The sequence below is a fragment of the Erigeron canadensis genome, chromosome 3 (genome assembly GCF_010389155.1).
Source record: "Erigeron canadensis isolate Cc75 chromosome 3, C_canadensis_v1, whole genome shotgun sequence".
Lineage (NCBI taxonomy): Eukaryota > Viridiplantae > Streptophyta > Magnoliopsida > Asterales > Asteraceae > Erigeron > Erigeron canadensis.
In genome coordinates, this window is record NC_057763.1 from 42,207,086 (window position 1) to 42,321,658 (window position 114,573).

Sequence of the window (114,573 nt, forward strand, 5' to 3'; positions counted from 1 at the left end):
AGATGCCTCATGATTAGCCTTAGATTCATTAGGAAAAAAATGATTAGCTTTACTCCAATTTTAAATAAATCTTGATTAGCTAAATAAATCGTTTTCTTCATGCTAGACGAATATTTTACGAGTAAATAAATGTAAGCACATCCTAATCAATAATCAATCGTTTTCTTCATGCTAGACGAGCTGATTCAACTAAAAAAAACAGTATAACACCTTGATTAGAAGTTGAATGATTTATAATTAAGCTATACATGATGCACATAAATGGGAAAACAAAGCATAGGACTTACATAAATTGTGATGACAGATATATTATCATTGACTACACTCATGTCCATATTCATTATTTTCTAAAATTAATGTAAAGTTGTAAGCTAAATCAAGTAAAAACCCCAACGAGCATAAGATTCATAGCAACAAACAACTACATACTGTATATGTCATGAACCTAACACAGAGGGACAGGGAAGTGAACTGAAACTAAATAAAGTTAAAGTGTGCAAAGTCCAGTGTCGAGCTGTGGGCTTTTGGAGCCTAATAAAACATGGGCTGTGATTTATTTAGTATTGACAGAAACTATATCACCGCGCTTTTGTGGGCCAAAATGATTCCTTTATAGTGGGCCAAAATGATCTTTTGAATTTTGATAGTACAGTATAAATCTTATGGAAGTAGCCGAGTAGGTGTGACTTTAAATTGTAATTCCATCAAATAAACTAAACGGTCCTTAGTTCATTTTAGTTCTCCTACTTCGAATTCTTCATGTAAATGTCTGATTCATTTGATTTGAACAGAGCTTAATAGTAATTTCATTGAGTAACTATTCCCCCCCAAAATTACCTTTTTTTTAATAATTGATATTTATTTGTTTCTTGGTTGATGACGGGGATATAACACATGTTTTGGATATGATGATCTATTTGCCGGCAGGTATGTAATTTTTAGCATGATAACAGTCATGAAACCCACTTTTAATCACTTGATACAAGTAATCTGTAAAACTACCTTTCAAGATGACATAGACGCATAGTAGTTAGATGATATAAGGTTATCATCGTGATTTCTAAAAGTACTACTAATAGACGGTGTATATTTTAGTCAAAAGACATATCATTTGCATATATAAACCTGTACAAGAAATTGATCATTCTACTTGCACATCTTATACAAGTTATGAGTCGATATATACATGCAATTCGTGAGGATCTTGTGTTCTTGCATCATCATAATAGTTATATATCCATTTAACAATGACGTGTAATTATATCCGGCCGGGTGAAATACGAAAACATGCCGACTTGATAAGAAGGATGCATGCAAGTGAAACCGAGTAATTAATGAATCTTTATTTCTGTAAACGAATTGATTTTCGGATTGACCTATTAAAGAATTATTTTTACAGATGTCACTAGCTATGTCTCCTAGACTTTTCAATAACACATTAAATCACCAACAATGATATTAGCTGCAACAAATGATGAGCAATATGCTACATATATATTACATTCATCATATAATAAATGATGGGAAAACGAGTAGAAGATGGGCTGCATAATTTTCGAACTCACATGTGGCATTGTCTGATATCATAGGGATAAAGGCATGAGAATGTACCCAACTATGGCAAAAAAGTTATGTAATGTACCATACTACTTGACTTGCTATTCAGTGTAACCAACTACGTTTTTTGGGTTATTCAACGCAAGCAACCTGCTACAATAGGTTTCCATTCGGTTTCCATCATCATCATCATCATCATCCTCACTAGTTTTTGGAAAATTTCTGGAGAAAATACGAAGAACACGACGGTCGGAATCTGCACAAAACCATGCCAGAAAACTTCAAACGCCGATAAACCTTCGTTTCTTTGAATTAGACCACGAAATTACCACCAAAATACTCAGAATCAAGCCACGAACAAACCCTGACCGGAAATCCGATTGAGAATCGCCGGAAAATTCGATGTCGTCGTAAAATCAACTGTCAACAAAAGTTCACAAATCGGACAAATGAAGGCATCACTGTGTTCAGAATCTTCTCGCGAACAAATCCTTATGTTTTTCAACTCGATTTGATCAACAACGAAGGAGAATCTGAAGAGAGAAGTTCTGGAGCAACTTTCCTCTAGATTGATGTCTTCCTTTTGATGATGATCTGTGCTTTCCTGCTTGAATCTGTCCACGTTCTTCTTCTCTTCTTTGGAATTCTCCCTCTCTAACCGGATAATTTTCTCTTAGCCGTTCACTCTTTCTCATTTTCAATAATTAATTGTAGATATCAAGGAAGGTGGGAATGTTAATTGTGAGTTCAATCGGTGGATTTAACTGAGCTAGTAGGTAAATTTAGTTAGGGTTAGAAAGTGAATTGGGCGAAATCGCCATCCGCCCATATGAGAAGGAAAAAGTAATGGTCACCTGCATTGATACTTGTTTCGTGAATTTTTTTAATAAAAAAGAACTAAAAAATGCAAGTGGTAACCTGCTACTTGTTGTGTATCCGGTTGTTTGCGTTGAATAACCCAAAAAACGTAGTTGGTTACACTCAATAGCAAGTCGAGTAGTAGGGTACATTACATAACCTTTTTGCTATAGTTGGGTACATTCCCTGCCTTTATCCCGATATCATATTACTAGTTAATTTTGATAAATATTGTATTTTGATCAAATTTTATGATTTATGAACATAATTGAGAAAAAAAAGGCGATAATCATAAAAGATTTTATACCATTAAACAATAAATCTAAAGGGCCAAACTGTAATTAAACTAAACGTCAAGTCCTTACCTGTCCAATAATTAAAAAAACACAGCACACACACACATTTTAATACACATACTTGACTTTCTCTCTCTCTTCTTCTTCTTTCTCTCTCATACACACCCAAAAAAACACACTCGCCGGGAAATAAAATAGAAACCTCACAAATAAATCACCGCCGCCGCGGCCGCTATCATCTCCGGCCACCAACAAAATGTCTATATACGATAAAGCATTTATGAACAGCGAGTTATCAAAACCAACATCAATATTCGGTCTCCGGCTATGGGTGGTCGTCGGAATCTTCGTCGGAGTGATAATAGTATTAGTCCTGTTTCTTCTTTCCGTCTGCATAACTTCACGGAGGCGCCGCCACCATTCCAAAAACGAAACCCCAACAAAAGAGATACAAGAAATAGTGTATCACCACCATGATCCGTCGGATCACCGGATGGCGGTGCCGGAGATACAGATAGATATAGGCAAAGCTGAACACCGTGTAGTGTTCTCTGATCGGCAGTCTAGTGGTGAAAGTAGAGCTACTAGTGGTAATAACGATACGGCGTCGTTTGGTGGCGGTGGCGGTGGTGGCGGTGGCGGAAATTCAGCTTTGCCGCAGGTGTCGCATTTAGGGTGGGGGAGATGGTATACTTTACGTGAGCTTGAAGCCGCCACGAATGGATTGGATGATGACAATGTGATTGGGGAAGGAGGGTATGGAATTGTTTATAGTGGTGTGTTGGCGGATAATACCCGCGTGGCGGTTAAGAATTTGTTGAATAATAGGTACTATTATCTATATATAATTGTGAGTATTATGAAATATATGTTGTGTAGTTTGTATGATTGTGTTTATGTGATAATAAAATTAGGGGACAAGCTGAAAGGGAGTTTAAAGTGGAGGTAGATGCAATTGGGCGTGTTCGTCACAAGAATCTTGTGCGTTTGCTTGGATATTGTGTTGAAGGAGCCTATAGGTATTTCCATTCTTTTTTAATCATAGTCTAAGCAGAATCTTGTGTGCAAAAGGCTTTTGTTTGTAATGGTTATTTTAGGATTTGATAGAAAATGAGAATCGAAAATTTGTGTACATTCACAAGAATGTTGTAGGGTGATCGTCTCTATAGTTATATATGTTATTCTTAGTAAATGTTATTTTTTCCAGGATGCTAGTATATGAATATGTGGATAATGGGAATTTGGACCAGTGGCTTCATGGGGATGTTGGGGATGTTAGTCCGTTAACTTGGAGTATTCGTATGAATATCATTCAGGGTACTGCAAAGGGGTATGTATGTTGAACTATTACTTGTGCAAATCTGTTATCATCAAATTGCTTGTAACAATTGGGATTATTGTTTGTTTATCTTTTGTAATCTTCTCGCTGTTGCAGTTTGGCATATCTTCATGAGGGTCTTGAACCAAAGGTAGTCCATCGGGATATTAAGTCCAGCAATATATTGCTTGATCGTCAATGGAATTCTAAAGTTTCTGACTTTGGGCTTGCTAAGCTGTTGGGATCAGATATAAGTTACGTTACAACTCGTGTGATGGGAACTTTTGGGTAAGTTCAACCCATTTCTTTGCTTGATTGTGTATTTACACTCAATGCATAAAGATGATAGAACTTGATATTAAAGGAGAAACTGAACACATTATTGATTCCACTTTTTTGTAATTTTTTGGACACCCTTTCTTGTATTTCTATCCAAAGTGTTGCAAATTTATATCTATCAAATTGAAAGCTTGCATCTTTGACCTAAAAAGTATGAGTATTTTCATTTTCCTTTTCAGCTATGTTGCACCAGAGTATGCTTGCACAGGCATGTTGACTGAGAAGAGTGATGTATATAGCTTTGGAATACTTATCATGGAGATAATTACAGGGAGAAATCCTGTTGATTATGGTCGACCACAAGGAGAGGTTAGTTTTAGTCTGTGAAACTTATCAATTTATCTTCTTGAATTGAATTTCGTTTTCATTTGCAATAAACTAAATTGAGTGCAAAATTACAGGTGAACTTAGTAGAGTGGTTGAAAACAATGGTTGGAAATCGTAAAGCTGATGAGGTGGTTGATCCGAAGCTTCCTGAAATGCCATCTTCAAAGGCATTAAAACGTATACTCTTGGTGGCTCTTCGATGTGTAGATCCAGATGCCCAAAAAAGGCCCAAAATGGGGCATGTACTTCACATGCTTGAAGCCGATGACCTACTGTTTCCCCCTGTAAGCATTATTTTTTAGATTAGAAGGGGCATACAACAATGTTTGAGTAGGGCGCATAGTCTAGTAAACATGCTTCACTATTAGTCAAATATCAAGATAGTAAATGTAAAGGGCATAATAGATCCATAGAGGAATCTTTTGTATGCCACTAATAGGTTTTAATGTATATTAATGGATAAATAAGTAGCCTCCCCCCTTAGTAGAAGACGTGATGGCCAATGAATCTTTAGGATGCTATAGAAATTCTGCAGTGAATAGAAACTTTCAAGATTTGTTTGGATTAAAAGTTTGCTGTTTTAAGACTTCTTGAAAAGGAATTTATGGTTATAATGCTCGTTCTTATCTCTAAATGGCAGGAAAGAAGAGAACCTTCCCGTCCCAATCATGATTATAAAGGCGACAATGCTAGATTAAACGATAAACAATCTGGTGATAGGTATTCTGATGCAAGTGAAGGGGGTGATAGCAGCAGGAATCATACATGGAGATAGCACAACAATCATTTTCATGACCAAAGATCTGAGGTCTGCAAATTCTCTTAAGCTTATGATCTGTTATGTATTAACCAATTTTATTTTATATTTTCTTGTTTTCTTTTTTCCTTATGTATTTTGTTAATCTCCAAAAGTTATAATATTACCATTCATTCTTTTGTTTGATACCTACAGTTACACCATTAGAACACACATCTGTATTAATATTGAAATAATTCAGAAAAAATTCTTTCACCCTTTACCAATCATTTATAGGGGAGTTAGACCAGGTTTTGGTAAGGTATAGATCATTCAATTTGTAGCTGTACTATGAAGATCCAACCTATTGTAGAATAGGAGTTTTGTATGTATAGAACAAAAAATGTCAGCATGTATGTAACAAACTTTTTAGTATTTTTATTCTATGTATCTGATCTCTTATAATATAGAATTTGGTGGTATAGTGCCTGTTATCATGAGACGAAAGTATATTTGGTTGCTACATTATTTAAAAAAAAACGGTGATCTCTTCACGGGGTGCATATAATAGCGCAAACGTTGGAGGTACGTTGGAGGTCTAATACGAATGGAAGTTTCAGTTTGATACCTACATAACAAAAGGTATAAAGCTCAAAGATTAACAGATAATTGAGAGAACAAAGTTGAGAATAAAACAAGACTGGTTTTGTAAAAGGGACCCAAAACAAGCAAGCATCTTCTTTAATAAGTAAAAGTGATGAATTTTATTGGGGGTAGTAGGACCCATTATCCAGCTAATTCTTGGTTCATTGAAACTTGCAGCTGTACCACTGCAAGTTGTCTATACATTACCTTCTTTTCTTATCTATAGTTATATTCCTTTAAGATTCTTGATTAGTTTGTCTATTTTGTACTTTTGTTACTAATCATTATCCTTATTTAGATGTTTATGAGGTGGATTATCATTGATAAGTTAAGGGATTAGTATTTTAGAATGTAAACAACTTTACACAAATAGTTATAGTATGTATCGAACTTCAATCACGTGTATTGTATGTAATAAACTTTCAAATTTTGTGCATTGTATGTATCCGAGTATATGTGGCAACCATATAAGTTGCCACTTGTCAAGTTTTGATTGGTTGAATACATACAATGCACAAGATTTGAAAGTTCATTACATACAATACATAAGATTGAAGTTCGATATACACTATAACAATTCGTGTAAAGTTGTTTACATTATGGGGTACTAAACTATGATTTATTCCAAGTATATCAACGATGGTAGGAATGCAAGTTAGGAAAAATAATGATTTGGGGCATGTAGACATGTAGTGGAGCACTTTCTGTTTCTGAAACAGCAAGGAGAAAATCTAATAGAATGGAAGTCTTTTCCATTCCGGCCTGACAAACACTACCTAATTCATGAAAATTTGATGGAAACAATAGTGAGCGTTTGTATTGACCTTGTACTCTATTCCTATCAAGATTGAGTATCGTTTTCGTTGTAGCAAATGTTGGTATTGGAGATGGAGATAACATATCATTCCAGAATTCTGAAAGAAAGTTGTATTAGTCTGATAGTCTCAGTGTTGATTTGTTGGTCTGAAAATTGGTTGTGTTGAAATGCCAAATGCTATCTGCTATCAGATCAACCATCAAATGATTATAGAGTGGGTTTTTTTTTTTTGTTTTTGTAAAATATGCTAGGCGAATTATTTTATTAAGATATCAAACATTTACAATATGTTTACACATGATAAGTTGGACATGGATCAGACACCACCATCAGCATTCACTACATTCTTGGTAGTCCATACTACATCTAATACTGTATTCAAGTACCAGACCTTTTGAAGTACAAAACAGACTCAAACTTGACCAATTAATACCCATTCACTTGTTGTTTCATTCCTTGTCCACAAAGTTTGGGTTGATTTCCCACCTCTCATAAATCCTAATCATATTGTTAGACTTGAGAACTTTCAGACCCATAAGCTAAAGATACTTGAATAACCAGAAGAAGATACTTGATATTCTATAAAATACCAATTACCAAACATGGGGAAATTAAAAGAAATTACACATGACAATCAAGGTTGCAGATTACACGTCATAAGAACAAGGTTGTGAATTTGTGAAATGTTATATATCAAGGAGGAAATGTCAAATTTATATCATTTTTAGATAACCTATTCCAAAAAATAAACAAAATGACTAGAATCTTCCCAAAACCAACAAAAATGACTCAAATCCCCCGTAGCTCGGGACAATATTGAAGCTGCGTTTTTTCTTCACTCAACTCAAGCCCTTCTTCTTGGTGTAGTCTCTCGTCTGTTTGGTTTTTCTTCATTGTTGCTATTATTAGATTAGATTAGATATTATGTTTGATATAACTCGTAATACTTCATAATATACATCAAAGTCGTGAGTGTGTGGGAAAAAACTATGAAAAATGAGAAAGAATAATTGAATAAACAAATGTCAGAAATATTGTTTTTCGTGTGTTTTATTGTGTTTGTCTATAGATTTTGGCGTTCTTCAACAAGTTATTTCTCTACCACCGGATAACGGTTAAACTATTTTACATCATAAATACCCTTACTCCCTAACTCGCTAATGTGGAATTGTGTGTCATTGACGATTTTTGTGCCCAAAACTTAACTATCATCATTAAAGTTTGATTTTAACCTCAATTTTCGTCTTTATGAGATATTTCCTTTTCTTGTCTAAAAATCCTTTTAATGCGTACTATTTCTTCAACTTAGTTAAAACATGACAATAAATGAAACGAAATATATGACAAAAGAATTCTATAACAAGATACGACTTCAAATATAAACTATGATCATGCTAAAAAGGTAAGGATGCGACTTGTGGGGGGATGATTTAATTTAAAAGATAGACTCGAATATACTTAGGTAGAGGTCATGAGTTCCGGAGACAGAGGTCATGGGTTCAATCCTCATCCCATGTAAAGGAGCATGGTTGGATCAGTGGTAAACACCCTGTCTTCTGGAGACAGAAGTCATGGGTTTAATACTCATCTCATGCAAAGGTTGTAAGACATTTTCTACCATTTAGGTAGAACATGGAAGCAGCCTCTCTACTTAGGTAGATGTAAGGTTTGCTTACAACTTAACCTTTCATACACCGTCGAGGTATTGGGACTCAAAACCCATAAAAAACGACACTGAGCATTTCCTTTTAGACTCAAATATACTAAGGGGGCTAGATATGTCATTGCTCATGGGTTTCGAGCAAATTAAAATTGTCACGTGAATATGTGATGTTGACCTTCTATTTATAGTAAGATCATATCATGAATGCATACAAATAGTATATATTGTCTTCACCGTGGCTACCGAAATTTCTACAAGGTACTTAGATATAAGTGTAATCTGTTAACGGTTGTTATGTCCAGGTAGTCCAATTTGACTTATGATGACATTTTCATGTGAATCTAACTATTCACAACGTCACAATTCGTTCAAACAATATAGTTTTGATTCGGAAATATATAGTTATCATAAAAGCCGTTAATTATTTGTTACTTTTTGCGATATGAGGTATCAATGTATCGTTGTATTATAATTCACACATATACGTACTTTTGCATTTTGTATGTATATGTATTTTTTATATTTATTTTGACAAATAATGCACAACGAATATGTAAACGATCAAAAAAACTATAATAAGTAACTTACTCACTGAAAGTAGTTTACATTTTCTATACACAAAATACTCAAACTTTGAAAAGAGAATTGAGATCTACTTACTGAAGAAGTAGTTGGCATTTACTTTCATAAAACGTACGTTCTTGACTTCAACCCACTCTCTCATTTCAACACACCCACCATGGGCGGAACTACGATGGGGGCAACGGGGGCAACCGTCCCCATAAAATTTTGAAGAGATGACGTACTTTTTTCATATATCTTTTTCTGCCCTTGCATAGATATATGATTGAAGATAAAGTTAAAGAAAGCAGTACCCACTTATAGCCTTGTGGAATTATTCTAACGTCCTAACTAAGAGATTGTGTGTTCAAATCCAACTTCTTACATTTTTACTCTTTCTTTTTCCTTTTTCATTTCTATATATTTTTTTGTTTATATGAAATGTCAGTTATTTTTCCAAATCAACATTAATATTATTATATAATTAAATAAGTTAAGACAATGTAAGTAAATACATAAAAAAATATAGTTATAGTTTTGTTGTTTTTTTTTTTTAAATAGAAAGTATTTTTCTTTCATAGAAGTATTTTTCTTTCACAAATGTATATCTAATAAGCATTCGATAATAAGGTTTTATCATTTTAATATTTTATTTGTTTTTTTCTTATATACAGATGTGAATTTGTATTTTAACATCTCGATATAACACATCAAGTTATAGTTAAGATAAATTTGGTTTGACTAAACTATTTATTAAAAACCGGATACACTTAAAAATTTTAATTTGCCCCCATGTTAAAAAATTTCTGGCTACGTCCCTGACATCCACTCACTTGTAATGTGGTAGCTCATCGGTGTGATTTCTTGTCCTGGTAAAGTTTTCGAAGTAGATTTGTCCTATTTTAATTGTTCATTATTGACTTTAAAAGTTTTTATGCTCTAACTTTGATAATAAATATTTTTGTTTGTATTATATAATATTTGATGAAAATTATATCATTGAAAAGTTAATTTAAAATCAAATTTATTTATATATTTTATATCAAGTATTATAGAATATAAATAAAAATATTTGCGGTCAAAATTGAGACAATTAAAAGTCAACAGTGTATGGATTAAAACAAGCATGAAAATGTTAATGAGAGGTAAAAGGAAAAAAAAAAAAATATATATTTATAATATGGAAAGGAAGCAGCCAGGTGTATGAATGAGATGAAACAGTCAATATCACACCAGCACAAAAAGCTTGAAAATAAAGTCAATTTTCATCACGGATTTCCACACATACACATTTATTTACAGTTACAAAAGTCCCCCAATTTCTTTCTTTTTGAACTATATGTCAATTTTCTCCATCATAATTTCCTTTCAATTTACTTATCAAACTCAATTGTTTTTTCTATACAAAAATATATAATTACAAAGGATGTCTATAATGGAATCAAGCTCAACCGGTAATAATACAGCAGGAGGAGATCACCAGCAACAGCAGCAGCAGAGTCATATAAAAGGAATACTTACACACGGTGGACGTTACGTACAGTATAATGTGTACGGAAACTTATTCGAAGTTTCTCGAAAATATGTTCCTCCTATTCGTCCCGTCGGTAGAGGTGCTTACGGTATCGTCTGGTATGATATACCTACTCTCTTTTTTTGTTAATTTTATCTCCGTGTATCTATTTATATGTATATATGTGTGTGTGTTTATAATGAGAGGATTTGATTTGATTTCAATTTTGGTGATTTGTAGTGAACCTGTGATCTGTGGAGATTGTGAATTTGTGTTTTCCTGGTGAAGTTAGTGGTTGTTAAATTGATCTCGTGAATGTTTCTTTCTTTCTTTATTTATTTTTTCTATTACTATTGATGTTATTTAAGTTTATAATTATTGCATTTATTTTAACTTTGATTTTAAAATATATTGGGGGATTTTGCTATGTTAAGATGTGTGTTTAAACGAGTGTTGGAATGGTGAAATGGTTCGTGCATATATAGAGTATCCATTGGATGTCATAAAAACTAGCTGCAGAGCGTTTGTGTAATAGGATTTGTGATTTTCTAAATGTTTTGAGGATAAAATGACCGAAATTGGACTAAATTAATAAATAGATGATGTAGACACACATAGTTTTACTCAATTTCATATCAAGTTATTGTATTTCAAATTCTTTTTAAGTCCTGTTCTCCTTGACTCCGCCAGCGATAGAACTCAGGATACTTTCTGGATGCCCTTATCTGAAACTAGGTTACACATTGGAGGCATCAAGTTATATTTTTTTGCTTTAGGTAAAAGGTTGAATCAGGATTCTTCTACTCCAGTTGTTCATTAAAAGTAATGTGTGTTTTTTGAGGATTTAATGGTTTTCTTGATCTTGCTAACTTTGTTAAAGTATATTTCCCCAAAAAATGATGGTTTTTACTGCTTTGAGTTCATTGGTTGTTGTAATATTTAATAATCTGCTTTTCATTTTCCCCAAGAATGATGGTTCAGCTTATGAGTGATGTTACTCGAGTTAATATGCATAGATGTACCCTTTAGACGGGTCACCGTAGTGTATAAGTAAGATTCACGAACGTATTAATTAGCTTCTGATGGCTTTGTTTTTGTTATATCTAGAGTGTTTTGTGTGCAATCTTTTAGATGATTTTTATTACACCTATTAGCATCAGTCAATGCCCTTATTAATCAAGAAAATTAAGAAAGCTGATTCTTCTTCTTTGATTACAGTGCTGCTATGAATGCAGAGACACGTGAAGAAGTTGCCATCAAGAAAATCGGTAATGCATTTGACAACAGAATAGATGCAAAACGGACTTTAAGAGAGATCAAGCTTCTTCGCCACATGGATCACGAAAATGTAAGCTTCCTGACTGATGTTTTGTAGTTGATTGAATAGAGAATATTGTTGAGGCAGTTTATCATCCTTGGTCTATAAATCTATAATAAAACCTGCTACCTTGTAATCTTGTATACATGTTAAATCAACTTATTGTGAATTAACTTGAAATACGCTTTGGATCAATCATGTTCAACTTCTCATTAAAAGGCAAAAGGTGTACTTTCAACAGGATTAAGTTCATATGATATATCATTATATCACGTTGTCCAAAGAAACCTACATGCTGTTGAATTAAGCATCGTCAGTTTTTGGTAAAATAAACTATTAAACTTAATTATTTGTTTTATGGTTACAAATAGCAGACTTTTTTTAATGGAAAATTCTGTCATACTGGAGTCATTGATCCTGGAAAAACATTTAAATATGGGTCTAGTTAGAAATAGCTTTTAGTTCCAGCAGAAAAGTTGATTTACATAGAATTAGAAGGCAAACAGGCAACAAGCTGCGCCGCTAACCCTTTTTGTATCGCAAACCCTAGACGTTTTAAAACTACATTCGTAGACCTTGGCATCATAATGTTACTGCGCATTGAAAGATCTTTGGAACGTTTGGATTGTTCATATGTTTAGAGCTGTGCATTTGATCACCCTCTATGTTCACATGTTACAATTTATCAACCGGCTATCTTGTTTGATATCTTTAAATATTATACATCATTACAATTTTGTGCTTAGTTTGAAATTGTCACAGGTTATTGCAATCAAAGACATCATACGGCCTCCACAGAAGGAAAATTTTAATGATGTGTACATCGTTTATGAGTTAATGGACACTGATCTTCATCAGATAATACGCTCTAATCAACCTTTAGCTGATGATCATTGTCGGGTTCGTCTCTACTCTATCTATGTTAGATTTTACATTTGTTATTTCATGGGTTGTTTGAATTTATATTTTGAGCTGATTATTGTGACTTGACCAGCTTCTGGTTATCTGATTAATTAGGGTCTATATGTCAGTTTTCGAGAATTGTTTTATAACAGCTGCAACAAAACTGATTATCCTTCTTTTAACTTGATTTGAAGGACTTCTATTTATACGTTGCGCAAAATGTCTCAGCTTTTTTGCACAAAAAATGTCATTTTTATTGGTTTGCCAAATACTATCTTAAAGTTTGAAGCACGTGGACACTTAGTACAGTTTATTATGTTGCAGCTAGTTATCTTATTCTGATTTTTAATATTCACATGATCACTTTCATAATGCAATTCCAAAAACCTTTTCAGTGAACTAGCATGCTCAGATAGTTCAGGAATGTTTGGATGTGCATTTTCAAAGTAATCCAAACACCTTTTTATTAATTATATGATATAAGGAACCTGTCAACAGTTTTTCCAAATAAATAAGGGAGTAATTTGCATTTTCTAGGTTAAAAGTTAGGGGATAGGGATAGTCAAGTAATCATATATTATTGTTAACAAATATTTTTCTTGCAACAAAGTACTTTCGCCTTTTTGCGGTTGCGGCACATCCAAGTACCTCCTAAGTCGAAAGATAATCTTCAATTTTAGATGTCTTTATATATTAAGCACTTTACTGTGATCACTTTTTGAGCAAATTTATATCATGTCAGTGGCAGTTAATATCCTTGTGATTTTCGTTTAAATACTTGCTATGCAGTATTTTCTCTACCAAATACTTCGGGGACTCAAATATGTTCATTCTGCACACGTCTTGCATCGTGATCTAAAACCCAGCAACTTACTTCTCAATGCTAATTGTGACCTAAAAATTGGAGATTTTGGACTTGCAAGAACAACATCTGAAACAGACTTCATGACTGAGTATGTCGTTACTCGATGGTACCGGGCCCCTGAATTGCTCTTAAATTGTTCAGAGTACACCGCAGCAATTGACATCTGGTCAGTAGGTTGCATTCTTGGTGAAATCATGACCAGACAACCTTTGTTTCCAGGCAAAGATTATGTGCATCAACTCAGACTCATCACAGAGGTAATGAAGTTTCATCAACTTAACTTACAGGTTTTAGATTTGCATTTGAGGAAAATGATCAGAATTAGAATAAGATAATCAGTGGATTAAAGTTGGGGATAATTAGATTTTTTAACGTATCCCCGTTACCATTTTTTTTGATAAGCTCTTTACCAACGTCTCCAAGTATAGATATTATCACCTTAAAATAGTCAGAAGACTACATCGTAACATGTAATTTGGTAAGGTCTGATGATTATGGACTACTTGTGACAGTCATCTATATTCTACTTACTTGTTTTGATCTTTATCATTGTGTGGGCCCCATCATCTATTGTTCAAGAAGAAATGTAAATGTTACTCGATGTTGCGATGGTAAGTAACTAATAGAGAAATGAGAATTATCATTTGGTCGTTTTCATTTCTCTTATACGGTGTCAGGAGAGACAGAATTGTGATTGTGGGCCCTTTTTCTTGATGTGAGAAGAATCAAGATGGAGTCCACAAAATCAAAAATGTCGGTAACTGGTGTGGAGTGGCATCTAATCGTACGACGTGCCTTTTGTTATATATCTAGATCGTTGGTATGACTCTCTTTTTCTTTGATATAGCTGATAGGTTCACCAGATGATGCGAGTCTTGGATTTCTTAGAAGTGATAATGCCCGGAGATATGTAAGACAACTTCCTCAGTATCCAAAGCAACAATTCTCTGCTAGGTTCCCGAATAAATCTCCTGGAGCTCTGGATTTACTGGAAAAGATGCTTGTCTTTGACCCAAATAGGCGTATTACAGGTATTATGTTTGCTTCGCTAACTGTGCGACTATTGAAAATAGAAATAAAACACTGAAGCTCTGCTGTCTGTTGAAAAAAAGGCATAGAAACTTTCTAGTAAACACAATTAAGCTTGAACTTTGAAATGGATAATAAAATATTTTAATAGGTTTTTTTGGGGAAATTCGATATCTGTAATGAATAATAGAGAGATTTGGGAGTTGGAGTAATTATAACTTATGAGTAACTTTTCGTATTTTAAAATTCATAGGTTTGCATAGGGCTCATTTTGAGTAATATGTTTCTAGAAAGTATTTAGACCCTTAACAAACAAAAATCATAATCATGACCACTATAGACGCACATCAAAAATACATATGCAGTTTCTATCAAATTGAATATTCATAATTATCGGGGTGTTCTTAATTTGCAGTTGATGAGGCTCTTTGTCACCCATACTTAGCACCACTTCATGATATCAATGAGGAGCCTGTTTGCCCCAGGCCATTCAGTTTTGACTTTGAGCAGCCATCTTGCACTGAAGAGAATATCAAAGAGCTCATCTGGAGGGAGTCTGTAAAATTCAATCCTGACCCGACTCACTGAGTAAGGAGAGTATGCATAGGTGTGATGAATGTTTGTATTCTAGTTAGACAATTATGACATGATCCTACAATTACTGTACTATATCCTATAATGTTCTATCCACTTGTAGAAAGTATAAACAAGTTTAAATTGCTGGATTTGTTATTTTTCGATTTATTTAATGTTGGCCTACTCGTTTGTCTTTTCAGTTTTAGGAAATCTAAATTGCTAACATATGTTGTATGTGCTACTAAATTGATTCCAGTTTGTAACTCAGGATGCCAGAAATCCATTTGACAAAATAAAGGCTAGATTTTACATATTTGTGCACAACTTTGATTGGCTGATTGTATGTTGAAGTATAAAATATATAAAAATTGTTATACTGAGTTATTATAAACGAGTAAACCGGTGAGGTTTTCTCTGTTTAGGTTACCATCCATTACCGACATCACTAAACTAATGTCGTCAACACCGTTTGCGCGGGTAGAATGCTAGTTTTTATTAATTAAATCCTTTTCAAAAAATTAAAGTGGCAGTGAGGAGAACGAGTAGCCGCCCTCGGGATCCACCATGTCATTATTATCTTGTTTAGAAAATGCTGGCATCTTCTTCCCATGCACTGATGATTTTGTCTCTCTTCGTGCCCTTTTGCATTCCCCCTTTCGTTGTCCACCACACCCCTGTCGGAGGAAACAACCGGTGTGGCAACAGCAGCAGACTCCGATCGACGAAACTAACCTTTCAACCATTTTCTTCATTGGGTACCAATTTAATCTTAATTTTCTTCAACCATACATCCATACCTTGGGAAATCTACTTCTTTGTCGCTTATGTAGTCAGGTGGCGCGATAACCTTTCCTATGTTATCGATCGCACCACCCACCTCCGTGGGATGACAGCACTTGCCCGATCGACCCAAGTATCAACTTTGGGGAACCACCCTCTCCATACGAACAAGAGTTCAAATATCCGCCGCAATATTTTCCTATACGTACGTTTATATCTAGTAAGTAGTTATTGTCAAAGACTAAAACCTAAATGTTACTAGTATTAAATAGCTAGCTAGCTAGGGGCTATAACTAAAACCTAAATTTCTAGTTTAAAACCCTAAAAATTGTGGGCGTATAGATAGAGATCCTTGGCAAGGCGGTCTCTAATCATCAACCGATGGTTTATTCTGGTTTCCACGAGATGTGAGTTCCCTTCCTCCACCATCTTTCTTTCCTTTACATCTTTTTCATTTAATTATTTATTATTACTGTAAATGTGTTTTGTTTGTTTATGTTTGATGTTCGCTTTTAATTATTATTATTTCGATATATATAGATTAAACTTATAATTCACTTTTTGTGTTATGTTCCATCTACAAATGAGTGATGAACTGCCAAATAAATTAGGGATAAGTATCTTAGAATGTAACAAACTAAAGTTGTGTGTATTGTATGTAAATAACTCGAAAATAATTGTATGTAAGAAAATGTATTCAACTAGATATAATCAGACAAGTGGCACCTCTATATGGTTGTCACGTATGTTTTCTTACATACAATAAACATTTTTTAAAGTTGTTTACATACAACACACACAACTTTAGTTAGTTCCTACTATAGACATTCGTCCAAAGTTTGTTACATTCCAAGACACTTATCCCAATAAATTAATATATTTTTCGTTATATATATCTATAAACCAACTGGGATGGAGGCGCCCTTGCCTTTCGAGACAGAGGTCATGAGTTCGATCCTCATGCACTCCAAGGTTGGAGTTTCTTTTCTACTTTTGGTAGAACCTGCAGCCTCTCTCGCATTGGGAGTTACTTTCTCCAAGGTTGGAGTTCCTTTTCTACTTTTGGTAGAACTTGTAGCCTCTCTACCTTTGATCCGCATTGGGAGTTACTTTACTTTTTTTTCCGTTATATATATCTATATATAAATCAGGGTACCTAATATCCGGTTTATAATCCATCTTGTTGCTTGGTCATATCATCATATATAACGTTATTATATACCATTCCTTTGCTAATTGCTACCAGGAATTTTGTAGCTGTTATACTTTTACGTGTCAATTGAAACAATTGCTAGTCGGTAGCCAGTTTTTTTCGATTTTATAGAAAGAAACTTATTTGTATATATACATGAAATAGAGTAAGTTGCAGGTTTTTGTTTTCCCAAATTGGAGGTCGAAGAAAGATACATACTTTTTTTTATTGGGAAACATTAACATGTTAAAATACTTAGGTATCAGTTTTATTAGCGTTTATATTTAAACTATGTTTCTGTATAGTTAAAAAAAAAATATTACTTATAATCTATATTTAAATTCTAATTTTACGTGTCGAACCTTTTGGATTTCCGGTCACGGGTCGACAACTATGATCACGATTCGTTAGTTCTTTTTTTATTTTTTTTCTTGTACATATCCACGTATTTCGATCCTATTTTTAGTTATCACTAGAATCATTGCTATAGATTATGATTAATAAATAATTCTGTAGATTTCCACCATCATTAGAAATTAATCAATCATTTGGACCAAAAATCACCCGTAGCTATCTATAAAACAAAATTTCGCAAACAAAAGGAGACATCAATGAAGTAAAAACTTGAAAGTGAATGTAAAACCAAACAGATGATGGTTTTTGGTATAGAAACTGTGAATTCGATTTAAACTAAAAAACAAATAATATATATACTATAATCTCTAGATATATTTCATAGTTTTAAGTTGGTATACCAACTAGTTTAGCAACATTGTTTAGTTTTGTCACATATCTTTCTCTATGTGTTTATTTTCGGTAAAGCCCTCACAGCCTTTCCATCTCTATTGAAATCATTTCCGGTTTAACTTTATATCAGTACAATAAATTATGAGTGTCTCTAGACATATAAATTTTGGTAAATTTTGGCAGTTTATAATAAACTTCAACATGTTTGCAAATTCATATTCTGTCTTTTTGGTCTTAAATAGAAGCCGAACCGAATATGAAACCAAACCAAATTCAAATTTGGCTTTCTTTTCTGTTTGTGTAAACTGAATTTGGTCCAGTTTGCAAACCAGAAAATTAAAACCTAGAAAGCCCAACCAAGTACACCAAACAAACTGAAAATCGAACTGAAGAACATGCCTAGCTGGTATTAAATATTTGTTTTACAGTATTCTAGCTAATTGTGTTTTTCTTATCATATTCCAGGGTTTCCCTACGTTCATGGGTTTGTTGCAAGCATATTTGAAAATTAACACATCAAAACTCTCGCCAGATGCCTTTCGTCATAACATTAGAGGAAGACTTATTTATAATGTTTTCCCGGTGACTCTCGTTCAAGTAGGATTATATCTTACTTTATTTATGAGTTTCTGACACAATATGCATTTTCTGTATGTGGTCTTGAAAACCATTTCTATTTTGAAAGTTTTTTTTTCTTTCCACATGCAAGAGACGACACAAGTATTTCGTAGCTGCTCACTTTTGCAGGTTCAACCAAATCTCACATTGAAATCCTGTACTAATAACTTAATTGATACTTCTATTTTGAAAAAAAAATGATCTGATCTCGTCAAAATACCTTTTTTTCTTCCTTGTGACCTCTCCATATATGGGATTTGCTCACCAATTCTGTTATATTTTTCTTTCTAGATGTATTCATAATCGATTCATCGTCAATTGTACGTACCAACCAAATTTTTTTGATTGAATGCAGCCTCGTTGTGTTCTTCTGGACCAAAATCACCTCGAGCTCTTGAACTTCTGGACGTGGCGGTATGTGGTGATTCGCCTTGTCTGCACCGTTCTCATGATAGCTTTTCAGCTCTGTGGGATGTATCCTCTTTGGGTTAACTGGGTGTTCTTCTTTATCTTTAATGTATCGGCTTCAATGGCATATTACACTGCTTATGCTTTCTACCGAGCATTTGTTCAAGATTTCCCACGTTCGTCTTATCGTGGGTTCCGTCATTTCAAATGGATCTTCTTTGTCTGCTTTTGGCAGGTAATTCTCATGCTCATGTACATGCTATCACATAAGCTTTTTTTCTTTCTTCGTTACAGAAGTTCGATTGGATTTTACTTGTATCGTTATTAGTATGCCTATAAAGCTTAAATAGAAGTTTATACGAGTTTTATATGATTTGTTGCAACCAAGTTGATGTCTTGAATTTTAGGTGAACATAAGTATGCAGTTTTAAAGGTCAAAAATCACTTTAATATTACTGTTTTTGTTTTTTATGATTTCTTTGTGATCATGCAAGTCTTTATAGCATCTAAAGTTGATAAACTAATATGTTGCTCCAAAACTTGGATTCACAGAATCACACTCACCTGCAAATATGCTATTGAGGGTCACAACTGAGATGACAACATAACTTGACCCTTGTATGCCCACATGCAAATATGCTATTGAGGGTCACAACTGAGATGACAACAACATAGATATAATCCTCGCTGGCACACTCACCTGGTCTTGGCTCTGATACTATCTATAACTGCCCAAACCACCGTATCAGATATTGTCCGCATTGACCTTAGCTTCACGGTTTTTCTTCTCTCAAAATGTGTTTGATAGGGAAGGTATCCAGCCATTATAAGGAAGTTTTCGTTCACATTCCCGACCGATGTGGGATGTTACACCAGGTTAAGTGCTCTCTGAAAAGGGTAATGGGTGGGAACCCTCTGGTCTCATGTACCATTTTGATACCCAGAGCACACACCGCATAGAACTCATGTCCGGTAAGTCATCATCCTCACACATAGAATCACAAGATATAGGATCTCCACTTGCCTTGGGCAAGTTTTGAACCTGTGACTTCTAGCCTTCATATGTGGTCACATGATGGCGGTACCATTGGGGTCTTACCCCATTGGTTAATTACTCTCTAAATGCATCAATAAATTTAAAAATTGAGCAAAAAGTGTGTTAGGTTCACAAACCAGAGTTATTTTTGGCGCAAAGTTTGTGGATCCAAATACTGATCATAATCCAACAAAATATATGTAGGAGGGTTGATTCACTTTAGAGACGGTGCGAATTCACAATATGTGACATCCACCGCATTTCTTTTCTATTTGTCGGCTAAACACAATATTCAAGTCACTTGTGGTGATAAAAACGCAAGGGTTTTGCTAAACAAGAGGTACGTGTATATTTATAGTTGCTCGACTAGATGCCAAATGTTAGGCGGAAATAAGATTGTTGCTTGTGTAGAGCCTGGTTTAAACATGTTTAACTACAAATAACACGAAACATAACATACGGATCAATGCAATACACTTTCTTGTCACTCATCCTAACATATATACCAAATTAACATGCATTTTGACAACTCGATCTCTCTTTTGGTGAATTCTGCATACATTATAACTGTCAATTCATGCTTTACAGACCAGAGACTACAGAAGGTCATGATATCACAATTATCAACGGAACGGATTAATCAACATTACAAAATCAACTTAATATATAACTTTTTATGCATTAAACCAAAGAAATAGAACCAAACATACAAATCATCAGTTGATACATAAATTGTTTACAATATGTAACAGCACAAGTTGATAAAAAGATATAAACGAAAGGTTGCAAACAAGTCGACTAGTCGAGCCGACATGATCAAGGCAAGCATTTCCCATAATTTCATATATGATACAGGTGCATCAGAAAACCTGAAATTCTGATGTGAACCTTTAAGTGCTTAAAAGTAAAACTACAAGTATCAAAAGAAGAAGAAAAAAACTACAAAAGAAAAGGCAAACCTCCAGAATTAGACCACTGAATAAGAGCACTTCTTAAGCTCAACATTGTCAATGTCTAATTTCTCTTGAGGAAAAGTACACATTCCAATCTTGTCTTCCCCTTGGTCAGGCAACAAGTCACAAGGCTTAGGAACCACACCACTAGTCATCCCTTCAACATCACTACATGTCCACGGGACCTTTTTAGCTTTGACCCGCATCCCAATGGTCGCGTTTGATATACATATCCCAGTAAAAGTATCACCCGATATCCCCTCTAGTCGAGCAGCCATTGTCACGTTTTCTGCCACCACATCCCTATAGTTAATGTTTTGGATAACGGGAATGGCTTTTGGGTCCCAATGAGTGTCAGCATGGGACCCATAGTTTCCCGTTATCCAGAACACCCATTTCATGGTATGTAATGTCATGCCTTTTACATAGATGTCTTTTACGAACCCACCACGCCCTACTCCTGTCTTGATCCTGACCGCCGATTCAGTGTTGATGGCAGTGATATCCTCGGCTCTCACGTCTTGAATTCCACCTGACATTTCACTTCCTAGTGCAATGGCTGCACTGTAAGGAGAGATACACGTGAGTCGTCTAATGATCAAGTGTTGCGTTGGCATGGCGTATGATATCCCATACTCATCCCAACCACTCTTAACCGCGACACAATCATCTCCAGAGACGATATAAGTGTCTTCTATTCTTGTGTTTGAGCAAGAATCTGTTACACCAATTAAGTTTATCGAGATATTAATAAGCCAAGTAAATTTATGATGAAACTGAGACAAAAACAACTAACTAGATACCTGGGTTAATTCCGTCAGTGTTTGGAGACTGGATTGGAGCCAAGATTGTAATCCCTTGTAAAAGAATGTTACTGTAATACAATTAAATGTTTCAATAGCTATACTTCTAAAAGTACAAGGGGCTAAAATGAAAATCAATCCCAAGTTAAAGTGCTTAAAACTAAACATTTAACCCGTTACAAGGGCATATGTTTTTGTAAGTGAAAGAACATATGTATATATGGCGAGTTCCACTATCGCAATGGACGACATTCGTCCATATATATAAAAATGAAAGATGATTAAACATACCTACTATAAACGGGGTGGACATTCCATGATGGTGAATTGAGGAATGTAACATTGGAGACCTGAATGGTATCTGAATACATGATCTCGAAAAGGTAGGGTCGCGTATATTTCAACTTTTTCCCATGGAACTTTTGCCACCAAAGCAAACCTTGTCCATCGATCGTCCCATTGTCACCTATATATTGTTTATGATCCAATGGTCACGGATTAAGTTTTTAATTCACTACATCTTGAAATAATACTTCTTGTGTATAGTTGGGTGAATTTTTATTTACCTGTAATTACGACATCAGTGAGATTTGTTCCGAAAATGAGACTGATGTATCTTCCTCCAGCTGCATCTCTTCCGTGACCGTATGATGGCAGGGGATCAATTACTGGCCATTGATTTATATCCTATCACATCCATCCATCACTTTAAACTTAAGGAACAATATATATTAAGAAAATCTATCACTACTCGATTCTATTAATTAGTATTACTCGTATTTATTAAGGGAATAACTAAGGGAATAACTAATATGCTTCTAGAAGCATGTACTCCTCTCACAAATTATTTAAAAAATATTTTAAATTTAAACATTGATTTCAATCACATGGCTCAATGTTTAATATTTTTTAATTGATTTGTGAGAGGATAAACATATATGATATATGTTTCTAGAAGCATATTAGTTATTCCTATTTATTAATTGCATATAAGTTTCAACATACGTTAAAGTAGAGGGTAATATGTATAATCTCACATGATAATTACTTTTTTCCAAGCAATATATCTCTATATATTTATGAATGAATGAATGGATAGTAACATGTTGCTAAGTTAAATTTATAACCACGATAGTGAGCTTTGTATTATTCATCAAATGATGCCAAATCAATATCACATGCTCAGAACAAGCCAATTAAGCCAAGGCACCATAATCCGACCTTTTTGGGTGTGCGTACTTTTGTCTACTTTCTGACTTATATATTATTCAAACTAGCACAGTACTAATATAACAATGGCAGGTAATAATGACGACTGTTGGTGGCCCGCATTCAAACATTCGATACTTTGATAATTAACAAAAAAGCAAAACAATATGTTTAAATAGACTAGTATATATGTCATGGATAGAGTCATGGGCGGTACTAAGGGGGCAAGTGGGTCCAATGCCCCCTTCCAAATTTAAATTTTGTCATGTATTTTTAAATTTTTCATAAAATTTAAAAAAATTTCTATAGGTTTTTAACATTTTGCCCCCTTTTAGATTTATTTTTCATAAGTATTCTAAGTTTGCCCCTTTTGGATTTTTTTTCTGGTACCGCCTCTGGATAGAGTGGATTAAAAATCCACTTCTTTCGATATAACGATTTTACTATGTTGGTTAAATTCTTTCGGTCACAGCACATGACTAAAGCATCCATTCAAAATAAATAAATAAATGAAAATATAATGCATAACGATATGTTTGAAAAGATATATGACTAATGAACGGTGATCCCGTGACATATGTTTTTGTGTTGTACATGTTGTAAGCATGATACTCACGCAATGTGACGGTGATGGTGGAGAAGACAGTTTAGTGGTGTCAGTGATGGTACTATTGGTGGTGTTGACGGTGTTAAGTGGTGTAGGTTGATTTAATTGTAATAATGGAAATTTTTAGAAGATAATGGCTTAAAGTGTTAATTATTAAAATAAAGGTTTAGAGTGTAAATTAATTCACAAGTGCAAATTTTGGTATTTTATAAAAACTAATTCCATAGTGGTAGTTTATTAAGGGTAATTTAGTAATTCCGTATGTAATTATTTCTAACAATGAAGAGTGTGATCATTTTTATATAGGAGTATAGATAAAGTTTGAAAAATAAATACGTACGTACATTTGTGGGGTGGATTAATATAGGTTTTTCGAGAGTCCTAGTTTTCAGACGTACATATAATTTAGGAGTAGGACTAGAATATATATTCGTTCAAAAAAAACCATACGTACATGATATGCTTTAAAAGAAACAAAGAATGAAAAAGGAATAATGGAAGGTGAAAAACCAACCTGTGAAGCAAGGAGGGTGGCATCCTTGTGAAGAAAGAGAGTAAAATGGCTAGTGAGATTGAAGCTGCCGGTCAGCCATTGACCAGCCGGAACATACAGCTGAGCCCCGCCGTCCGACCCATATTGGCTCAATTTATTTATTGCTTCCTGAAAAGCCCTTGTATTTAGTGTTTTGCCATCTCCAACCCCTCCAAAATCAGTTATTGATGCACTATGGCTCCTGCAGTTTATTGCATTGTACTCTAATGACCCCTCTAAATCTTTTACTTTTCTACCTTCAACTGCAACCATACTTGTCGCCACCATTATCGCCACGAACAACCATGTCATCTTTCTCATCTGCATAAATTAATTATAGAAAATGTGAGTAAATGATGGTGCAGTGGTTCTAGGAAATGTTAAATAGGTTCAATGTTGGTATTTTAGATTGGAATAGAAGTATGATTTTGGGCATACTACTTATACTTTGTGTTATGTGAAGTGATATTAGTACCACAAAAATTAATATTTTTTATAACAACAAGTATGTAAAACATATATGTAGTAAAGAAATCAACTATTGTGGTACTAATATCACTTTGTGTTATTGGAGCAACATATAATTTTAATTTTTATTATGACGCATATGCACGTCAAAGGATAAATATATTTAATTCTCCTTGACGTGTATTTCTAAGACACCAATTGGACACAAAAACTACCTAGACAAAAAAATAGAACTCATGTAATGAAGATGTGCTATAATAAATAACTTATTTTTGGGGGGTTTTATTGTATATTTGTATATATGCCCTTGCTTACTAGAGAATTAATTTTAAAAATTGGCAAACTATTTGAGATTTTAAGGTACGAGGGAATTGAACTTACTTGAAGATATTGATGGTTTTTTAAGCCTTTTGAGTTGTAGCGACACTTCATTGTTATGTTTGAGGAATGTGATATGGAATGTGTTGGTAGGGCGTTTGGAAAACATGAACTCTTTTGTGGGTATATATAGGTAATAAAAAACAAGCAATATTGTTAGCAAGGGCATACTTGCACAACATTACAATAATCATTATATGTTGTGTACAAACCAACGGCCAAGGTATCAAAATATGAACGAAGGTGGTCCAAAAAATAACCAACTTAAATCAAACAGGAAATTAAACAGGGTGAGGATTGGGTGAAACAAGAACATAACCGGAAAGGAGAGAATAATGCACATTGCAAACTAAAAAATAAAAAGATTGAACTTAATATAAACTTATAATTGTTCTACACTCGTGTTTATGTTGGTTACAGACAAGACTGACAAATGGGTACCTGTTAAGACCTGTTAAAGTACATGTTAAACAAAAAATGTACTATGCAACTTTTTCTATTTATAAAAATAATTGTTTTTAATATTTTAAAGTTCAACATTTAACTTTTTTGATACATAAAATGAATAATTGTCAAACTCAAATCATCAAAGACAAGTGTTAAATGAGTCATTTTCATGTATTAAACCTGAAAATTTTGTGCGCACCGAACCTGTTAAGACACGATTTGCCAGTCTTACTAGTTACAGATAATCAAAACGTGTCAGCTACCGATTGTCAGGGATGCAACTATTAGATGTTAAACGTATATTTTGAGGTTAACTAGACTAAAATTAGGTTTAGCTTCGGTTTATCCACAAAATCATTTTTGATGTTCGAGATTTCTCACCATTTTAAGGTTAAAAACAAATTTCCTTTGCCTTTACAAAAGAAAATCTTTTCTGATATTTTTATCTTTCTGATCATTTGGTATCTCTTTAGCAACTTATAATTTATTTGTATTTGTATGCAATTTTAATTAAAACTTACGAATCCACCACTTAATGTTAGGTAGCCGATTTAGTGTTCAATTTCATGGTTTAAAATATATTTTATCTAGATTAGATTCTGTTTTTCACTTGTGACTCTCTAGTAATGCGATCCATGATTGTGCTTTGGAATTTTGTGGCACAAGAAAATTTAGGTAGTTGTTTCTTATAAGATATAATAATCCTACTGTATATGATTTCACATTGATTTAAGTTTTATGTAAGACGATATATATTAGAACATTTTTATTTATTTTTTCGTCTTCTTGGAATAGTAGCTCAGGTACAAGTTCAAAACTTATTAGAGAGGATAAGCAATTTTTCTGGCGACAAGAGCTTTGTCTTGTATCATGTTCAAGACAACATTTATTTATATATAAATATTTATATATATTTGCTTCATGAGATTTTGCATAATAATTTCTAGATAACATGATTTGGGAATTGGGATGAACTTTTAGAGTTTTTAGCTTTGGAGTAACATAAGCAGGGAAGGAGAGGTTGGGCCATATGAAATAAATGGTTATTTGGAAATTTTGATGAATTATTTCAAGACCATAAGTCGTTGAAGACAATATTGAATCTCATAACTCGTCTTCAAACATTCGAATAGAGAGATACTTCCTCAAACGTATATACATGTATGTTGCGTGCTATTGAAATCATGAAACATCTTCTCTAATTTTCCCAAGATCAATGTTTTTTAGAGCTTTAACGACTAGTATGGTAAAATGTTTATATAAATTCCACATTTTATTAGGAGTACTTCTTTTTAGCGTTAAATATATTATATTATATACTAAATTACATCAAATAGTCTATTGTTAATAAAAAAAATAATAATAAAAAAAAACCCCTCCAAATAGGTAAATAGTTTATCAAATAGACTAACCATAACAAAATATTTTTTAATAACAATGCTAAAAAAACAATACTTATTGGGATCCATTTGAGTGGTGTGATTCTTTGTGGCCTCTATTATTAAATTCTACCCGTGAAGTGCCTTTTTGAAACACCATTACCGACCCACTCAACTTCACGGGTCATCCATTCAATATGGTCCCATCAACAATGATATACGAGCATGTATCGCACTTCCTCCCAAAATTATATAGTTTTCAGATATAAATCACACCGATGAAAAGAAGAAAGAAAAAACACTACGATTATCATGACTTCAGTCTTCAACAATATTTAGTGCTCGTATTTATCTATCTTTTATATACACTATCAACGTATTTGGTTTACCAAAATATCATTAATTAATGATATAATTTGTAACATCTATCGTTCAACTTTTATAATAGCTAAACCACAATTTTTAAATAAATTACCTTTGTATTAATAATCTACTAGCATAATACCCGCGCGTTGCAGCAGAATATTGTTTTAGAAGTGACAATTTGTTATAAGGGTAGATGTGTTAATTTAGTGTTGTAATGTGTGGAGGGACATTTTGTAAACCATAAATATGCTAAAAGGGGCTTTTTGAGGAAAAAAATACGCTTAATTTTTAAGACATACCATAAATAAAAAACTCAAAATGCTTTATAAAGGAGTAAAGAAGTAAAGATAATACTCGTCACCGCCGAGTCTAGTTATTTAAAATGTTTTGAACTTCTGAGATAGGATTTGTAAATGTATAAATACATTGAAACATACTAATATAAAGAGGTGGACGATAAATTTGAGACTAGATAACCTCATATACATTAGATAACCTCGTATAAATATAAACACATATAGCTCAAGTGGAAATTGGACGAGCAAAACACATGAGCCTTGTATGAACTTTTGAAATTGGGATAGGAGGTTTTGGATTCAAACTCTGCTTTTAGCTGGTCTTACTATGTTAGAAAAGTTACCTATAGTTAATTCTTGTGGAGTAAACAATAATTGCTGTTAAAAATAACTGATGTTAAAGTATTCCTGACAATCTACACTTCTTTGGGAATATATGTTTTCGATTAGTCTTGTCGGAATTTTCTTTAGAATTTAGTATCCTCTCCCATGATAAGATTAAGAGTGTTTATCTTTAACATTTTCTATTATCTGCTCATGATGAAATTAGATATCATTAACATTAATTTATACGAACATTGACATTCAACAAAGTTATCTTGTTTAAACAATTTTTCTCAAAACAATACGAAAAAGATAATGCTTACATGAGTTTGTAAAACTGTACACAATCGACAAACTTATCTCCTTAGACAAACAAAACTAGAATGGTACAAGAGTTTGCATCGTAGAAATGTAATGTGATTGTGCCATGATATGTTGGTGATTATGGTTTTTTTTTTTCCCCTCTTTCTACCGGACATGTGGTAATAGAAAATTCTATATGGAAATTGTAACACTCAGTTGCCCACGACACTATCGTGGTGCATCATTCATTTTTAATGATGTAATTACGTGTTTATTCAGTTTAATCCATACGTGTTTCTTTTCTTTCTACCTCATATATGCTTTAGTGCATCAATGATTGATAGCTTAAAACTTTTCAACCATTAGATGGACAGCAAACAAACTAGTATTTCCCCTTACGCAAAAAAGTAACTGGACTGTAGCTAAAGCCTAAGACCATTTCTATTCACAACTCAACTCAACAATACTATTTATTGTAAAACTAATTTCTCTCTTATGTCCACCCAACCCAACTAAACCCAATTTTTACACTCTTATTCACAACCAAACTAAACTATATTTTAAACAAATAATAATGTTTAAAAATTAATTTTTCTTACATTTAAAATTACTTAAAAGAATTAGGAATACTTTTTTCTTTAAAAAAAATTGTTATTTTACACCATAAATAAAAAATTCTAATATTAGATTAAAACTTATTTCCCGTTCATAAAACATATTTAAATTATAAATTCTTCGTATGTAGAGACTACATTCCTTAAAGTAAATTATAATTATTTATTAATTAATTAAAAAGTGTAGAAAAGCAAATAATTTGAATAAAGTCCATAATCCATTATTCCAAACAACAAGAATAAAGTCCTGCGTATATGAAGGTCTTGTATGGTATCTACATGCTAGTATGCTACCAAGTTAATATTTTTTAATCAGCAACTAATGTTTGGTGCAACCAACGAGTCGGTGACATCAAATTATTTTAATAGTTTCATTTTGCTTTTTGAGCCAACCGACTGAAGTTTTTTCCCCCGATGGGATAGTCTAAGGATATGGGGAATGATCGTCATTTTCTGTATATAGAACACCACCCCACCCCGCTCTCACAGGCTCACAGCACAACATTTCTTCTTTTTTTTCTTTTAATTGTTTTCTCATATTCATGTACGGAGTATAATTTAATGGCATTTACTCGGTTGGTATTGAGGATGTTGTGAGGAAAAAAAAACAACATGAGGTACAACTGTACAAGAAAGAGAGGGGGCCTCTGATATCATCTCAATAAGACGTTATTCACTAGATACTTTATAAAATAGAAAATTTTGAGATATCTAAATAAGTTCTAATCATTTTAAAAATCAACTCGCAAGTTCTTCATCTGAATACATCCTAAATCTAGATGTCACTAACCTACTAATCTTGTAATAGTATACCTATTAGGATGCCAGAGAATGGAGAAATTTAGGACGCGTTTGGTTCACAGAATGTTTTTGGAAGGAATGGAATCTTTAGAAGGAATTAGAATCTGAAGGAATGGAATTGGAATCTGAAGGAATGGAATTTGACGGAATGTTTTTGATTTTTTGAGAATTCAAGTAACGGAAGGAATGAAATTTCTTCCTCCATCCCCATGGAATGGAGATTCCATCATATGATGGAATGTTTACATTCCTACGGAATGAGATTCCTCATTCTTTGAACAACCAAACACACTAAGGAATGAAATTCAATTCCAATTCCATCAGATTCCATCAAATTCTATGAAACAAACGCGACCTTAGAGTTGACATCAAAATTAGTGGAGGAATTGAAAACTCGAATAGTGATATGAAGTACCTAATAACGAGTTTACAAGTCTACAAGTTCTAAACGACTGGAGTATATTATAACCACACTAGCCCATTATAAACAAGTAAACAGATGAGGTTTTCCTTATTTAGGTTATTCCGGAAAGACGGGTGTTTTTTACTCGGAGGTATGTGGCCTAACAGAGGTATCGCATGACCATTTTCGAGCCTTTCCATTATCACATCTAGGATTGTACGAAGCAAGACTCCGAAGAAAGACCTCTACTAAAGAGTTATAGGACTACAGGCCACATTAAAGAGGGTTCACACTAGCCCATTATCTAGTGGTATAATATATGCCTTTAATTAAAGCATGCGTATCATCCCACTGCAAAGACTTGGTGTATAGCTAGCTACTCCATCCACTAAGGCAAACCCATTATCCTAGTGGCGTTGGAACAAGCTAGTAACCTAGCAAGTTAGTTTAATAAATATAAGTTAACATTTGGTAACGATTTCATTTCATGTACAATCTTAACTTAAATACAGAGTTATTGAATATCCATGTTAAAGTTTTGATTTTATAAGTGATTGACTCTATAGACATGATAAATACCAGCATCACTGTGCCATCTAACACTGCTATGAACGAAAGAATTATTATCAATCATCGCCATAAGAGTGGTTTTGGCTTTTTGCAAACCAAACCATTATATGTGTTATTAGAAACTGCTTAAATTTACTAATATAGCATGCTCCTGTATTATTTTGTATATATTTTTTTATTCTAAATAAGGTTTACTGATAGAACTGTTCATTAATAAAAACAGAGCATTACCACTAAATGATAGAAGGTATTCTATCATTGCCTAGGCTAAAGTAAACAGTGTCGAATAGATCATTTCATTTTTTGAATTCTAACATTTTGGTCATTCAGCTTGCATTACTAATAAACAGGGAAGATGCATGTTCATATCATCATGGTACAGCTACACACAACTTTAACTACGACCCCCCCGGTGAAAATTAATCAAAAAAGAAGTATGGGATAGCAATGCATGAAAATCACAACAAAAGCAAATTATACAGCCAGTAAAGGTAGTTACCACATCAGACAATCATCTTCGTGATTTTGCCTTGGTCTTGGTGTTGAAATGATGAGATTTCAACTTCTTCTTCTTGACTACTTGTGTAGGCCCAGAACCCTCACGGAATGGCATTCCCATTAATGCTAGAAGTTTATACGCTTCTTTGTCTGTTTGAGCTGTTGTTGATATACAAACATCCATTCCCCTGGGTTTCCCGAGGGCATCATAACTAAGCTCAGGAAACACACTTTGTTCTTTTAGTCCAACACTGTAGTTACCGTGTCCGTCAAAGCTGTTAGGGCTTACACCTTGAAAATCACGAGTTCTAGGAAGACCCAAGTTAATAAACCGGTCAAGAAATGCATACATCACCTGTCAGAACGGCCCAAAAACATCAAGAGGTGCTTCGACTTAAATTGAACAACTTGATATCGTTTCTTGAGGGAAGGTTGATAATTTTTGTGACATTTCGAAGAAATTTTTGTATGCCTACTCTTATGATCATATCATATGTTTTTTCTGATTTGAAAGTTGAAACCACTAACTTCACCAATCATAAACTTTGCAGCAGAAAATGGTTACAAAACTTGTGCAGTCAGACTGGTAGTTTTGGCAACAAAATGGTATTATATCCAATAGTTTGCAAAAATGAAATGTTAGTTTTTCTTAAGACATCCAAAGAAGAAAACTTCTTGATTTATGCAATTTCTACCACAGCTTCTGTAAATACGAATCTTTAACAAACAGTGATGGTCGACTAAGTAGCAATGTTTTAGTTTAGAACTAAGACCTCAGCAGGACAAGCAACAAAAGTATTAACACCTAAAAAAAATCCTAGAGTTGGAAAATGAAAAAACAAGAAAACTTAAGCTAACCAGGGTATTTCACTTTTACCTAAAAAAAAGGAGAAAACTTACATTGCCCCTTAGGGTGACAGCAATTCCAAGTGTTTGATTTTCTCTGATCTTAAAAGTTGCAATGGGATTCTTTGCTTTCGTTTTTACAGGCCTTTGTCCTGTGATGAGTGCCATGTCATTTATTGCTGCTTCAAGACCTTTATTATTCTGGGCAGCGTCTCCAATACCACAATTCACGACAATTTTGTCAACCTTTGGCACCTACCATATTCATAGAAACAAATTCTGTTAAAAAATCATATGCGTTAGTTGACATATTCAGCTTTGATTCACAACAAATCCATATAGGCGTTTAGCATCACTCGTACAAAAGCAATAAAAAGCTAGATTCAGGGAGATGGATCAGTTAAATGATTAACAAATAGGCACAAAAAGGCTACAAACAATAGTCCACTTCTTCATCCATGAGTTGAAAAAAAAAAAGACTGATCTGAGGCCAATAAATCAATTAATGGACCTCACATGGATGTAAGTGCATTAAAAACATGCATAATTCTAAAGAAAAGACACAAATCATATGATGAACTACAAGTAAAAACAGGGATTCACACGAGTGTTCTTTCTTGCATTTGCACAAGTATACTGGGTGTCTACAAACCTCAGGTAATGTACCAAGTATAATAATTCAAGGCATCACTCGCAGATAACATATGCATAACTTGGGTAAGATAGAATAATAGACCAATAGTTAAATTTGAAGCAGAAGATTATGGATGGTATGGAGTGTGACATCCAGCAGATGCTAGATTATTTTTTTACAAACAGACCTATCCATTGACTTACTACAAAAACTATCCCATATGTGTGAACATTACAAAAACTACATTTTTCACAATAATCGAGCTACATGCTTTGTACAAGTAAAAATGATGTACTCTGTGGAACTTGAGATGAGGTAGATTAGGTCATTATTCAAAATCCATATGAATTATCCACCCTACTGTATACAGTATACTGTTATCACAAGTTAGTCCTCAAAAACTTCCAAAAAGAAAGTACTGTTAATTTGAAGAATCGTTAACTTGATCGTAAAAGCCGGAATGTACTAATTCACCATCACAACGCTAATAAAGTAGCAAATTCAACCAAACACCATGAGTAAACAGAATAGATTTATTTTTAACAATAAACAATATGAAAATTTCTACTAAGTTATTACGACAATGATTCATCATAAGCACATTTGTTCAGTAGAGTAAATCCATTACTAATCTTCATCAATAGAACAATTTTTAGGCAAAATTACAAAGTAACACCTTACACGTCATTCTAATTAGCAATCTACCTAATTTATCAGTAGAAAATCTCATACGTATGAACGGAATATATTAAGCATTATATCTAAAAAACATAAACATAACAAAATAAATTAGTAATAAGCTAATTAACTACACTTAAATCAATAACTAACACCTTACACAATGTTTATATACAAAAAGCGTATCATACAGTATGTACAGCAAAAACATAATCACATAAACTGCAAACTTGAACCTATAATTACTTACAACTGCTCACTTTAACAAACTCAATAACTAAAATCCTAAATCCTTTAAACATCACTCTACCTAACATTCTCCCTAATTTCTACAAACATTTCGTATCGATAAACGCGGAACCTAATGCATCGCTCTAAGGTACTGGAATTCTCTCTAATTTCTACAAATAATTTCATCAATAAACTCAATAATAGATTTATTCTAATATACTAACATATAATACATATATATATATACCTGATGGACATTGGTGTAATTAAATTCCTCTTTAAGCAGCGGAACAATTTTTTCCTGGTAAGATGTTTTGAGACGGTTAACCTTATCCGCCTCCGATTTATCAACCAATACTATACCTGCCGCAGCTTCCGCTTTCACCGATAAACCGACGTATCGGTTTCCGCACGGCGGAGATAACCGTACGGAGTTAACCGCCGGAAAATGAGAGAGAAATGAAGAAGCTGAGGATTGCAGAAGCGCCATGGCAAGTGTCAAGTGTGTGTGTGTGTGTGTGGATAAAGAGATTTTGTTGAAATAAAAATGTGATAATAAGATACACATTCGGTCCTCAAACTATTTTAAGTTGACTTGTTTGTGCATTATTTTATTCTTTTTCATCTTTAGTCCCTGAACTTGTAAAAAACATATACATTAATGCTTTCAAAAAAATTGAAACATACCACAATTTTTAGGCTTTGGCTTTGAAAGTAAACCGTAGCCATCGAACCCTTTGAAGTTTTGAATGTTAATGGATATTGTTGTAAAATGATTTTCTTTTTTATGTTTGCTCTATAATTTGAAAATTTTGAATGAGAAATGCTATGTATACCATAAGTATATATAAAGCGAAAAATAAGGACAAGATTCTTTTTTGTATCTAGACACTTTCATTATGAAAATTAATGGTTCGCGTTCTCAGGAGCGGGTAATTACTGATATCCTTATTCATATTTTTTATAAATATATATGTATATTGTTTATTCAATTGATTTAAGAATATATTTTCCCTTGTTATTGAAAGTATCAATGATATCACAATATAGAAAAACTACAAGCAAGTGATAATAATTGAAAGGGATATTTCTTTTTATTTCTCATGTCAAAATACAGTAATGGGGGGCCTTTAAATAATGGAAAGAGACTAACTAAAAATGCAGAAATAAAAGGAACCAACTAACGTCTATCATGACTTATTCTTTAACTAAAAATAAGGAAAACATGAACTCCACTTGCATGAGAAACGGCCCCACAACTCCACTACTTGACTTCTTCAACTCTTGACTCTTTAGCCACGTTGCTTAGGAAGTTTTGAAGCACTTCCATCATCCCCCCTTGCTTCGAACTTCTCAACTCCCAAAAGTCTCCTAAAGTGAACAAACTTTTCTCTAGCCAAAGCCTTTGTTAAAACATCTGCAAGCTGAATGTTAGTACCACAATACTCCAGTGATATTTGTTGTTGAGACACCATATCACGAACATAATGATGCTTTATCTCGATATGTTTTGAACGACCATGCATGACTGGATTTCGTGACAAATTTATAGCAGAATGATTGTCACAGAAGATGATTGTAGGATTTTCTTGACTTATTCCCAAGTCACTGAGAACCCTCCTTAACCATATTGCTTGACTTGTGGCTGCAGAGGCGGCTACATACTCGGCTTCGGTGCTTGAAAGAGCCACAGTACTTTGTTTCTTACAACTCCAAGTTACTACACCACTGCCGAGAGAGAATGCATTTGCAGAAACACTTTTTCTGTCATCTATTGAGCTTGCCCAGTCACTATCGGTGTAACCCACCAATTGAATAGGAGTCCCTTGAGCATACCAAATCCCAAAATCAGATGTACTAGCAACATATCTAACAATTCTTTTAGCAGCTCCAAAATGAAGTTTAGATGGACTTTGCATGAACCGAGATATAAGACTGACTGAGAAAGCCAAATCAGGCCTTGTATGTGTTAAATAAATCAGACCGCCTACAAGACTTCGAAACATTACCTCGTCAACTTTTTCAGCTTGATCATCACGACATAATTTTTCATTTACATTCATTGGAGTCTCTTCACCTTTGCACCCATCCATACCAAACTTATTCACAAGAGCTTTAGCATATTTTTCTTGAGAAATAAATACACCTTCTGTTGTTTGTTTTACCTCCAAACCCAAGAACAGTTTCAGCAGCCCCATATCAGTCATTTCAAACTCCTTTTCCATTCCTTCCCTAAATTCTTTCACCAACTTCGGAGATGAACTAGTATAAATGATGTCATTGACATATAGACAAACATAAATAATCTCGCCTCCTTCCTTTTTAATGTATAAGGTTGGTTCATTCTCACTTCTGGCATATTCATGTTGAGTAAAATAGCCATCGATTCTAGAATACCAAGCACGAGGGGCTTGTTTAAGCCCATACAGAGCTTTCTTCAAGCGATACACCTTATCTTCATTACCAACCTTTTCAAATCCTTCTGGTTGGCTGACATAGATTTCTTCGCTCAAGTCACCATTTAAGAATGCCGTTTTTACATCGAGTTGGTGAAGCTTCCAACCTCGTTGTGCAGCAACTGAGATAACAACTCGAATAGTTTCAAATCGGGCAACAGGAGCGAAAGTCTCCTGGTAGTCAATCCCCGGTTGTTGGGAGTACTCTTTTGCCACCAATCTCGCTTTATGCTTCAAAATTTTTCCATCAGCTCCAATTTTGGTCTTAAAAAGCCACTTTAGACCAACCACATTCTTATCGCCTGATGGCAAGTTGACCAGCTCCCATGTTTTGTGTTTTTCGATGGCTTCAAGTTCTTTTAACATGGCATTTTGCCATTCAATCTTAGTGGAAGCCTCCTGAAAGGTTGCAGGTTCCGAGATTGAAAGAGCAAGATATTGATGCTCATCATCTGAAAGTCCCTGGCCACTTTCATAGTCTTGCATCCATGTAGGGGGCTTAGTTTGTCGTCGAGGTGGTTCGCTAAGAGTTTGAACAGATGACAAAGTTGTGTTGGTGGGTAAGGTCATGTGAGGAATTAAAGATGAAACATTATTTGTGGAGTCTTGTGAATGTGAATTTATTGGAGAAGTAAGAATTGGTTGTGTGGTGGATGATAAAGACTGATGGGTATTAGGTGATTGGATATTAGAGGAGCTTTGACTTGTGGGGTTGTAAGAGTTTTGAGACATGTGATCAGTGGGTACAGTCTGCATGGGAGTTTGTATGTTATCTCCATTTTGTGAAGCATCAATATTCTCCATGTGGGTGTCATCATTAAAGTAGATAGGAAATGAATTTCCTTCAATTACGTTGCTTTCTTCCCACTTCCACCTATCATTTTCAAAAAACACAACATTTCTTTTAACACAGAGCCTTTTTGTGATGGGGTTATAAAGCCTGTACCCTTTACTTTCTTGTGCATACCTTATAAAAATACATTTTTCTGCTCTATCATCTAATTTTTTTCTTTGATGAGCAGGGACATGTCCATAGGATATACACCCAAAAACTCTAAGATGATATACAGATGGTTTGCGACCACACCAAACTTCATGCGGAGTTTGGTTTTTAAGGGCTTTGGTTGTTGCTCGATTGAGCAAATATACGGCTGTAGCAACCCCTTCTGCCCAATAACATTTTGGCAAGCCTTTTTCCTTTAACATGCTCCTTGTCATCCCCATAATAGTGCGGTTTCGTCGTTCCACTACTCCATTGTGTTGGGGAGTGTACGAGACCGTGAGTTCCCTTTTAATTCCATTATTTTCACAAAATTGGTTGAAGGCATTTGAACAAATTCACCCCCACGGTCAGTTCTTAAAACTTTAATTTGATGCTCACATTCCTTTTCTATGAGTATTTTAAACTTCTTAAACTTTTCAAAAGCTTGTGATTTGTTTTTTAGAAAATACACCCAACTCATCCGTGAAAAATCATCAATCAATAAAAAATAGTAAAGACTACCACCCAAACTCTCTACTTGCATTTCTCCACACAGGTCGGCGTGGATTAATTCAAGAGGCTTACTAGCTTTCCAAGAATGAGAAGAGAATGGCAATTGGTTTAGTTTTCCAAGTACACATCCCTCACAAGTGTTGGAAAGATTTATACTTGGTAAACCATGTACCATGCTTTTCTCAGAGAGTGTTTTTAGGCCTTGAAAATGGAGATGTCCATACCTTAAATGCCATAAATGGGCATCTGCATCATGATGAGTATAAAGTGCATGCTGTTGATAGACAACCTTTGAAGCATCGACCACGAACATATTATTCTTTCCGACATTAATGGTCATAAGCTCTGCTCCGGTGTTCTTCTTGGTGATCACACACTGCCCTTCTTTAAACAGAAGAGCATAGCCTCGTTTCATGAGTTGGCCAACGCTTAAAAGATAGTACTTCAACCTTGGAATATAGTAAACATCCTCAAGCAATTTGAAGCCGCCATCCATCAGATTGATACGCACTGTTCCTCTTCCTTCTACCAGCAATTTCTTCTTATCTCCTAAATTTACTTGGACCTTAAAGTCTTCATCAAGGTAAGAAAAACTTTCTTTAACCCCGGTCATGTGATTCGAACACCCAGAGTCCAAAAACCAAAGTTGATTTGAGTATTCTTCTTGATTGTCAGTGAACATCATGAAGAGGTGGTGTTGTTCTTCTTCGGTTTCTGGCTTCGGTTCAACAAGGGGTGCTTCCTCCGCGACAACTTGAGCTTGATTCTCCTAATTATACCAACAGTCCTTTTGTACATGCCCATATTTGCTGCATACGTGACACTGAGGAGCCTTGCTTCGGTCAAAGGTTCGACCTCGACCCCTTCCTCTTGCAGCACCGCGGCCTCTGCCTCTGCCTCGTGAGGTCTGAAAGCCACGGTTAAAAGCTTGTGGTATATGCATTACTTGTAAAGCTTGTTCGTCTACCTTTTCTCCCTTTCCTTTGGATCGATTCAAAAGCCTTGCCTCCTGTGATTGGAGAGACCCCATTAGTTTCATCGGTTTGAGGGTAGCTAGATCAGTAGTTGAGATTTCGATACCCGAAACTATGAAATCAAACTGGGGTGTAAGGCTTCTGAGTACTTTTTCAACAATGGATTGATCAGTGATCTCTTCACCGTATGATCGTTGTTGGCTAACAATGGCCATAACACGAGAAAAGTAATCACCAACCAATTCTCCCTCTTGCATAAAAAGGTTTTCGAACTCTCTTCTTAGGCCCTGCAACTTGATGGCTTTGACTTTCTCATCGCCTTGAAACTCCATTTTTAGGATTTCCCACGTCTCTTTTGCTGTGCTTGCTGCTGCGATTCTCGAGAATAGTTGGTCATGGACTGCCTGCTGGATAATTGCCATCGCATGAGCATCCTTTTTTATTGCCGTTTTGAGACGGCTTTGATCGGTTTCTTTTTCGTCAATACCCGTTTCAACCAGTTCCCAGAGGTCTCGAGATCTTAGGATGGTTTTCATCCTTATACTCCAGTAGTCATATCCTTCCCCTTTGAATATGGGAATAGGAGTAGGTTGTATTTGCAATGCATTTGTGGAGTCGGTCATTTGTTTGTTTGATTATTATTTTTTTATTTTTTATTTTGGATTGTTTGTTGTTGTTTTGTTTAGTTGTGGGGCTATAGGATCAGAAGAACCTGGCTCTGATACCACTGAAAGTATCAATGATATCACAATATAGAAAAACTACAAGCAAGTGATAATAATTGAAAGGGATATTTCTTTTTATTTCTCATGTCAAAATACAGTAATGGGGGGCCTTTAAATAATGGAAAGAGACTAACTAAAAATGCAGAAATAAAAGGAACCAACTAACGTCTATCATGACTTATTCTTTAACTAAAAATAAGGAAAACATGAACTCCACTTGCATAAGAAACGGCCCCACAACTCCACTACTTGACTTCTTCAACTCTTGACTCTTTAGCCACGTTGCTTAGGAAGTTTTGAAGCACTTCCATCAGTTATTTTGTTGTTAACAGTAATAAATATGAATTTAACCCACCATGCAAACAACGCACTAAGACGAGGAAGAGTCGGAGACTTTCATCGTTGTCATCATCATCAAAGCCTCAGGTAATAACATGTACTGTAATTGTTAATGTTTATTTATATATTTTTACTTTTTTTAACCATTTACGAGTAGTATTTTTCTTTTTATTACTTATAAAGCAACCAGACAAGTAAAAATAATGGCAGAGATTATTTATATCATATCATGCATATAGCTATAAATAACTAACTAGTAGTGTGGTCACGGGGATAGCTTGGATATATATAAGTTTTGTATTAATTCAAAAGGATATAGTACAGTTTTGACTGAATAAGAAATGGATTTTAACTATGAGAGCACACATTTCCCAGCCTTTCAACTTTATATGATGGTTAATTGGTTGCTATCTTACTAACTTTATGCCCAATATTCGGGCATACTCAAATCTGAACATTTCACCATTGTTTTGATTAGATCCACATTCAACAGGAACAAATTTAACAAGTCGATCGTGTTGTTATTTCCATTATACATTGCTTAGCAGAACATATTATTACGCCCTCCTCAACTTGTATTTATAAGATTTTGCACTTTATATTTTTGTTTCATTTTAGGCTATCAGCTCATTTCCCCATGGTGCGGTCAAGATTACCAAGCCTGCCAAGAAGCCTTCTCCGCCATCCCAATCTCGGGCGAATAGCGTATCTGGAATCAAGGCTAGCGTGAAGGAACCCAGTATGCATTTCCGTTCTTCATTTGTTATCTATATTAGTTGATGTATGTTGCCCCTTCTAAAGTTAGCAAATTTATTAACCTGACTTTGTCATTGGTTTGATATTTAGGGCCTCTACCTTTTCCCGTACCAATGCTTTTATATTCGGAACATCAACTTAACCTCGATTCTGCTGTGATGGAGATCCACGATGCTGCTACCTTCTACGACTGGTGTCTGCCACCTGACTGGAAATTGTATGTTCCATGCCTGCCTCAGTGTGCATGTCTGTATTCTATATATTATTGCTTTTGTGATAATAAAGTAAAAATTGCTACGACATGTTTCATTGATAGAAATATATACATAAGTATTAAAAAAAATACTGTCCTTTTAACTTTCAGATGTTATATATAGTTATTGCTATATCCAGTGATTGACAATGAAAATGTTTTTTTTTTTTTGTGTGTGTGTGTGTGTAAATCAGCTAAGTTATCGTGTAAAAGTAATCATTTGGAGTTTTTGTTAATGTATATTAATGTGTGGTCATGCCTCACACTGATGTTGTACTTGCTCTTATCTTAATGCATGACTGTAAACTATATTTTCTGGTTAGTTGAGAAGTAAGCCAAGTAGTTTATGCATATATATAGGCGATAATTGATCTTCAACATTTTACTTTCGCAAGTAGTCATACAACATTACCATTTCCTTGCAGCGATCCGACCACTGCTAGCACAATTGAGTGGCAATTGATGGTGTCAGATGATGAGGATGATGATGATCCAATCTCTGTTGCAGAGAATCCATGTGTAGAGTTCCCTGACGTCCATAATGTTTCCTTGAATCCGGAGCAGTATGAACTATGGCTGGAGTTTTAAAAGTCTGTTGAGAACACTGTATGTAAAGGACAACAAAAATATCATTTATTCACACTTACTTTAAAGAAGTGTAAAGAAATTTCTTAATTTGTTCACACTTAAAAATGTTTAAAAAGTATTCATATTTAAAAGTGTGAAGAAATTTTTTAATTTGTTCACACTTAAAAATGTTTAAAAAGTATTCATATTTAAAAGTGTGAAGAAATTTGAAAAATCATAAATTTTTCACACTTATATATGTGAGGAAAAAAAAGTTCACACTTTCAAGTGTGTAAAACTATATCAATTGTTCACACTTAGAAGTGTAAGGAATAATTTGTAACACCAAATTTCTTCACACAAGGAAGCTGTGGAGAAATTAGGTGTTACAATTTCACTTTCACACTTTTAAAATATTTGACATTTGTTCACACTTTTATGTGTGAATTTTTTCTTTACACATACATAAGTGTGAAAAAATTATAATTTTTCAAAAATTTTCACTCTTTTATGTGTGTATACTTTTTAAACATTTTTAAGCGTGAATAAATTAAGAAATTTTTTCACACTTCTCTATAGAAAGTGAATAAATGCATTTTTTTTTAGTGCGCGCATCTACCCCATTTAAAATACACACATACATACATGGTTCCGTACACAAATATTTAAATGTTCATGGCATATACATATTTAATGACATATTTCATTCTTATGGCAGCCTACAATTTATGGATTAAGTCTTGGGAGGCTTGAAGAAACGGCAAGTTCATTCCAGGTTAATCATCCTTATGTGCAATCAATTGGTGCCTTCGCTGTCGATTCCTATAACAAAGCCTTGGAAATGGTATGGTTCCATTCCATATCCTCTTTTTATGAGACTGTTGTTAAACTGGCCATCTTTTCACTTGTAAACAAATCTGTGTTGTTAGCAGCTTGTTAAGGACAAACACAACTACCTCAAACTGGATGAGGTTATTACTTGCTACTACCATAAGATGTCCTCTGAATATTGGTTCCACATGATCATAAAGGCAACCGAAGAAGAGCATTCTGATTCCTATGCAACCAAAGTTCGAGTCTTAACTAATGACGGCAGGATAACATTGTGCAGGTTTTTTCTTCCAGATCAGGCACGAGAGGGTATGTTGTTCGTATCTATTTGTCCTGATCTGGTTTTCATTTCCTTCTATTAATAACTCATTTTTCTACTCCTATTGTGGAAAATACTAAGGACAAGAAACACTTCGTGATATGGGGCATTGCGTATCAACACAGTTATTTCTATTGTAGAATGTTGAAATAGTTCTTAGCTCTAGAGGTGGCAATCTCGAACCATTTACCTGAAAACATGATGGGTTTGTTAATGTTACATCTCTAACGGTCCAAGCATCAACCTTTATTTTCAAAAATTATTATATAATAATGATATTCTTGTTTTTGTTTAGATTTTTAATCATATTGAACTCATTTGTACAACTAAAAGTTGCACATGTTCTGATCCGATATCCGATTCACTACCACTAATAAAGTACTAGTGCTAGTCTTTACTAATAGGACTTTAATTTGTTCGTGGTTGTATTTGCTGCATAATATGCTACCTGTTTTTTTCCCCTTTCATGAAACATTATTTTTGGTATCATATGTGCTGATATCCTTGCTTACATGCATGCAGGTAAAAGACAAAAGATACCATTCTCCGCGACTTATAAATGTTAGCTATCCATCTATTGGCTCATTTTCTCCCTTTCTAATACCGATTTTATTGTGGGGCTACTTCATCTTTGGAATCAGAGATCACTATAGCTATCAAGGACTATTAAAGATCGATCTACATTCATCACGTGTTCGATTTTAAGAACCGGATTTGTTTGCACATGACTATTAGGTTCTGGTCTTTTAACTGTGTGGAGTCGTGTGCGTAACTGTAAAAAACAGATATACTCAGAATTGACAAATCTATAATAGGCTTTTTTTCTGCCCCCCTTCAATGTGATTAAGTTGTGCAATCATAACCTCCCATTTGAATTTTTTTACTTTTTAGTTATTATGGAGTATATAAAAAAGTGTCGTCAATCCAACTCCAACATAAAAGTTGCATGTTTTGTATATTTTTTTGGTAGGTCTACTATGCATAAATGGCTGGTCTAATCCCGCATTGTGCTACCGAGCTACTGGGCTGATTCGTAGGAATGCTCGTGAGGGTTATGACTTTTACAGCCCATTTGGCATTGACCGGTTAGTATAGTTAATATATATTTGAAATCCTCGTGGTTTATCATGTGGATTTTGATGTAGCTTTTTGATTTTCACTTTTCAGATTGTGGATATGATTGATGCATGTGGGCTTAGATCACAAATGCATGGTACAGTAGTAAAGATATGATCAAGTATCGTTAGCTGATTGTCGTGTTCAACGAAAGCCACAATCATCAACCGAAAATAATAAAATAATAACATATATACTAGGTTATCTTAAAGAATTAATCTAAAATAAATAGAGAAGATTTTGACCTTTATATCATTATAAAATTGATGCACGGAGATCCACGAAGCACATAATGCATGATAATTTTCTTAATACACGGCGATTTTTAATATAAAAAATATATTGTTTTATCTGTTTTACTTTAACACTTGTTTTATTTTAGAGAAATTATCACAAATCGTCCATGTGGTTTGCTCGATTCGCATTTTTGTCCCTGAACTTTTTTTTTATCACTAAGTGTCCCTGGGCTTTTCCATTTTATCGTCAGACGTCCCTTCTACAAACGGTCATCCCTTTTTAGCCGTTGGTGAAATCGTCCAACTACACTGAAACAAACCACAAGGACTATTTCTTCTAACCACAACCTACTATCCAACCCAGTTCTTGTTCTAAACATAAATTTTGATCAACTTCCCACATCAAATCCACCAATAATCCATCCATAAAAATAGTTTGATTCCCTCTAAAATTCCATTGTAATCTCTTGACCCGAATCACGGACCGTTTATCTATATACACAACTAAAACCGGATACTTCAACCCATCATCCTCTCCGGTACACCGGATCAAATTATCATGAAATTTTCTGGTATCGGAAAATTTAGCCTTGGTGGCGTAAAGGGTATTGCCGGAAAACAAACCATTACCAAAACCAACCTCAAAATCAACCATTACCAAAACATAGTACTACCCATTTGTCGGTTCAGCGCCGACGCCGTACACAGCTAAAAAAAGATCATAAAACACTTCAAATTTTGAGTCATTTATGTCAAATAATTTAGTCCCTTTTTTCTTGCGAAAAAGTCTTCAATCTGTCTTTAGCCGGAAAGCGGTGGTGGGGTCATCATCGGAGTTTTTGGTGTATAATTTGAACATGAAAATGATGAAGAGGATGTGGTTTCAGAAACTTGTAAAGAATATGGATTGTAACATGAAATTAAATCCATCATTTTTGTGTACGAGATAATTGATCACCGATTGGTGGTTTTGATGGTGAGAATCTTTTAGGGGGAAAAAGAGGCAGAGAAATGAGGATGAATTAGATCCAGAAATTTATTTGGGAGTTATAGATTTAGATCTAATATGTATAAATGTATAGTTATTGATCGAATATAGTAATGGAAATGGGAAGATAAATGTAATTTATGGGGAAGGAGAATAGTCCTGTGGTTTGTTTTTATTAAATTACCCTCACGTGCTTGGTTTAACGGCTAAAAAAGGACGGTCGTTTATAGAAGGGACGTCTGGCAATGAAATGGAAAAGTCCAGAGACACTTAGTGATAAAAAAAAATTAGGGACGAAAATGCGAATCGAGTAAAGCATAGGGACGATTTGTGATAATTTCTCTTTATTTTATCTAGAACCTATATACTAATAGTAATAAACTACTAATAAACTAATAGCCAACTGATAGTCGGTTAAACAAACTGGTGGGTGGAGACATACATGGGTCCTACCAAAAGATTCTCACTTTTTCCAACCGAACAAATCAAATAAACCACCGACCACTATATTAGCGAGGCTAAAGAATTAAAATTAAGAAACATTGTTGCAAACGCATAGAATTCTCTATGCAAGAGGTTTTTGCCAAATACCATGAACTAAGCCACTATCTTTTCCATTTTAAATTTTATAGACCCATTTCATACTTTTCGCCAACAAAAGCTGATTGATTCAACTGCAAAAATATTGAATGATCATCGATTGTAAAACTTGAGCCAAACAGTTTAAATAAACCCATCGATACAAGAACCATTATGCCCATGAACTCATAAACCCGTCTCTTCCATTTCAACTTGAATGTCCCATCTCTTCCAATTTAAACAGCCTAAGAGTTCAAACTTGGATAGCGAAAATGATGCATTATTATTTGCAGGTTTCTGATTTCCAGTTTCATTCCCATTAATTGGTAACAAAAAGTTGGCTTGCTATTCGTTTTCTATTATTTTATTCATTTTTTTCTGCTGGGGGCTTGTGAAAAAGAGTTGACTCAATCTCGGGTTGCTTTGTTGAAGACTTCAAAGGGTGAGTAATGAAAATGATAATTATTAGTTGTGTTTGGATTAATAGTATATGATGCAAATATGCAATTACTTGATATCCATTTTAGGCCATACTCCATTCCTCACTAATAACATCCTTTCTTGTAACCCATTCAGTTCAAAACCTTGTTCTCATTGTTTCTTGGCAGTTGAAGTTCGTTATTATTGAACCATAAGATTGAGTGGGATGTTAAAAGTATGATTGTGTTTCAATATTTTGGTTCACGTTTAATATATGTTTAAATGGTTGTTTAATTTATAGTAGGTTTTTCTTTCCACAGGGACATGTAGAAGTACGTGATGGGCTCTTGGGTAACTTGCTGGACTTGGACTCTCACTAGTGGGCTGGAACTAGAAGCGTAAAGGGTGATACCAAGAACTAACAACTATAATACACAAAAGATACGGGCTGTTTGGTACGACACCATTCAAGCGAGTAGTATTAACTGTGGTTCTTGGTATAGAAAAATTAATATAAAAGATACGGGTGATTCCAAGAACTAACAACTATAATACACAAAAAAGAACCCACAAAGCCAGTGAAATCATGTACACCCAAACCCTCGGGTTGTTTGGTACAACACCATTCGCACACAAACTATAAGAATTTTGTTACAAAATAGTGATCACTCTTCAACTAATTCAGAAAACGATGCTACAGACACCTCAAGGCAAATAATGCCTAAATAGAATCACATGGAACTGGGGTTGGAAGAGTGGTGATAATATAAAATCATACACAACTGAGGTCGGGTCACAACTGGAACACGCACAGCCTTTGAGGACTTTTATGTAAGTAAAACCAAAAGCTTTACGAATTACTTTGAATACGGTAGTACAAACCTCAAGACAAAGAATGTGTGAATGAAAATCCTGTGCACAAAGTTGCTTAGTTTCTTGAGTTAGTAGAATTAGTCAAGCCAACGAGTTATCCCATCATCGTCCCCTACAGTAGCTAGAATGTCCACTCGTACATCTAAAACAGCCTGCAGATTATGTTAAGAAAGATGGTATAAGTTGAGTGGAAAGGAAAATGATGAAAATTAAAGAGAAGCCGATCTTCATTTGATACAGCAACAGAGAACTAATTGACTTAAAAATAAAAAGGTAAAATAAGAACTGAATAAGCATAGAAATTTCGTTCATATGGATTTAATCTACATACAATTCGAATAGTCAAAATGCATTTTCACTTGTATACCAACTATTGTATATAAAAAGCAACTATGTAGGCGTTGAAAGCATCAACGTTTATAATCAATTTAAGTGTGTGACAGAAGGCACACACAAACGATGAGTGGTTACAACCAATTATAGCAATTTTAGAGGAAAAAGTACTTACAGCAGGATTTCTACAGTTAATCAGTCTACATTCTTCTAACGAGCCTTCAAACGTCCAGCTCTCCCAGACATCAAAACTATGACTAGCAAATACAAATTCCATTCTTCTATTTATCTGCATAGTTGGCACAAACTTATACCTCAGTTAATTTGTGAATTTGATTATGTTAATTCAGCAATTTCATCATGGCACAGTTGAAACTAAGATCCAGATCAGAAACCCAAGCCATGCATACACTCCCCAATCCAAGCTAATTTCAAAGTGAATATTAAATAAAACCTCCTCAACCAACGCCAAAAATATTAAGAGGGCCTTTTTGCTCCTTTTCATATAATAGTAATTATTTTGTTGATTAGAATAGTTATATACTCAACATAAGACAGAGCATCTGATTTTCAAAAGGCACGTAAATTACTAGTAAACTGATTAAATGATACAATCATACAATAATACCTAACATTAAGTATTATTAATAAAGCTCGAATTTGTTTCTTGTTTACCTAATAGAATGTTGTTAAAACCCTGTAAAAACACAACTTACTCCTACAAATTTTTGCATAACTTAAAGAGAAAACACACCTGCAATAACTTGCCACCGGCAGTGAAAGATCTTAAACCAATCGTGTCCTGAGATATCACATAAAACCAAGAGAATCAGTTGAAACAGGATGAAACCTAGTAAGGGTGTCCAAAACCCAGTCTGGAGAAACAAAGCCAAAGAAACGGCCTGGGACCAGAGCGGTCTGATACAGGTACCCAGTTGTAGATTTTCTAAAAGCAAGGTTACAATTTTGTTCTTTGTTCCAAGTTTTCTCAAACTATTCATTTCAAAAATAGAATCCAACCAGAATTTTTCTTCTCAAACTAGAAATGACTAAGTTTTAGACTTGTATTGTTTCATATCAAGACAAACCTCATAGTCTATCACCAATTTATTAGATTCTAGATCCGGCTTGGAACCAAAACTCATTAAAATTGATTTGGTTTATGACTTCAAAATTTATCTTTTTTAAATTTGGTCCAGGGTTCTGACCAGGTGGACACTTAAAACCTACACAACAATTACGCCCATGCAGCCCACAAACCTTGCTTCTGAAAACAACAAGAAATTGTGCAGCTGGATCTCTTTTTGTCACATTTAACATCGTGTCTAGGAACCACCCACCACCTTGAGCTCTTTGCCTAGATACATGAAGTGCAGATCGATCTCGTGCTTGCAAAGAGATAACACAGCCATCCTTTAGCAGCTCAAGAGACTTTTTACCACTGGTGCTAGATTTCAGATATTTAACCGATGAATCTTGTAGTGATCCAACAGGTGTTCTTTTACTTCTTGAATCATCAGGGGATGCAAAATGTGAGCTAGAACTCAACACTTGGTCTGTGCCACTCATGGCAGTATCATCTTCTTTGTGTGGCGTACTCTCTTTATCACCAATTTTATGCATTGACTTCTGACGAGAATGTTTCTTTTTAGCTTTTTTACTTGATCTACTGCGTTTAACTTCAGACTGAGGAGAAATAGCCTGTGAAAATGATTCGTCAGGTTGGCTGGGAGACGCAATTGATTGTGTAATATCTTTTTTCACAGAGCTCTCGTATGATACATGAATGTCATCTGTTAGCTGCTGGGTAGTAGAGGACCGCAGTGTGCTGTGTTTCTCTTGCTTATCACTGTGTTCATCCTTGTACAGTGTCGCACTTTCTTCTTCATCATTGTCGGAAATGGCATCACTTGGAATGACATTATCCAAGAAAAATGCCTGCAACATTGATGCGGCTTTTTCCCGAATCTCCAACCACACTTCCTCACTATAATCTGCGCTACGGGGAAGAATTAGAACATTGGGCATTTCACGTACCTGAAATGAGTTCATATCAAAAATTCAGCATCAATCAAAAACTACTTGCCTAGTACTACAGGTGCAATTTCAACTCATTTACTTATGAATGGTTCAAGCCAGGTAACATATAATCTCTATTGGGTCTCACAAATATAAAAGTAGATTTTTGATGAAATCCCAAGAACGTTGCAACCATATTTGACACACTAGTTAACTAATAAATAGGAAGCACAATTTGAGATAGAGTGTTTTAGGTCAGCCTAAACTTACTTGTTTCAGCCTGTTATCCAACCCAAACAACCCACCCACTTTGCCACCTCAAGCTAGTACTCATGACATCCAAATAATCTATCAACCAAATAATCGTATGTAACATCAAGATACTACACTCAATGTAAAGATACAAACCCTAATACGACAAATCAAGTTTCCAAGTCGGCATTCGGATTGCATATCAATTCCTCACTTCAGCAAGTCATGAGTCGCATCGTATGCACATGATATTTGGTTGACAATTCAATAACTATTATACAAGTAGGGATCAACTGTGGAAACACATTTCCAATAAAAGGGGATATAGGATTACATGGGAAATATAAGAAAATACCCCGGGGAATTACTTCGAGTCCTGCTATGTTGTTTCAATTATCAAAGCCTCGCTTAAGACAATGTGTGTGCTATTTGATTTACAGAAATGTAAAAGGCTTCTACTCTTATTTAGACAACCGAAATGGTTAAACCACGTAAATAGGAATCGGTGATAATATGTTACTAATTCAAATTGTATAATTGGGTTGACATAACTGGTCATATACTCAGATGAATACGTGCACATGCAGAACTAAACTAAGTGATAATTAGAATCTCATAATACCACCAATGTGTATATATAAAAAAAATTATGTATATAAAAAACTAAAATATTCTTGATAAGATTTGCAAATTGCAATAACAAGTATCAACAATCAACACATCCAGTGGCATCTTGTATGATTTCTCATACCCTATGGAAATTCATCTTACCCATGCTTCCATCCACTGAGGCCCTTCAGCACCATCCAAAGCGCATCCTGCTAGTGTGCCATCAATCAAAAGCTGTTTTACGGCACAGTCATCCAATAACTGGCTGCTACCAGTATTAACCAGAAACGCCCCTGTATAAGCAAAACTCGTCTAGTTGGTTCAAAAAATAGACAACCCCATATACTTATACGCGATATAAATATAAATATCTTAACAAACAAGTAAACTCTACCTGGTTTGACATTCTGCAAGCATTCAGCATTTAAGATTTGTATTGTATTATCTGTTAGCGAACAATGAAGTGAAATAAGATCACTTGCAGCAAGTAAATCGTTAAGAGTATCCATTCTCCTAGCAGCAGAAGGAAACCTGCTTAATCTTTTCCCGTTTTCCTGGAAAATATAATGATATACAATGAAAAAGAAAATACTTCACGAATAAAATGACAACATTTGTCGGAGTTCATAGCCTAAAAAGTTGGAAATTCTATTCTCCAACTAGTACATCAATTACATAATTCCATACACAATAACTAGATAAAGGAACTCCTGCTGCTAGTATCCGTAACCTTAATATTTTCTTTCATTTACATGCAACGGATAGCTTGTGAACAATAAAGAGCAGATATCCGAAATACTTTCAAACTCGAAGTCATAATGTATTCCACTTCGAAAAACTCGGAGTCCACTCTAAAGATAAACTTTAATTACCCCCAAAGTAAGAGCTTCATTTAGTTATAGCTAAGTTTCGTTTATTTTAGTTTTTTAGTATGCATCTTTTAGATAAACAAACATGTATACTTTGTATGGTCATGTATCTGTAGGATTGTAGGAATATGGCACTACGCTGATTTATTAGATTTCTTCCTCACATATTACTATCTGACTACCACATGTTATACACCCACCGTCCCACCCTCGTATTTTAAGATACGTCAAACACTCCCGTCACGAAATCAGACATTCATATAGTCAATATATGAATATCCCACATGGTTTCTACATAACGCTTGAACCATTTTCTAAAATCCAAAAACCATATACTCCAGACCGCAACAAGATAAATTAACCTATGCAAACCCAACATAAACAAAAACAAACTGTAATTCCACAATAAACGGCCCCTCAACATAAACTAAAGTAAAGCACTAACCCTTAAGAAAGATATCTATCAATCCTACCTAAGTATTGCAACAATAAGCCAATCATCAGTAAACCCAGCCTAGTGTAATTTAACAGCGACTAAAGAAATTATAAAGAAGTTAACAACGGGTAGGTAACTCGGATAACTTGGTAGCAGCATAGTCCTACTCCTAGAACATTGAATCTAGATATACATATCTACCAAACAGTAACACAACCATTAAAGGAGGTCAAATATGATCATTCATAGCTCGTCCACTACAACAAAAATGAATCAAGCATTACAACTACTGTATTGGCATAGAAACAAGTTCACAGCACAAAGAACACCACCTTTTCAATTTAGCCACTACATTTCACAAGTTCCAAATGTAAACAATCAATTAGGCATCTATTTTACTCATACTTGCTATTCCAATCTAAGAGTATAATTATATGCAATGAGTAATTAACGAATCAAATCATAGTGTAATTATAAATACAAACTATTATATACATATAGATATAGATATATACCTGATGAACATCGTAATAGAGGACACTAATTTTAAAGGCCAAACTTCTATTTGCCAAAGACTTGGCAGAAGCAGACCTCCCAATAATCCCTAACACAAGCCCTCTACATCTCCGCATTCCACGGCAAAGCGGTTGCAGCGAACCTAACCAACCGGAAGCCGAAAGCGCGTGACGAGAAAGCAGGTGCGTGCGTCTCAACAGTCCTAAAAACAAGGCCATAATTGTATCCGCAACTTCCTCAGCTCTAGAAACATCCACGTGTACAAGCCTACCAAGTCCTAACTCAGCTGCGATAGCCGAATCAACTGACCGGTCAGCCGAGCCGAGACAGAGCACGATCTGCCAGGAACGGAGCCGGCGCTGAGCCACGCGTGGGAGGAACGCGAGCGAGTGTAACAGGACGGCTGCGGCGGATTCGATCTTTGATTCGGCGAGGTTGCTGAGTGGAACGTGCTCGACACGTGCGATGTTGGTGAGGAATTGTTGTTCGATTGAGGTGTCTTCGATGCAGTTGAGTGTGATTACTAGAGGTAAGGGTGGTTGTGGTGACGGATTTGAGGAAGTCCGGTAAGACATTGTCGCCGGAGATCTGGTGGTTTCTAGATCTCGTTTGGCCGTCGCCGATGACGACATTTCGGTTCGCTACTTGTGTTTGTGTGTGTGTGGAGTAGTGGGAGATACACAGAGAGAGAGAGAGAGAGAGAGAGAGAGAGTATGGGTTGTTGTTTTCGAAAACCTAGAGGTGTTACTTACACAGGTCCTTTAAGAATTTGGTTTATTTCATTTTGGACACCAAAAGGTTCTAATTACAATATAAGCTTCTTTTATTAAGTTGTAATTTTGTTACTCGTGAATATCAGTATGTTTAGAATATGTTGTTTTAATTGAATCTATGTTATAAAAGTCTCATCGCCGATTAGATCCCATTATAAACTTCTCGATGATAAACCTTTATCACCCAAAAATCTAGAAAAAAAAACTCGTCTAGGTTCTTCATAGTTAATGGAATAAGCAACTATGTGTTGATTAATACAGTAACTTAATGTACATTAACTTAAGTATGATGAAACGGTTAAAGTTAAAGGCAATTGTTTCCCACTATGATACTCCATCTGTCTCATATTAAGTGTCATAATTTGATTTTTTAAGTCTTTTTCTTTCAACTTTGACCGTAAATATTTTTGTTTGTGTTATATAACACTTGATATAACATATATGAATTGATTGGGTTTTAAATGTACTTTTCATTGATATAACTTTTATCAACTAATATATAACACTAACAAAGATATTTACGGTCAAAGTCGGAAGAAAAAGACTTGACCAGTCCAAAGAGGATAATTAAAATGGGACGGAGGGAGTAATATGAATCTATCGACATTTAGTTAGCTTGCAAAAATGACTTACCAAATAGTTCTTTTGTAAAAACATATACTTTCTTTATTTTGAAAACAATTTTTTTACAAAAATCATGAGAACTCTCGAATTATATATTGGATGTTTTTTTCTTCATTCACATGTGGAATAATATAAAAGTATATATTGTAAAAGAATTATCGTTGAGAAACTTTCATAAACTTGTGAATAGATTTTTTCACGTTTTCGTTCACATGTGAATAAACTGCTATATATAAGGTTTTGAAAAAAAAATTCTATTGCGACATATATTTTTATAACGTTTTACAGGTGAATGAACAAAAAGAATATACAATCCAATACATATTTAGGAGTTTTCACAGTTTTTTTTTAAATAGGTTCTCAAACTAAAGATTTTCTAAATTGAATATGATTTCATATACAGAAGCAATAAAACATTTATGTACTAAAGTTCTGATAAGTTATTATGGATATTTTCATTTTCTATTTGATGGTATGAAATGATATTGTATCTATGTACATTATTTATACTTTTTGCAAGACAAACATGCAACGCAACACATTTAGTATTTGCATAATGCATATTTCTCATATACAATGTTCCAAAAAATATATTTCTTTACATACACATGTTTATGAAATAGACTAAGACGACACTGCAACAAACAATCAACACTCCTTGTATGTTTGTAAAACGTCGACAAGATCCATGCCTTAAGAACTAACCATCTTATCATCCATCATAAGCTTCGTAGGGGCTTATTTCGTAAACGTTTGCATCCCTTAGCTTGATTTCCGAAGATATATAAAGCTATATCTATGTCATCTATGCTTCTATATACAAAGCTATAAACCGAAGCTAACCCAAACATAAAAGAAAAGACAGCTTTATGTAACATCTTAATATTTCAAACTTATGATTATTTTGCACATCTAGAGTTTATGTAAATCTCATATAAAGTCGTATTCTTTTTAATGATTGACTCTCAGATTAGAGGAGAAAACACTATCATTCACTTTTGTTTTTATGATTGACTCTTGATCAAAGTCATATTAATAATACACAGCTGACTCATATTTGCTACTCGTACATGGTATCCTGTGAATCTACTTAATTTGTGGACCATTTGTATATATTTTAGGCCGGTTATCATGGGCCCATATATAGATCTCTATTATGCACCATATGCTACAACTTAAAGCCCCACTAAAATAAAAAAGGGTTTTATTAAACGGAGCGACTTTTATTAAGGTGAATTAATTAGTTGTACACCTATCATAAAATTCAGGGACGGACATTTAATATGGAAATATGTAATTTTTTTATACACGTTAAGTGAATCCCTAAGGGCTTTGTCTAGCATTTTCCAAATAAAAATGCAGTGAAGCAGTGACTAGACGGGATTTTATTATACTTTAATTCTTTAAATACGTACTAAGTAGTAGTACTCCTTAATTACGTTCTATATACTTGAAGTTACATTCAATAAAAAATACTTTAAGTTACAGTTAAAACATTTAAAATCTTTAGGTTTTTAATATCAATCATAAGTGCACGTTTCTTATATCTTCTAGAAAGTTGAAATTACTTGAATGCATACTAATATGTGTTTCGATATGCCATTTAGTGGTAGTACAGACCCAAGTTGTTTGGACTATTGGATTGTAATTCGAAACATGTCTTTTTAAAAAATTAAAACTAGACAAACTTATATCCTTACGAATGTACTTGCTGGAAAACCTAATTATTTTGCTTGACCACATATATATAATATATAGATCGATATATCATTAAATCTCAAAGATCATGTAGTAATTTTCTTGCTGAGTAGTATTTAATTATAATGAGTCGTATGCCCGCATAATGCGGTGACGGTAGTGGTACGTAGTGATGCAGGATGGTGGTGGTGGCGGTGGTGACGGGTGGTGGAAGCGGCAATAGTGGTGAATATAAAACTAATTGATGTTAGAGGAGGTGGTGTGGTTATTCTGAGGATTGAGGGATTTATTTTGTAAATTATCATTAAAAGTATTATAGGTATATTAGATAGAGTTGTTTAAATTAATTAATAAAGAAGAAGAGTATTTTGGGTATTTCAATTCCGTAATTGAGATTTCAAAAAAGGGTCGTTATTGCTTTATTATGTATTATAGATTATCGATATAGATTATAGATATAAATGATCACAAATAATCAAACAAGGTTTTTTCTTAATCGTGAGCAAAATCGACTGTTGAGCTTGAAAATACAGAGATGGTAGGCAATGAGGATAATGTAGCTTTTACTTGTCATTGTAATTAAGATCTGTATCCATTATATTAAATATAATATGAGATTGTTCATTATACATCTTAAATAAAATATAAGTTCTTTTAATAAATTTCCTTTACAAGTAATTCAACCATTATCTTCTAACAAAACATATAATCAAAAAAATTATATAATTAAGATCATAAAAATGCTTATCTATAACCTAACATTCTCTTTTCAAGTGAACCAAGATTAAGCTTATACAAAAATACTTATCTTTAATTTTACTCCTATATAATAGAGGAGTCCATTTTTCTAAATCTCAAATTACAACTTCGAACTACCTAAATTACTCATTTTCTTTATTCACTAATTTAAACATCTCTACATAATATACCTATAACACCCTTAAATCTCAACCACTCTTTTTTCTTTCTCTCTTTAAATCTCAACCACTCAATTTTTCTCTCTCCTCCATAAACAATTTTATTCTTTTAATTCATTCAAAATCTTTTATATCAAAAACCGTATATCGATAAATTATAAAAATTATATGGGTGTTCATAAAATATTATAGATGTCATTTGATATACGAATTTTTAAATTCGAAGGCAGAGCCCGTACAGCTAAGGCATTTGACTATCACACTCTATTAGGGGTGTTCAAAGTAGAATATCCGAAGTTTCGGATAGTGGATTTCAATATCCGAACATATATCCGAAATTGGATACCCGAACTATCTGAACAATCCGAATTTTAAGAAATATATATATTTTCGGATATTGACTATAAATTTGTCAGATATTTTTGGATAATTTCATATAGTTTTGGATATTTAATAATTAAATTTTGAATTTTTTTTAATAAAATAAGTATCCGAATCCGAAATTTCGAATATCCGAAGTATCCAAAATTTTGGATATCTGAATTTTCGGATAAAATCGAATCGGATTTTCGGATAACGGATTTGGATACAGATATTTTTGAACATCCCTACACTCTATGACTTATCACCTCATATAACCTATTATCTTACCATCTCACTGCTGCAACGCGCGAATAATTACTCTCGTTTATTCCAAAAGATTGAAAGAAATAAACAAAATAAACACCATAGGTGGATAATTGGAGTATTACTATTCTAAAAGATGAGATATCACCAAACATAAATGAACAATGGATGATGTATAGACCCAAGACAATTACATCCGTAAGTTTATAAGTGAATCATGAAAAAAGCATTACCAAATTCTATGTTCTTCACGGAATCGTGCGATAAAACCTACCTTAAAAAGTATGATAATAAAAATAAATAAAGTTGAAAATGTGAGTTGGATCAATGAAAATACAGAAGCATGCGAAGATTCCCCAACAAATTAGGATTCTGGCACCTAATGTGACTCCATATCTTTTTGTTTTGTACCACAATTTCCATATTCGGCATACTAGATTTATACGGAGTAACATGTTTACAAAGAAAGAGTAATATGTAAAACAACTCACATTATTTTGGTAAATTTATATTCATTAAATTTTTTATAAATATATATGTATGGCCTTTAGAAGATGAAAACGAGATCCTCATTAGGTACAAATTGAGGCAACTTGAGAGTTGGTTCACTCCAAGGCTTTTGAAGGGCTTCTTATATGGCATATAAGGTGATGTCACATGACACTGAGTGTCTATTTACACATCATTTATTATTCATCTGCACACAGCTTATACCCCTGTTTAATGTAGAAATCCCCGTTTTAGTGGCCAAAACGAACCATATGAAGTAAAACGGGGGAAAAAACAGTGTGCAAATAACTCTGCATCTTTCACTGACATGTCAGAGACTGACACCTTAGTTTCAGCATATATTAAAAAAGTAATACGGACTGTCACATATTTAAAACGGTGGATATTTTATATTTTTTTTTAAAGGAGTAGAAAACAAAAAGTGTCCATGTGTTTTCACTATTTATCACTTATGGTTCCTCTTTCTTAATATTTTGCAATATCAATCACTTACCAGCCCCACGTTAACCCCGTCAATAGGTGTCCCATAATTATCCATATACTGTAAAACGGAGAGTATTTTACCTGGCTAATATAATACGATCCGTATTAGATAAATGAAATAAAAAGCAAATCAATAGGTTTCCCATAATTATCCGTATATTATAAAGCGGAGAGTATTTATGGCTGCTAATCCATATTATATAAAACGGCATAAAAAGTAACATTTTTTATAATTAAAAAAAATTAAATAAATTTGATATGCTACGGGTCAATATGCTTCTTAAATGGGCCTTATGGGTCAAATTATGTTTATCATTTGTATAAATGGGTCAAATGGGTTGTATGCACATCTTTTACTCGAATGGACCTATTGGGCCTAGTGGACCTCACTAGTTTGATATCTCATGGGCCAAATGGGTTATGTGCTCATCTTTCACTTGAATGGGCCTAGTGGGCCAAATTATGTTCATCAATTGTATAAACAGGTTAAATGGATTATATGTGCTCGTCTTTCAATCGAATGGGCCTATTGGGCCTACATACTTGTTTCATATCTCATGTGAGTCATGTGCATGTATATATGGATATATGTATGTAATTTCCAAAAGATCCACATCGTTTGATATCTCATGAGCCAAATGGATTATATGTGCTCATCTTTCACTTGATACGGCCTAGTGGGCCAAATTATGTTCATCATTTGTACAAACGGGTCAAATGGATTACATGTGCCCGTCTTTCAATCGAATGGGTCTATTTGGCCTACATACTCGTTTCATATCTCATGTGAGTCGTGTGTATGTATATATGGATATATGTATGTAATTTCCAAAAGATCCACATCGTTTGATATTTGATGGGCCAAATGGGTTGTATGTGCTCGTTTTTCACTCAAATGGGCCTAGTGGGCCAAATTATGTTCATCATTTGTATAAACAGGTAAAATGGATTATATGTGCCCGTCTTTCAATCAAATGGGTCTATTGGGCCTACATACTCGTTTCATATCTCATGTGAGTCGTGTGTATGTATATATGGATATATGTATGTAATTTCCAAAAGATCCACATCGTTTGATATCTCATGGGCCAATTGGGTTGTATGTGCTCGTCTTTCACTCGATAGGGCCTAGTGGGCTAAATTATATTCATAATCTATATAAACGGGTCAAATGGATTATATGTGCTTGTCTTTCAATCGAATGGGCCTATTGGGCCTACATACTCGTTTCAAATGGGTTGTATGTGTTCGTCTTACATAAAACAGCGTGTTTTATGTACATAAGTTAGTGGGCCTTCACACATGTGATAGCATTTTTAATTTCAATCATTATAATGATTTGACAATTGAAAGTCCCTTAGCCACCGAATCACACGAGATTAAGTATCTAATGTATAAGTGCGGAAAATCTTATACACTAGCAATCAACACAATATATGAACACGAACACGAATATGAATTAACTGGAACCGTATATTACTTGAGTAGTTGCAATTACAAGTAAATACCAAGTTCCTAAACACGAGAATACGAATATGAAACAAAAGCTAGAAGATTCTCCCCTTAAACATAAGGTTTAATCTCTATTTATACTAATACAAAAGGACTTAAACGGACCTAGTATGTCATGAGCCAAAGCCCAAACTCGAGCTTGACTAGGTCGAGCTCGACCAAGTCAACGTGTTGACCAATTCGAGGTTGACTTTATTTGACGCGAAAACTTAACGTTTATTACAAGTACATATTCAATAGACTCAAGACAAACTTCTATAATGATGTTGTCACCTGGAAATGCACCAACAGACTCCCCCTTGACATCAGCATTTAGAAGTTTTCACCGATCTTCAAAGTCTTCACTTGTAATGCATGGAAATAGTAATAGAAATGCCCAATCAAGCACTCCTTGACTATTGCTATCACTTATGACAATCATTAGTTAAAAAATCTGCAATCAACAAATTTTCGTTAACTAATAATATTATGTCTTCTTTTGGTAAGACTTGATCTTTATGCGCTGCAGACTGATCTTCAAACTGCAAAATCTCTGTATCCTTATGACAATTAACAAATCCAATACTCAGATTGTAATTCTCCCCCTGAACAATAGCATCCAAATTAACCTCCAAACAATATTATCATGTCAAACATCATCACTTCAAAGTAATACAGACATCATTGTCTCCTCATGCAATTCGGATATCATCACTCCAAATATTATGCAAAACAACATTGCTCAATCTATTTTGATCTTCAAGCTTAACCGACATATGATAAAGAAGTTGAATCTCCAACAATCAGCATCGAATTTAATCAGCTCTCACAACGATAAGAAATTCTGTGACTTGAATTTCAGATATGCAACACACACAAGATCCATGTCTTCAACCAATAGTGTCCGACTTTGTCTTATCTTCATGAATTCACCAATCACCTAAAGTCTTTCATATCAAATCTCCCCCTCAAGGTAAGCATCTCCAAAATACATAGAGAACCACTTAATCTGCAACCTCTTCACTAGTCACCCGATTAATCATCTCTACATCATTGGCATTAAATAAAGGTTTGATTTTTTAATTACTCGGCTACAAATGATTAACTTTATCACAAAAGCTTTTCGACAAAATCCCAAACACATGTTAAGCAAAGATCATGAACAGTTTACTCGGATTTTCAATCACGGTCTTCAATCTTCATCTGATTCATTTGAATCACCTAATCTTAAATCAGCCGTCTTTGATCCAAAAATTAGGTCGGACACATGTCACACGGATTCAAAACCAGAAAGATGCCATGACTAAACCCTGACGAAACACCATGATCTTCATTGCTACGAACACCCAAGAATTTTGCATAGAAAACATAGAAGCTTTGAATTTTTATCCCCCCTTTTTCTCTACAAAATTCTTAAAACAGCCTATATGTTTGTTTTTGGTTACAATATGTTTCTCATTCTCATCTTCATCCCTCAGTTGTTCACATATGCAATCCAGAGATAACACAGTAGCTCATTGCCATAACAACATCATGACACAATCGTTTATATATACAATCAAGAGATAACCCAATAGCTCCTTGTCAGAATAACCTTTTTTGTCCTGGTCTTGAATTCCTTCTAAGATTTCTCAGAATCTTCTATAAAGGATAGAACCCTAGCCATCATTGATTCGAGTTGTCTAAATTTAGAACCTAAAGTTGATCAAGTTTTCAAGTCTATTGCTTTATTACAGAATTCGAACCAAAACTCAAGAAGTTTACAAGTTCAATATTCCAACAAGCTTAGACCAAAACTAAATCAAATTTACAAGTTCTTGACAATTCGAAAAAAGATAAATTAGAATCCAAAGTTGATCAAGTTTACAAGTCCAAAACTCGATTAATAGATATCAAACCTAAACTCAAAAGAGTTTACAAGCTCAATATTTAGACAAGTTCAGAACCTAAACATAATCAAGACTGCAAATTCTAAAACGTCTTTTACTCGAACAAAAGATACGTATATATATAGTGCACGAACCTTCGAACACAAAATATCAGAAGGTTGGTCGAGCTAGTAGGAGGTCGAGGTCAAGTGATGTTCCCATAACCATTGGAAAGTAGACTCATTTACGAATTCGTGGCCGCTTGAATCGTCAAAAACGGAGTTACGGTTTGAAAGTTATGGCCAAAACAAAATCAGGTCGAGTTTGACTAGTCTTGGTCGAGCTTGACCAGAATTTGGTCGAGCTTGACTAGTCTTGGTCGAGCTTGACTGGTCTTGGTCGAGCTTGGAGCTTGGAGTAAGGTCGAGGTCGAGCTAGGAAGGGTCGAGCTTGAGGTCGAGCTCGAGCTAGGAGCGTGGTCGAGGTCGAGGTCGAGGTCGAGCTAGGAGGAGGTCGAGCTTGGATTGACTTGTTTGATCTTCTCTTAAGCGGATGTAGCTTGTTTGCACCAAAAACCAAGTGAAACCTCCTTAATCGTGGTTGAAACCTTAATCCCGAACCAATAGAATACCTCCATTGGCTCTGATACCAATTGAAAGTCCCTTAGCCACCGGATCACACGAGATTAAGTATCTAATGTATAAGTGCGGAAAATCTTATACACTAGCAATCAACACAATATATGAACACGAACACGAATATGAATTAACTGGAACCGTATATTACTTCAGTAATTGCAATTACAAGTAAATACCAAGTTCCTAAACACGAGAATACGAATATGAAACAAAAGCTAGAAGATTCTCCCCTTAAACATAAGGTTTAATCTCTATTTATACTAATACAAAAGGACTTAAACGGACCTAGTATGTCATGAGCCAAAGCCCAAACTCGAGATTGACTAGGTCGAGCTCGACCAAGTCAACATGTTGACCAATTCGGGCTTGACCAGGTCGAGCTCGACCAAGTCAACGTGTTGACCAATTCGAGGTTGACTTTATTTGACGCGAAAACTTAACGTTTATTACAAGTACATATTCAATAGACTCAAGACAAATTTCTATAATGATGTTATCACCCGGAAATGCACCAACAACAATAAAGCTACTGAGTCGTAGTTATGTATATATTGATATATGTATGTAAATTCAAAAGATCCACATCGTTTGATATATGATGGGCCAAATGGGTTGTATGCGCTCGTCTTGCATAAAACGGGATGGTTTATTTATATAAGTTAGTGGGCCTTCACACAAGCTACTTCTATATAACTCAACTTTTGTTATCATACACATCTATTCGATACTTGGATTTTTTTTCTCACACCTAAAAATGTACAAAACAGTTGTTTTATGTAATGTTGAGATTTTTTTAATTTCCACCATTATAATGATGGACTATTAGCGGATGATGAGCGAATCATACAGATAAAGCTCGTCTAATATGTGTTTGGTTTATTATTTATGGTTGTGTTTTTGTGTTTGAAAAATAATTTTGTTAACAAGTTATTTCCCATAGGTGAAAATGTGAAATGCGACAAAATTCTTTTAAAGTACACATTCATACTGTCAAACGTATTAGTTAATACATGGGATTATCAGGAGGTGAATATCTTATGCTGATTAGAAAGAGTTTTTTATGTAAAAATATCAAGTACTTTACAATTATTAAAAAATTTTAAAAAAACTTGTAATAAACGTATCAGTTAATACAAAGAGATTTTTATGTTAACATATCAAGTATTTTACAATTATTAAACTTTTTTTAAAAAAAACTTATAATAAGCTTTGTATCATCTACACGCTCATATCAACGATTTCGTACATTATTAAGAAGATTAGAGGGGAAAAACTAAATTTCACCGTTAAAAAAAATTATAATAAGGTTTTCAACTAATTAAAATATCTCGTTTTACAGCATATGGATAATACAAGACACCTATTGATGAAGAATTAAACGGAGGTAAAAGGGGTGACGGTTATGTTACACTTTTAGTATAGTAAGGATGGATAATACAAAATTTTAACAAAAGAGGGGTGATAAGTGATAATTCCTTGAAAATACAAGGAAACTTTATATTTGACTCATTTATATATAAAAAATTAACTTTCTCTTGTTTTTATATAAAACTCCCCGTTTTAAATCACATACACCATTTTGTTGATTATGACGTGTCATTCTCTAACATGTCAGTGCAAAAGTGTAGAGTTATTTAAACACCGTTTTTTATCCCGTTTTACTTTATACGAGCCGTTTTCATCACAAAAACGGGAAGTACTACATAAAACGGGCCGTATGAGCGGTGTGTAATGAACAGTTGCCGGTGTGTAAGTAGTAGTACCCTTTACTAACTTGTATTCTTGTGAGCATTCACGTTCCTCTCAAAAATTTCGAAAACCAATTATCCTTTGATAAAAATGCATATAGGCCATATATATACTTCAAAGCGTAGGAACTAGGAAGCGTAACTAAAACATGTTTTTTTTTTCTAAACTGAAACTGATATGGTTTTTATAATATGGTGTTAGGTTCATCACTCTAAGGAAAAAAAAAACCGTAGCTTTTATACATTAAAGACTAGAGAGTCCTTTTTATTTGGTCTTTGTACGAAGATGTCTATCTTTAGAATATAAAAAATGACAACTAATTAATAATTAATAAGGTTAAGTGTATAAAAATGTAATAAACTATGTCCAAAAAGTTATTGTGATGGACAAGCAATTTCAAAGGCTTTCCAAGCCTTATAATTTTCGGCCCTATCACTTTAGAATTAGCAAACTCCACTAAATCCTAATTACACTTAAACACCTCCTTTTAATTAATTAAATACTATTAACCCTTTAATATATTTTAATTGATCAATTCGTGATTATATTAATTAATATATTACTCTAATATATTAAATAATAGTATATAGAGTTACCGTGTCATTTCGTGTGACCCCGTAGGCTTAAATTATTTCTAAACATGCGTTTATTATAATGTGATCACATACCAACCTATTTTCGATCTAGTCGTAAGGTGCAAAGATAATGAGAAAAATTAATTATATACTATTCTACCTATGATACAACTTGCAATGGTATTTTCGGTTTTTAATATATATTGGTCATATCACCAAAATAGTTAAAGTCATTGAACAAGTTTCTTAAGATTTATTTTGTTTCCCATCAAGCACCTTTTAACCGTTTAGTTTATGTATGTTATTATCACTACCAAATTAAAGAACACATTATATCAAATTAAAATCTCATTATATTAAATAAATAAATTAACACACATTATATTCTAAAAACAATTTTAAAAGCATATTCATCTTCTTAACACACCCGGCACAAACAAATAACACTAACATTGTATTGTTTAGTTTATTTAGAGGTGGAAAGGAAAGGAGAAGAGAGGGGAAAATTATAAAATACATTCTTAAGATTTTTTTAAGTGTGGAAAGGGAAAGAGTGGAAAGGATTAGGAGGGGGAGTGTAGTTGTTTTTTGTTTAAAAAGTTTTTCTCTCATTTTTGAGGTGATTAGGAAGGAAAACTTTCTTTCCCTCTCTTCTCCTTTTCTCTCTTAAGTTAACTAAACAATACAGCGTAAGACCACTGACCACACACAAATATTTACATATGCAATATATAAACTATAAACTATCTATACATAAGAAAACTAATAAAAAATCAACAATTGTATATCGGTCCTATCTTGACCTCCTTCCTTTAAGTCACTCCTACACAAATGGACCATCCACACCCGTCACGCGCATCAAACCCCCAACGCGAGCATGCTGAGAGTCGACGTGTCTGGTCTCTACACGCAGGGGGCACCTCCTCCACTGAAGACGGTTTAAGATCTAAAAACTTATGATGTGTTTGGTAGAGAAAATTGAGATAGGAGAGATGGATCAGATTTCATTTCCATTGTTTGGTAGGGAGAAATGGCTATGGACGTAGAAATAACCATTACTCAGGAAATGATCGATGTTGTCCTTGGTTGATTTTGCATCTAAAATGAGAACAAATTGAGAGAAATAATAAAGAGTTTTTTTTTATAAGAATTGTTTATATTTTAATCAGTTGAATTTTTAAAACTTCGGTTATCTTTAGCAATTTTTTGGTGAATTTATGTAGTTACCAAACAATGAAATCTATTAGATTTCTTCAATATTTTTTTTTTTCCTCTTTATATCATTTTTCTGTTTCTTTGCATTTTTCTAAAGAACTATTTACCAAACGCGCTTTAAAAATATACGGAGTATGTTTGTACTACCAAAATTTGAATTTATCATGCAACCATTTAGTTATAATTTTTTTTTCACTATGCATATTTGGGCCACCCTAACTAAATTACTCAACTTTACCATATCCCATTTTCGTTACTTTCTAATACTCAAAATTGTAAACCCCACATAATGTAAGGATGAAAATTTGAGGTGCCAAATTAGGTGTACTTGTACCCTGTTCTTACCATTTATATTTGTGTATGGAAGCTCAATAACCAAACATTTAAAAACCTGAAATCCACATAACATAAAAATGGGCATATTGAGGTGCCAGATGACCCTTTAATGTACCTGCTTTTCTACTATTTATTGGTGTATGGTCAATAACCAAACAATCAAGAACCTGAAATCCACACTAGGTGGACAAATTTAGGTGTCAAATGATCATTTCCTTTGTATATGAGAGTTCATTGACCAAACATTTGAAAAAGAAGAATAGACATCTAAATTTCTTTCTTCCAAACAAATCAACAGAACACATCTAACTTGGTATATCCTACTGGGTCAAAAGAATATAAAAGTATCAACTTATGGACATTATTTAAAATCATTAAATCACAAAAAAATGAAATGAACATTTGGAGACTCAATTTTTTTACTACTTCTTCTACTCTTACATTGACTGATTGACCATTGGTTTCTTCCCAAAACATGAAAAAACAACATTTTTTTTCATTCTCTTTCCTACACTGCAAACTCTTGTTTTTTTATTCATCCACCCATATCTTCTGTCTTTTTCACTATACCATTATTTATATACTACACTTTAGCTATCCTTCTCTCTTATATCTCTCACTCTGTACTTCAACATTTTCTTCTTTGAGTTCTAACTTTACTCAAAGAACCCAATATCAAACAACTAATGAAGGTTAGATTCTATTCTCAAATTTATATTTGATGTTTGATTTTTTCCACACTCAAAATGAATCTATTCTTTTCTCTGTTTTTGCTCCTTCCCCTGTTTTCAAACTCCCCAAGATTCACTATTAATGTTCATGTTGTTTTTAAATACAGATTTCATATGGGTATTTTGTTTATTGAAAAACCCACCTGAATTTTTTTATTACATTATTAAAATAAAACTGTTACATTCATTTTGTTTTCTGATCATTCACCTGTTTTTTAAGTTATCTTTCATTCTTTCTCTCTTTTTTTTTTTTTTGTTTCTGCTACATATTTTTGGTATCTTTAGAAAACCACATGAATATTAACTTGATCTGTTTTAAGCATTTTATAAATCTGTGTGCTTTCAAGTGTTTATTGTTGATCCCATAATATCTTTTTTTACATATGTTTATAGTACAACGTTTTAGATATTGACGCTCATCAATCCCTAAAAAGGACTACATGGTGTACTTTACCATCTAAATATCAACAATTTAAACAATAATTGTTCTAAGAAATTAGAAAGGAATCTGATGAAACATAATTTGTATTGTTTTTCACTTTTTCTTTGTTATTAAGTTAGAATGAAAAGTTTTAAATTTCATTTCTTCAAATTCTTTAAATTTTTTGAATCAAATTAACATCCTCTCTAAGTATATGACAGATGCATGCAATCTTATGAAAATGACACATTATTTTAAGTGAATATCATTCTACACATTTTAATTTTTAAGTAAAAGGACATGGTGTAAAAATGTGAAGTTTGTGTATGTATATGTGTCAACTCTTTTATCATTATTCTTATTAATTTATTTTAGAAAAAATGATACAAAAGAACAGACAGTATATATATTATAAGATTTGATTGAGACTAGTATATATACATGGTTTGTGAATTTTGTATAGATTAAGATTATTATACATTGTATAGCATGTGCTAGGTGCATGGGCGGTACCACATGGGGGCAAAGGGGGCAATTGCCCCCCTCAAAATTTAGATTTTGTTATGTATTTTTAAATTTTTCGTTGATTTTAAAAATTTTTTTATAGATTTTTAACATTTTGACCCCTTTTATATTTATATTTCACGGATTTTTTAATTTTGCCCCCTCTGTGATTTTTTTCTGGTACCGCCTCTGGTTAGGTGCTCCTATAGTTTAAAGGAAGTGATTGCTATAACAAATTTTAATCATCTACAACAAATTATGCATAATACAATTGTACACTGTGTAATACAGTTTATACCTTTACAGTAGATAGTTAAATTTTGTTAGTATAAATATATAGTTTAAACTCATTGGAGTAAATGCTAATAATGCTAATGGGCCATACAAAATACGAGTACATTAAATGTTTTAAATTATTTACAATAAGTTGTTGCATTTTTAATTTCCAGAAATTTATATTACAACTGGAGTTGTATGATGAGAAAGACAAGAGGAAGGCTATGAAGACTGTTGCAGCTCTTTCAGGTAATTTGTTAAACTTAAACTTTTTATTTTTTTTTACTCAGCTTATTAAGGTGAATAAAATAGTTATATTCTTATCATAAAATTTAAAAGATAGACCTTTTATATAAAAAGTACAAGTTCTTTTTATGTATATTAAGTTGTTAACTACAAGTGCTGTATTTTTTTTTTCTTTTATCAGTTGCCAATAAACTTTTCTAACATTATATAGAACACTATATAGGCATAAGTGACATGCGAATATTTTTCGTTTTTTTTTTAATCTTTATTCTATTAATTTGTTTTAACAACACCATCTTTTTGTTAAATAACATTAAAGTATGTTGAATTAGAATTTAGGGAATATTCATTAAACGACAAGAAATAGTTTAAAGTTGTTGATTCTGATCTGATACACAATGCTTCTTAGTTTCCTCATTTAACTAGAACTGCAGTAATAAATTAAAAAATTCACTATGGAGAAAAAGAAAGTGAGAGATCTTCTTTTACGCACAAACAACTTTATACACGTGCCTGTTAGTTTAATAACTATTCCTGACAACTTTATTTTTATAATTATAAATTTGCGCACTGTATTATTGGCAAATCATAAGCTTTGGCTTAATAAGTTAATGTTACTCAACAAAGCTCTATGATGCCGGTTACACCTCGATTTGAAGAGAATATGACATATGCTTAATTCGTTTAAAATTTTTTAAAATATTCATATGAAAATCCTGTTTGATAAGCAAATAAATGTAAAATTGAATTTAATAAAAAAATATTATATGTGAGAACCATTGTATTAGTGTTTCGTACACTCCCCACGTTTACCAATGTCACCCTTGCAACATATATACGAATTGATATAACTGTTACCCGTATTTGTTAAATATTAAAAAAGGGTGATACGGAAGCAAAGTTGTGAATGATCCATCTACCTTTCCTATATATGTATGTATCTAACTTTTTGTGTTTCGCCAGGCAAAGATGGTCAATTAATTTGCTTTCTATCCATTACTCAAATTATTCAATTCACAAATATATATACTTGTATATTTTGGTTTAATTTACTTTCCCTTTTCTTTTACTCCACTTAAGGTTGTCATTTCTTATGTTAAGCAGTAGTCTAAAGTTGTGCTACTTGCACAGCTAAAAGTACATGATATAGGTAGATAAAGTTACAGTTATTGCCTTATTGGTAATGGGTAGGGAAAATGACACTTGATCATATTATTTGTGATTTTGTGTCACCAAGAATGATGTGGCTCATCAATAATGTCACATTTTGTAATCACTTTAGGATAAATTGGTCTTTATATAAGTTATATATATATAGCATTAAAAAAAAGTAATTGTAAGAGAACCCCTTGATCCATGTACTATTTGATACTCATTAATCCTCTAATTAGGCTAGTGTGACTCGAACTTATGACCTCTCCTGTAAAGTAGCGATTGGTGGCCACTAGGTAATAAACTAGTGTTTTATATATATAGCATTAGAAATTACTTATATTTAACATGCATGTTGTTTATATATAGGCTATTAGTGGTGTCTCATAATGGGACCTTTTTGTGGTTCATAATAAGCAACTTGCATGGAGGGGGTTTTCATTCTTACGTATAAGAAAAGAATGATTGAAATTGAAGTCGTTTTCTTTAGGTAATCAACACGACATTAATGGTTGTTTTTAAAAGAACTTTTATGTTAGTTTAAATAGGACAAAATCATGAGATAACATGAGAATGACAAGGTTAGCTATAGCTAGATGGTTTTGTTTGTCCCTAGCTCGTGGCGATCGATATCAACCTTTGATTGAAACGACTGCATTAAAATGGAAATATTAGGTTTAATTCGTTTCTAGCCATTCATATAAGTCCCAAAGGTGAGAATCATGTTGCGTTAGTGTGACGTAAGGAGAAACGGCCAATATATATGTCCATTGGGATTGAGATCTCCTAGAGTTGATATTAACTTTATTAGTAAAGTTAAAGACATTGACTTTTTTTTTTATTAAAATCAAAGTTCAATAATCAAAGATGATTTTTGAGTCATGACTTTTGATTTTAATCAAATGGTAAATATATATGCCTCTAACTTTACTAGTAAAGTTGAAAACAATTTTAGAAAATTCTCATCCATGTTTTAAAACTTGATGCATACTAATTACATATAGGTTTTTCCACATGTGCTAGTATATATATATATATATGATGTATGATCAAAGTGATTATACTTTTGTAGGAATCGATTCGATTACCATAAACATGAAAGAAAAGAACTTGACCATAGTTGGAACCGTTGATCCAATAAGTGCTGTTAGCAAGCTACGAAAAACATGGCCTACGTATCTAGTGTCAGTAGGACCCGCTAAAGAGCCAGAAAAGAAAGAGGAGCCAAAGAAAGAAGAAGAGAAAAAAGAGGAGCCAAAGAAAGAGGAAAACAAAGAGGAAGGCAAGAAAGAGGAACCTAAAAAGGAAGACGCCGTGAAAGAGGAAGCTTCAAAAGATGAAGCTCCAAAGGAAGAGGCTAAAAAAGAGGAGCCTAAAGAAGGAGAAGAGAAGAAAAGTGTAATCCCACAAGAACAATTTGTGGGGATGCTTATGCCTTATAAACCATATTACCCTCCAATGCAAACTTACTATAACTATCAACCACCACATCACCATAGCATAGAGGAGAACCCAAATGCATGTGTTATTTGTTGAAATACATATATATAGATATCTCAACAAGCTAGGTATTTTCTCCATATCTTTTGGAAGATATAGTCAACATATATATGCAATATATATCTTGTGCATATGGGGCAAAGATAGCCAACAAAAAAAGATTGTGAGGAAGCCTTTGTGTATAGACATCATATGCTTTTATTGGGTCATCCTTGTTAAAGTTGTACAACCGCACAACAATAAGAAATTTTGCCTTTTATTCTTGTAACCGGCCACATTATATTATTATGTAAATATAGGAAGTCTTTCTTTGAATATGTGTGTGTTTTTTTTTTTTGTACTTTAAAAACCACTGAAATCACAATCTTTGATTATTCAATATTGATGGCTTATAATTGCAATCTAGCACTATGAAGTATGGATTGTATATCAAATAGTTACAGACAGTAAATATACACCTAGCTAGGACTCTAAATAGCTGTGTATCAAATAGCTATCTAAATAACTGTTGCATGTTCTAATTTATTTGGAAGTGATAATGTTTTTGTCACGAGAAATGATTTTTGAAACCAAAAGAATAAATCTTTATCAATGCTATACGAGTAATATTTATATATTTTCTGTATTTGTCAGTTTGATTATAGCAAAGAAATAACAAAGTGCCCATGATGGTGTCATTCATAGGACAAGTGAATTATTATTGTTGTTTTATTTGATCCCATGTGCGAACCTGGGCGAGGCGTAGCAACTTGCATACTTTTAAATACCAAAAAGCATGTGTCAAGGCAAAACAACTTTTGTATCCGTTATATTTGAGTTTGCTAGCTAGGTTCCTAGCTTTTAATCATTTCGTTTTCATTATTATTTTCTTTAGGGAAATGCTAAATACGGCCCTAAGGGCTGTATTTAACGTGCATTAAACAACTTGTATTTTTCATATTAAAAACCCACCCCTTGATTTTTATGGTAAATGTACAAATAATTTATGCTAATTTATGCACTTTAAACACAGCGCTAAGGGCTATATTTAACAAACCCCTTTTCTTTAAAACGTTAAACAAAGATTATGTTCTGTGATTTGAACTTTGAAGCGACTCAATAACAAAAGCACCCCAAACGCCCCCATACATCGACCAGACAACATTATATGTTTTAGTGTAATTGGGTTAACTTGTTTGATCAATAATGTCATAATAATACATCATATAGGATTAATGGTGCGGAGTGCATGCCTATTTGAATTTATTATGCCCCTAAGGTACGGGGGCAGCGCCCCTGGGAGCGGGGTCCAAGGGGCGGCAGCCCCTGGCGGGGGTTGAGCTGCCAGGTCAGCTTGGAAAATTTTTATTTCCATCGAATTGTTATGGTGAAAACTCTTCCGAAAATTTTATTTTTGGAATTCGAGAGACTAATTTTGTCAAATTCGAAATATAATAATTAACTGCCTAATAGCAGTTTTTGGGCCTAATAATATCCCATTTTTAGAATTGATCGTCACTTTTTTCTTTCTCTGGTTCTGTTCTCTCAAACATAGACACACAAAACATTCTTAATCTTTGATTGTATCCGATTGAATAGTTTGGGTGAACCGCCAAATTAATTCAATCTGAAAGCGATTACGTGCCTTCAAAGATTGACTATATCCGGTTATTTTGTTTGTTATCTCGAAATTTCCCTAACACATTATTGTGTAGCCAAAGTCCAGCAAAACCATATAAGTTCTAGAGAAAACTCACGCCCAAAAGCCCATTACGGTAAAACTATTTTGTGGATCAAATTTGAACTTGAGACTTGTGGTCTCAATTGATTACATTTATGTTTACCTTATAATGAAAAAGGAAAAAAAAACATTTTAAAAATAGTGTTTCATATATACCAAATTGAAAGTGGTGGTCGGTATAGAATGAGAGAGAGGTGAGAAAAAGCGATAAGAGAAGGTAGAGTTTCTCAATTCTATTCATCGATGTGGCCACACCTGTTTCACTAGCATGTCAATGCTTGCCAATTGAGAGAGGGTCGCAATACGTACCGCATCAATTCTTACCAATAGGACACCCCTCACCTAATACGAAAGTAAGTTAAAATGATTATCAACTTTATGTAAATAATCATTGATGATGATGTATATAAATTGTATTCTAGCTTTAGGTAGAATAAAATGTAATCAGAGAGCCAAAATAGCAGCTCTTAAACTACACTTTTTGCTAGTAAATTGCATTACAAATCCTCGCAAAGTTGACCCAGAAAAAAATACAATTCTAATTGATAAATTCAAAAGTTAAATAATGTAATTGAGGCTTTTTATCGATTTAATTATTTATATTAAGATGAAGAATGTATATAAGTGATCATTGCTAGCGAGCTAAATATAAAAGTTGACAAATATTACCAACATATATAGTTACTCTAACCCCATCCACACACAAAAATAACTTTAGTTTACACATGTAAGTCACGAAATAAATTTCATGATTGCTTATTTGGAATTATAAAATGGGGTTTATAATAATAAAGGAATGGTTAGCTGGTTGGTACAAATATAGAAAAGACATAATGAAAAAGGTGTGTAGGTCGGTGGAAAAGATAAGATGATAAAAAGGAAATTTCAGATTTCAATGGTTGCAAACCTTTGTGTTTCTTCACTTTCTATCTTTTCATAGATGGTGTTTGCACTTTGCATTTTATTTGTTTTGATAAAGATTTCGTTAATTATGTTGTTCACGGCTTCATGCCATATTGTTAAAATACAACAAAATATTATAAAACAAAAATATTTTCATGGCAATGAAGTTTTCTTAAAAGGTGAATTTCGCTGGAAATTTCGTATCGTGATTCGACAGCGGAAGGTCTAGCATACGTTGTCTTAACCGAGTCCACGCTAGAGAGCTCCCTCGAAGTAGAAATGCCTATTTCAAATACCCGATTGGGGGAAACCCCCTATTAATCCGTCCGAAGGCACGACAATCAATAGGGATAAACCCTGTCCCCTCAGACTTAAATATGGGTATACCCAAGACAGGCTTTCATAAAGGGACTTCCTTATGCCCCCAAAGCTTGAACTCAAGACCTCATGAATAAGGGGATGGTATTTCAACCATTGAGCTAATATATGAAGTTGTAAATCCTATTTGGTAATGTCTCACTTCCCTGTTCCCACATTTGTGACAGTGAATTATTAAAAGGTCTCTCACGAACCTTATTGCCAAAGTCTCACTTCTCACGTGTCCACGCTTACACATTGTTGCACTTTGATGTAAGGGGTATGTATGATATGAGATTAAACACAAGGCATATAATAGTATGAATGCCAAAGAAATTAATGTACTAACCATACTGCTATAAGCTATTCAAAATGAGAAGCTGGCAAGGGGATAAAATTGCAACCTCAACCAAAAAAACCTCTGTAGGTCAAAATGATATTAATCATATCATCAATCATGTAATACCTCGTTGATTTGCCTTTCACAATTAGAACAAATCTACATGTAACACAGAAGCATACTCGCTATTGATCTACTTTACTGAAAAAGTGATTGATCTGCAAGCATCCACGGGACTGCAAGCTATTTGTTTTGGCACTGAACTTCAAATTTTTAGCAGGAAATGACGATCCATTGGAGTCCTGCTTGTATAGATAAAAGAAAAAAATCAAAAATAAATAAATGCTCATTAACTATTAACCATAACAACATTTAATGAATCACACAAGGCCACCAAATAACAAAAGCACCAAACAGAGAAAGGAAAAAAGAACACTTGTTCAAAAGCAAATGAAACTTGGTATAAGCTGAAAGTTGAACATACTGAAGCAAATTATTCATCTGACTACAGAGTAAGAAAAAACTTACAAATGAGGCCTGATTCTGGGATTTGAGAACTTTAATTGTACCACCTCTCCCATCAGCTCCTACAGAGATAAGATCACCCGATACTTGACTTGGTAGTGAAGATGAATTTAATCCTTTATTCTGACCCTTTTTGCACCATTTTCCCAGGGCCCTTCTTCTTCCATCCGGACCGATTAGTCCAGCAGAGAAACAAAACTCTCCAACTGGTTTTCAAATTAAAAAAACAAATGGTTAGGTTTGCCACCAGCGGCTCAATCCGTTGCAGCATTCTGTTCACTTCATATGACAATACAACGTAGGTGACAAGATGGGAGTTCAGGGTAGGGTAACAGGTCAACCAGAATAAATTTTAAGATGGGTCAAAACAAGTGCTTGATTATACAAGTCTGTCAAAACCCACTAGAGTTAATTGACTCATTCCTTTTTAGAGAACTATATTTATTCTACCCCTTAGACTTGTTGATGATAATACAAAATTTGACTAACAAGCAGCATGATTACCTTCTAGAGAATTATAAGCTGGCAAAGAAGCTTCATTTGTGATATTGGGCATGAGGTTAGGTTGTCCGATCTCATGAAGAGGCAAAGGAACACCATTTTGTTTACTTGTTTCATGTGTTGGTTTTGATGAGTAGGAAGCATCAAATGTTGCCCTTTTAGCAGGCTGGGATATTGAATCATATTCAGGTGAAACTGAAACTTCAGGTGCATCATCATCTATTATAATGTAAGAGCCAGCACCATCTTTTTTATTACTCTCATTCTCCAACCCTCTTGACCGCTTGGCATTTCGAGAATGATCATCAGATTCCTTTATTGTATCCTGTGATGTACATGTATGGGTAAAAGTAGGGAGTGCTTCATTCCGTATTCTTGAAGAGCCTTTTGATTTCTTTGAAGCTTTCAGGGATCTCAAATATTCATTGTCATTATCTTCATTAGCTTTATCCATTTCTTTGATTATTGACTGAACAATTAACACCATATTAATTTACCCACTTAACATGATTAGATATCAAAATCACACTTGGTATGAACTTACCTTTAACTTTTTTATCTCCACTTCAGCTTCTCTAAGATTTTGACAGGAAAGATCCTTTTCACTTGACAATATGCTGTACTTGGCCATTAGCATTTTATACTGCCTATTAAGAAGTGAAAAAATATATATATAAGATACCAAGTATGACACAATAGTAACTGCTGAATTTCCTAAATCATTTCAATTTTTATGTGGATGACCATTAAACGATACTGATAAATTTTAACCTTTTGGTGTAAATATGATCTTTATATAGACCGTCTACCTACAGCAAGTGTGAATACTAATTTCAGTTCACCCTAAAGCAGACACTTGTTATTTCAAACTACCAACAAGGATAGCCAAACATGTGTATGTGACAATAATAAATACAGTGATCTTTATAAAATAAAACACTGCTAAACTTAAAAAACATAGAAACAGCAATCTTCCCAGAATGAATATTAAAGGTAAACTAACGTACTGGTTGCGGCTCATCAAGGATTTTTCCAGAACATTCATATTGTCTCTGGTATGAGTTTGCGTGGCCAAAGAAGCATATTTTACAATTTCATCCATGTCCAAATTATGATCTAAGGCCCTGCATATTAAGATCCAAAAGCATGTCAGAATGTATCAGGCAAAAATCCAATTGAGTGAAAGTTTGTTTTGCTTACAGCTTGACTTCGGCAAGTTCTTTAGCTAAAGCCATACTCCTCTCCTTCAACTTAATGCACTCCAGATCTGATTTATTAAGTTCCTGTGGCATGATTATTAACAAGAAAAGCAGCCTAGGTGAGCGAAATATCCACATACACAAAAAATAAAGATAAAATCAACAAGACCCCAGCACTGCTAACTTGTAAATAGATTAGAATAATTTTTCACTTTTGTCATGTCTGATGTAACATAAGATTGCATTAAATTATAGAGCAGCTGACTTTTTAATAAGCAAAAGAAAACACTTTGGCAAAAATGAAAAACAAAAGTTGCTCAACCAAATTTAGGATTCTTGCAAGAACATTGGATTCATTGTCAACAAAAAAATCCATGTACAGCTGTTTAAAAAGTAGCCACCAAAAAACTAAAACATAAATTTACCTGTTCTTTGAAGTCTAGTGAGCGAATAATTCTGTGGTTTTCTTCCAAAGCTTTATTTTTATGTGCTTCTTCTCTCTTCAACTGCTCCTTGCATGCAGAGAGCTAAAAAAAAAAGTAACCATACGTGTAATCAGAAAAAAGTAGCAGGCTAACATTAAAAAGTCTAGCCAGATATGATTAGTTCAATCTAACAACGGTCATGAGGCGCCAAAAAACAAAGCCTCTCTAACAAGTATCATGGATTATATTTACAATTAATTTTCCATTTTCTTCACCTTTTATGCCGACAGTTGATAATATGCAACTCTTATTAAGCTCAACTACAGCAGTTTAGAGTAATTTACAAGGCAGTAGCAATGGAACAATTACCTCGTCGCCAATGTTTTTTAAATCATTTTCTCGAATTTTCAAAGCAGAATTGAGCACTGTAACCTTCCCCTCCAGTCTACTGCATTCCAACTGTAGTTCCTCTGGATCTTTGTGAGTTCGAAGTTTTAGGGAGGGCTTAGGGTCATTAGTGTCACCAACTGACTGAAAATAAAGCCGGCCCACATGGGATGCTGAACATGTTTGGTTACATATAGGACATTTCTTCTTCCCTTTTGAGCAGTATTCAAACCACTGTTGTATGCTAGATTTGCCACCAATATAAACAAACAATCTGTTAACACAATATGTGTAATAACTTCTTAATGCTATCAGCAACACTTATTCAGTAATGAGGCTCCAAAAAATAATGCACATACACTTTACACTGATCAACTGCATGACTACTTCGATTACAATTCAGTTTTTACGAATTTGTCATTTCACTACATAGTATATGACAGAATGACATATTATGTAGTACAAATTTACTAATAGATTCGATAAACAAAGAATTAATTTTTTAATCATATGGATTATTAAGTCATTAGTTTAACTCTGAAACCAAAGCTAGTGTTCATACATTATAAATCAATAGATTTCTGCATTGAATTGCAATTGTGTATCAAATACAACATATGCTAAATATAATCCAAATTCAAAATTAGATATTTCAACAAAGCTCTCTCTCTTGAAGAGAAACCACCAAATCAAAATTTTACAAAAACACCAAAATCTTGCAATTACTTGAAGACATTTATAATGGGGTTTAAACAAAAGCACCAATTTTTTAAAGAATAACACAAAATCAAATATGGGTGTATACAATTCTTGCATCACAATATCATCTAACGAATAAAGAAATATACAAAATGTGATCTTTTTTTAAAAAAGAAAGTGCAATCTTGAATATGAACTCATGAAGTAAATATATAATATTTTGATTACAGATACATGAAAAGATGAATAAAATCTTGAATATTTTGATTTCAGTCCAAAATCTTAGAGTAAGACTAGGGTTTCATAAAATCTTGGAAACATTGACATTGATTTCAATTTCAAATGCTACAGAAAATAATATGTAAATAAAAAGATTAACACACAAAAAAAAGGGGGAATCAAAAAGAAAAAAACCAAACCAGAGCTCATGGAAAACATGACCACAAATAGAGATGGCTTGAAGATCTTCAACAATGGGTTTAAGATCTTCATAACAGATGGAACATATTGTTTTGGAAAATGGTTGTTGTGTTGTTGATTCATTACAAGTTCCACTCATTGTTTTCTTGTTTGCAGAACCCTAATTCTGATTCATCTGTAAAGTGGATTTATTGTTATTACTGTATCTATGTGTGTGTGTGTGTGCGCGTTTATGTGAGGGTTTGAAATTAATTGAAACTGATCAAGTTTTTGGAGTAGCGGGAAGTGGAAATGGAGCGCGAGAGGTTGGAAAATGAATTTGTATGAGGTTTTAGCTGGGATTAAGATAGTTATCATTAAACAAGAGAAATTTTGAATTAAAATAAAAGGTTAAGATTCAAAGTCTCATTTTTAATTTTAATCTAAAAATCAAAATCATAAACTTTACTTATAAAGTTAATAATAATGTTAAAGCATCTCAATCATTTTAAGATAAGATTTTACAAAATTTAATAGAATTTGATTAAATTGAAAAAGAAAAAATTCTCATTTCCATTGAAATATATGAATTTTATTTCATACCTCACTTAAATCCTCATAAAACTATGAAACATTTTGTTAGATTTTATTTCTTCAAATTATAAATCCTTTAACAATTTCATTTTTTCCGGAAATATTTTACCAACCAAACACAATTGTGTTATTGTTTTTGTAGAATATGTTATAAAATATAACTCATATAAGCTAACTTAAAGAGCAATGTTTTAAATACAGGTAAATACCGACCGGTATTATAGGTATCGGAGGGTACTTTGGTATTTTAACCCCGGTATTTTTCTAGTATATTCACTATTCAACACCGGTCGGTATTTCCGATATTTTTATTTTTTTAAAAAACTATTTTTATGATAGTTTTAATGTTATTTTTTGTTATTTGTGAACTTTAAAACTTATATTTTGTTATGAAATACCTATTCTTGAGTAGATTATAATTGTATTGTGACTATTTTTGTTAAATTGTAATAAGTTTTATAGGATTTTTATTATAAAAATAGAATAAATTAAAATAATCATATCATCTTATATTTTCGGTAATACCGGAAAATATTTTAAACCCCGGTATGACTAAAATATCAGTTTTAAAACATCACTTAAGACTCGTCCTCTACGGATCACAAAACACATCATATTTTTTTTACTATTTATAAAGATCTATGTTAGGATGTAAACTTTTTGGTCTCAAATTAATCATGTTCAAGCATACAATTTTGTAAATTTCCTCTGTGATACATCACTACAAGCTAATCATAGTCCCAAAAATTAATAGTACAAAAATATATAAGTGATTTTTTTTAATGAACATGAATGTTACCCACTTACCCGTAAGCTGTAAATAAATACTCGTAGAACGTTTGACAAACTGTTCATGATCAATTGTTAAACGAATTGGTAAGTCATATTATAATATTTATAACGAGTTATTTACTGTAGTATTCATACCTGTTTTAGGTTATTTATGAGCATTTTCCGCATATAATCACGTGTTCGGGTAATTTCAGACACTGGGTCGTTAGGAACAATAAGAATGCGACATAGTCCAAAAGTTAAAAGATGAAGTGGAGTCGTCTAGTGTTAATTTAAGACTAAAAGCCAAGAAGGCGCCCATTAGTTCCGTAATGCAGCACCTTAGACCATCAAGTCAACCAAGGGCATTGATGTACCTAGGCTACGCATCCAACTAACTATCTTAGAACATTTCTTGCAAATCATACAGCGAGTAACATGTTCCAGGGTGCTAACAAGAGTGGTGGTTGACCGTCCCTTTTTTCAAAAAGCAGCTTTTTCTTCTTGTACACAGGAACACTAAAGCACATGTTCAGTTGTTCACACGCCCCCTTAGTTCTGATTATAACACAAACAAAATCATCTTTTTCACTAGATACTACGAAATCGTGTAACACAAAAACCCAATAATACAAATACAGATTACACAATGGTACTTGTACATATGCTATTAAGTAAATATGAGCTCGTTTGCTCTTTCTTCTTCAATCGAGATAAACAAATTGGTTGCTTAGGCACACGTAGTATGCACAACGAATGTAGCAACATTAAAAAATAGAAAAGACGTCGAAGAAGAAAATTATAATCGTAACACGATCATTTTCTCTATAGAGATTCCTTAGAAAGATGGAGAACCAGGGATATAAGTGAACAAGTTTTAGAAGCCACTGAAAACAGAGAACAAGTTGCTGTTGATGTAATCATTATCCACCAAGCTCACCAAGTAGTAAGTTTTCTCTACCTGTATAGCGTAACCATAATAATTAATGGAAGGCTAAAAAGCTACTAGCCAGGGGTTATATTTTTCCACGTGATGCAACTATTTAACAGAAAATAAAGTGAGCTATTAATTAGAGATGCGAAAATGCGAGGGCCAGGCAAGCTGGGTAACATATGAAAACTTGTTTTTTCAAATGATTCATAAGGATTTATGCATAAAGATACACTTTGGGCCTACTTTAGACCTATTAAACTCATTTTACCAGTTCTTTTTTAGCTCACTCTTATATATATATATATATATATAATAACCCAAATTAACCGATTCATAAACAAATAGGTCAAATCTGCCATGTTTAGAATCCTTCAATATCGTACTTGATTCTAAATTTTCAGAGTTCTCAGTTTCGGTTCCAGACTGATGAACACTTGAACAGTCCTGATTAATAAGGGTAGCTTCAAAGAAGAAAAGAGCAGAAAACAAACCTCTTGGAGAAGGGATCTGGAAGAATCATTCTCAGGATACAATTGTGCCCATCCTCTTGACCAGATTTCAAATGCCTCATCCTTCCATATCAAGAAGCTTGAAGGATCAACAACCGTTGGTTGAATGATCTCCTTGGCTGGGAACACTCCCCATGTGACTGCATTCACATCATTTTTCCCAACATTGGAAACCAGACTCCCTTCTTTATTCACGGCGATGTATGTGAGTGAAGGGTACTCCTTTGATTTCTCCACAAGAGCATTTAACTTTTCGCCCGAGCAGAAAAACTCCACATATGCTTTCTGGTAAACGTACCCACCCGCAGGTCCCCATCCTTAAAAGACAGAAAAATTTGTAAGAACCAATGACATGGCTTTAAGTCAGCATTATTCAAGATGTCAATACTTTTTTGAACTTAATAAGATGTCAATACTTTTTTGAACTTAATAATTGATTTAAAGTTGCAAATAAGAACACTATACTCAACATAGACTTGGCAATTTAGACCCAAGTACTTAGAAATTGTGATATATGGGTTATGTTTTAATATATGAAAGGGAGAATGTAGTAATTTTTTGGTTGAAACTGAAGCAGATAATGTTGGCCAATTTGGAAGTGGCCCGAAGTTAACTCAAAATGCTTACAACTTCTTTTTTAATCATACATCATTGGTGCCATTATCCAACCCACCCAGTTGTAAGCATCAGTGGGTTAATTTACCCAGCCAGTTTTGTCTCATATTAAAAGAATACCCATTTTGACCAGAACCTGTTTAGTGCCACATTATCTAACCCACACGGCCTGCATATTCGCCACCTTTACTTTGGAAAAATCAGCAATTTTGAACAAAGAAAATACCAGTAAGATGATATCTCTCTATTTACATTACCATAAGTTGTCCAGGGTCGCTCATTTTTACAGTAACGATCTTACTTATATATAGTTGCAAGAACTATAGTCTAGTTTCACAAAATAAACCATGAACAATGTTGAAAAAATTGACAAAAATTAGAAGATCCGGGCTCAAGCAAACACTTACCAATTGAAGGGGAGTCAGATTTAGCTCCATTAACGGCCGGCTGGCTATTGATAGTGAGGAAGCCCTTAAGGTTTATCGAAGCTAATTGTTCGTCGATGATCTTTGTCTCTGGCTGAAGTCCATCTAATTCAGACCAAGGGCTAGTTTTCAGTTGCCCAAGGCAGTATTTCATGAATTTCTGATACATAAAGATTTTATTAGCCACTTATTTAAATGAAATGTTATAATTGATTTCAAATTACAATACAAATTTAAGAAGATGCACCATACCTCAGAAATATCATCAAACGTTGCCAAAGGGACCACCCACTCCTCTTGAATTTTCTTGTCACGTGATTTTGGTCTCATGAACTGCCTCATAAATTCACAAGATATGAGAAAAGGGCGTATATATAGTTTTTAGATACGGCAAAACAAATTTAATAAAGGTTTCATAGCTTGGTCAACATAACCCTGTAGTTAAGAAAAGAGGCATACATATTGTGTGGACTTACATCAGTATCACTTGTAAAATTAACTTTAAAACATCCCACAAGTGAAATGTTGCTATTTTCATAGGATGGAATGACCAAGATAGATAACCCAAGGGAACTAGACAGGCACACAAGTTAAAAAGGGCATGTACCTGATGGTCGGTTAATGCTCCATATGATGCATTGGAAGCATCACCCCAACGCCCATGTGGATATTGCTCCCAACCAGTGGTCCTTGTTATGTAGCTCTTTGGACGATTGGCCCTATAAGCATATAGAATGGAGTTACAACAACCATTACCCCCCAGCATGTTTTAAATAAATCAGCTTATAAATCCGTGTTCATGCATACCAGAATATTGGTCTAACATCTTCTTTAAGACGGAAAAGGTTGGTAGGTCTCCTCCATGGTAGTGGCCTTGATATTTTGGACTCTTCTATCAATCCAAGATTCTGCATTGTAAATCCATTTGTAAGTTTTACAACTAATAAACGAAACAAACGTATAAATTTGTAAGCATCCAAGAATCCAAAATTCCAAATTTAAATATTTATTAGGATATTCCTACCGTCAAAATTGCCAATGCAGACTTCTCCATGTTAAGTGTATATAGATGCAACGTCTTGATTCCACTAGCCATGATTTTCTTGCACATTTCAGTTCCAAGGTGAACTCCATAGGCTCTAACAGCTTCCTCATTGTCCTTGATGGGCTCTAAAGCGGCAGTGATTTCAGATGGGATCTGCAGTGATTTCAATATAAAAAAAAAAAATTAAAAATAAAGCCAATTTCATATAACAAAGTAAAACAGTAAAAAAAAAAAGAAAAAAAAATTATTTCCAGTGTACATCATTCTTCTTATTGTCTATTCATTAGATGATAAATTATAACAAGTTTTAGGACAGCATACCTTAGTTTTGCAGAAGCCAGTCATGCGAATGAAGCCGTTATAGTTGTTAATGGGCATAATGCCAGGAACAATGGGACAAGTTATTCCAACTTGCCGACAATCATTCACAAATTTGAGAAAATTGTCAACGTCATAGAACAGTTGAGTGACAATCACATCTGCTCCAGCATCAACCTGCAATGTTAAACCACATTTATATGTCAGAAATGGTAATCATCTACGAAAACAATTAAAAATCAATTAATGCGTCAATTGTTTAATCATGCCATTTAAGAAACATATAAGCTTGGAGAAAGACTTTGAATTGGCTGCATGGTTTTTCTTAACCCTCCTAACTTGGTATTCGTATACATCCATCAAAATACCACTCGTGTGAATAAAGACAATTTGAAACAGACTAAAGGTATAAAATAATGCCAATGAAAAAGAAGTTTCATTATTATTCATGTGACGACTTGGCTAGTATGTTAACCATGACCATAGTTATCATGCAAACAGAGTGTGATAATCATGCAAGCAGTCAAGAGAATCTGTAGTTGAATAGATAAAGGCCTTGCTTAAGCAAGAGAAATCTCCTACGAGCATCAATCTCAGCACAAAGTTCCTTTTCGAGAAAAAATAAGTCAGTTCATACACATCTCCCCATCCATAATTACACACACAATCACTTAAGATAGAAAAGAATTGATGGTTGAAATAAATTTACTCAACCAAACATTGATACAGATAGAGTAACATTTCGATGACACAATTTTTACGAGTAACATTTCTAAAAAGTAATTTTAATCTTGCCTAATATCTTGCAGCTTGCACATTGTGCTTTTCTCAGGAGATGTACCTACAAGAACCTAAAATTTCAAAGTAGATTGTACCTTTTTCTTGAGGTAAGCAAGATCATTTGCATATGCTTCTGGTGTAGCCAAGCCATTGCTTCCTATGACCTCAGGATGTGCCTCTGATAAGCAAAATTTCAAAAAAACTCTTAGAAAGAGAAATTACAAGATATTGACCATAAAGTATCAAATAAATAACAGAAACAAATAATACTACTAATATGATGCACGTACAAATTTATAGTTTGAAAATAGCGATAAAGGGAAGTAAAACGGAAACCTGGGTAACCAGCAACAGCTATGCCAAAGTAGTCACCATATGACTTGCGGATATGCTCAACCTACAGAACAAAAAACGCACACATATTAAAGCATTATATTGTGGGCAAAGTTTAATTTACAGCAATCTGTTTAATATTATCATATGTTATTCAAATTGGAATGAGATGAAGAACTAATGACAGTTTATCAGCTTGACAGCGGGTGAGATTCCCTTAAATTCTTGATGCACCAGATAGTAAAATCCTTTGAATTTTCTAAATCGCCTCAAAGAAACTATTGTAAACTCCACATGTCTCAAAAGCTATTTTACCCATCTAAGGTTGTTAAAAACGTAATGTATGAAACGAGTTTATATAAAACGAACTAAATTAGGCCAAAGGTACCTACAACATATTAGAACTACTAGAACATGAGATTGGACTCCACAATATTTAACAAACTCCAAGAAAGTGATTCATCAATCTCAACAAAATAGCATGTTTCTAGTTTAAACTCTAATGCTATTCTATCATTATGGTATAATGTAAAGCATATAACAATTGTCTGTAGCTGTTCAGAAATCCCAATGACACAATGTCGATTATATTTCAAATTCACAAATTTCGCTATGTTTTACCAGAACCTGGTAAAAGTCAAAATCTTGATCTACCAATTATTATGTACTTCACATTTTCTCGTAACCTATAAGTCTATAACCAAACATTGTTTCAGATAATCCAATTATTAGAAAATGACCTACTGTAAAAAATTATCGAATGCACTCTACAACAGTACTACTTCCTGCTATTATACTAAGCCTCATCATCACGCAATTCTGTAAATAAATGTTGTTTAGATAATCTAACTTGGTGTTGGTAGCCATTGTAAAAAACTTCTGCAAATCAATCATCATCAGCCATCCAAATCACACATTTATATCTAATTAATTAATGCCGGCAACATTATAATCAACTAGACTCAAAATTCACACATTGAAATCTAACCCAAAAAAATGTCGGTGCACGTTAAAAATGATCATTTAAACTTTAAGGGGTCGTTTGGTTCCCAGCATTCATGGGATTCCGGTGGAATGGAATTTAGAATTTCCTATGTTAACCTAACATAATAAGGAAGAAAATTCAAATTTCATTCTATCAAATTCCCATAGATTCTAGGAACCTAACAGCTCCTAAATATCACAATGAAAACCTGTATAATATATAGATACATATAATTCATATCAAACATATGATTACAGAACAAATATGTAGATGCAGATCATCAGATTATAAACACATATCAAATATATAGAAACAAATTAGCGTTGCAGAGCTGATTTTCAGTTTAGTTTTGGCGAATTTAAGTCATTTACAAGATACATTGCAAATATATTAATATAGATACAGAGCAAGTATATAGATGCAGAACAGATTATAGATATATAACAAATATATGGATACGTTATAGATACATAGTAAAGTAATTAGGGATGCTGAGCTGAATCTCAGTTAATCATTAAGTCAGATACATTGCAAAAATATAGATACATACCAGATCAAGAGCACAGGCGAAACCGCCTTGGATCTGGACAAACTTATCCTGTCCACGTGGCGGATCACCTCTAAGAGCAAGCACATTTTGAATTCCATCTTTTTTAATAGTTTGAAGAGCATGATCTATCTTCTCAACAGGCATATTAGTACAGGTCAAATGCATCATAGTTTCAACACACACTAAATTCTGCATACGTCTAGCTATCTCTAATGTGACGTCAGCAGTTGATCCACCTGCTCCCCAAGTTATATCACAAAAAGTTGGATCATGTGCCACCATTCTCTCCATCTTTTCGAATAGGTTTTCCACACCTTCTTCGGTTTTCGGAGGGAAGAATTCGAAGGAGAATACTACCTTTCCGGCATCTCCTGCTGATGTGGATTCTAGAATCTTCTCTATTACCTTCATTTTGGCTTGGCTTACCAATCGATATATAGAGATATATATAGATACAGAAGTGTGTGTGTGTGAGAGAGAGAGATGAGATCTTGTGTGGTGTGATTGATTCACAACAACACTGAATTGGAGGGCACACTTGATATAGGGGATCAGTTGGGTGTTTTATAATGGATGAATAATACTTTTTCACCCTTTTACTTTTCAAAGTGTGTTATTTATGAACCCTGAAGTTTTGGTGGTTTGTTTTAACTAACTTATGTTTGTTTGTTTGTTTGTCTGTTATAACTCCTAATAGATTCAACGTAGTCGTTATGTATCTACTTGTTCGATATATATTGTAATGAGACTCGTAAATATACAATGACCTTATAACAGGATAATTTTCATATAACTATTAAACTTATAGTGAAACTTTTATCGTCTTTCGTCATGTAAAGGCATAAAACAAACAAATACTAAAATTATAAATACAGTAGTAGAGCTAGGAAATTTGTTTAGGATAGGCCAAATCAACAATAATAAGTCAAAAATTATATAAAAGTCATATATGAAGTTTCAGGCTCGTCCCATGAATTTTAGGTACCCTGCTCGACAATACAAAAAGTGCCCACTAAACACTTAAAAAAATATTAAAAACGAAAGAGATAGTAGATATTTCTAAACGTTTAAAACAACTATAACAATAATATCTTTTAAAAAAAAATTAACAAAGTTCTATAACTTAATCGATAAATGCATTAAAAGTTATGCTTTGAATAGTGTCATTCTCCTAGCATTTTTGGAAGCAAAATTATTGATCAACTCTTCATAATCGATGCGCTCTATGCAATTATGTTTAATTTTAACTTACAGTTTGCGTTTGGATCTATGCAATTTGTTCAAAAAAGTCGAAAACGTCAAAAAAAAAATTAAAAAAATAGATGGGTTCATTTAATATATATATATATATATATATTCAATACAATACAATACAATTCTATAGAATAAAAAGTATTGGATTTTTACTCTTTGACCAAAGTTGGGCTTTACTATCCACTAGTCTTAGACGGTGGAGTAATAATACATGCATAACAGACATATATATATATTAAGGAATCTTGTAAAATTTGGTGCCCTTAAAATTTTGAGGCCCTGCTTAATTGTGCCGCCTGCACTTACTCAAGGCCGAGCCTGTAAAGTCTAATAATATACATATGTTAGCATGTTAAAAAATCAAAGTCTAAAGCGGATCACGGCCCATTCTACACCTAAGGTGGCTTCGCCGGTGAATAAATGTTCAATCACATAGATATGTACGAAGTTAAATGAAACCATATACAGGCAATTATGCATGCATAATCATAATTTGGATAAGTGTGATTTGTGACGTATTGTTTGACTATTTTGAGAATTTGGGAGAATGATTTAAACAAACTTACTATTGAATAAAAATGAAATAGAAACAGTGTTAAGTGAACTCATAAATGATTAATCGTTTGAAGTAACAGTGATAGATACATGTTTCATAACACGTTTATTTATATTGTACTACATTATAAATCATTTTTTCTCGTCAAATATTTTTAACTTTTCAACTAAGTTTTTAAAAACCCTATAATGCCTCTATTATTTGTTCACTAATTTAAATATATTTATCTAAAATACCTATGATACACTTAGAGGAAATCTCAACCACTCATTTTCATCTCTCTTCTCAAATCTTAACTACTCATTTTTGTTCTCTATTCCATAATTCATTTTATTTTTCTAATTCATTTAAAATCTTTTACCTTAAAAACCATGCATCGATAAATTGTAAAAAGTATACAGGTGTTCTTAAAATTTCATGTTATTTCATTAGAGGGGTCATTTGATATACTTTCGATGAATTTTTGAATCCGATGACGTATCTCGTACGACTAAGGCATTTGACTATCACACTCTATGACATATCACCTCCTATGATCTATTACACTCTATCACTTATCACACTTAAAAGTGGATGCATTTAGTGATTAGTGGGGGTAATGCCCCTGTGGTTTTGTGCAAAACAATTAATATATGTTGATTTTGGCTTCAATAATTTTGGAAAGTCCATATTTATTCAACATGCCCCCGATATAAAAATTTTCATGCCCTCACCTTTATCCTTCCTTTTCAATTTCCAAAGAAAATAAACTTAGGTAGATATAGTGTAATTACAAATGCATATATTTGATAACTAAAAATGTTTAATAACTTACTAATGATACATCTAATATATTTAGGTGACTTGAACACATTTAGCAACAAATATACTTCTCTAGCTGATATTATGCCGGTGTAATATTGTCAATTGGCTATAATGAAATATTTTTTGCGCCCCCCCCCCCGCGCGCACGTAAATGAGATTCTTAGATCCGTCTCTGATCACACTATATGATCTATCAGTCACCATCTCATGAATACTTTCTTTCGTATAATGTTATAATAACAACAAATTTTGAAAAGCATTTCAAATTTTCAATAAAATGCAATTGTTTCAAGTTTTTCGGTATGCATATACGAGCACACCATTGGGCAAGGAAGTAGAGGACCACATTATATAGCGGGACAAACAGTGAACTCACGTATGTGGTTGGTAATCATACCGAGTAACCCGATTTTTAAGTGCCAAGTTATCTGTTAACATATATCATTTAGTTAATTGTATCAAAAAGTTTCGTTCTTACAAAACTTGTTCGTTCTCAAAGCAAAAGCTATACTATAAATATTATAAGTTGGAAATCTAAATATATTAAATTTGTAGTAAATATCAAAGCATATAAGTAGTGTACAAACATTATAAAACGAGAAAAGGATATTATTTAAAAGGGTAGTTTTAATGTTCAAACTTCAAAAAGAAGAGTAGTTTAAAGTTTAAACGGGTCCTTAAGTTGTTAACGGCCCATCAAGGTCGTTTCCCGTCCAATGCTTCAACACAGAGGTGTGTCGTGTGAAGACAGTGTTACCTTTATTAATTTTCGTGCTTTCAGACAGATTAGTAAGAAGTTTTCTTCTCATCGGGTATTTGAAATAGGCATTTCTACTTCGAGAGAGTTCTCTAGTGCGGACCCGATCAAAAGAACGCATGTTACACCTTTCGATGTCGAATCGCGACACAAAGTTTTCAGCGAATTTCATCTTTAAAAAAAAAGTTGTGTGTCGTGTGTCTAATTATGTATGATATGTAAGATTTACTTATTTTTATCAAGTTTAAATAAAAAAAAAGATTAGTTTCCGGGAATGTAAAAAACTTTGAACAAATGTCTATAGTAGGAAATAACTAAAGTTGTGTGTATTGTATGTAAGCAACTCGAAAAAATATTTATTGTATGTAAGAATTTTGTTTCAACCAATTAAAATCTGACAAATGGCACATGTAGATGGTTGCCACGTATGTTTTTTTACATATAATAAACATTTTTTTAAGTTGCTTACGTACAATACACACAACTTTAGTTATTTTCTACTATAAACATTTGGTCAAAGATAATTACATTTCAAGATACTAATCCCTAAAAAAAATTGGCAATGAACTAGAGTATTCCATTTTCTAGTAATATTAAATACAATTTCCTCTTATGTCAAGTTACATAATTTAAAATTTTTTCTTAATTGATGTGGACAGTTTTTAAAGTTAATGCTTGGAAATTCATTTGATTCTTCTTATCTCGCTAGTTGAAAATACGTATTTTTCTAAATAGAAAATCTCAATAAATCAATAATTTTATTGTATACTTTTACTATCATATACGTGATGAAAATACAAATGAGGCTTTAACTATTTTGTTTAATCTATATAATAAACATAAACTTATAGAAGTGAATAGTAAATTTTTATTATTGAATGAATTATATATATATATATATATATATAACATAAAAATTGGGAGTATTATAATACTTACATAAAATGAGATTAAATTCATGGTTTAAAAAAAAAAAACAAAAACATTGTTTTTCACTTTTCAAATAAGAAATTAGAAAATAAAACATTGTGTTTTTTTTCACTTTTTTCATTTTTCATTTTCTAAACTTTAAAAATCTCAAATTAAATTAAGTTTTCTTACGACCCTGACCCCTGTCACTTTCGTCCCGCCCCCCCCTCCCGGCATCCCCAACCTTCACTTAACCAGGTATATTATAACATGCTTTTCTAATATAGAAATGAAAATAACACTAACTAGTTTTGAACATGTTTTTTAAATTATCATTTTTTTTAGATATGAAAAACAATGCTAACGAGCAATAGTATCCGCGCAATGCGGCGGTGAGATGATGGAGGTGATAGGTCATAGGGGGTGATAAATCATAGAGTGTGATAGCCAAATGCCTTAGCCGTACGGGCTCCGTATTCGGATTTAAAAATTCGTCGAAAGTATATCGAATGACATCTCTAATGAAAGAACATGAAATTTTAAGAACACCCATACAGTTTTTATAATTTATCGATATACGGTTTTTGAGATAAAAGATTTTGAATAAATCAGAGGAATAAAATGATTTACGGAGGAGAGAAAAAAAAATGAGTGGTTGAGATTTAAGAGTATTATATGTATATTAGATAGAAATGTTTAAATTAGTGAATAAAGAAGAAGGATAATTTAGGTAGTTCAAATCATCTTTTGAGATTTAAAAAAAAAAACAAAATGCTTTATAAGATAATATAAATATAGATAATAAATGAAATACAGTACTATAACATATTTTTCACAGCTAAATGCACACTAAATTATTGAAATGCTCCTATCATTAGTTCATCATAGAATCAATAAAACATTTCATAGCTGAACACTTGAAATAAACAGAAAACCTTTCGATAAAAAAGGAAAAGTTAAAAGGAAAGAAAGAGATGCCAGAAAGAGACGCTTTTAAACATGGTCGTGTTTTCAATGTTTTGATAGCTTAGATATTTTTAGAATGAAAAGGATGTTGAATTCTTTAGTTGCGTTTAAAAAATAAATAGCACATAACTTGGGGTGAACAATGTAGATTATGAAATAGTTTAAGGACCAAATTGAGAGTAAGATTTAACCAACAACCTCACCAACCCAATTCAACAACCCCAAAAATATCAAATATCTGACCACTATCTATCATGATCTGAGAATATGGCATTATGCAAGTACAGATTAAAATTATCGATGGAGCGGGCTGGTTTAATGGATACAACTATACAAGCAACGATGGAGCTACAATGGGACACTAGGGTCAGCCGCTCATACTCTAATTTTAGTATAATATAATTTTTAAAAATTTTAAAAATATATATTTATAATTTTTTTTCTAAAAGTATGAAAAAATAAACAGGAATTACATATAAATGTTACTTTCGGTGTCATAAACTTATTATTTGAAAGTTATTGGTCATCGAAATATTAGTTTTGAGATGATATTTTCATTGGAAGAATAAAAAACTTGAGTTGTTTTGATTTTTAATACAAAAATGGTTAAGAAAAAGTTTTTTTTGTTTAAGTACGTAAATATGTAGTACATTAATTAGTAGTGTAGTTGTTTTGTGAAAAACTTTTTTCTTTCAAATAATTATATATACTTATCACAAACAACAAATTATAATAATTATAGTAGTTATGTAGGAAAGATATATTCGAGTTTTTTGCATTTTAATTGAATACGTTTTCATTTAATAAGATCTTGTCTGACACGTGTGGTATTTATTTATTTTTAAAAAATAGTATTTTAAAATATGAGTGTTACATCCGGTATTAAAAAAATGAAATTATTTTGATGGTTCATTTCCTATTATCGAGATAGGATCCATTTTTTTTTACATTTTCAGATACGACTTTTATACGTATGACAGACTTTTAAAATTACCCCTCACAAAAACATTTATGACTTCGTCTCTTATGAATTTACCAATATATCTTTAATGAACTCTTTCATTTGGAAATAATTAGATACTAATTATTCATTCTATCTTTAATGAATTAATTTACATCTAAAATATTTTCGTCATCTTTTAAATCAGTGACAGTTACATCTATTATGTACACCACTCGTCGCCATCACCATCACACTATCATTGCTGTCACCGCTACGGCATTGCATGGATATTATGCTACTTAGCTTTTATCTATACCATGATTCTTGACTTGACTTAGATACCGAATCGTATCTCTTTAAGAGAGGCGTAGTTATAAGAACAACTCACTGTCCAAATGAAAGACAATCGATTATACCAAATTAATGATTAATATTTAGATAGATAAATCACAAAATACAATTAAAAATATATAGAATAAAGTTTCAGTTTTAACAAGATACTATATGTCAAAATTAAAAACATTTAAAAATACAATGCGTTAGTAGACTATAATTTTTACGTGATTGTAACTGTAAAAGTGTAAAATGGGTGAAACAAACTCATGCGGTTATAGCTTTACATATTAGTATATTACATCCATTTTACTAATTCAAGTTTTAAACCTTAATATAAATTTTCAAATAGTATACAGTAGTTTTAAATTATATATGTAAGAACACATATTTTAAAATAATTAATAAATTATTTATTCATTGTTATCATTATTAAATTTATAATATTCATCATCGAATAATTTTATCATAAGAAAAATGTTACAAAATAATTTTAAATCATAACTTCTTTTTAGTTAAATAGTTATTTAGTACGTGTGCAAATCTTTTCTTTTGATTAGTGTGGATTTTATAGTAAAAACCACACTCACAACCGTCAAAATGTAACTCTAGTCAGCATATTCCCGTTAAATAGCGTGTGTATTATTTGAGTTGTTTATAAGTGTTTCATATTTATTTCTAATCGTTTTTAATCCTGTTTATATACATGTATATATTTGTGCTAAAATATTAAACATGTTTTTTTGAATTTTTGAATGAAACAATCAATAATAATAGTTAACATATAACTTTATTTGTGAAAACGTACAAAACCTTGTCTAAAGTTTAAGCCAAACATTGGTTTTATGTCCACGTTTTTTGTTAAAAACACTTTGGTTGGGTTATGCATAGGTTATTGAATATAAAACTATTGGATTATAATAAATCGGGTCATGTTAACAATTATTGAAAACCTTATGATACATCCAATCTGCCTATTTATCGGTTAATTCAACGTTTTATGACAGACATTTTTAGATATGTAGCATTGGTTGCAATCATAAAAATAGAAAAACATTTGGTTTAATATGATTAACATGGTAGTTGTATGTTGTCGTGGTTACATGTTCAATTCATACCATATCCACATTTATTTTTGTACTTTTATTATTGTATATGATGAACTTCAAAACTTAACTATATATACTCCAATGTAAAACTTACCTTTTTTTTTCCGACTATTCAAACAATTAAACTTTGCAATAAATATTTTTGTTAATAACACACCACTCTCATTCTCTAAAATACTTACAATATTTTTTAATAAACAATCATTTATTAAACCATACTCACATCTAGCCTCCGCCTCCATCACCACCACCAATTGCCACCACTGACCCGTCTTATTACGCGAACAACTTGCTAATTTAATGTAATAAACTTTTATTTGTTCCCATTTCATGTAAAAGTTAACTTAAATGAACTTTAATTTAGACTACCATTTCATCAATAACCTGACTTAGTTTTAACTGTTCAAATAATTGAAGTAGAAGAGTAGAAAGACGAATTTTTCGCAAGAGGATGTTTGGTTTAATTGTTTAAAAAACACATTGCTTATTATTATTAGTATTATTTTTTTTATCAAAAGAATACTTTTATAATGTTAAAAAAAAAAATACTACTCCGTAGTACTTTTCTATAAACACGTAAATTCATGTTAAAACAAGTATCCGACCCGGATGAGCAGCCGGTATTCTTCATTGTAGTCTTCGCGGGTCCATTCTCTATCTTCTGTTGTTCAGTTCTATTCAATTCCAATCTCTGTTTCTTCTTCGATCTAATCATCATTCATTCCTCAATTCTATCAACAAGAAAAGAAAGATATATTTTTTTTTCAAAAATAAAAAATCCGAAAGCTTCATCAACTAGTTGATCGACAACGAGGTTAATCATTTCTTATAACTAACACATTGATAATTATTATTTTCAGTTATTAACCGTTTCTATTTATTACTGTGTAATGATGTTCTACTATTTGGTTTAATTTTACGGTTTCTTTTACCGTCTTACTATATACTAGATCTACTTATATGTAACTGTGAGAATTTAGGCTTCTTTTTGATTTATTAGTTTATTCCAGATTGAACATATGTATCTGAAATTTACTAGAATGTAGTTTCTAGTATTGGATTTTCACCGGTCATTCTAGATGATCTGGTTAAAGAAAATAGTTAGCTTCAGTTTAACTGCTCGTGTGATGATTGTGCGTGTGCACTTGCTCGTATAAGTTTCAGTTTCGAGAAGTGATTTTCTGTCCGCTAGTCGATAATGATGATATATTGCTTTCTAGTTTGGATTTTAGACGATTTACGAGATCTATAACATGAGAAGTTGTAACTTTATGTGCAATGAGAAAATGCGATTCTATTTTTGAAATTGAGATGGACCAGGTGTTGATTTGAACTTGAGTTTATGCAAAAGTCACGGAGATTTCTTTATCAGTATGGGTTTTGTATGATTGATTATCTAGGATGATTTGGTTGAACCTTTCAATTAGGCTCAGTTTAAGGTATTGGTGTTCGAGTGCTGATATATGCATTTTTTTTATCAGTCGTTGTCTCTTGGAGTAGATTCTTTCAGTTATTCAATAGCTGCTTTTCTTTTTATGTATATGGAAATACGGAACAAAAAGTGTTTGCTATAGTGGAAAGTTCTGATATCTGATCTGTATGGATCTCAAAGTTTGTCTGGAGGTATTAGAGATATGCCTAACCAGAGACCCGTGTTCAAATTCTCGGTGTTGCTATATTGTGACTGACCACTGGTCTTTACAACTAGTTATAAGAGATAGTCGTTTTGTTTTCCTTAAATTTTCAAAGTAGGCATGTTCAATATCCTAATAATGGTAAATTGTTACTTCATCTATGGTCCAAATCCATGTACTCGGCCTTCAGTTTCTTGTATCGTCTAGGGCATTTGATCTACTCGATTATCCGACTCTCTTTAATGTTAGCCATTTGGATGAAAATTCGCAAACTAGTTAAATTTGCATGATAGATGACTCTAACTGAATGTTGGTTACCATTCATTATTTAGTTATATACGAATATGTATACGCTCACGTGATTGATACTGACGTCTATTTCGATCTTAGTTGATCTTCAATTGATTGCCATGTTTTGGATGCCGATGAGCCGATCTAGTATTTTGTTGTTTTTATATCAATTGTCTCATCAATTTAGTAATGAAGTTTCAAAAGGCTAATTTGTGTAGACATGTTTCTGCTATCCAAAGAGATCAAAGATGGAACCAAAAGTAACAAGTTATCAAATTCTGAGCCTCTTGTTTTAGATATAGAAGACTTCAAGGTAAAGCTTGACAATTATTTTTTTTGGGTGTATGGGTTTGTATTGCGATTTTTGGGTTTATAATACTCAATGCCATTGCTGTCTTGTTCTATTTTTTTTATGAAGGGGGACTTCTCATTTGATGCTTTATTTGGAAACTTAGTAAATGAGCTGCTGCCATCTTTCCAAGAAGAAGATACTGACTCATTAGAGGGAAATAGTAATATTAGTGCCAATGATACTTTATCAAATGGAAGGTCAGTCCAGGGACAATCAAGTCCGCTATTCCCAGAAGTTGACTCTTTATTGTCAATGTTTAAGAATTCCTGTTCGCAGTTAGTTGAACTCCGGAAACAGGTATATGTGGATCGTGAGTGGCCATGCATCCAATTATTGTTATTATTACCGTCTGTTTCATCTGTTCACTGAGCAATTTTATTATTTTGTTTGTTGTAGCTTGACGGAAAACTGTATAATCTTAAAAAAGATGTTGCTTCACAAGACTCGAAACATAGGAAGACACTTGGAGAGGTAAATCTTTAACTCCATTACCCCCTTCGTTTTTGGTATTTATGTGTTATGTTGACCTATTTTGAGTTCTATATATCATGGTAAGTGACAAGATAAGTTTTTACAATTCTTCGGAGGTCGAGCTCAACTGTCTCCGCAAGTTTCTGGTGACCAAGTTTATAGGCCGGGTTTATTTTTGTGGATAAAGCCATGAGTTTGTAGACGCAGTTTCTCTATAAATCTGCATACCACAGTATATCCATGAGTATACAGACCGGATATCATGTATTGCATTTGATGATGAGTATATTTTAATATTGGTTTTTTTCTCATTTTCTTGAAATGGCATAGTATATAATAATTAATATCTGTCTACATAGACATGAATGTTTATTGAATTGTTACTAGTAAGGCTTATTTGGGATCCTATTTTAGGCTTCAAGTTTCATATATTATTAGTAAGGCTTTAAATAATTTTCATTTGCAGCTCGAAAAAGGTGTCGATGGCTTGTTTGATAGTTTTGCAAGATTGGATTCACGGATATCTAGTGTTGGACAAACAGCTGCTAAAATTGGGGATCATTTGCAGGTAAAGCTTGGTTGCTCATTAGCTTATGGAAGTTATATTACTTTTTTACTTATCAGACTCTGCTAAATCTTTGTGCTCACAGAGTGCAGATTCACAGAGAGAGACTGCTAGCCAGACGATGGAGCTAATAAAGGTACTTTAAGTGGATGCAGTCGTTGACAATGTATTTTTGCGTTGCAATGTATTAACACACTAATGCTGATCCTATCTGCAGTACTTGATGGAATTCAACAGTAGCCCTGGTGACCTGATGGAACTGTCTCCTTTATTTTCTGATGACAGCCGTGTTGCCGAGGCTGCTTCAATTGCCCAGAAATTGCGTAAGTACATTGCGTATAAACAATTTACTGCGTATATGTGATTGTTTTAAAAGTACCCAACCTTTAGTAGTGAAGGTAATATTGACCCAATATATGTTAATTGTTGACATTGTTACATTATTTCAACAACTTAAATGGGCAGACCTTTAAAATTAAATGATGGAAGCGGGTCAAATGTGTTGACTGTTGAATGGGGCTTAACTCATCCGAATTGTATCTAAAATGCACAAACTCTTGTATATCTAAGGTGGTCGACTTTCCCCCAAAAAAGCAAGTACAACCTATTGTTATTAATCAGAATTTTATTGTAATAATATAGTTTTGGTAACCTGTCACCCCTGTATCGTCTGCTTTGACCTGCATTAAAGAGTAAACATTTGTCCCAAACTTTTTCTGACCCATTACCCAACCCGTATGAATCAACCATTTTGCCACCTTTACTTGTATGCAACACCCTTTTTTTTAGATCAGTATCTTTTTGTGAAATTAAGTTTTTTTCGTGTATTAAAAAATCAGGTTCATTTGCGGAGGAAGATATTGGAAGACAGGGTGTGACTATGCATTCTGTTCCAGGGAATGCAACTGCTAGTAGAGGATTGGAGGTTGCTGTTGGTAACCTTCAAGAATACTGCAATGGTAATTTATAATTGAGTTCCTGAATTGTAGTTTTCTGTGTGCATTTATGGAAACATGGAGCACTCTCAATTTATGATGTATTGCAATTGATCCTGGCTTGCAGCATTTACCATTTTTTACTTTTCCGTAAAAAGTTCCTACCTTCGTCTGAAACACCTCAACCTGCATTTGATAATTCGAATCCATGTAGACATATAATATATGTAATCGTGGATTTAAGCTAATATTTTTTTTCAATTTGAAACGAACCTATTAATCTATTGTTGAAGTTAGTAGTTAAAGTTTTTTACACATTGACGATCTTAGTAAAATGTGAATTATTTTATTGTGACTTAGAAATAATGGTTCACTTGATTTATCATCACTGCACTATCTAGTGCATGCTGCATTTTGGCATGCTTAAATTTAACCACATTAAAATTTGGGCAACCCCACAGAGGAATTAAACCTTTGCATTTGGTGTTGAAACAATTCTACATTTTATCTAAAGATCAGCATTTAGTATAGTCTCTGTAAATGTCTGGATATTTGATATATGTGGATAGTTATTTTTTTGGGTAAATGATTTTTCCGCGGTAAACTATTTTATATATAAATAGCGTTACAATACATGGACGGGACTCCCGTCCCCAAATTAAAGTATTGAGACTGTATCTTATGTCTAGGAAAAAGGTGAATTTGAATTCTTTGACAATGTTTGGAGTTTTGATGACTACTATTATGTTTTTGTATCCATCTTCTTTCATAAAGTTAAGTTATGACAGTAAGATTAGATATTACATCTCAAATCCCAAAAGTCGAATATTTAGGATTTCTGAGAAAGAAAACCAGAACACTTGGGCGTAGGGAGTATTAAATGTTAATACTTTTCTGTGTGTACTGCTAAAAATAATTTGCAATTATGGTTAATGCTTTTACAGAGCTGGAGAACAGATTGCTGTCCCGGTTTGATGCTGCATCTCAGAAAAGAGAGTTGTCTACCATGGCCGAGTGTGCAAAAATCCTATCTCAGGTACTTCTGCTCCATCTTTGTTTGTCAGATCAGCTGGAATTTCTTTATCGGAAAAGTAAACACTAAAACTGTAGGTTCTACAATTAGCAAAGTTTTCAGAAGCTACTTAAGATAAAGCTTCTAAGACGTAATATTCAATCAAAAGTTTAACTCAAATAATTTTTGGTGATAAATATGAGCTGTTCGGCTTACCTTGTGGCTATGATATTCAGTTTAACAGAGGTACCAGTGCCATGCAACATTATGTCGGTTTGCGTCCAATGTTTGATGTTGAAGTCATGAATGAAGACTCCAAAGCTGTTCTTGGTGACCAGGATTCCCTACCTAGTCCCAGTAGTGTGGCCCGTGCACTTTCATCTAGGTACAAAGAGATTACAGGTATGAATGTTTCCAACAAATCTAAAGTGAATTTGAAGGCAACCCTGGGTGTTCATAATTTATGATCTACTTGTTATAAATGGATTCCAGATACTGTCAGAAAGGAAGCAGCCACTATTATGGCTGTATTTCCTTCTCCAAATGATGTTATGTCAATTTTGGTACAGGTATTTGCAAAGAAACCACACTTCTCCGCTTAAAGTATTTTTGCGGGCTTTTTCTTATGAATTTTGTTATTTGCTGAATGTCGATCATAATTTACTTTTATATCCACTTTATGATGTTCTTGCAATAGCGAGTGATGGAAGACCGAGTTCCTAAACTTTTAGAGAAGCTATTGGTGAAACCATCTTTAGTACATCCACCTCCAATGGGAGAAGGTGGTCTGTTGCTAGTAAGTTCAGTGACTGGTTGCATTAGTTATTTGTATTAAATGATTTGTGTTTGGTTTAGGTATATAATCTAGCTGTTGTACTTGGATGTGGTTTCAGTACCTTAGAATGCTAGCGGTGGGGTATGAGAAGACACAGGAACTTGCCAAAGATCTACGCAGTGTTGGATGCGGTGACTTGGATATTGAAGGTATGTCATTGCTTAGGAACATTGCTAGCTTCCTTGAAATAAATTAATGACTTGACGGCTGAAGTTAGTATTGCATTGTACACATAATGTATGTAAGGAAACTCTGTTGCTGATTTAATTAGCAGTATAGAAGGGGGCCTGAATTGAGATACTCCTTATTTTACCTTGCATGGAAATTCACTTGATGTTTAATATGTTGCTTTGGCTGCAACTTCAGTGACAAGTCTTTCTTATTTTGGATGGTGAAATAATTGAAATTCAAGGTGTTAAATCTTAAATAAGCTACAATATGTCATTATGTAAATGTAGCTAAAGGCACTTGCATTGTTCAACTTATTTTTCAAATTATAACTTTTGAAGGATTAGATTCCATGATAACGTAATACAATTCTCATTAGCATGACTAGAAGATTTGTATGATGAATAACTGATTCTCATGTAATGTAGCTTTTAAAATCAAATGATGCGCTGTTGGTTATAACACACATGGGTCAATAGTTTATCACTGAACTAAAACATAGTAATTTACTAATTTTCCTTCAACACATCTATCATGTTAATATATTATTTAATGGGTCATCCCTTAGTTCCGGAGAAACATCACAGTTTTTGAGAGGAATCATTTCTGTGTTTGAAGATTCTTCATTTGATACGTGTCCATGAAAATGTAGTTTTTTAAGAAAATAAAAGTTGTTCTTAATCTTCTAAAAGTCAAGGGTGGAGCTGGTTACGCTATTTGAATCAAGATGTATAGCTTGGTTGTGTCAAAGAATGGACAATGCAGAATATTCTACATCATTGATTCACTTAATGATCTTTGGATAATGTGGAATGTGTTAATTGCTAGATATAACATGAAAGCTCAAACATTTCAGCTGAAGGCAATATTCTACATCATTGATTCCCTTAATGATCTTTGGATAATGTGGAATGTGTTAATTGCTAGATATAACATGAAAGCTCAAACATTTCAGCTGAAGGCATATGGAACTTCTAGTTACTTATATATTTTGTTGCTGGTACAGGCCTAACAGAATCTCTATTCCTGGATCACAAAGACATGTACATTGAATATGAGCAAGCTTCTTTAAGACAACTGTACAAAGCTAAGGTTCGTTCAAACACATAGACATCTCTCTCTCTCTCTCTATATATATATATATTGCTTATGCATCAGCCCATGCAGATGGAGGAACTGCTTTCTGAGAGCCAGCTGTCTGGAGAGTCAACAGGATCAATTGGACGTTCGAAAGGTGCTTCAATATCATCTTCCCACCAGCAGATATCTGTCACAGTGGTCACCGAGTTTGTGCGTTGGAACGAAGAAGCAATCTCAAGATGCACTTTGTTATCATCCCAGGTAGAGTAATTTTAATGCATCATTATCATGTGCTAATAACTATGTAATGCACTTAGAAGCCAACATGTTTATGTTGCACATCAGTTTTGGTTTATTATCTGGGCATGTTACAATCTATATAATCATGATGTACAAACTTGTAATAGATCTGCACATGCTACATTGAACAAAAGGAATTTGGTTCTGGAAATGGGCCAGACAGTAACTTGCATATCATATGCTTCTGGATAATTTGAGGGGTTCTTACGTTGTACTCCATTGTCTTTGTGCAGCCTGCTAATCTTGCAGCCAATGTCAAAACTGTGTTCACTTGCCTTCTAGACCAAGTAAGTTATAAGTTTTTAGTAATTTATATTGTTTCATCATTTGCATATATTTGACTTTTATTTACTCCCATTCTTTTCATGTCACAGGTCAGTCAATATACAACAGAAGGACTTGAAAGAGCCAGAGATGGCCTCACAGAAGCTGCAGCTTTGAGGGAGAGGTTTGTTCTGGGAACTAGTGTTAGTCGAAGAGTTGCTGCTGCTGCTGCTTCAGCTGTAAACCCTCTATGCATGCCTTTATCATAGCACTGAATATCTCTATGCTAAGAGCAAGTTCTATTTCAGAAAGAAAAAAATAATTAAAGTATCAGAATAAGGAGATTACATTAATTTTAGCAATCATGATAGCCTGAATTTCATGTGTAGGCAGAAGCCGCCGCCGCTGCTGGTGAAAGCAGTTTTAGATCTTTCATGGTTGCGGTACAACGTTGCGGAAGTAGTGTGGCTATTGTTCAGCAAGTAGGTTGAGTTATTCCTAGTTACTTCTTTTTCATATATGTTGTGAAGAACGTGAGTGGGTTCTCAGTTGGATTAAGTTGCTTCAGTCAGTACTGGAGGTGACAAAACGGGGTTGGGGTCAGACAAGTTTGTTCTTTCCCTTGAATATTTAATAAAACTAATGTGTTAAATCTCATCAAAAAACTACTATTACTACAATGAATTTCAAAGAAAGCGATTAAAGATGGTATATGCATTTTAAATACCCTTCAGGTGCCTATCAACCCCTTTGAGCCGCTCAACTCATTATATTGTTATATTTTGTTAAACGATATATAACGTTAGAGACAAAGCATAACCCAATTTGACCCATTAATTCACAAATGTGTTGAAATTTCCACGTACTTGGCAATCTTCTTATGTACTTGAGTGAAGAATCTGAAGCTTCTTTATTTCTAACTTGGATTATGTTTATTTTTTGTTAGTACTTCGCTAATTCTATTTCAAGGCTTTTGTTACCTGTGGATGGTGCGCATGCTGCTTCGTGTGAAGAAATGGCAACAGCTATGGCCAGTGCGGAGGGGGCTGCATATAAAGGGCTCCAACAGTGCATTGAGACAGTTATGGCCGAGGTTTGTTATTAGACTCTGAACTGGTGTGCTTTTGAAGTATGCTATGGAATGGGGGATATTTTCAGAAATATCGGTTTACCCTTCATTGGCATATGTTATTTTCTCAAGATACTATGTTCCGCAAAGTAAATATAGTTCTTTTTAAAAAATTTACATCCCTTTTTCTCCAGGTGGAGCGGTTACTTTCAGCTGAGCAAAAAGCTACCGATTATAAGTCACCTGATGATGGTGTTGTGCCTGATCATCGGCCCACAAATGCATGCATAAGGTTGTCTGTCTTACGAGCTTGTCTTTAAACTTAGTGTTTTCAAGAAAATTCCTTTTTTTGTTAGCATTTCACTAGATATGTCCTTCATCTGCCAAGAGTTAGGTTTTTAAATATAATTGTTAAGTTCTGCTCTAATTTTGCCAGAGTTGTGGCATACCTCTCCCGTGTGCTTGAGGCAGCATTCACCGCACTAGAAGGTCTGAACAAGCAAGCTTTCCTAACTGAATTGGTAGGACACATACCTTCCAGTCACTTTGTTATCTTATATGATGCATTAAGTTGCTTTTTATGTTGGTACCAATCATATGATATGATGATTATTCGGATGACATTTTTAATGCAGGGGAACCGCTTGCACAAAGGACTGAGTAATCACTGGCAGAAGTACACTTTTAATCCCAGGTAACTCTTTGGTCTTATATAATGCATATATTTTTTTTTCGTTTTCAAGTGATATTTAAGGATACCTTCTGGTCTTTCTAGAAGCTATCTACAACCACTTTGTTGTCATGTGAGTTGCAGAGGATAGTTTTTATCTACACAGTGAGTATCTTTGAAACTACAGTTCCATGAACAGAAACATCATCTCATCCTATCGGTCCCGTAAATTCAAATTGTATACATTGAAAATACTTGTGCAAGAAATTTGCTGTCAGTGATGATACAATTACTGAAGGGTTAAGTATCTGGAAGTGTAAGTAACTTTTACATTTTTTCTATTGTGTGAACGTAACTTTCATTTGGTTCATTGTATGCAACTAACCCGCTAAATTTGAACGATTAATGTAAACTTTTAAGGTTGACCAATCAAAAACTTCTACGTGGCACCTCATATGGTGTGCCACGTATACACTTTTACATTAATCGTTCAATTTGGCGGGTTGATTACATACAATGAACCAAATGAAAGTTACATTCACACAATAGAAAAAATGTAAAAGTTACTTACATCCCTAGATACTAAACCCATTACTGAAAACCTTAAAAAGCCATCTCCATTTCCCCATCTCCGAATTTGCAGAAGAAGTATCTTTTTGAAATATTCCTTTTCCAAAAAGTTTCATCTCAGGCATATTTCTTTATACAACATTATAACTTAACTAGGTTATCATTAGATATAATCCTTAATACACAATCATTTGTGAAATTTACTTAATGATAAGTAACTGACCATATGATATATTCAATATAATAATGATTAGTGATAGTGTGATACTATCATGAATATTGACAAGATACAAAAAAGATTTCAACTTACTATAGCTGCTTTTCATTTTGAGCTTAAATATCCGATAAATCTATTTGAAAGATTTTTGAGCAAAATTTTTAAAAAAATTTTTAGCAAGTCGGAACATCTTTTAATAAGTTGTAATCGCAATGGTCTTATTATAATTGTCTTACCTAATGATGTAATAAAATGTAGTTCTAATCAATTATCTGGTAAATTATTTTTGTTACCAATCTTTTAGGTTATCATCTCATTTAATAATAATCATGACATAATAATTAAAAAAGGGGTAAAGGAGGGCACCCTGTTCCCGGAACCACATTGGATCCCCATCATCTCACCCAGTAAGGGTTATGATACCGGTAAAATACCTTTACTTAATATTCACATGATTTGGGCATACATAAGGATCGAATCCGCGTCTTTCAAGTTTCAACTTCACATGTGGGCCCAAGCTGCATTGGTAACGGGTACCACTCCGTCTATTGATGGGTTGGTATAATGACATAATAATTGATCAATTATAACTTATAAGTATGCCAGTAATAATTTAGTAAATGCATGGGTTATAATGATATAGTAGCTATGGTCAGCCTATGGATTAGTGAATAGTGTTGCTCCAAACACGGCGAAAAAGCCGTTTACAGAAACTTCGTAGTTGGAGCAAAGATTGGAGCGGAATTTTTTCTCCAAAATCCGAAGTTGGAGGTGTATTTGGAGGTAAAATTGGAGAGGGCTTTAAGAAAATGGAATGCATTCTGCAGAATTTGTCATTACATGTCATAAAAATTCAGATTTGTTAAGAAAGGGAACTTTTGCACCCATTGGTTGGCTTAAATGTGATATGTGTATAACTAGCTGATGGTAACTCATATATGCTTTGGTATTCTCTCCTATTGTAGTGGAGGATTAAGGCTCAAGCGTGACATCACCGAATATGGGGATTTTGTAAGAAGCTTCAATGCCCCCACAGTTGACGAGAAATTTGAATCATTAAGCATGTAAGCTGCAACCTTTAATTAAGCTTTTGTGGGCTTTTTGTATGTTCTAAGACTTTAACTGCTATTCAGTTTTCACTGAAAACGAATTTGCACATATGGCTCACAGATACTCTCAAGTGTTCCATGACGAGCTGTTAGATAAGCCATATTGTGGCAAAAGCTTCTTTTTTTACATAATATAATAATAAAATTGGGGCAGTCATTATAATTTACACACTGTTGGTCTTAAAGTTATTTTACTGTGATAGTCTGTTACTGATTAAAATATTTTGTCTCCAGTATGGCCAATGTCTTTATCGTTGCACCTGAAAGCTTGTCAAGTCTGTTTGAAGGCACACCAAGCATACTGAAAGACGCTCAAAGGTAACTCATTTCTTAAAGTATCTGTTCAAATTGAATAAATTAAGCTGCTATTTCAAACTGTGTTTCCTATACACGAAAGGATAATTTAACATTCTGAAATGCATATACTGCAACCCTAAGAAATAGGAGGTGGGTTGGATCCACGACTTTCGATTGCACTTCCTCGCTTCCTCTATCACCTCACTTCATCTTACACGCCTCAGTGAAAAGTAGTCTGTGTATTTATATTACTGGCCTGCTTGTTTACCTGCTTAATGATCTTCCCGTGTTGCATATAAATTCAGATTTATTCAGCTTAGAGAGGACTATAAAAGTGCAAAACTTGCAGCAAAGCTCAGCTCCCTTTGGCCAAGCTCTTAATGCAGAAATTCACAAACTTCAACCATCAGATAATGTGATATCAGCCTTTTCTTCTTCTTTAAGTTGAGATTTAAACGACTAGATTTTGTGTACTAGTACCCGATGTATTGTTTATATCACATATATTTCTTTTTTTTATTTTATTTTTATTATTAATATTTTCTATTTCTGTACCAACATGGGTGGTTCATTGTTAATGTAATTGTTGTAGAGTTTAGTTTTAAACTGTCTTTTTAACTTCGGTTTTCTTGTTTATTTCATACATCTGACATGATTATCAAACCTTGTACTTGTGTTTCAGTGTATATCACAATCAGTTCCAGCTTTCTTTTCGTAAATCTAATGTTGTAATCATTTTACCAGTCGTACACTATTTGTTCACGGAAAGTTACAGTGATTTACGTGATTAAGAATGTTATGTTATTGTAGGTTTTCTATAACTAATGGCTGTCCCATCTGTAATGTCAAGAATTCCGTTAGTTCTAAGAAAAGCTCACAGTTGATTTGATATACACATGATTAGAAAACATTATCCCATGCGCTTTATCCACCTAAAAGTTTAACCGTTATAGGTAAGTTTGAAGCCACTTTCTCATGCAGGACCAGGACCAGGCTTGAAATGCTGGGTCAGATCTGTCAAGGACCGTGATTATTCAGTGTGGCCTAGATTGGCCAAACCTGAGAATACATGCACATTCACAAAGAATACACCAGCCAAATGTGTGCTTTTCAATGGAAGTGACCTTAAATCATTGTAGTTTTCAAGAGAAAGACATGACACACACGACTTTTAGATGATAATGCCCCGAGTCTTCTAGAAAGTACAGTGCAAAAAGGCGGGTTTTTATTCCTGACGTGTAGTGATGGAATGTTGTTTCGGCAAAATGAATGTGCAAGAAAAAGGAAAGAAAGTGACTGGCACATAACAAAAGGCCCCTGATTATGGGCTAAAGGAGTAGTCCCTTTCTCTGATAGCTTAGTGGAATTAGTTCCGGGCCAATGATGATAACAAGATTGAGCTTTTAAGGGGTTACGTCTCATTTCTTTCCACATGAGATAACATATATAGATTATAGATACAAAATTTTGAGTTTTATGTATACACATTTACAAAGATGTGGAAGGCTATATGTTTGGATGTGTTACAGAACTGATTAATACAACTTAAGGAGGCTACAGTACTAAGCTTTGTAGTGTTTGACAAAAAATATTACTCGTACAAGATTTATCTTTTTTGGTGCTAAATGACAAGCTTGAAAAGGCAAGGTAACTTCTTTGCAATTACATTGATTCTTCTCACTAAATTTAGTCAAATGAATATCTTCTAAAAGTTAGCTCGGTAATTTGATAATGCATCCAAACACATTCGTAAGGTAAATAATTCATGTCTCTTGTATTATTTCTATTAGTTCCAGAAGTTACAAAGGATCGTTTGCATTCAGATTGTATAGAATTAAATCTTAGTTTCTGAAATACATTATACACGTTCACCATGTTTAATAGTATAAGTACAATTAGGACTTTTCTACAATTGTTTCATGCTCTATCCCTTTGATACCATTGGTTTTCATGGCCAACTTAATCAAAAGAAATCATCATAAATTACAAGATACCCATCAATTTGATTATATGGAATGCACATACACAATCCGTTTGGACTAAATGATAGATTCGATGCACCTGATCGAGATTGTGACACTTTTTGTGTTAGAAGGAGAAACACAACATTGTCGGTTCAAGAGATTGGATATAAAAGCCATCACACGCTAAGACGTTATATATACTTATACACTTGCTTTCATTTTAACTTTCTTTCACCCAAAGCCCATAACTTACAAGGTACATCTCTAAATAATTAAACAATAGCCTAAGAAATTAAGAATGCAAGTGATGTTGGCATGAACAAGTGGTTGTTTAGTCCTATGCATACATGTCTATCGCCTATCCTAAATTTTATTATTCATCATTGTCACTTTCTTTTCTTTTTTTTTGAAATGTATTATGAACAGATATATAATTGGATGAGTAAAATGAGGTTGGTATTTGGGGCCAAAAGTTGTGAGTGCATAACCTCACAATCAACGTGTTGCCATACATTTATATCAATAGGAGTGGATCACCTCTAACCATAATTAGTCAAATTGTCTAGTCAAACTTTATCTTAGTGCATACAGTATTAGTTTTGGTGCAATCCAACCCCACTACTTGATATGTATCTCTACATTTACAAAAATAGCTTTTATCTGTATAAAATATTGTTGATCGTGTTTCGTGTATAGTACAACTTCGATAAGATGTGTTACCACATGAAAAATTGCTAAAAGGCATTACACGTATACTGACACACAACTACACAAGTAATATAAGCTAAATATTAGAAAGGAAACAAATAAATATATTTTATTTAATAAGTATCATTATTCAAAATCACCATGTTTGAACCTTCCGAGTTACGTACGTCTTGGGGGTGGCATGGCAGTGGAAAAAAATTAAAAACATTCACGGGAATATCCCGGCTATATTGTGAAAATATGAGTTAAAAAAATCGTAACTCGAATAACTTATACAGGAAAAAGCAACTTCGAATAACTAATAATTTTGAGTCGAGATTTATTAAAGAGGGAACGTGTAAAAGGGTAAACCACATCAAGCCTGATTAAATGGGCCTCCATAATACATGGCCCACAACGTTTATTTAAGTTTAGAAAGGTCATACAATTTAAAAAGGGAAAAATGCATTAAAAGGTAACTTATTTACCTAAAATTTCTAATAACGATAACCTATTTAATTTTCGTCTATTTAAAGGGTCCAGTTCCATTAATTTCCTAATAAGGGAAACATCGTTAGTTTTTGACGTCAGACTTCCGTTAAGCGCCACGTCACCTATGCCATGTCATAAACTTTGCTTACGTGGCATTGACTAAAACAGAAAATACATTAAAAGGAAAAATACGAAAATACATAAATCGAAAATACATATAGACATTATACACACATGAGTAACACTCCGGTGAAAACACTATTAAAATAAGAACGATGAGAACACTTAAAAACATCATTTTGATGCATTAAAAGTCCATAAAACTAACATAGTGCATAACCAATTATCATTATTTAAGTGTTTAAAAATACATTGATTCGTCAAAATCGAAAAAAATCATGTTTTTTGTTTTGTGCATCCATCTTGGATGCATATTCATCGAAATGATACATCCAACAAAAAACGTGATTTTTTCGATTTTGACGAATCAATGTGTTTTTAAACACTTATATAATGATAATTAGTTATGCACTATGTCAGTTTTATGGACTTTTAATGCATCAAAATGTAGTTTTTAAATGTTCTCATTTTAATTTGGTTCTCATTTGATAGTCACCCATATATATATATATATATATATAGAGGAAAGTTATTTTTAGTACAAGGGTTTGAAAAAGTATAAAAAGTACATGGTATTTCCTCTTTCTTCCTTTCATCTCTGACCACCACCATGATCCTTTGGTGACGACGATCATTTCCGGCGAGACTTACACATGTGTAAGTACAACTTTTTTAGCATTTTAGGGTTTAAAATTTTTAGGTTTTTTCCTTTGCGAGACAACCACCATCATCTTCGACCACCCCAACCACGGCGTCGACGTCGGCATCAAGGGTTTCGCCCGTACCGTAGCAAACGTCACCATCTCTTGGATCGCCGCTCATAAAATCCATACGATTCTCATATGCGTCCCTTGACGGTCAGCTTAGAATGGATGAGGGCCTGTGGCCCGTACCGTATCCACCAGAAAACAAACTTGATTATCGCCGGAAAGTTAACTTACACATGTGTAAGTTGTACTTACACATGTGTAAGTCTTGCCGGAGATGGTCGTCGTCGCCAGAGGATCATGGTGGTGGTCGGAGATGATCATGGTGGTGGTGTTGGTAGTCGGAGATGGAAGGAACAAACATGTGTAAGTTAACTTACACGTGTACTTTTTTAAATGTTTGTACTATAAATAATCCACCCCTATATATATATAGAGTAAGGGGACAATCAAACAATAATAGTTTTAAAATAAGAACACGGTGAGGAACACTTAAAAACTACATTTTGATGCATTAAAAGACCATAAACTAACATAGTGTATAACTAATTATCATTATTTAAGTGTTTCCCTATCAAAATCAAGGAAATCATGTTTTTTGTTTTGTGCATCCATCTTGGATGCATATTCTTCAAAATGATACATCCAACAAAATACGTGATTTTTTCTATTTTGACGGATCAATGTGTTGTTAAATGCATCCAACAAAAAACGTGATTTTTTTTATTTTGACGGATCAATGTGGTGTTACCCTATAGGGTAACACTCCGGTGAGAACACTCTTAAAATAAGAACGGTGAGAACACTTAAAAACATCACTTTGATGCATTAAAAGTCCATAAAACTAACATAGTGCATAACTAATTATCACTATTTAAGTGTTTAACAACACATTGATCCGTTAAAATAAAAAAAAATCACGTTTTTTGTTGGATGCATATTTTGATGAATATGCATCAAAGATGAATGCACAAAACAAAAAAACATGATTTTCTTGATTTTGATAGACAAATATGTTGTTAAACATTTAATTAATGATAATTAGTTATACACTATATTAGTTTTATGGATTTTTAATGCATCAAATGAAGTTTTAAGTGTTATCATCGTGTTCTTATTTTAAGGGTGTTCTTTATTTGATTTGCCCCACATATATATATATATATATATCCGTATATATGTATTTTTGATTTACTTATGTATTTTTGTTTTTTCCTTTTTAATGTATTTTCTGTTTTAGTCAATGCCACGTAAGCAAAGTTGATAATGTGCCATGGGTGACGTGACACTTAACAGAGGTCTGGCGTCAAAAAATAACGATGTTCCCCTTATTGAGAAATTTATGAAAACCGAATCCTTTAAATTGACGAAAACAAAATAGGTTACCCTTATTATGAATTTTAGGTAAATAGGTTACCTTTTTATATATTTTTCTCATTTAAGAATAATCAATTAACGTGCATATGAACAGCAAAACATATATATAAAAATGCATTTTGTTGCTTTAGTTTTTTTATATTCTTTTGGGAAAACCCCATCTAAAAAATACTTCATATGATACGATAATCTAAAAACAAATAATAAAGATTTTAAAGATTTTTATCGATAAAATCTTTAAAGTAGAAAACCACTTGGATTCAAGTCTCACATTTTTTATATATGGGGTGGATTATTGAAGGGGGTTTTTGAAAGTTTAAAGTTATATCTCAACTATTTATGTAATTTAATAGTAAATGTAAAATTTATGTATCAAACAATTAATAAATTAAAGTAAAAATCTTAATGTTTAGCTTAATTAGTGTTTTAATCTCTTAAAAGCTAATATTAATTCAGAAATAACCTATTAAGTATTAACACATATTATTAAATGGCATCATTCCTATCATCAACTAAAAATTCCGATAATAAATGAATAAATTCAATGTATTTAAAACATGTTTCAAGATTGTATGTAACTATGCAATTTAGATTTGGGAAATGTATAAATACCTCAAAATATTGTTATTGTATCATCATTTATATCTATACTATATAATAAAGAAAATAACATGTATATTGAAAATTACACAGGATTAATAACTAAAATATCCTTAATGAGTATATAACACTATCATCCTTTTTTATTTTAAAATATACACATTAACCCTTTACATCAATTACTTTTACATCAATTATCTAACATCACTCGCCGCCGTCACTACCACCAACAGTCGTCCCCACCACCACATCGTCACCGTCACAAAAACCGACACATTACGTGAGTAACGTGCTAGTTTACTTATGAAAGTTATTGTATATGACATTTACTCATGAGAAACGCTAGGGTTATAATCGTGAATACGGAAGTTGTATCTCTTATATCAAAAAAATCACTTTTTAAATTTTATGCTAAAAGATATAACTATTTATACACATTAACGACAATTCATAGAACTATTTTCAAAAAGACCGGCCATTTGTATATACATATCCATGTCTTACGTAACTCTAATCTAGTTCTTATTAATTATATCAAGAGACGAGCCCATTTATATCAACTAAACTAAGCTAAATTTTGGCTCTCCTTGACCCGTTCTTACTTATGTTGATTATATATATGACGACAAATTGACAATATCTCTTGTTTTGTTAATATTTTTACTTAAATTTATATAAAGATTTATTTTTAAAAAAAACTAGATATGAAGATATATTCTATGATATATAATTATTCACCTCAACTTTTACGGTCATTTATACCCTAAATTATTATTGAGAAATCAATCATCTATATATTTATTAAAACAATAGGAATCCTAACTTTTTAAAATCCTCCTCAATATAAAGCTATTTTTAAAATTTGCCACATAGGTTTTTATCCTATGTGTCATTATCATATTTTTTTGACAATATTTATCCATTAAATATTAAATAAAAAAGATATTTATACACAAACTTAAGAAACCAAATCCCTTATATTTAAGAAACAAATCTCATATGCAAAAAAGAAAACTAAAACCGTATAAATTTAAATATGAGTTTAAATTTTCTATATATTTTTTTCCCCTGTAAAGGCAATATTCTTTATCTAACTTTTTTGATCTTGGATTCATTTAATCAAATCGTATATTATCAAAATCATTTCATTATAGGAATTTAAATATTTCTAACTAGATAATGATATCACAATTTGATTCATTGAAGTTACAGGTTATGCAGGTTCATTTCTTTCATGGGTAGCAATTATTTTAATAAAAACATGGGTTGTAATTATAATTATTCCTGATCAAATACGATATTTAGAGCAAATATGCAGCCACAAGATACTATCAATCTCATTTAAACTAATTTTCACTATCTAAGTAGCACAACACCATTAGGTTTCTAAATATGTTCAACTAAGTTTAATTTTTTTTTGGTATTTAAATGTTGAACATTATATATATTTATTGATTTCAATGTCGATATTAAAACTTTTAAAAAATAAATTTAATATCTGCACATCATGCGGATAAAAAACCTTGTATAAATATAAACGTGCAACGCACGGGACTAACCTAGTTGAATATAGCCGAATCTCCTGTATGGGATTAACATCATATCAAATGTTATTTTTTATCATGAAAATTAATGTGATAAACATATTGACTTTTGAAGCTTTACATGGCATTTACGTACTGTGTTTAACTTGACGCCAGCTAAGCAAAGCTCTTGTATTTAGCTTAATTTTAATGGGGTTTATTAAATATAACTTTTAGGGTTGTATTTAAGATGCATAAATTATTTGTATATTTACCATAAAATTTAAGGGGTGGACTTTTAATATGGAAAATATAAGTTTTTTATACAACCCTTAAGGCTGAATTTAGCATTTTTCTTTTAATAAATAGAAAATATTAACTACAATTTTAAAAATTGTCATTAAGGCATAAAAGAATTTCTATTTTATTTTATAGTACATGTGTAACTTAACTTACACACTTCTTCTTTCTTCTTCCTTCCATCTCCAACCACCACCACCACCACCATGATCATCTCCGACCACCACCATGATCCTCCGGCGACGACGACCATCTCCGGCGAGACTTACACATGTGTAAGTACAACTTTTTTCTAGCATTTTAGCGTTTAAAATTTCTAGGTTTTTTCCTTCGCGAGACAACCACCACCATCATGTACAAGTTTTTAAGCATGTAATATATTTTTGTATAGGGATAATAATACTTACGTAAGCAAGTTTAACTAATTTTTTCTCTGTAAATCATAAGAATTATAATGAGGCTGGCAACCTCATATCCAAACTTGAACCCTGTAAAAAGAAGTACTCGAATTTGATCCAATATCCATCGAGATTCTTATCAATAGATCCTATCAGGTTAAGTGATTCACCCAATATTATTGATCTGATGTGTATCCCTATTTTTAGTTAGAATAGTCGAGTCTCTACTCAAAACCAAAATAAAATCCATGTTAGCTACCCAAAACCCGTCCATTGCCTCGTTAATATCACCATGACCCAATTTGAACTGAGTATCGGTTTTTTAGTAATTGGGTTTGGATTTATTTGATTTTATTTTGCCATCGTTAATAGGCCATTAATTTATCATAGGACGTCTTAATTGCATTTTGTGTCAATATATTGTATTGTTTCAAACAAAATCATATCAATTTTTTGTGAAATGATAAATATGATATATTTAAATGCGAGCTAAAAATGCTAATAAATGTTTAAATTTATATATATATATATAACATCTATTATGTTCAATTGAGAAAGTATCAGATTAAATAAAACTCTCATGATAAATATTTTGATGCTACACATATTGGTATTATATAGAAAATTTAAAAAGAGATTGAGGTTTTTATGACTTTAAAGAATTTTATAACTATTTTATTTGTATTAGTAAAAATGTAATATACATAATTGGATGCAAACGACAACAATATACAGTACTAATTATTCTATGAACGGCTTGGGAAGAAAATGAGACGTATATTCTATAAAATTAGATAACCAAAGATGAATATTAAGAAAACTACCACTTGTATATTAAATATATATATATATATATATGGGTGGGTCATTTAGAGTACAATCAATCCAAAAAGTACAAAGCACCGCTGGATCTTCTTCATTCTTCTTCGGCGAGACTGCCGCCACCAGCCACCACCTTCTTCTCTGACGATCGCTACACCTCCTCCTTCTTCCTTCTTCTCCGACGAGACAACCACCGCCATCACCTCTGGCGACATCTCCGACGACTGGTTGTCACGGAACGTATATGGCAATCGTATGGATTTGATGGGCGGCAATCCAAGAGATGTTGGTGGTTTAATACGGTATGGGCGAAGCCCTTGCTGTCGGCGCCGGCGCCGTGGTTGGGGAGGTCGAAGATGATAATGGTGGCGGTGGTTGTCTCGTCGGAGAAGAAGGAAGATGGAGGAAGAAGATACCCCCTTATACTTTTTGAATTGCGTGTACTTTGTGTGTGTGTAGATATGTTTAATTATAACCTACATATTAAATATAACAAAATTGATACATATAATCAAAGCTCATAAACTCAAAAATGTTTAAGATAAATATTGAAACAAATAAAGATAAAAATAGAATAATAAGAAATAATAATAAAATGAAAAATGCTAAATGAAGTTTTTACGATTTTATTTAACATGTATAAAAAAGTTGTACTTAACAAAAACTCGTTAGGTTTTTGTTTAGCAAGACCCTTATACAATTTATTTATTTATGTACTAATAGTTGAATTGTCTTTATTTTTAAGAATAATTAAGCTGATTAAATATACTTAAACTCATCAATTTTACACTTATATATCATCACTTTTAATTTAATGTTTTCTCATTTTAGCACAAAGTTTCTACATATACAAAAGGTGGATTATTGTTATAAATTGGATTAACATCTTTAAAGGTATTATAGTGTTCTTATAGCAGGACGAAGAATGTAAGAATAAATAACAATAGTATGTGCCGTCAAAAAAAAATAACAATAGTATGTTGTATGACAAAACGTTATGTCAAAGAGAACGTGTTGACCTTTTCTTACATTGGATTTTATTAAGCCCAGCACCTCTTTGAC

The 114,573-nt window shown here is 33.2% G+C and overlaps 11 protein-coding genes across 15 annotated transcripts; 6 read left to right on the forward strand and 5 right to left on the reverse strand.

The window, feature by feature from the left end:
- Positions 1-2,835: 2,835 nt before the first annotated feature.
- Positions 2,836-5,721, forward strand: LOC122592829 (probable serine/threonine-protein kinase At1g01540). Its single transcript, XM_043765145.1, has 7 exons — positions 2,836-3,539; positions 3,626-3,730; positions 3,919-4,041; positions 4,147-4,317; positions 4,548-4,677; positions 4,770-4,979; positions 5,336-5,721. The coding sequence occupies exons 1-7, from the start codon at positions 2,968-2,970 to the stop codon at positions 5,468-5,470; spliced, it is 1,446 nt and encodes a 481-aa protein (XP_043621080.1). The 5' UTR covers positions 2,836-2,967; the 3' UTR covers positions 5,471-5,721.
- Positions 5,722-10,404: 4,683 nt separating this feature from the next.
- LOC122594679 (mitogen-activated protein kinase homolog MMK2) lies at positions 10,405-15,520 on the forward strand. Its single transcript, XM_043767105.1, has 6 exons — positions 10,405-10,749; positions 11,849-11,978; positions 12,711-12,848; positions 13,641-13,973; positions 14,564-14,747; positions 15,161-15,520. Exons 1-6 carry the CDS (start codon positions 10,544-10,546, stop codon positions 15,331-15,333), a joined length of 1,164 nt encoding a protein of 387 aa, XP_043623040.1. The 5' UTR covers positions 10,405-10,543; the 3' UTR covers positions 15,334-15,520.
- A 2,772-nt stretch (positions 15,521-18,292) lies between these two features.
- LOC122594505 lies at positions 18,293-20,616 on the forward strand. Of its 2 annotated transcripts, XM_043766953.1 has the most exons (3): positions 18,293-18,637; positions 19,014-19,301; positions 20,307-20,616. In XM_043766953.1, the coding sequence occupies exons 1-3, from the start codon at positions 18,521-18,523 to the stop codon at positions 20,313-20,315; spliced, it is 414 nt and encodes a 137-aa protein (XP_043622888.1). In that variant the 5' UTR covers positions 18,293-18,520; the 3' UTR covers positions 20,316-20,616. The 2 variants fall into 2 exon arrangements, 1 of the variants encoding a protein (XP_043622888.1); XR_006323021.1 differs by lacking the exon at positions 20,307-20,616 and having other exon boundaries at positions 18,293-18,446; positions 19,014-19,494.
- Positions 20,617-20,761: 145 nt separating this feature from the next.
- On the reverse strand, positions 20,762-25,137 carry LOC122593553 (probable polygalacturonase). Of its 3 annotated transcripts, none has more exons than XM_043765979.1 (7): positions 25,056-25,137; positions 24,189-24,527; positions 22,425-22,545; positions 22,150-22,324; positions 21,859-21,929; positions 21,062-21,773; positions 20,762-20,971 (listed from the first exon to the last, which is right to left on the reverse strand). In XM_043765979.1, exons 1-6 carry the CDS (start codon positions 25,104-25,106, stop codon positions 21,070-21,072), a joined length of 1,461 nt encoding a protein of 486 aa, XP_043621914.1. In that variant the 5' UTR covers positions 25,107-25,137; the 3' UTR covers positions 20,762-20,971; positions 21,062-21,069. The 3 variants fall into 3 exon arrangements, with proteins under 3 accessions (XP_043621914.1, XP_043621913.1, XP_043621912.1); XM_043765978.1 differs by having other exon boundaries at positions 20,762-20,979; XM_043765977.1 differs by having other exon boundaries at positions 20,762-21,773.
- Positions 25,138-30,948: 5,811 nt separating this feature from the next.
- On the reverse strand, positions 30,949-33,968 carry LOC122591358 (50S ribosomal protein L5, chloroplastic). Its single transcript, XM_043763622.1, has 3 exons — positions 33,690-33,968; positions 31,954-32,154; positions 30,949-31,408 (listed from the first exon to the last, which is right to left on the reverse strand). Exons 1-3 carry the CDS (start codon positions 33,930-33,932, stop codon positions 31,067-31,069), a joined length of 786 nt encoding a protein of 261 aa, XP_043619557.1. The 5' UTR covers positions 33,933-33,968; the 3' UTR covers positions 30,949-31,066.
- Positions 33,969-39,993: 6,025 nt separating this feature from the next.
- Positions 39,994-43,376, forward strand: LOC122594607. 2 transcript variants are annotated; one of them, XM_043767042.1, is made up of 8 exons: positions 39,994-40,170; positions 40,278-40,404; positions 40,866-41,046; positions 41,726-41,851; positions 41,937-42,147; positions 42,680-42,718; positions 43,128-43,242; positions 43,325-43,376. In XM_043767042.1, exons 4-8 carry the CDS (start codon positions 41,849-41,851, stop codon positions 43,335-43,337), a joined length of 381 nt encoding a protein of 126 aa, XP_043622977.1. In that variant the 5' UTR covers positions 39,994-40,170; positions 40,278-40,404; positions 40,866-41,046; positions 41,726-41,848; the 3' UTR covers positions 43,338-43,376. The 2 variants fall into 2 exon arrangements, with proteins under 2 accessions (XP_043622977.1, XP_043622978.1); XM_043767043.1 differs by having other exon boundaries at positions 41,940-42,147.
- Positions 43,377-46,028: 2,652 nt separating this feature from the next.
- LOC122593579 (C-terminal binding protein AN) lies at positions 46,029-52,102 on the reverse strand. Its single transcript, XM_043766005.1, has 7 exons — positions 51,403-52,102; positions 49,977-50,136; positions 49,745-49,875; positions 47,963-48,739; positions 47,457-47,504; positions 46,878-46,991; positions 46,029-46,521 (listed from the first exon to the last, which is right to left on the reverse strand). Exons 1-7 carry the CDS (start codon positions 52,033-52,035, stop codon positions 46,447-46,449), a joined length of 1,938 nt encoding a protein of 645 aa, XP_043621940.1. The 5' UTR covers positions 52,036-52,102; the 3' UTR covers positions 46,029-46,446.
- Positions 52,103-65,495: 13,393 nt separating this feature from the next.
- Positions 65,496-70,052, forward strand: LOC122593320 (heavy metal-associated isoprenylated plant protein 39). Its single transcript, XM_043765716.1, has 3 exons — positions 65,496-65,599; positions 67,013-67,088; positions 69,310-70,052. Exons 1-3 carry the CDS (start codon positions 65,594-65,596, stop codon positions 69,771-69,773), a joined length of 546 nt encoding a protein of 181 aa, XP_043621651.1. The 5' UTR covers positions 65,496-65,593; the 3' UTR covers positions 69,774-70,052.
- Positions 70,053-73,064: 3,012 nt separating this feature from the next.
- On the reverse strand, positions 73,065-77,498 carry LOC122594195 (E3 ubiquitin-protein ligase TRAIP). Its single transcript, XM_043766662.1, has 9 exons — positions 77,213-77,498; positions 76,077-76,338; positions 75,708-75,809; positions 75,284-75,366; positions 75,091-75,207; positions 74,628-74,730; positions 74,087-74,552; positions 73,586-73,788; positions 73,065-73,359 (listed from the first exon to the last, which is right to left on the reverse strand). The coding sequence occupies exons 1-9, from the start codon at positions 77,350-77,352 to the stop codon at positions 73,243-73,245; spliced, it is 1,593 nt and encodes a 530-aa protein (XP_043622597.1). The 5' UTR covers positions 77,353-77,498; the 3' UTR covers positions 73,065-73,242.
- Positions 77,499-79,168: 1,670 nt separating this feature from the next.
- Positions 79,169-85,576, reverse strand: LOC122590983 (methylenetetrahydrofolate reductase 1-like). Its single transcript, XM_043763160.1, has 11 exons — positions 85,052-85,576; positions 83,520-83,580; positions 83,279-83,361; positions 82,407-82,580; positions 82,065-82,238; positions 81,848-81,948; positions 81,648-81,759; positions 81,293-81,373; positions 81,023-81,200; positions 79,983-80,317; positions 79,169-79,518 (listed from the first exon to the last, which is right to left on the reverse strand). Exons 1-11 carry the CDS (start codon positions 85,460-85,462, stop codon positions 79,435-79,437), a joined length of 1,794 nt encoding a protein of 597 aa, XP_043619095.1. The 5' UTR covers positions 85,463-85,576; the 3' UTR covers positions 79,169-79,434.
- Positions 85,577-90,564: 4,988 nt separating this feature from the next.
- Positions 90,565-105,127, forward strand: LOC122592163 (exocyst complex component SEC10b). The gene is made up of 26 exons (XM_043764368.1): positions 90,565-90,663; positions 93,482-93,498; positions 94,842-94,920; positions 95,026-95,256; positions 95,356-95,430; positions 95,897-95,998; positions 96,081-96,131; positions 96,213-96,318; positions 96,835-96,954; positions 97,875-97,966; positions 98,179-98,344; positions 98,435-98,511; positions 98,640-98,738; positions 98,836-98,926; positions 99,952-100,037; positions 100,113-100,286; positions 100,559-100,612; positions 100,700-100,828; positions 100,979-101,071; positions 101,536-101,682; positions 101,853-101,950; positions 102,095-102,179; positions 102,294-102,352; positions 104,081-104,179; positions 104,459-104,542; positions 104,827-105,127. The coding sequence occupies exons 1-26, from the start codon at positions 90,565-90,567 to the stop codon at positions 104,900-104,902; spliced, it is 2,589 nt and encodes an 862-aa protein (XP_043620303.1). The 3' UTR covers positions 104,903-105,127.
- Positions 105,128-114,573: the final 9,446 nt, after the last annotated feature.

What these genes read in the sequence shown, in the direction of transcription:
- LOC122592829 (XM_043765145.1), top strand. Translation starts at nt 2,968, where the DNA reads ATGTCTATATACGATAAAGCATTTATGAACAGCGAGTTATCAAAACCA. An exon ending in ATTCAGGGTACTGCAAAGGG is followed by an intron (nt 4,042 to 4,146) that starts GTATGTATGTTG and finishes TCGCTGTTGCAG; the next exon opens with TTTGGCATATCTTCATGAGG. An exon ending in CGTGTGATGGGAACTTTTGG is followed by an intron (nt 4,318 to 4,547) that starts GTAAGTTCAACC and finishes TTTCCTTTTCAG; the next exon opens with CTATGTTGCACCAGAGTATG.
- LOC122594679 (XM_043767105.1), top strand. Translation starts at nt 10,544, where the DNA reads ATGTCTATAATGGAATCAAGCTCAACCGGTAATAATACAGCAGGAGGA. An exon ending in GCCACATGGATCACGAAAAT is followed by an intron (nt 11,979 to 12,710) that starts GTAAGCTTCCTG and finishes AAATTGTCACAG; the next exon opens with GTTATTGCAATCAAAGACAT. An exon ending in CCCAAATAGGCGTATTACAG is followed by an intron (nt 14,748 to 15,160) that starts GTATTATGTTTG and finishes CTTAATTTGCAG; the next exon opens with TTGATGAGGCTCTTTGTCAC.
- LOC122594505 (XM_043766953.1), top strand. Translation starts at nt 18,521, where the DNA reads ATGGGTTTGTTGCAAGCATATTTGAAAATTAACACATCAAAACTCTCG. An exon ending in TCCCGGTGACTCTCGTTCAA is followed by an intron (nt 18,638 to 19,013) that starts GTAGGATTATAT and finishes GATTGAATGCAG; the next exon opens with CCTCGTTGTGTTCTTCTGGA.
- LOC122593553 (XM_043765979.1), bottom strand. Translation starts at nt 25,106, where the DNA reads ATGAAGTGTCGCTACAACTCAAAAGGCTTAAAAAACCATCAATATCTT. An exon ending in CACTGATGTCGTAATTACAG is followed by an intron (nt 22,325 to 22,424) that starts GTAAATAAAAAT and finishes AACAATATATAG; the next exon opens with GTGACAATGGGACGATCGAT. An exon ending in CACTGACGGAATTAACCCAG is followed by an intron (nt 21,774 to 21,858) that starts GTATCTAGTTAG and finishes TTGGTGTAACAG; the next exon opens with ATTCTTGCTCAAACACAAGA.
- LOC122591358 (XM_043763622.1), bottom strand. Translation starts at nt 33,932, where the DNA reads ATGGCGCTTCTGCAATCCTCAGCTTCTTCATTTCTCTCTCATTTTCCG. An exon ending in ATTACACCAATGTCCATCAG is followed by an intron (nt 32,155 to 33,689) that starts GTATATATATAT and finishes TGAATATGGTAG; the next exon opens with GTGCCAAAGGTTGACAAAAT. An exon ending in CTGTCACCCTAAGGGGCAAT is followed by an intron (nt 31,409 to 31,953) that starts GTAAGTTTTCTC and finishes CCGTTCTGACAG; the next exon opens with GTGATGTATGCATTTCTTGA.
- LOC122594607 (XM_043767042.1), top strand. An exon ending in TCCAGATCAGGCACGAGAGG is followed by an intron (nt 42,148 to 42,679) that starts GTATGTTGTTCG and finishes ACATGCATGCAG; the next exon opens with GTAAAAGACAAAAGATACCA. An exon ending in ATTCTCCGCGACTTATAAAT is followed by an intron (nt 42,719 to 43,127) that starts GTTAGCTATCCA and finishes TTTTTTTGGTAG; the next exon opens with GTCTACTATGCATAAATGGC.
- LOC122593579 (XM_043766005.1), bottom strand. Translation starts at nt 52,035, where the DNA reads ATGTCGTCATCGGCGACGGCCAAACGAGATCTAGAAACCACCAGATCT. An exon ending in TCTATTACGATGTTCATCAG is followed by an intron (nt 50,137 to 51,402) that starts GTATATATCTAT and finishes TATATTTTCCAG; the next exon opens with GAAAACGGGAAAAGATTAAG. An exon ending in CTCAGTGGATGGAAGCATGG is followed by an intron (nt 48,740 to 49,744) that starts GTAAGATGAATT and finishes AACTCATTTCAG; the next exon opens with GTACGTGAAATGCCCAATGT.
- LOC122593320 (XM_043765716.1), top strand. An exon ending in GACTGTTGCAGCTCTTTCAG is followed by an intron (nt 67,089 to 69,309) that starts GTAATTTGTTAA and finishes ATACTTTTGTAG; the next exon opens with GAATCGATTCGATTACCATA.
- LOC122594195 (XM_043766662.1), bottom strand. Translation starts at nt 77,352, where the DNA reads ATGAGTGGAACTTGTAATGAATCAACAACACAACAACCATTTTCCAAA. An exon ending in TGGAGATAAAAAAGTTAAAG is followed by an intron (nt 74,553 to 74,627) that starts GTAAGTTCATAC and finishes TTAATTGTTCAG; the next exon opens with TCAATAATCAAAGAAATGGA. An exon ending in CCCAGAATCAGGCCTCATTT is followed by an intron (nt 73,360 to 73,585) that starts GTAAGTTTTTTC and finishes CTATACAAGCAG; the next exon opens with GACTCCAATGGATCGTCATT.
- LOC122590983 (XM_043763160.1), bottom strand. Translation starts at nt 85,462, where the DNA reads ATGAAGGTAATAGAGAAGATTCTAGAATCCACATCAGCAGGAGATGCC. An exon ending in TCGCCTGTGCTCTTGATCTG is followed by an intron (nt 83,581 to 85,051) that starts GTATGTATCTAT and finishes TTTGTTCTGTAG; the next exon opens with GTTGAGCATATCCGCAAGTC. An exon ending in CGTTTGATGATATTTCTGAG is followed by an intron (nt 81,201 to 81,292) that starts GTATGGTGCATC and finishes TTTATGTATCAG; the next exon opens with AAATTCATGAAATACTGCCT.
- LOC122592163 (XM_043764368.1), top strand. Translation starts at nt 90,565, where the DNA reads ATGGCATTATGCAAGTACAGATTAAAATTATCGATGGAGCGGGCTGGT. An exon ending in CGGTGACTTGGATATTGAAG is followed by an intron (nt 98,927 to 99,951) that starts GTATGTCATTGC and finishes TTGCTGGTACAG; the next exon opens with GCCTAACAGAATCTCTATTC. An exon ending in AAGTACACTTTTAATCCCAG is followed by an intron (nt 102,353 to 104,080) that starts GTAACTCTTTGG and finishes CTCCTATTGTAG; the next exon opens with TGGAGGATTAAGGCTCAAGC.